This window comes from Pogoniulus pusillus, chromosome Z (genome assembly GCF_015220805.1).
Source record: "Pogoniulus pusillus isolate bPogPus1 chromosome Z, bPogPus1.pri, whole genome shotgun sequence".
NCBI classification, from domain to species: Eukaryota; Metazoa; Chordata; class Aves; order Piciformes; family Lybiidae; genus Pogoniulus; species Pogoniulus pusillus.
In genome coordinates, this window is record NC_087309.1 from 40617461 (window position 1) to 40755311 (window position 137851).

A 137851-nucleotide genomic window follows, 5' to 3' on the forward strand; every position below is an offset into this window, starting at 1 on the left:
TGTGCTGGCATTCTGGCCTCTGCTTGAGCAACTGCATCTTTCTCCTCTGCTTCTGTAGGTAGCTAGGAGCAGGAGCCTCTGGAGTGCTGCCAGGTGAGCTTTGCTTTCCAGAGCCAATGTGTGGGACACAGTAGGGGAAAGCTAAACTCTGCTTGGCAGTGACCTTGCAAGGGAGATGAAGGAGAAGAGAAAGGGCTTCTGCAAGTCCATTTCAGACAACGCTGACCCTGGAGGCCATGCAGGCCCAGTGCTGAGGGAGGTGGGAGGTGGTGCCCTGGGGTAGAGGTTGCAAAGGCGGCTGAGCTGCTGAAGGCCGCCTTTGTCCCTGTCTGTACTGCTGGGGACTGTTCTCAGGAGCCCCAGGGTTCTGAGGCCCCGAGGAAGTCAGGGTCAAGGAGGAGTCTCCCTTGGTTGATGAGGACTGGGTTAGGGAGTAGGAGCAACCTGGACATGCATCAATCCATGGCTGCTGGAGGCCTGGAGCAGGCTGCCCAGAGAGGTTGTGGAGTCTCCTTCTATGGAGCCTTTCCAAAGGCTGTGTTCCTGTGTGCCCTGTCCTGGGTGAGCCTGCCTTGGCAAGGGGGTTGGACTGGATGATCTCTGGAGGTCTCTCCCAGGCCCCAGCGTTCTGTGGTCTTTAAGATGCCTTCCATTCCTTCCCTGGTCCTAGGGTGTGTTGGTGGCAAGTGGTCTCAGAGGACGGACTTTGCCCAAGGCAGGATGGGCAAGGATGGTTCCTTGGAGAGCCTTGAGGAGAAGGAAAAGGAGTCAGGCTGTTGGGACTTGAGCATGAAGGTGAAGGAAGACAGAGGATCTGGTGCCAACCGCACCCCAGAGGGCGGCAGGCCAGCATGAGTCACGTCGCCATCAGCCAGTGAGCGATTGCCCGCTCAGCACGGGCACCACTGCCAGTACAGTCCCCGCTGCTAGGACATCGCAGGACATGGCCACCAAGGAGACAGAAGAGGATGCAGGACAGAGGGTCCTGCTCTCTGGAGGAGCATGCGGTGGTGGAATGAGCACCTGTGTGGTTGTCCCCTCTAGGGAGTGTCCCATCAAGGAGAGGCTGAGCAAGATGGTCTTCGGGGATGGGCTGAGGCCGCCTTCGTCGTGCTCAGCATCACCACTGAAGGTACAAGGGGCTAGGACCTCGATGTGACCAAGACCTACTGCAAAGAGGGGATATGGCTGAGAAGCTGCGGTCATCACAGGGCGGGTGGTGCCCGTGTGTGGGGCTGGGGATGGTGGTGACAAACGGCATCAGGTGGAGGCCTTTCAGGGCTGGTGGGCACATAGAGTGATCCTGGTTGTCTTTCTCTTTCCACAGCAAATGGCTGTGTGAGACATGGTGGCCGTCCTCGTTGGACAACAGCTGGTGCTGCACCCAGGTATCTTTCTCTTTCTCTCTTCTTTCTCTTCTTCCTCTTCTTTGTCTGCTGCTTCCTCTCCATCTGCAGCAGAGTGAGCGGCAGCCTCCTAGCTGATGAGCTGCCCTTTTCTTCCTGCTTCTTCATCCTTTTTCTCATCTCCCTCTTCTTTCTCCTCTTCTTCTTCTGCTTCTTCTGCTTCTGCTTCTTCTGCTTCTTCTGCTTCTGCTTCTGCTTCTTCTGCTTCTGCTTCTTCTTCTTCTTCTACTGCTTCTTCTTCTGCATCTGCTTTGCCCACTTGTTCTTTGGTGTTCTGCTGCATTGTGCTCTTAAGACTGCCCTAGGCATCCTCCTCTCCGTCTTCTCTGTGGCCCCTTCTTCTGCCTCCTCCTCTCCTGCATTGTGCCCTTCTTCTTCTGCATGGCCCTGCTGTGGGTGCTTACCTTGTGCTGCTCCTGTGCCGTCCCCTTGGCTCGTGCTGCGCCACCCCCTTCCTCTTCTTCCTTCTGCGTGGTCCTGTGTTGCGCCAGGGCCTTCGTGTCCTTTCTCTTTCCTTGAGGAGAGTGTGTTGGTCTTGGGAAGGAGATGCTGGTAGGCATGGGTGGGCATGGGTGTGCATGGGGGAGTGGGCATGGGTGGATTTGGGAAGAGCGTGGGAAGGGAGAGAGGAAGAAGAAGAGAAAGAAGAGAAAGAAGAAGGAAGAAAAAGAAGCGGAGTGACAAGAAGCAGCAGCAAAGGCTTGAAGGGAGACTCTGGTGGGCTTCGGCAGAAGAGGATGGTCTTGGAGAGGAAATGATGGGCTTGGAGGTGGGCATGAGTAGGCATGGGTGGGCATGGGGTTGCAGAAGAGCCCAGGGTGAACTAGGGGAGAACATGGGAGGGACAGAGATGAAGAAGAAGGGGATGAAGCAGAAGACGAGAAGACACAAGTAGGCAAAGGAGAAGAGGAAGCAAAAGAAGAGAGAGAAGCTGCATGAGAAGAGGAAGAAGCCAAGGAACTGGGGAGCCCAAGGTGGATTTGAGGAGAGCGTGGTGGGCTTGGGGAGAGCAAGGGTGAGCTTTGGGAGAGCAGGTGTGAGCTTTGGGAGGGCGTGTTGGTTTTGGGGAGTAGAGGGTGTGGTGCAGCAGAGGAAGCAGGTGGTGGGCAGAGGGTGGTCTTGCTTAGAAATAGTTCTGCTTGCTCTGCATCGATCCCATTGTCCCCTTCTGCCTCATCCTCTCTTGCGTTGGGGCCCTTCCCCTACTTCCCCTTTTGCTTCCCTTGTGCCGTCCTCCTCCTCTGTATCATCTCCTTTGTGTCAAATCGTTGGAGGAAGAGCAGGCAGGAAAGGAAGAGGTTCCATTTCTTCCAGATGCTCTTCTTCCTCCTCTTCCTCCTTCTGCATTGCCCTCCTCTGCATCGTCCCCTTTGCGCCGTCCTCTTTTCATCACGTAATAGGAGAAAGAGGAGGGGGAAGTGGCAGAGCATCCACTTCTTCTGGACGCTCTTTTTCTTTTGTTGCCCTTCCTCTTTCTCAATCGACATTGCCTTCCCCTGCGCCGTCTGCTTTGCGTCGTCCTTGCTATCTGCATCATTCCCTTTGTATCATCCTCTTTTGATCACCTCATGGGAGAAAGAGGAGAAGGAAGCTGCAAACTATTCACTTCTGGATGCTCTTCTTCTTTTTTTTACCTTCCTCTTTCCTCTTCTGCATTGTCCTGCTCTGCGTCGTCTGCTTTGCGCCATCCTTATCCTCTGCGTCGTCCCCATTGCGCCGCCCTCTTTGCACCAGATAATGGGAGGAAGAGGAGGAAGGAAAGGAAGAACATCCACTTCTGGATGCTCTTCTTCCCCTTCTTCTTCCTGCTCTTCTTCCTTCTGCATTGCCTTCCTCTGGGTGGTTCCCTTCTCCTCCTTCTGCGTCATTGCCCTCTTGCGCCGTCCCCTTCCTTCAACGTCCTTGGCCTTTTTGTCCTTTGAGGAGAAGGTACAGGCCTTGGGACAGAGGTGCTGGTGGGCGCGGGTGCGCCTGAGGAGAAGATGTTGCGTTTCGGGATAAGGAGGGAAGGCTAAAGAGGAAGAAGATGAAGAAGAGGAAGAAGAAGACCAAAAGGAAGAAAAAGAATCAGGATTAGAAGAGGAGGAGGAGGAGGAAAGAAAGAGAGAGGAGGAGGAAAGAACGGGAGAGAACAATCATGTCTTTGGGATCGGTGCGCGTGGGTTAGGGTTAGGGGATGCCAAAGAGATTACTTGGGAAGAAGGTGGGAATTGCAGAGAGAGCTGGAGCTGGAGCAGAAGATGCCAAGGGATAAGTGGAGGAAATAGAAGAGAAGTGAGTAGAAAAAAAAGAGTGAGAACATGAGCCTGGAACACAAACCCTATGAGGAGAGGCTGAGGGAGCTGGGGCTGTTTAGCCTGGAGAAGAGGAGGCTCAGGGTTGATTTTATTACTATCTACAACTACCTGAGGGGGCATTGTAGCCAGGTGGGGGTGGCCTCTTCTCCCAGGCAACCAGCAACAGAACAAGGGGACGCAGTCTCAAATTTTGACAGGGTAGGTATAGGATGGATATTAGGAGGAAGTTCTTCACAGAGATTGTGATTTCCTATTGGAATGGGCTGCCCAGGGAGGTGGTGGAGGCACCGTCCCTGGAGGTGTTCAAGAAAAGCCTGCATGAGGCACTTAGTGCCATGGTCTGGTTGATTGGCTAGGGCTGGGTGCTACGTTGGACTGGATGATCTTGGAGGTCTCTTCCAACCTGCTTGATTGTATGATTTTATGATTCTATGAAGAAGGAGAAGTGGATTAGAAGAGGAAGAAGGAATGGATGATGGTGTTTTTCGGGAGTCCTTGGTGGTCGTGAGGAGAAGAGGGTGGGGGTGGGTAGAAACTGCTGTGCTTGGGGAGGGCAGGGGTGGGTATGGTGAGAAGGTGCATTAGGGGGGAAGATGGGAGGCATAGAGGGGAAGAAAATGAAGATGATGGGCTTGAAGCAGAATACAGGACACATGTGGACGAAACAAGAACTTCTTGTTCTTCTTGTTGTTCTTGTTGTTCTTCTTGTTCTTCCTCTTCTTCTTCCTCTTCTCTCTTCTTCTTCCTCTTCTCTCTTCTTCTTTTCCTCTTAATGTCGAAGCATCAGAGAACTAGGAGGTGAAAGCGTCTTTTCCTTTGTGCTGTCTCTGTCGTCTGCGTTGTCCCCTTTTCACCATAATCCTTGCATCAGATCATGGGAGGAACAGGACGAGAAGCAAAATAGTAGTCACCACTTCTGGATAATCTTCTTTTCAACCATGAAGCAATTGAAGGTACGATGCTCAGGGCAAGGGGGAGTAGGTATTCTTGACTTACGACCCTAGATTTCAGGCATGCAGACATTGATGGCTTCAGAGGTCTGCCCAAAATATCATAGGATGAAGCCCTACAGGGAAGAGGGCCCCACGACCCTGGTCACTGTTCCTCTGTGTCCAGAAGCAATTTATACCAACAAAGAATAAAGCAGGGAAGAATGCTAGGAGGCCTTCCTGGCTGAGCAAGGACCTCCTGGACACACTGTCACACAAAAAGAAAGTCTATAAGGAGTTGAGGAAAGGGCAGCTGGAATGGGGGATATATAAGGAAGCTGCCCGAGCACGTAGTGATCTGCTTAGGAAAGCCAAGGTACTGTTTTGTCAAGTAGAGGGTGTGGTGCAGCAGAGAAAGCAGGTGGTGGGCAGAGGGTTTGCTTGGTTAGATATAGTTCTTGTTCTGCTTCTTCTGCATTGTCCCCATTCTTCTTCCTTCTCTTCCTCCTTCTGCATTGCCCTCTGCTGCACTGTCCAATTTGTGCTGTCCTTGTCCTCTGCATCATCCCCGTTACACTGTCCTCTTTTCATCAGATCATGGGAGGAAGAGGAGGAGAACATGAGAGGCATAGAGGGTAAGAAAATGAAGATGTTGGTCTTGAAGTAGAGGAATTCTTCCTCCTTCTTCTCCTACTCCTCCACCTTCTCTTTCTCCATCTTGTCCTCCACATCAGTCTCCTCTTCCTACTTCTCTTCCTCCTCCTTCCCCTTTTCCTCTGCCTTCTTTATCCATCTTCTCCTCCTCTTTCTCCTTCTTCTCCTCCTACTCCTCCACCTTCTCTTTCTCCATGTTCTCCTCCTCTTCCTCCTTCTCCTCCTCCTCCTCCTTCTCTTTCTCCTCCTCCTCCTTCTCCTGCTCCTCTTCCTCCTTCTCCTTCTCTTCCTCCTTACTCTCCTCCTTCTCCTCCATCTCCTTCTCCTCCTCCTCCTCCTCCTCTTCCTCCTCCTTCTCCTCTTCCTCTTCCTTCTCATCTTTCTCCATCTCCTTCTTATTCTTCTCATCCTCTTCCTCCTTTTCCTTCTCCTTTTTTCTCCTTCTCCTTCTTTCTTCTTCTCCTGTGTTCTGTTGTACTCTGCATGTGTTAGGGAATGATCTTTGGAAATGTCATGGAGTGGCCTTGTGTGAAGCAGTTCCAAGGAGGAGCACCTGAGAGTGCTGGAGGACAAGAAGTTCACCATGAGCCAATGATGTTCCCTTGTGATGCAGTGTGCCCAGTGGTGTCCTGTGGGGCATTCTAAAGTGTCTGTGCTGCAGGTCGAATGAGGTTCTCCTTCCTCTCTGCACTGCCCTGCTGAGACTTCCATCTGGAGTCCTGGGTCAAGTTTTGGGCTCACCAGTTCAACAGACACAGTGAACTACTAGAGAGAGTCCAGGAGAGGCTATGAAGATGCTGAGGGGCCTGGGAAATGGTTGTGGAGAGGGGCTCTGGGGAACCAGACTCTGCTCAGTGGTGCCTGGTACAGGACAAGGGACAAGGGGCACAAATTGGAACCCAGAAAGATCCACCTGAACAGGAAGAGAAACTTGTTTGCTATGAGGGTGCTGGGGGCCTGAAGCAGGCTGCCCAGAGAGGTTGTGGAGTCTCCTCAGGGAGGTTGTGGAGGCTCCTTCTCTGCAGAGATTCCAAATGCCCCTGGCCACTGTGATCCTGTGCAAGCTGCTCTGAGCACCCCTGCTTTAGCATTCTGTGATGTGGGGATTCTGTGAGAGATGGGTCCAGTTCCTGAGGAGGACACTGGACATACATGATAACATATAAAAATAGTATGTAAAGATATTAATAGTTCTGGAGCATCAGAGGCAGACTTTGGAACTTCAGGACTGAGATGGATACATGATTGCTCCAGGACTGCTACAAAGGGCCAAGAGCAAATCATCTTCACTGCAGCTTGGAGCAAGGCTTCATAAAGCCTGTAAGGTGGCAGTTGGACCAAATTGCAGAAGAAAACCTTTATTAGATTATATGAAATGGGAGCACAATTAGAGAGTTACAGAGACCTCTTCTGATTCTCAGTGCTGTCAGGAAATTGAGAACAAGAAGTCTGCCACAGCCACATAGAAACAAAAATTAGCAAAGGTACAGTGAAGTGGTCTTGCTTTTGAGTGGTTTCACAGCAGCTGGAAGGAAAAGACTGCACTTACAGACAGCTGAGGCACTAAAAGTCTGTCACAGTTAACAGCCAAGGCACCTTTTAACATCATAACAGGTAGTTTTTCATGTAGTTTAAAAGTGCCACGCAGAGGGAAAATCAAATCCTAGATTTCTAGTTTGTAGAAGCAGTGCAGTGCAGCTGCTGAGTTCATGTGAGATTATGTAGCTTACAGATCAGAGTGCCAGCATGGTGGGGTTGGGAAGGACCTCTGGAGATCATTCTGTTCAATCCCTCTACTAAGCAGGGGCACCCACAGCAGCTTGCTCAGGATCACAATGTCTCCAAACGAGACTTCACAACCTTTCTGGGCATCCTGCTCTGACCTTGGTACCAGGGAATGTCATGGAGCAGGTCATCTCAAATGCCATCGTGTGCCATATAGACAACAACCAGGCCAAGTCAGCATGGATTCATGAGGGGCAGGTCCTGCCTGACTAACCTGATCTCCTTCTCTGACAAGAGAACCCAGCTACTGGCTGATGGAAAGCCTGTCCATGTTGTATTCCTAGACTTTCAGAAAGCCTTTGATACTGTTCCCCACAAGATTCTTGTAGACGAATTGGCTACTCATGGCTTGGCTGAGCACAGTCTCCTGGATAAAGCACTGGGTGGACAGGAGGGCCCAGAGAGTGGTGGTCAATGGAGTTAGATCCAGCTGGGAGCCAGTCACTAGTGGTGTTCCTCAGAGATCTGTGTTGGGACCACTTTTCTTTAACATCTTTATTGGCAACCTTGATTCAGGCATAGAGAGTGTCATCAGTAAGATTGCAGATGACACCAAGTTAAGTGGCAGTGTTGATTTGAATGAGGGTAGAGAGGTTCTTCAGGGGGACTTGGATATTAACGGGATGAGTGTATAGGGTTAACACTCCTGGGGGAGTGACCCTGAACCTGACCCTAGGGGTCTCGGCCCCTCCCCAGGGGTGGGCCACACTCCAGGTGATGGTTAGCCCACTCCCCCCACTTCCTGCGGTATAAAAGAGGAGCACTTCCTGCTCCTCGCTCTCTTTTCTCTTGCTCGTTCCTCCTCTACCTGCGTTCATGATCACACACACACACACACACTGATACTGCATACCAGCCACGAGGCAGAGACACCATCACACACTCGGGTTGTATCCATCCCTGTTTTGTATTTTGCTGTTTTCCCTTCCTTATCCTTTGTAAACTCCCCTACCTCCAATCCCTTTTTCTAAGTTATTGTTAAACTTTTCCTTTTTAACTTCCAAATCGAGTGAGATTGATTTATTGGGGTGTCCCTACCTTTTATCTCTCTCCCTGTCTTTTGGGGAAAGGAGGGGGAGGAGGGGAGGGCACTCTATAAACTCTATAAACTCTATAAATTGTCATTGGGTCTACCAAATTTATAAGAGTCTCTGGGAACTTGCATTTGAACCCAAGACAATTTATTTGGCGTCTCAACGTGGGGCTAGGTAGAAAGAATTCTTTCAGAGAAGATTTGGAAGTTAAAAAATGGATATTCTGAAAGTCTTAATCATTAACGCTTTTGCATGGCTGTTGTGGGGCTGGCTGTTAAAGTTTATAAGTTACCATGTCTTCTGGATTGTCATTGATATGCTCTGGGAATATTCTAAGCATTTGCCTGCCCGAGTCTATGCCTATTTCCTGAATTCTGTTAGTAATATCACTGTGTTTAGAAATGTTTCTGGAACATGGAATCAATCTGAGTATATGCATTGGAGCACAGAAGCTCCAGATATTTTGGGGGAAAAATGGTACTGGATAGCTGTTATTTCACTGTGTGTAAATGTGGGTTTGGGAATTAATAAGATAGCGGTGAACTGGGACACGTGGAAGTATCGGGTGGGCGCCGCCATTAGGTTGCTTAGGGGGAGGGGTGGTCCTCACTGCCCCAGCTGCAGCTGCGGGGGTTGGGCGACAGGGCAAACCGCCCCTAGCGCGGCTCCGCCCCGAACTCCGCCTCCGGTCCCGCCCAGGGCAGCCCCCCGGACCCTGCCCCCTCAGCCCAGCCCCCTTCACCTAGCGCCAATTACCACGCGGCCAGCAAGATCAAATCAAAACCCTCCCGCAGATACCGATCCAGGGCAAGGGACCTCTTCGGGAACCAGCACCCCCCAGCAACAGCAACCAGCTGGAAATGGACCTGATAATGGAGTGATCCTTATCAGCTCCACGCCCAGAAAGGAAATCAGGCACATAAGGCAGGAGTATGCAAGGGCAAATGGACAGTCCCTTTTAGCCTGGCTTTTGAAATGTTGGGATGCAGGAGCAGAAACAGTGGACCTAGATCAGAGGGAGGCAAAGCAACTGGGATCCTTGTCGAGGGATGGAGGTGTGGATAAGGAACTGGGAAGGCTCGATGGTACCCACTCACTTTGGGCCAGGCTTCTGATAGCTGTGAGGTACAGGTACCCGACTAAGGATGACATGATTTTCCATCCCCTTAGATGGACAGATATGGAACAGGGGATCTCATACCTGAGGCAAATGGCGGTTCAAGAGATAATTTATGGAGCCGACCAGAGGCCCTCGGACCCTGATGATGTCCGCATGAAGCCAGCCCTCTTAAAGAAACTGACTCAGTGTGCCCCTTCCACATATGCCCCCACATTGGGAGCACTGCTGCTGGGCAGAGACCCCAACAACCTTCCCACAATCAGGGAGTTTGTGAATGACCTAAGACAGTTTGAAGACAGTTTGTCGAGGAAAACCTTAATTGCCACTGTAGAGACCCTCACCCAAGAAATGAACGAGCTAAAAGCCTCTTTCTCTGAAATGCAGAAGGCAGAGGATGACTGCTCTTCACCTTCAGAATGGGTGCAAGTCTCCGCTATAAGGAACACACGCCGCCGTGCTCCTCCTCCTCCCCGCAGGAGACCAGCCCAGAGCAGACAGGGTACACACAGGGGGTCACTCTGGAGAACACTGTGTGACCATGGGGAAAACATGGATAGATGGCATGGCCAGCCCACCTCAGCTCTATGGGCCAGGGTAAGGGAACTGCAGGGGACAAACACAGGGAATAACTCCTCCAGAAGAGGGGTTGCCCCAGTGTCCCGCAGGCAGCGCTCTCGCTCAAGGGGTGGTGAAGCCAGTAACTCAGGTCCATGTGCCTCATGCAGTCACACTGCTCAGAATTAGAGGTGCCCTGTCTCCAGCCAGGCGGAGGCCAGGGATAACAGAGTATATTGGGACGTGTTTGTGAAATGGCCTGGCACTTCTGAAGCCGAGAAGTACAGAGCGTTGGTAGACACCGGTGCTCAATGCACTCTGATCCCCTCCAGCCACAGGGGGACAGATACTGTTACAATTTCAGGAGTCACAGGGGGGTCTCAGGAGTTGACTGTGCTGCAGGCTGAGATAAGCCTCACCGGGAATGTGTGGGAGAAGCACTCCATAGTAACTGGCCCTGATGCACCTTGCATCCTGGGGATCGACTTTCTCCGGGAAGGGTACTTTAAAGATCCGAAGGGGAACAAGTGGGCTTTTGGCATAGCAGCTGTAGAGACTGCAGACAAAGAGCAGCTGTCTATCATGCCTGGCTTGTCAGATGACCCTTCCGTGGTTGGTACCCACAAGGTGGAAGATGTCAAGTTACCTATTGCTTCTCATGTAGTTCATCGCAGGCAATACCGCACCAACAGAGACTCCCTGCTACCCATACAGCAGCTGATTCGCCGCCTGGAGCAGCAGCTTGTCATCAGCAAGAGCCACTCACCCTTCAACAGCCCGATATGGCCAGTGCGAAAGGAGACGGGGGAGTGGAGACTCACGGTGGATTTCCGAGGCCTGAACGAAGTGACTCCTCCAATCAGCGCAGCCGTGCCTGACATGTTGGAGCTGCAGTATGAACTGGAAACGAAGGAGGCCAAATGGTATGCCACAATTGACATTGCTAATGCTTTCTTCTCCATCCCCATTGCAGAAGAATGTAGGCCGCAGTTTGCCTTCACCTGGAGAGGAGTCCAGTACCACTGGAACAGACTGCCTCAAGGGTGGAAGCACAGCCCTACAATCTGCCATAGCATCATCCAGACTGCACTGGAGAAGGGTGGAGCTCCGGAACATCTGCAGTACATCGATGACATCATTGTATGGGGTGAGACAGCAGAGGAGGTCTTCCAGAAGGGTGAGAAGATCATTAATATCCTGTTGGATGCAGGTTTTGCCATTAAGAGAAGCAAAGTGAAAGGGCCTGCTAGAGAGATCCAGTTCCTGGGAGTTCGATGGCAGGATGGCCGACGCCACATCCCTATGGATGTGGTGAATAAAGTGGCCACTATGGTGGAACCCACTAACCGGAAGGAGACACAATCCTTCCTGGGGTTTGTGGGCTTTTGGAAGATGCACATTCCCGGGTACAGTCAAATTGTGAAACCCCTCTTTGACGTTACAAGAAAGAGGAATAACTTTGAGTGGGGACCTGAGCAGCAGGTGGCATTTGACCAGATCAAACGAGAGGTGGTCCATGCCATGGCCTTGGGACCAGTCCGAACCGGCCCAGAGATTAAGAACATTCTCTACACAGCAGCCGGTGAGAATGGTCCTAGCTGGAGCCTATGGCAGAAAGCTCCTGATGAGACAAGAGGCCGCCCACTCGGGTTCTGGAGCAAGGCGTACAAAGGCTCAGAGACCAAGTATACCCCCACAGAGAAAGAAATCCTAGCTGCCTATGAGGGAGTTAGAGCTGCCTCTGAGGTGATTGGGACGGAGTCACCACTCCTTTTAGCTCCAAGGCTTCCAGTCCTGACTTGGATGTTTAAAGGGAAGGGTTCGACTCCGCACCATGCCACAGATGCCACTTGGAGTAAGTGGATGGCTCTGATAACTCAGAGGGCTAGGATGGGGACTCTCGAGCGTCCAGGCATTGTGGAGGTCATCACCAACTGGCCAGAGGGCACTGACTTTGGAAAGCCAGCAGAAGAGAAGGCAGTGACCCGTGCCGAGGAAGCCCCCCCATACAGTGACCTCCCTGAGGAGGAAAAGGCATATGCTCTCTTCACAGATGGATCCTGCCGCCTGGTAGGCAGCAAGCGAAGATGGAAGGCTGCCGTCTGGAACCCCACACGCAGGGTTGCAGAGGCAAGAGATGGAGAAGGTGAATCCAGCCAGTATGCTGAGGTGAAAGCCATCCAGCTGGCCCTGGACATTACAGAACGAGAGCAGTGGCCAATGCTATACATCTACACCGACTCATGGATGGTAGCAAATGCCTTATGGGGGTGGCTGAAGGAGTGGAAGAGAAATGATTGGCAGAGAAAAGGGAAGCCTATTTGGGCTGCTGATCTCTGGCAAGACATTTCTGCACGCCTGGACAAACTACCAGTTAAAATCCGACACATCAGTGCTCACATCCCAAAGAGCAGAGCCACTGAAGAACAGCAGCATAACCACCAAGCTGACCAGGCTGCCCACATCTGCCAGATTGACCTGGACTGGAAGCACAAAGGTGAACTGTTCTTAGCTCGGTGGGCACATGACTCTTCTGGTCACCAAGGAAGAGATGCCACATACCAATGGGCCCGAGACAGGTCCGTGGACATATCCATGGAGGCCATAACTCAGGTTATCCATGAATGTGACATCTGTGCCACCATAAAGCAAGCCAAGCGCATGAAGCCTTTGTGGTACGGGGGAAGGTGGTCAAAGTACAGGTATGGGGAGGCCTGGCAGATTGATTACATCACTCTGCCTCGGTCTCGCAGTGGCAAGCAGTATGTGTTAACCATGGTGGAGGGAAGCACGGGGTGGCTGGAAACCTACCCAGTACCTCATGCTACTGCCCGTAACACCATTCTGGGCCTGCAGAGCCACATCCTGTGGAGACACGGTACCCCAGAGAGAATTGAGTCAGACAACGGGACCCATTTCAAGAGCCACCTTGTAAGCAACTGGGCAAAAGAGCATGGGATAGAATGGGTTTATCACATCCCATACTACCCACAAGCTGCAGGAAAGATTGAGCGACACAATGGCCTGCTGAAAACCACCCTGAAGGCTATGGGAGGTGGAACTCTCAGAAACTGGGAGAAGCACCTTGCAGAAGCCACTTGGCTGGTGAACAGCAGGGGATCAGTTAACAGAGCTGGTCCTGCTCAGTCTGCCCTACTGCCCATAGTTGAGGGAGATGGAGTTCCTGTAGTCTGTGAAAGGAATCTACTGGGAAAGACCGTGTGGGTTGCTCCTGCCTCTGGTGGGGGAAAACCTATCAAAGGGGTGGTATCTGCAGAGGGTCCTGGTCACACATACTGGGTGATGATGGAAACTGGTGTTATCGAGTGTGTCCCTCAGAGAAACCTCTCTTTAGCTGAAAAGGTTTTGAAATCTCAGAGTTGATTCCATGTGTTCCAGATACTTTCAGGTTATCTTGTATTATAGTTGTATCATAGTTGTGCAATACTTGTATCATAGTTGTGCAATACTTGTATTATAGTTCATAAGGGGTTACAAGTTGTTTTTGTAGTTATACCCTCACCACTACACGGCGTCCAACAGAACCTACATGACAGCCGCAGCTATCCAGAGTCCTACAGCATCGCATCACACCACGGCGTCCAACCAGAACCCTGCATCTGATTCGTCACTGATGCCCTGCAGTGAGAGACTGTTCCTGATTTCCCTCCAGAGGATGTCTACAGCCATCTCATCCACACCTGTTCCCCTGATGCCAGACACCAAGAGAGACTGTTCCTGATGTTTTCTTCGCAGAGGAAAAGACTCTTTTCCTGAGTTCCAACAAGAACTGTTCCTGATTCACTGACTTTTCTTCCGTTCCTGTCCTGCTCACACCTCACCAACCTGCACCGGACCAGAGGAACACATCGCCTTGAGATACAGCCGGGGACCAAGAAGGACTTTAAGAACTCTTAACCCATGGACAACTTTTTCCCATCTTTGGAGAAGAAGACTGTTCTTAGGAAGATGGAAGTGGTCTAACCAAGGGGTGGAATGTATAGGGTTAACACTCCTGGGGGAGTGACCCTGAACCTGACCCTAGGGGTCTCGGCCCCTCCCCAGGGGTGGGCCACACTCCAGGTGATGGTTAGCCCACTCCCCCCACTTCCTGCGGTATAAAAGAGGAGCACTTCCTGCTCCTCGCTCTCTTTTCTCTTGCTCGTTCCTCCTCTACCTGCGTTCATGATCACACACACACACACTGATACTGCATACCAGCCACGAGGCAGAGACACCATCACACACTCGGGTTGTATCCATCCCTGTTTTGTATTTTGCTGTTTTCCCTTCCTTATCCTTTGTAAACTCCCCTACCTCCAATCCCTTTTTCTAAGTTATTGTTAAACTTTTCCTTTTTAACTTCCAAATCGAGTGAGATTGATTTATTGGGGTGTCCCTACCTTTTATCTCTCTCCCTGTCTTTTGGGGAAAGGAGGGGGAGGAGGGGAGGGCACTCTATAAACTCTATAAACTCTATAAATTGTCATTGGGTCTACCAAATTTATAAGAGTCTCTGGGAACTTGCATTTGAACCCAAGACAGATGAGTTTCAACAAAGCCAAATGCCAGGTCCTGCACTTGGGTTACAACAACTCTAAGCAATGCTACAGGCTTGGGACAGAGTGGCTGGAAAGCTGCCTGGCAGAAAGGGCTCTTGGGGTTGGAATAGACAGGAGCTGAATATGAGCCAGCAGTGTGCCCAGGCAGCCAAGAGGGCCAATGGCATCCTGGCTTGTATTAAAAATACTGTGCCCAGCAGGTGTAGGGAGGTGATTGTCCCCTTGTACTTGGCTTTGGTGAGGCCACACCTCGAGTAGTGTGTTCAGTTTTGGCCACCTCCATAAGAGAGATGTGGAGGTGCTGAAGTGGGTCCAGAGGAAGGCAATGAAGCTGGTGAAGGGTGTGGAGAATAAATCTTTGGAGGAGCAACTGAGGGAGCTGGGGATGGTTGGTTTGAGGAAGGGAAGGCTGAGGGGAGACATCATTGCTGTCCACAACTACCTGAAGGAACATTATGGAGAGGCTGCTGCTGATCTCTTCTCAGACGTAATTGGAGACAGAAGAAGAGGGAACAGCCTTAAGCTGAGACTGAGTAGGTTTAGATTGGACATTAGGAAAAGTTTTTCATTGAGAGAGTGGTCAGGCTGCCAGGGAGGTGGTGGCGTCACCAACCCTGGCTGTGTTTAAGGATTGTTTGGATGTGGTGCTTAGGGATATGGTTTAAGGTAAATCTTGTAGAGTGGGTTCTAGGTTGGGCTTGGTGATCCTGAGAGTCTTTTCCAACCTGGATGTTTCTGTGAAAGCAGTTTCTCCTCCTGTTCAGGTGGAACCTCCTGAATTCCAGTTTGTGCCCCTTGACCCTTATCCTGTCCCTGGGCACCACTGAGCAGAGTCTGGCCACATCTTTTGTCCTTCCACCCTTTAGATACGGATCATCATTGTTAGTTTTCTTTCCCTCCATGCTTCCAGAATAGAACCAAAGAAGGTGTGTGAGACATGTTGTGGAGGCAGGGAATTAATGTGGCCGAGTCAGGAATATATATAAAAATATAATTATTTTATTTTCCTGAAACCTGTCCCCAGAACTATATACAGAATTATATAATTATACAGAATATATAATTAGCAGGTTCAGTTTGATTGAGAAGATCTTACAAGGATACCATAGATAAATTTGACTGTTTTTGAAGTCAGGAGTTGGAAAAGGCTAAGCTACTAAATGTAGCATTCCCACTATTAATCAGGTTGAGCCAAAAGTTTACTCACAGGTGAGCCAGGCTGTCGAGAGAAAGGGCGCTCCAGATGCTTGCCTGCTCGGTCTCTTTCAAAGGACACCTGAGGCTCGTTAGGCCCATTCAAGCTGCATAAAGGGGTTGCTTATGATGGGAAGCTGTCCAAAGCAGGGACGGTCCTGTCCCTCAGGAGCTTGTCCTTCGGAGCACCAGGGGACTCTTTCTGCAGGAACTATCCACGTGGGGGAGAACTCTAAGGTGGGAACCCCAAACCAGGAAGTACCCCAATATTTACTCCCTTCCTAGACAAAGAGCAGAGTTACCACTTCCTAGGCGCGAAGACCACAGCCAATCCCCAGCCCAATTCCTGCGCGGGCATCTGCATGGGGCACCCCTCATGCTGGAAGGGCCCTTTGCTCCTCTCCTTCATGCCTGCAGGGCCAGGGGGAGGAAACAGGTTTCTCATGCCTTTCCTCTCCCATTCAAACCACAGAGGGAGAGGAATTTTGGGGTATCCAGGACTCCAGAACCAGAAAGGATGATTTAAGGAGAGTGAGATTTTGGTGATGGGAAGAAGAGAGCAGGCGGTGTGACTCAGATTCCTACACGTGTAGGTTTACATGTCAGCTCCAAAGGATTCTCCAAGCACCTTTTCTTTTCCCACTCCCACTGCTAGTGCTAGGTTGGAAAAGGAAATGGAAGAGACTTAAAAATCTCTCATTACAGCTGGAACTGGAAGTGTTTGTTCAGTCTGGAGGAGGCTGAGCAGATATCTCATTGCTCTATACAGCTCCAGTGAGTGTTGGTCTCTTGTCCCTAGTATCAGGTGACAGAAGGAGGGGAACTGGCCTGAACTTTCACCAGGGAAGGTTTAGGGTGCCCATGAGGAACCATTTCCTGCAAGAGTGGTCAGGCACCAGAACAGGCTGCTCAGGGAGGTGGTGGAGTCCCCATTCCCAAAGGTGTTCTAGAAAATGTGTGTCACTTGGGGCATAAGGGCATGGTTTAGTGGTCATGGTGGTGTTGGGTTGATGGTTGGACTGGATGATCTTTCCAAGCCAAACAGTTCTGTGATTCTGTGATTCAAGTGTTACAGGACCCCAGTGCCACAGTGTGGAGTCAAGAGGCAGTTAGAAATGTAAGTGAATGTTAAATGGGAAATCATGACGCTGACATCCTCCTGGAGATGAGCAGAGATGGGCTGTGAAGAAGCAAAACCTGTGAAGAAGAAAGTAAATTGAATAATTAGTTCCTAATTTGTTCCACAGTGTTGTGGAGGCAGGGAATTAATGCTGCTGAGTCAGGAATTTATATAAAAATAGAATCATAGAATCATAGAATCAACCAGGCTGGAAGAGACCTCCAAGATCATCCAGGCCAACCTAGCATCCAGCCCTGTCCAGTCATCTAGACCATGGCACTAAGTGCCTCATGCAGGCTTTTCTTCAACACCTCCAGGGACGGTGCCTCCACCACCTCCCTGGGCAGCCCATTCCAATGCCAATCACTCTCTGCCAACAACTTCCTCCTAACATCCAGCCTAGACCTCCCCCAGCACAACTTGAGACTGTGTCCCCTTGTTCTGTTGCTGGTTGTCTGGCAGAAGAGACCAACCCCCACCTGGCTACAGCCTCCCTTCAGGTAGTTGTAGACAGCAATGAGGTCAGCCCTGAGCCTCCTCTTCTCCAGGCTAAACACCCCCAGCTCCCTCAGCCTCTCCTCATAGGGTTTGTGCTCCAGGCCCCTCACCACCTTTGTTGCCCTTCTCTGGACATGTTCCAGCACCTCAACATCCTTCTTGAATTGAGGGGCCCAAAACTGGACACAGCACTCAAGGTGTGGCCTGACCAGTGCTGAGTACAGGGACAGAATAACCTCCCTTGTCCTACTGGCCACACTGTTCCTGATGCAGACCAAGATGCCATTGGCTCTCTTGGCCACCTGGGCACACTTCTGGCTCATCTTCAGCTACTATCTACCAGCACCCCCAGGTCCCTTTCCTCCTGGCTGCTTTCCAACCACACTGTTCCCAGCCTGTAGTGCTGCTTGGGGTTGTTGTGGCCAAAGTGCAGAACCCTGCACTTGGCCTTGTTAAATCTCATCCCATTGGCCTCTGCCCACCCATCCAGCCTGGCCAGGTCCCTCTGCAGGGCTCTCCTACCTTCCAACAGCTCCACAGCTGCTCCTAGCTTGGTGTCATCTGCAAACTTGCTGATGCTGGACTCAACCCCCTGGTCTAGATCATCAGTAAAGATGTTGAACAAGACTGGGCCCAGCACTGATCCTTGGGGCACACCACTAGTGACAGCTGCCAACTGGATGTGGCACCATTCACCACCACTCTCTGGGCTCTGCCTTCCAGCCAGTTCTTGATCCAGCACAGAGTGAATTTGTCCAAGCCATGAGCTGCCAGCTTGGCCAGGAGCTTCTTGTGGCAGACAGTGTCAAAGGCTTTGCTGAAGTCCAGGTAGACTCCATCCACAGCCTGCCCCACATTCACCAGGCAGGTAACCTGATCATAAAAGATCAGGTTGGTGAGGCAGGACCTGCCCTTCCTAAACCCATGCTGGCTGGGCCTGATCCCTTGGCCATCCTGTAGGTGCTTTGTGATGGCACTCAGGATGACCTGTTCCATGACCTTGCCTGGCACTGAGGTCAGGCTGACAGCTCTGTAGCTTTATGGCTCTAGAGTTATTTTATTTTCCCAAAACCTGCCCCCAAAACTATATACAGAAATTAATTTAGTTTTAACTTGCAGATGCAGCTCGATTGAGAAGATCTACAAGGATACCATAGGTAATTAGTGTATTTTGGAAGTCAGAAGTTGGAAAAAGGCTTGAGCTATTAAATGATCGTGTTTCCCACTTAATAATAAAGCTGAGCTAAAATTACTCACAGGTGACTCTGGCTGGCTGAAAGGAAGGGCGGTCCAGCTGCTTCTTCCCTCACTCTCTTTCAAAGGCCATCCGAGGGTCGTTAAGGCCTATTGAGCCTGCATAAAGGGTGCTAATGGTGGGAAGCCCTCCATAGTCCTTCGGAGCTGAGCGCCAGGGGCTCCTTCTGCAGAATCTATCCAGGCGGGGGAGCACTCAAAGGCGGGCATGAACTCTCAGGCGGGACCGAACAATATTTATACCCTTTCTAGACAAAGAGCAGAGTTACCACTTCCTAGGCATGCAGACCACAGCCAATCCCAGCCCGATTCCAGCGCAGGCACTGCACAGGCACCCCTCCTGCCGGAAGGGCTCCTTGCTCACCCCCTTCACACTTGCAGGACAGCAGGCGGGAAACAGTTCTTTTCGTGCCTTTTCCTCTCCCATTCAAACCACAGAGAGAGAGGAATTTAGGGGTATACAGGACTCCAGGACACACAGCAGGTGAGATTGGGGAATATCTTGAAAGCTCAGCCAATGCTCTGCCATGTTGCAGTGCTTGGAACTCTCATTCATGCTGCACTTGCTCTGGCCCCCATTGCCATGAAGAGGAGGAAAACAGAAATCTGGGAAATGTCACACAGTATCACACAGTATCACAGTATCACACAGTATCATCAGGGTTGGAAGAGACCTCACAGATCATCAAGTCCAACCCTTTACCACAGAGCTCAAGGCTAGACCATGGCACCAAGTGCCACGTCCAATCCTGCCTTGAACAGTCCCAGGGACAGCGACTCCACCACCTCCCCGGGCAGCCCATTCCAGTGCCCAATGACTCTCTCAGTGAAGAACTTTCTCCTCACCTCCAGCCTAAATCTCCCCTGGCGCAGCCTGAGGCTGTGTCCTCTCGTTCTGCTGCTGGCCACCTGAGAGAAGAGAGCAACCTCCTCCTGGCCACAACCACCCCTCAGGTAGTTGTAGACAGCAATAAGGTCACCCCTGAGCCTCCTCTTCTCCAGGCTAAACAATCCCAGCTCCCTCAGCCTCTCCTCAAGGCCTCTCACCAGCCTCGTCTCCCTTCTCTGGACACGCTCAAGCATCTCAATGTCCCTCCTAAACTGGGGGGGCCCAGAACCGAACACAGTACTCAAGGTGTGGTCTAACCAGTGCAGAGTACAGGGGCAGAATGACCTCCCTGCTCCTGCTGACCACACCATTCCTCATGCAGGCCAGGATGCCACTGGCTCTCTTGGCCACCTGGGCACACTGCTGGCTCATGTTCAGGTGGGTATCAATCAGTACCCCCAGATCCCTCTCTGTCTGGCTGCTCTCCAGCCACTCCAACCCCAGCCTGTATCTCTGCATGGGGTTGTTGTGACCAAAGTGCAGCACCCTGCACTTGGAGCTATTGAACCCCATCCCATTGGACTCTGCCCATCTGTCCAGGCGGTCAAGGTCCTGCTGCAGAGCCCTTCTGCCCTCCAACTCAGTCACATCTGCCCCCAGCTTAGTGTCATCTGCAAACTTGCTGATGACTGACTCCATGCCCTCATGCAGATCATCTATGAAGATGTTAAAGAGGATGGGGCCCAGCACGGATCCCTGAGGGACACCACTAGTGACAGCCACCAGCTGGATGTGGCACCATTCACCACCACTCTCTGGGCTCGGCCCTCCAGCCAGTTCCTAACCCAGCACAGAGTGTTGCCATCCAAGCCATGGGCTGATAGCTTAGCCAGCAGTTTGCTGTGGGGGACAGTGTCAAAGGCCTTGCTGAAGTCCAGATAGACCACATCATGTCATATCTGTATACAGATACCAATTTTTGTTTTATTTGTAGCGTAGCTTTCCCTCCCTCGCAATGTAATGCAGAATCGATGAGGCTTCCACCGTTCGGCTGAGCCACCTTTACACCAGTCATGGTTACAAATAGTTTGAGAACAGTTATTTGGAAGAGATGAATCCAAACCTGGCAAGCACCCCACTTGCCAAAGGGAAGAGCTTCCCAGGGGCCTCAGGAGTGCATCAAAACTCACAACTGCCTTTTGCTGGTTGAGGAAATTCCTGTTTAGGTCCCTTCTTAGCAGAGAATTCTCCTGAACCACTGCAGCTGCTAAATCCATAGGTGGAGAGGGAAGCCTCTGAGACAAAGAGCTCTTCCTCTCCACAACTGTCTTTTTGACAAACCCTGAGTTTAAGCTTGTCCCATGTCACAGAAGATGACAGACAATATGAGCAGGTGCCAGGAACACACTGACCGTCAATTTCCTTCCCCAGACTTGCTTCCAGCTTGGGGTCTGTGTCTTACCCGGCTGGGCAGGGCACAAAGTTTTTGGGGAGAGGTCTTATGAGTCTACCGATCTGCAGCCCTGGGTGTCTCATCCCCTGGCTGCCTCCATCCTAGCTTCTCTGCTACCCCCTGCCTGGCTTTGAGGGTAGGGAGGGGCTATGGATGTGCTGCCACACAAGGGAAAGGGAACCATTGGAAGTCCACTCAGCCTCATATCGCTCCAGCGTGGTCGATGTCGTTCTGCTCTCTGTTTCCAAGGGTGAAGCACAAAAAAGCACTTTGAGTGCAAACAGCGCTGAAGGTTGGGTGAGGAAGAAGATAAAAAAGGAAAATTGAGGAGTTCCTTTAAAATAAAGTTTATTTTCCTGGTGTAGCCCACACTGACAGCAGGAGAATACACTTTGCTTCCCTAAGAAATTAAAACTGAGGACAGAAGTTGCAACTGACAAAAGCAGACAATAATAAAGAAAGAATCCCCAAATCTCCCAGGCTGCTGAGCAGGGACTGCTCAAGCTGCCCCCACGGGAAGGTTTCTCACTGCAGATGCTCCACGGCTAGGTGCTTGCTGACAGCTTCTCGTGCAGCTCCAGCAGTCGCACGTCTCCATTGGCTTTGGCATTGTCTATGAGCACCTGCAGAGAAAAACAAGCAGTGAAAAGCTGTTGAAGATTCCAGTGCTGACCTCCAGGGTACCTGAATCTCTGCTCTGCAGTGTCCCGAGGGATCAAGGAGCCCATAAGCAAAGGCAGGAGATACCCAGCAGGACACAGCAGCTTGCTGAGAACACCAGGCACTTGCAGACCCCCAGCCTGCAGTGACCTGCTGAGCCTGCAGTGCCCTACACTGCACTACAGCAGCACCATTTGCTTCTTAAACCTCAGGAGCAAGTGACCTGCTGTGATGGAACAAGCAGTGCTAGGCAGGACCTGTCCGCCTGCTGCCTCTCAGACACTGCTGCAATTACAGAGTCACAGACTAGGATGGCTTGGAAGGGGCATTCAAGATCACTCAGTTCCATCCCCCTGCCACAGGCAGGGACACCTCCCACTAGCCCAGGTTGCTCAAGGCCTCATCCACCCTGGCCTTGAACACCTCCAGGGAGGGAGCATTCACAATCTCTCTGGGCAACCTGTGCCAGTGCCTCCCCACCCTCACTGACGAGAATTTCTTCCTCCTCTCCAGTCTCTATCTCCTGTCTCTCAGCTCAAAGCCATCACCCCTTGTGCTGGCACTCCCAGCCCTTGTCCAAAGTCCCTCCTCAGCTCTCCTGAAGCACCTTTAGGTACAGAAAGGCTGCTCTAAGGTCTCCCTGGAGCCTTCTCTTCTCCAAATGGTCCTCAGCTATTCTACAGACCAGTAGAATTCTTGCCAATTTGAGTTAGAGAGGGTTTGCTGTTTGGTTTTCATACAGTCACAGAATTGGTTTGGATGGAAAGAGCCCTCCAAGGCCATAAAAAGTTCAATCTTCAACCCACAGAATCATAGAATGGTTTAGGTTAGAAAGGACCTCAAAGATCATCCAGTTCCAACCCCCTGCCATAGGCAGGGACACCTCCCATTAGAACAGATCACTCAAAGCCTCATCCAACCTGGCCTTGATCACCTCCAGAGAAGGGAACATCCACAGCCTCCCTGGGCAACCTGTGCCAGTGTCTCACCACCCTCACTGTTAAGAACCCTTTCCTAACATCTAGTTTGAATCTCCTCTCTGCCAGTTTAAACCCATTACTCCTCATCCTATCATTAAAAGACCTTGAAAATAGTCCCTTCCCAGCCTTCCTGTAGGCCTCTTTAAGATACGGGAAGGCCACTGTAAGGTCTCCTCAAAGCCTTCTCTTCTCCAGGCTGAAAAGCCCCAACTCTTGTAGCCTGTCCTCACAGCAGAGCTCTCTGATTCTCTTCTTGGCCCTCTTCTGGACTCGCTCCAACAGGAGGAATGGAAGATTCCAAACAGCCTTGATGCAGCATGGACAGTTTAAGTCTGCTGTGTCCATACAGAACCCTTAAGCACTGCAAGCTCTGGAGCAGCTGAGCCAGCACCTCCCCTCCCCCACTCCCCGCTATGAGCACAGCAGGAGCCATAATCATGAGGCCGAGTGTCTGTATTCAAGGGCTGTCTCACATCTATGAATTCAGGATCTTCTTTGGCATGCAGATGGTGCAGCAGGTACCAGCGTGCCACTGACACGATGCTCTCTGGATTCCCTGGCTGGTGTACCACTCTGTCCAACATCCGGCGAGTCTCCCTAGAGAAGCACAAACAAAACCATTCCCAACAAATCACAGAGGGCCTTAGCTTTGCAGAGACCCTCCAAGGGCATTTTGTCCAATCCACTGCAGGCAGAGGGGAAACCTCCAACCAGAGCAGGCTGCACAGGGACACCTCCAACCTGACTTCAAATATCTCTAGGGATGGAGCCTCCACCACCTCCCTGGGCAGCCTGTGCCAAGGTCTCCCCACCCTCATTCTGCACAACTTCCTCCTGATGTCCAACCTAACTCTGCCCTGCTCCACTTCCAAACCACTGCCCCTCAGCCTAGCCCCACAGGCCCTTCTCAGCAGTCCCTCCCCAGCCTGCCTGCAGCTCCCCTGCAGCTATTGAAATGCAGCTCTAAGCTCTCCCTGGAGCCTTCTCCAGGCTGCACAGCCACAACTCTCCCAGGCTGTGCCCACAGCAAAGATACTGCAGGCCTCTGAGCATCTTGGTGGCCTCCTCTGGACTCTTTCCAGAAGCTCCAGGTCTCTCTTGTGCTAGTGGCCCCACACTGTGGCTGGACACAGCCCTACAGGTGAGGTCTCCCCAGAGCAGAGAGGCAGGATTCACTCTCTCCATCTCTGGCCAGGTTCTCCTGAGCCAACTTCTGCAGACTACTCAGGTCCTCTCCCCTGTCCTTTCTAAGTGCCACACAAGAATGAATTCCTTTGTGCAATTCCCTTTCAGTCACAGGAGTCAGGGCTGTGGCCAATGCCTACTTGTGCTGCACTCCAAAGTCAGGAGGTGGTGCCCACCTTGCTGCCATGTTGCGCTGATACTGCAGTAGTGCCTGCAGGAGAGATGCCAGGGGGCAAGGAGAGAGCTTCAGAGCCTCAGCTGTTGCCTCCTGTGCCAAGGCTGGCCAGTGGTCACCTGAGACGTTAGCCTGTGGAAAGGGGGGAAACATGGGAAAAGGAGATGGGGGGGAAGGGAAAGAAATGGGAAACAGTTTTATTTCAGTGTGTAGTGTCAACCAATTCTCTGTTTGCAGCTCTCTGGAGCAGTTAATTGGTGCTCTTCTGAGTTCAGTAATGCTTCTGGCAGGTCAGGACAATATCTCTGCACAAACCTAACTCAGTCCAAGAACTTCTAGAAGAACCTGGAGAAGCCTTGTGAATATTCCAGGAGCAGCCCTGCCAGCTCATTCCCCTTGTTTGTTTCTCAAGGAATCTGTTCCATGTGTTGTGGGAATGCTGCTGTGAGTCACAAACCCTTGTTCAGCATCACTTAGCCTGCGGAGCTTCAGCTCCTGCACAGAACTGTTCAAGAGTGTAGGATGGATCCCCAGCAGTGACATCACCTTTTGCCAGAAGAAAAAAACCTTCTCCAAGATGGGAATGACCTAATGGAGACAATTCCTGAATCTTCTGTCTGAAGGGAAACCTTCTCACCCCACTGTGTGCAGCCAGCATTCCCATTGCTGACCTGGAAAGGGAGCCCAGTTTGAATTTGGAAAGAGAACTCGGAGAGGAGCCAATTAGCTTGGATCTGGGCAAGGCTCTTACCAGGCTTGCACACACTTGTTCAAAGCAGTGCAGATTAGAAAGGCCATAACACCTCACTCCCAGACCTTGTCCAAAGTCCCTCTCCAGCTCTCCTGGAGCCCTTTCAGGTTTAAGGTCTCCCTGAAGCCTTCTCCCCTCCAGGCTGAGCAGCCCCAGTTCTCCCAGCCTGTCCCTTAGGGAGGTTCTCCAGCCCTCTGGCAATTCATAAAACACAAATTTATTTCTAGAGGGCCTTCAGTTAAAGACTGCAGAGGCCTCTCACCATCCACGACCTCCTGCCACCCATGCAGTGATACAGTATGGGTTGTCCTACCATGCAGACTTCCAGGGCCAGCATAGCCAGCCTGAGCAGGCTGGACAACTTCCCATGCCAGCTGCCCTGCTGTGATGCCAGCTGCAGACTCTTCCTGTAGCACATCTCTGCTCCAATCATCATCCTTTGGGACTGGTACGTTTCTGCCAGCCACTGCAAAACAAAACACCCAACACAGTCACCTGTGTGGCCACCAAAGCACACAGCTGCAGGGTACCAGCACTGAGCTCCACTGATCCCAGCCCCACAGCACAATCAGCACAGTGCTACCAGCCACTCACCCAGCTCCTACTCCTGCCTCTACAGGCAGCTCTCCTCACCACAGCAGTACCTTCTGGAGTTTCCTTGGCCACCCATGGACAACTGGGCATTGCTCACAGGTAAGCAAGCAGCGTAACCCAGAATCCCAGCATGGTGGAGTCAGAAGTGACCTCTGGAGATCATCCAGTCCAACCCCCTGATAAAGCAGAGGTACCCACAACAGCTTGCCCAGGATCACAATGACCAGGGGGGTTGGAATCTCTGCAGACAAGGAGATTCCACAACCTCTCTGGACAGCTTGCTCCAAGCCTCCAGCATTCTTACACTGAAGTAGTTTCTCCTCACATTGAGGTGGAACTTCCTGGGTTCCAGTTTGTGTTCAGTGCCCCTTTATCTATTACTGGGCACGGAAAAGATCCAGGCCCCTTCTTCTAGCCCCCAACCCTTCAGATATCTGCAAACATTGAGAAGATCCCCTCTGGGGCTGCTCTTCTCCAGATTAAACAGCCCCAAGGCTCTCAGTCTTTCCTCATAGCAGAGATGTTCCAGTCCCTTCATCATCCTCATACAGCTTCCACTGGACTCTCTCCAGCAGATCCCTGTCCCTCTTAACTGGAGAGGATCCCAGAGCTGGACACAGTGGCCCAAGTTGGTCTCAGCAGGGCAGGGAAAGCATTCCCCAGCACTGGTGAGATTCTGCATCCTTGCTGTGTAGTTGCAGGCTGCTCTCTTAGGTCAAACATCCATTCCTGTGCAAACCAAAGCAGCCTTTCTTGTCCTCAGCTCTTTGCAGCTGAAGATGTCTGGATATGACGGAGCAAAGAACCCTTATGCAAAGCACCAGGGCAGCTCTGCCACATCCATTGTTGTCAGAGAGCTGTGGGCAGTGGGGCAGAGTCTAGTTGGAGGCCAGTGGTTGGTGGTGTTCCCCAGGGGTCAGTGCTGGGTCCAGCCCTGTCCATTGTACTCATCAATGACCTGGATGAAGGTACAGAGTGGACCTCAGCCAATTTGCTGATGACACCAAACCAGGACAACTGACTGACACTCCCTGAGGCTGTGCTGCCATCCAGTGTGACCTGGACAGGCTGGACAGATGAGCAGAAGGGAGCTTCATGAAGTTCAACACAGCCAAGTGTAAGGTCTTACACCTGTGGAAAAGGAACTCCCTGCACCAGCTAAGGGAGAGGATGCAAGAGATGGCACATCAGGGTGGAAGGCTAACAAGAGCCTTCAGGCTGTTACCTTGAAGCATGTTGGGGACACAGAAGAACTCTCTAAGTTTTACAGAGATGGACAAAGGGAATGAGGAATGAGCACACACAGAGCTTACTACTAGATTGGTGGCCATGGAAGAAGCTGGGAATGGTCAGACTGTAAGAGTGAAAGCCAATAGATTAACTCCCCCCTGAAATGCTTATGTACCAACGCATGGAGCATTGGAGATCTGCATTAGGCTGAATAACTATGATGTAATTGCCATCACTGAGATGTGGTGGGACAGCTCCCACAACTGGAATGTTGTCATGGATGGCTGTGTACTGTTCAGGAAGCATAGAGCAGCCAGACGAGGTGGGGGAGTTGCCCTCTATGTGCGAGAACAACTGAAATGTGCTGAGCTCTACCCAAGGAGGGAGGCACAACAGGTTGAAAGCTTGTGGGTAAGGATTAAGGGATGTGGGAAAGGGGGTGAAATGGTTGTGGGCATCTACTATAAGACCAAATCAGAAGGAAGATGTTGATGAGGCCATCTGCAGACAGCTGAAGGTAGCCTCTATACCTAACTCCTTTGTACTCATGGGTGACTCCAATCACCCTAATGGTTGCTGGAAAGATCACAGAGCCAGGCACAGCCAGTCCAGGAGGCTCTTGCAGTGTATCAAGGATAATTTCTTGATGCAGGTAGTAGAGGAGCCAACAAGGAGAGGTGCACTGCTGGACCTTGTATTAACTAATAAGGAGGGACTGGTTGAGGACATTAAGTTTGGGAACAGCCTTGGGGACAGTTGTCATGGTGGAGTTTAGTATTCTACAGGGTAGAATCAGACCAACAAGTAGAATTACAGCTCTGGACTTCTGCAGAGCTAACTTTGTGCTCTTCAGAGACATGCTTGCAGAAATCCCATGGGCAATGGCTCCAGAGGGTAATGGAGCCCAAGAAAGCTGGTCTATTTTTAAAGACCACTTCCTCCAAGCCCAAGCTAGGTGTGTTCCTGAGTAAAAAATCAGGTAGACATGCCAGAAGACCTGCCTGGCTGAGCAGGGAGCTCCTAAAGGAAACCTCAGGGAAGAAAGAAACTTACAATTCATGGAAGAAGGGATTTGTCACTTGGGAGAACTATAGAGAAGTTGTTAGGGCATGTAGGAAGGCAACAAGGAAGGCCAAAGCCCTCTTGGAACTGAAGCTGGCAAAGGAAGTAAAAGAGAACAAGAAGGGCTTCTTCAAATCCACCAGTAGAAAAAGGAAGAAGAGGGAAGGTGGGGGTGGGGCACTGCTGAACGAGGAGGCAGCCCTGAGAACTGAGGATGCAGAGTGGGCAGAGCTGCTGAATGCCTTCTTTGCTTCAGTCTTTACACCTAAGGCTGAACTCTCCAATGTACTCCAGACCTGGATGGAGGAGAGGAAGCCTGGAGGAGGGAATGTTCCCCACTGGTCACTGCAGACTGGGTTAGGGATCAACTGCACAAAGTGAACATTCACAAGTCCATGGGCCCTGATGAGATGTACCCAAGGGTGCTGGGAGAACTGGCTGATATTATTGCTCTACCACTCTCCATCATCTTTGCCAAATTGTGGCAGACAGGAGAGGTGCCTGAGGACTGAAGGAGAGCCAATAGCACTCCAGTCTTCAAAAAGGGCAAGAAAGAGGTTCTAGGAAACTACAGACCAGTCAGCCTCACCTCCATCCCTGCAAAAATGATGGAGAGGCTCCTGCTGGAGGGCATCTCAAGGCACTTGGAAGAGAAGAAGGTTATCAGGAGTAGTCAGCATGGATTTACCAAGGGGAAGTCATGCTTGACTAACCTGATAGCATTCTGTGATGCCATAACCGAATGGGTAGACCAGTGGGTGTAGTCTATCTTGACCTTAACAAGGCCTTTGACACCGTCTCCCTTGATACTCTAATGAGCTAGCTCAGGAAGTGTGGGATAGAAGAGCAAACAGTGAAGTGGATTTGGAACTTGTTACAAGGTAGAGTTAAAAGAGTGCTGATCAATGGTGCTAAGTCCAGCTGGAGACCTGTAATCAGTGGAGTCCACCAGCAATCAGTGCTGGGTCCAGTCCTGTTCAACATCTTCATCAATGGCATTGATGAGGGGACAGACAGACAGACAAGAGTCTGCTCAGCAAGTTTGCTGATGACACCAAACTGGGAGGCTTGGCTGATTCAGCAGAAGGCTCTGCACCTGGACAGACTGAGGAGCTGGGCACAGAGGAACCAAATGAGGTTCAACAACAACAAGTGCAGAGTCCTACACCTGGGAAGGAATAATAAACTCCACCAGTACAGGCTGGGAGGTGATCTGCTGGAGAGCAGCCCTGTGGAGAGGGACCTGGGAGTGCTGGTGGATAACAGTTATCCATGGCACAGCAATGTGCCCTTGTGGCTAAGAAGGCCAATGGGATCTTGGGGTGTATTAAGAGTGTGTCCAGCAGATCAAGGGAGGTTCTCCTTCCCCTCTACTCTGCCCTGCCGATACCTCATCTTGAGTACTGCATTCAGTTTTGGGCTCCTCAGTTGAAAAGGGACAGGGATCTGCTGGAGTGGGTCCAGTGGAGGGCTGTGAGGATGATTAGGGCCAGTGGAGGGCTACAAGGATGATTAAGGGACTAGAGCACTGCCTTATGAGGAGAAGCTGAGGGACCTGGGACTTTTTAGTCTGGAAAAGAGAAGCCTGAGAGGGGATTTAATAAATGTTTATAAACATCTGAGGGCTGCTCATGAGTGGCAAGGACAGGCTCTGCTCACTTGCTCCCTGGGATAGGACAAGCAGCAATGGGTGTAAGTTGCAGCACAAGAAGTTCCACGTCAACACAAGAGGGAGCTTCTTTACTGTAAGGTCACAGAGCACTGGAACAGGTTCTCCAGAGAAGTTGTGGAGTGTCCTTCTCTGGAGCCTTTCAAGGCCTGTCTGGATGTGTTCCTCTGTGATCTGTGCTAGATTGTGTGGCCTTGCTCTGGCAGGGGGGTTGGACTTGAAGATGTCTTTGGGTCCCTTCCAACCCCTAACATCCTGTGATCCTGTGAGGTGAGGGGTGACCTGCTGGGAAGCAGCTCTGCAGTAAAGGACCTTGGAGTGTTGCTGGGCAACAGGATATCCACAAGCCAGCAGTGAGACCTTGTGGCCAAGGAGGCCAGTGGCATCCTAGGGTATGTGGAGAAGAGTGCAAGGAATTTCTTCTCCCACTTAACTTTGTCTTGGTGAGGTCACATCTGGAATCCTGGGCTCAGTTCTGGGCTCCCCAGTTCAAGAAGAAAGGGACTTGCTGGGGAGGGTACAGCAAAAGGCTACAAAGATGCTGAAGGGACTGGAACATGTCTGTGCAGAGGAAATGCTGAGAGCCCTGGGGCTGGTTAGTCTGGAGAAGAGCAGCTTGAAAGGGGATCTCCTCAATGCTGAATAATACTTCAAGGGTAGGTGTCAGGCCATGCTGAATGAAGCCTTGAACAACCTGGCCTAGTGAGAAGTGTCCCTGTCCATGGCAGGAGGCTGGAACTGGATGATCTTTCAGGTCTCATCCAACCCAAACCATGCTGTTATTCTTTAAATATAAGCTGTGTTTCTCCTCTGGACAAATGAAAGCAAAGAATGAAGCAAACTCACCCCCCTCCAGTGCTCTCTGCTGACAGCAGCACACTAAAGCCAGGCAGAGGACCCCCCACTTACTTGCCAGGCTGCAACCGAAGTTGAAGTGGTCATGACTGTCTTGTGGAGCTCCTGCAGGATGCTGTCTGGAAGTTCCCTGTGAGTCTGCAGCAGCTGCTTGCACTGAACTTGTCTCAACAGCAAAAGCAGAGCTGGGTGCTCAGGGCGGCTTTTTAAACCCTAGAACCAGAACAAGGCTCAGTGTGGCACCAAAATTGGTATTTCCAGACACCAGTAGACAGTTTCATAGCTCCACTTTGCTGTTTGCAGCAAACAGCATTGAAAGCATTCCTGGAATACCTGCAACCTGACATATCTCACCTGCTCTGCACAAAGAAGTGTTCCAGGAACTTACTCAGGGGAACAGAGAATGTTGCTTTCTGTCCTCAAAACACACTTGAAGCCCACCCTAAGTCCTGTGCATCTTCTGCTCTTAGAGGTTTGTGAGACAGAGCAGGGAGTGGTAGCCCTCCAGCTCTCCTTTGGCTTCACAGTGGCAGTTTAGGGCTAACAGAGCTCCTACCTGCAGTTACTGCTCTGAGTATCTGCCATGCTTTGCTGAACAGCAGGTTAGTGAACAAAGGCAGAAAGGGCAGATTTTATTTCCCACACTGCTTGGGATGCTGGCATCCAAACAGTTTGGGTGCTGCACGCAGGAAACACCTTGAGGAGAGGAAGAAATGCCAACAACTGCTGCATCTTGCAGGTCTACTGGAGCAGAGAGCTGCTGATTCAGAGATCACCTCTTGGTACCATGCACATCAACCATGACTTCTACACAACTCCACCCCATCCTCAAGTGCAGTGCCACCATACCTTGTTACACAGAGCTTCAGCTGCTGAAAGTTCACCAGTCTCCTCCAGACTGGTAACAGCTTGGCACAGACACCAGTCTTCAAGAGTCTGGATGTAACTCTGTGGAAGGTCTCCTTCTGCAGCTGCAGAAGACATAAAACACAGAAGCACAGTGCTGTGCGTGCTGCGGTGCCACATCAGGTCACTCCTTCCAGATCTGGGCTGAGAGGGAATGGTAGGAACACTGACCTGACCTGGCTTCTTCTTTTTGTAGGAAGACTGACAGATTAAAATCAAAAGCAGGAGGAGAGGACATGTTTGGGGCTCTTACACTTTAGTGCCTCAGCATAGTGGCTCAGTTGTAAATAAGCCTAATTTTTTTCCAGAGAATTCCAGTCCAAAGAATACACAGTTTTAGGGACTGGACACAGAATAACAGAAAAAAAAGTGCATCTAATTTCACTGGGCAAAATAGAGTATCTTCTATTTTGCAGCACCAGTTGTTTTCTCCCTCTCTGGCTGTCTGCTGCTTGGCTTCCTGCTTCTCTGCTCTGTGACCCTGCATGCTGATCTCCTTGGTTGGGTTTGCAAAAGGTATGGTGGGGGAGGTAGAGACAGTGGGAGGAAAGCTGAAAAACTGTACAAGGGGTATTGTGGTGGTGTTGAACTGTCACTAATATTTAAGTATACCTCATGCACCATGATTGTTCTTCATACTTTTCTACTCAGTCTACTTTTGTAAACATCATTTCATTACCAAAATTCTGGCTAAGTGTGGTAAATTCACTCCAAGAAGGTAAAATTCCAGTTTGTTGGGCTCCAAACCTAATCCACAACAACACTGATATTTTCAGAGCAGGCAGTCACACAAGAAATTTGAATCCCAGCTTTCTAGACACTTCAGACATTCAGCCAGGCTGAGGCTGTGACTCCAACGGAACACAGAAATCCAGAGCAACTCAAAGACTCAAGCTGAGAAGAACTCAGGAGCCTTTCCCTGTAAGTTGTGTTGTTGTGCTGTACACCCATACACCTGGGCACCAGAGTTCCGAATTCCTGCTTTAGAAAGGCTTTGGAGTGCACAGCAAATCGCACTGCAGTGACAAACCCTACATGTGCATTAGGGCTTAGCTTTTTCACATGACAAAACACACCCTCCCGAGCACTTCCCACAACTTCAGCAGTGTTGCAGGCTTGCAGCACTTCCCTTTGACTTCATTGCTTTCAAGCTACAAAACTGACAGCTCTTACTTTGGGCTGAGACTGCAGCTAGCAGAGTCATCTCCAGACCAGTGCGCGGTGGCCGAGCACAGCTCAGGCGGGCAGTGGTGTTCTCAGCGTGGCAGGCTGCCATCAGCACTGCCCAGGCCGCAGGGTTACCTAGGCAAGAATGGGCAAAAGCAGCTCAGACCTGCTCTGATGGTGCTGCTGGTTCACTGAGAACGGTTTGCAGCAGAGCAAGCATTGAAACACAGCCACTAGTGGAACCATACACCCAGCACAAGGCAAGGGATCCAACCAGAGCTTCTGGCAGCGCAGCACCAGGCACCTGACATTTCCCTCCCATGACTGAGGTTCTGCACACGACCAGGCAAAGATGCTGCTGGGAAGGCAGACTGATGGACTATTGACAGAGCCACCAGAGTGCAGCCAAAGCTGCCAGGTTACTGCTGGCTCAGGAGGGTAAACTGCATAGAATCACAGAATGGAATGGGTTGGAAGCGACCTTCGGAATCATCCAGGTCCAACTCCTTGCCATAGGCAGGGACACCTCCCACCAGTCTAGGTTACTCAAGGCCTCATCCAATCTGGCCTCGAACACCTCCAGGGAGGGGACATCCACAGCCCTCCGGGCAACCTGTGCCAATGTCTCCCCATTCCCACAGTCGTGAATTTCTTCCTCGTCTCCAGTCTCAACCTGCCCTCTACAAGCTTCAATCCATTCCCTCTCCTCCAATCACTCCAAGCCCTTGTAAAAAGTCCCTCCCTGCTTTCTTTGAGGCCCCTTTCAGGTACCATCACTTACTGCTGTACAAGGCCAGCAAAAAGGTCAAGATTGCCAACACATCTTTCACTCACCATCCTGGCCAGGATCAGTAATGGTGGGGGGGGAGGAGCAGGGATTGCACCCCTGTTCTGGGCACTGGTAAGGTCACAGCTGAAATCCTGAGTTCAGTTTTGGTCCCCTCACTCCAGGAAGGACATTGAGGGGCTGAAGCAAATACAGAGAAGTGCACCAAAGCCAGGGAAGGGTCTGGAGAAGAGGGCTGGGGAGGAGCAGGTGAGGCAGCTGGGGGGGTTTGTCTAGAGAAAAGGAAGCTGGGAGGAGACCTCATTGCTCTCTACAGCTCCCTGAAAGGAGGTTGGAGCCAGGTGGGGGTTGGGCTCTGCTCCCTAGTCTCAAGTGGTGGAATGAGAGGAAATGCCAGGGGAGGTTTAAGTTAGACACAAGGAACAATTCTGTGCTACAAGAGTGGTCAGGGATTGGAACAGGCTGCCCAGGGAGGTGGTGGAGTCCATGTCACTTGGGGCCATGGTTCAGTGGCCATAGTGGTTATAGGCTGATGGTTGGACTGGATGTTCTTAAGGTGCTTTTCCAACCCAAACAATTCCATGATTCTATGACAAAATAAAATGTGCAGCATGCTGCTCTGGAACAGCAGTCACAGTCTTGTGTGCACCTGTAGCAAAGACATTTCCAACCTGCATCCCCTTTACCACCCCAGAGCAGAATCCCGGCACAGAAAAGATGGTTTAGTTTTCCACTGCTGAGTGCAAATCAGCAGCTCAAAGTCCCAGAATACTTACCCTTCATTCACTCAGTGCAGATCCCCAGCTAGTGACAGCTGCCTGCTGTCCAGGGCCACCCTTCTGACAGAAAACATTTTCCATCCAAACTCTCAAGGCAGAGGAAGAAACCTCTCCTGCTGGCTTTAACAGCAGGCTGAGTGCCCATGTCAGGGTTCTGTCTAATATGCTCTGAAGTACTTCTCTATTCTGCTGAGGGATTGACAAGTTGCTGTGTTTTCAGAAGAAGCCTTGAAACCCAGCCACTTTTTTTCCCTCTTGCCTGGTTTAATTCCCAACCCTAAGCTGCTAGCATTCTCCTGTAGCACAGGCTGACAAGTCAGAACCAGGAAGCAACCCAGGAAAAGGCAGATTTGTGTAGCTGGCACAACAGACGTGCAAAATAATCACTAAGGGGTGGAAAACAAGAGAGACCTGGAGAGAGGTGGATGGCCTTCTGAATGTTCTTCAGAGGGTTGTTCTGCTTATCTTCTGACATGTGACACCCTGCAGCCAGCTGGTTCACTGCAATGTCCACCAGGGCTTCCTGCAAAGCAGAGCAGAGCAGTGATCAAAAGGGACTGGTTTGGGGATGCTTATGGAATTACAAAGTGTGGATGTCAAAAAAAGCCAAACCTTTCCACGGTTTACATCAAGTACTTGGGCAATGTTTCCCGCCACAGCTCCTGCCTGCAAGACGAGAGACAAAAGGACTGACTGTATGACTGATGAACTAAGAGATGTTACACTGAGAGCAATGCAAATGTATTTTGTTTCTGTTAACCAGAAACACCAAGTGTGCACAGTGACAGCTTTGGCTTCCCTGCATCACAGTCTCTTTAGAAGCAGACAAGAAGAGACATTCAGAATGAGAATTTATTCAGATGTTCTGTTCCTGCTTGTACCCAACAGAGGTATTTCTTTGAAGGTGCTATTTCTGTTTCACACAATTGATCAGCAGATTGAGGGAGGTTCTCCTCCCCCTCTACTCTGCCCTGGTGAGACGTCACCTATAATACTGGTTTCAGTTTTGGGCTCCCTAGTTCAAGAGGGACAGGGATCTACCGGAGAGAGTCCAAGGGAGGGTGTGCTAGTTTGAAGTAGGGTAGGATGTTTTGGTGAGAAAAACTAGATCATAGGCTGTGAAAGGAAAACAATGGTGATGTCTCCTTCCCTCAGTCTTGCTGAAGAAGAAAGGAAAACACTAGAGAACACTCTCACCATTTTTGTCGCACTCTGCCTTGGGCTTCTGACTGAGCTGCAGCTCCCTAACCTCACCTTCCACTCACCTTTGCTTCTTAACCTCTTGGCTGAACCTCTATTCTTCTTTAGGACTGGGGTAAGGTTGAGAGCCCCTCCTGGGGACTCAGGTTTCTGGGAGTTGTGTTTCTGTATTACCTTCTACCTTGTATATTTCTGTCTATAACTGTATATACTGTAAATATCTGCTTGTATATTGTGCTAGCTGTAAACAAATAGTTTCATTTATATTCCCAGAGCCTGACTGAGACTAGTCTGGGTGATTTATAAAGTGTGGGGAGGTAGGGAACACCCAAACCATCACAGAGGGCTACAAAGCTGGTGAAGGGGCTGGAGCACTGCGTTATGAGGAGAGGCTGAGTGACCTGAGGCTTTCTGGTCTGGTGAAGAGAATACTTAGAGGGGATCTAATCAATGTTTGTAAATACCTGAGGGCAGGGGGTCAGGAAAGAGGGGACAGACTCTGTTCATTTGTTCTGTGTGATAGAACAAGGGACAACAAGGGGCTAGGCTCTCCCCACCCTTAGGGTCAAACATTTTTCCCTTCTCTCCACTCTCAATCTCCCTCTTTGAGTCCAAATCATCCCCCCTTGGCATGTCACAACAGGCCCTGCTCAGAAGTCTGTCCCAGCTTTCTGCTGGGTCCCTTTGGGCACTGAAAGATGTCCCTAAAGCCTTCTCCTCTCCAGGCTGAACACCCCCAACTCTCCCTGCCTGACCTCACAGCAGAAGGTTTCCAGCCCTCCCATCTTCCAGCCCTGCCATTATTGCTGTGGCCTCTTCTGGCCCTCTCCAACAGGTCCCTGTCTGCACTGTGCTGAGAACTCCAGAACTGCCCCAGCACTGCAGGGGAGGTCTCAGCCAAGTACAGCAGAGGGGCATAATTCCCTTCCTTCCTCTGCTACCCACACTGCTGGGGATCAGCCAATGGCAGGCCTGGCTCTGGGTTGGCAGAGCTCAGTGCTGGCTCATCTCCAGCTCTGCACCCCCAATGCTCCCAAGTCCTCAGGACTGCCAAGTCCTCCTTCATCACCAGCCTGGATTGGCACTGGGGGTTGCCCAGGCCATGTACGGGGCCTTAGCCTTGTTGAACCTCAGGAGGCTGACACAGGCCTCAGTGTCCAGGTACCCTTGGATGGCTTCCATCCCTCGAGTAAACCAAGTGCACCAGAGTCTGGTGTCACAGAATTAACCAAGTTGGAAAAGACCTCTAGGATCACCGAGTACAACCTATCACCTCACGCTTCTAACTAACCAAACCATGGCACTAAGTGCCTCATCCAGCCTCCTTTTAAACACCTCCTTTTAAACACCACGATCTCACTGGGCAGCCCATTCCAATGCCAATCACTCTTTCCATGAAGAATTTCTTCCTAACATCCAGCCCTGCCTTGGCAGTTTGAGACTGTGTCATCTTGTTCTGTCACTGGATGCCTGGGAGAAGAGACCAACCCCCACCTGGCCACAGCCTCCTTTCAGGTAGTGGTAGAAAACAGTAAGGTTTCCCTTGAGTGTCCTCCAGGCCAAACAACCCCAGCTCCCTCAGCTGCTCCTCATAGGGCTGTGCTCCAGCCCACTCACCAGCCTTGCTGCCCTTCTCTGGACATGTTCAAGCACCTCAACATCTTTTTCAAATTGAGGGGCCCAGAACTGGACACAGTACTGAAGGAGTGGCCTAACCAGTGCTGAGTACATCTGCAGACTTGCTACATACTGCTGTAACCAAGTGCATGTGTGTAAGACTGAACAAAAAAATGTAAATAGTACAGCCTCAGCTTGCTGGAATAATCCCAGGAGATTTTTCCTGTAAAATCACCTCAAGAAGATATGGAATTGCTGCCCCAGGAAAGATACAAATAATTGTACATGGAAGAGAAGGCTCTGGGAGCCTTCCAGTACCTGAATAGGCCAGAGAAGAGCTGGGGAGGGACTTGTTACAAAGGCATGAAGTGACAGCAGGAGGGATGTATGATGGTTTCAAACAGGAAGGAGCTGGAATGACATGAGACTAGGAAGAAATCCTTCACCGTGAGGATGGTGAGGCACTGCAACAGGTTGCCCACATACGTTGAGGAGGCTCCATGCATAGAGGCTGGATGGGGCCTTGAGGAACCTGGGCTAGCAGGAGGTGCCCTGGCAAGGTGCTGGAACTCGATGATCTTTAAGATCCCAAACCATTCTATACTCTACACATTGCTCTGTGTGTGCTTGTGTCAGTAAGATTTGAGTTCTCACAGTCAGCAGTGAATGTCATGCACTGAAGCGAGGGGTTTTGAGCAAAAAACCAACACGGAGTGCCCAGCATGCAAACAGCCCAGGTGTGTTACAGCCACACCCTTACCTTGGCCTTTCGTGGTGCATAGAAAGGAACCAGCTGAGACAGCAGAGACCAGAGAGCAGGATCATCAGGTTTGCTTTAAAAAGAACAGGGATGTCAGACTTTCTGCTTTAGACAGGAACCTGCTCTACCATGGCTACCCAGGCAGTTCCAACAAACCCCAAACAGATCTTTCTCTGCTGAGAAAATAACCATTCAGGGTTGAAACCAGAGCATTAAAATAGCAGTTCTAAACAAAGTGCACAATACTGAAGCCATCCTGCTGGTTAAAGAAGAGAAACACAATATGCATATCAATATTCATGGAAAGAAAATGAGTACACTGCAGGGCTGTGTACTCCTGAAATCTTATCTTCAGCCTGGAGAACAAGTATTTTTAATTGCAGCTGGAGAAGGGCAATTTGCATAAAGAATGTTTCTGAAAGCAGTAGCAGAGGCCACAAGGTCTTGTTTGAAGGCACTGATCTGAGCTCCCTTTTCTGGAATGCTCAAGCTAATCACCACCCAATTAAACACACATTTAGCTAATGAGTGAGCAGCTTCAAAGGCCATTAAATATTAAATGCAAACCCTGGGGACTTCTCCAGGTTGAAGATTCTGCTGCACATCATGAAAAAGGCTTTTGTAGAAGAGTGAGTTGATCTAGCTACCAGACAGGCCACCAGCAAAAAAAAACAGAAAGCCCCAAACCAATTATGGAACCTCTGCTGTTTGGTCAGAGAGAGGGATCTACCTATCAATTGATGATGCAAGCTCCAATGAGGGCTTCACTTTGGAAAAGACAATTTGCTGATTATTCAGAAGCCTGCTGTCAGTGATCAGAAGTTTGGTTACTGCTCCCTGTAACTCAAGCTGAACACTCAGCAGACACAATGACTTACCAGTGTATTGCTTTGCAAATTTCTCTCTGTACTTCTGTGTTCCTGCCCTGCATAGCACAGAGAGCAGATGTTATGAGGCACCTCTCATACAGGCTCCCATCCCATTTCTCATGCTTCCTGAGCTCTTTCAGGGCTGCTGATGCCAGTGTGACATCCTTCTTCATCAGACCCAGTGTGCACAGAGCCTTCAGACTTTCCAAACAGGGTTCTTTCAATGAGCTGTTGAATCAGAAAGAAGGAAGTAGAACACAACATGGAGTACAAATCACACTTGCTGGTAACCGACTCAGGTCAAGCACAAGGGGCAATGTTCAGCCTGGAGAGAAGGCTCTAGGGAGACTTTAGAGCAGCCTTCCAGTACCTGAAGGGGCTTCAGAAGAGCTGGGGAGGGACTTCGGACAAGGTCTGAGAGTAACAGGATGAGGGACTATGGCTCTGAGCTGGGAGAGGGGAGACTGAGAGGGGAAACTGGAGAGGAGGAAGAAATTCTTCGCAGTGAGGATGGGGAGATACTAGCACAGGTTGCCCAGGGAGACTGAGCATACACCCTCTCTGAAAGTGTTCAAGGCCAGGCTGGATGAGGCCTTGAACAACCTAGACTGGTGGCAGGGGGTTGGAACTAAATGATCTTTGAAATCCCTTCCAAGCCAAACCAGTCTGTGACTACAATTAGACAACCAAAGTGTCCAGCTCATGAACCTTTCCATTCCATTCTGTGTTCAGAATATGGAAGATGACAAAGCCCATCACCCAGACTTGATCTATCACACAAATCAGCTTAGAAGAACACTGCATTCAGTGCAGCACAAAGGAAACACCCACCTGAGATCCCTCCAAAACTACATCTGAGTATTCAGTAGGACACTGAATGTTCTCCCCTCCACTCACCATTTGAATAGCAGGGTCTGTGCAGCATCCACTTTGTTCTGCTTGTATTCTGCTATGGCCATGGCAGTCAGGACATGGGCTTTATCCTTCTCAGACTCAGCAACAGACAGGGCCTGTTCATAGACTGCCAAAGAGTCAAGGTCAGGCTTGAGGGAGGAAAACAAAACACAACAGAGCCTCTAAAGAGGCAAGAGATTAGCACACAGTCTGGGACACTGCGGTTTCAGGGTCACTGTTTTTCACACCTCTTCTTAACAAGGAGAAGCTGACACAGCACTAGGTTGTGCTGCCATCCAGGGAGATCTGGGCAGGCAGCAGAGCTGGGCAAAGGGGACCCTAATGAGGATCAACAAGAGTATGCGTAGGGTCCTGCAGCTGGGAAGGAACAACCCCCTGCACCAGCACAGGTGAGATGGGGACCTGATGGGAAGATGCTCTATGGAGAAGGACCTGGGAGTGCTGGGGGACAACAAGTTCCTCATGAGCCAGCAGTGTGCCCTCATGGCCAAAAAGGACAATGGTGTCCTGGGGTGCACAGACAAGAGTGTGGCCAGCTGGTCAAGGGACATTGTCCTCCATGTCTATTCTGCCCTGGAAAGGTGACATCTGGAGTCATGGGCCCAGTGCAAGAGAGACAAGGAACTACTGGAAAGAGACTATCAGAGGCTATAAAGCTGCTGAGGGGCCTGGAGCACCTCTGTGAGGAAGAAAGGCTGAGAGCCCTGGGGTTGTTAAGCCTGGAGAAGAGTAGCCTGAGAGCAATTCTACAAACCTATACAAATCACAGAATCACAGAACTTTAGAGGTTGGAAGGACCTCCAGAGATCGAGTCCAACCTCTCTCCCAAAACAGGATCATGCAGGGTAGTTTGCACAGGAATGCATCCAGGTGGGTTTGGAAAAGTCTCCAGAGGAGGAGACTCCACAACCTCTCTGGGCAGCCTGTTCCAGGACTCTGTCACCCTCACTGTAAAGAAGTTTCTCCTCATGTTGAGGTGGAACCTTCTATGTTCCAGTTTGTAGCCATTGCTCCTTGTCTTATTGCTGTTGACCAGCAAAAGGAGATTGGTCCCGTCCACTTCACACTCACCTCTCAGATATTTGTAGACATTGATCAGATCTCCCCTCAGTCTTGTCCTCTCCAGACTGAATGGCCCCAGGCTTCTCTGTCTCTCTCCATAGGGGAGAGACAATCATTGTTGTGGCTCTCTGTTGGACTCTCTGCAGCATGTCCCTCTCTCTCCTGAACTGGGAAGCCCAAAACTGGACATGGTATTCCAGGTGTGGTGTCACCAGGGCAGCAGAGAGGAGCAGAAGAACCTCTTTAGTGCTGTTGGTCACACTTTTCCTGATGCACCCCAGGATGCCATTGGCTCTCCTGGCCACAAGGGCACATTGCTGGCCCCTGCAGAACTTGCTGCCCACCAGCACTCCAAGGACTCTCTGCATGGAGCTGCTTTCCAGCAGGGCAGCCCCAACCTGTACTGGTGCCTTGTGCTGTTCCTCTCCAGATGCAGGACTCTGCACTTCTCCTTACTGAACTTTATGTGGTATCTAAAATATCTAAAGGTTGGAGGTCATGAGAATGGCACTCAGCTGTTCTCAGTGGGAGGAGGGGTAATGGATGCAAACTACAGCAGAGGAGGTTTCACTTGAATTTTAAGGAGAAACTTCTGAACAGATGCAGAAAAACTGGATTTTCTTAATCTGCCTTCCAGGATAGACATATACAAACCTACCCAAACTGGGTCCAGTTCTGAGCTCTCCAGTTCAAGAGAGACAGGGAACTACTGGAGAAAGTCTAGTGGAGGCTACAAAGCTGATGAGAGGCCTGGAGCATTTCTGTGAAGAGCAAAGGCTGAGAGGTCTGGGGATGCTGAGCTTGGAGAAGAGCAGCCCCAGAGGGGATCTTAGGAATATTTACAATTATCTGAAGGGTGAGTGTCAAGAAGGGGCCAGGCTCTTGTCAGTTATGCCCAGGAAGAGATAAAAGAGCAAAGGGTACAAACTGGAACCCAGGAGAAGAAACTTCTTCAGTGTGATGTCCCTTCCATCCCAAGCATGCTGGGATTCTGGGATTTAAAATGCTGAGCTGGCTGCTCTTCTGCAAGTGCTTACACTCCTGCACTGAGTTTTCAGGACTCCTTCCTGTGAGGTTTCACACCTTGCAGTACAGAACACAACACTACAGCTCTTATATTTACCAGTGAAGCTCAAGTGAGCAACACTTAAATCTTGTGAATGGAGTTTTCCAAGAAAACTCTTTCATTTGAGAGCCAGGGGAGCTAAAAACCCAACACCTTAATGCACAAGAATCAAACACTGTAAGAAGTTAAACTTCTCTTTGTACATCTGAACAGTGCCAGCAGCCTGCTGCACAGCCCAGTGAAAGGAGTGGTGGAATTTGTACTTCTGAGAACTAGAAGCAAAATAAACTGCAATAGAGCCAGGCTGGTCAGACAACTTTTGTTAAGATTCACCTCCAAAAGGTGTCCCATAATGCTCTGAATTGGGCAGATACTCACCTTTGATGCTTTCTTCTAGCAGACCCTTCTTGAAGTAGGCCAAGGCTAATCCCACAAGGCCATCAAACTCAGTGAGGGGTATGGATGTGTAAACCTCAATGGCCTTGTCACACTGGCCAAGGGCACTGTGAAAGCAAAAGCAAATACTGGCATGAGCCATGGAGCCACAGCTGCTGTGACCCAGAGAAGCTGCTCTCACGTGCCAGGAAGCTCCCACAGCAGGTTTAATCAAGTTTTGTGCCAGTGCTTTCACTGAAGTTAGGAGCTGAGCAAAGTTTTCAGCCAACACTTACCACAGGGACCTGCCATAGTTTTGCATTGCTATCTTGTATTCCTCAGTGTCCTCAGAGTTTTTCAGCAGTGAAGCTGCCCTGAAAATAACAGGAATTAGAAGTATTGAGCATTGGGCTAGAACATGTGTATTTTGACAGGAGTTGTCAGAGCAGAACAGACAAATGTTTCAACACAGAAGATTTTCTGTGCTCATTAAGCACAAAGAGATTATTTTACAGATCTAAAACATGTTTGCCAAACCCAACTTCCTTTCCACCTGCCCCTACCATTTGAAAAGGGGAAGGAAAAAAAAACAGTGTGCCCAGGTGGTCAAAAAGGCCACCAGCAGCCTGATCTGCATTAGCAATGGTATAGGCAGCAGGACCAAGACAGGAAGTGGGCGCTTGGTGAGGCCACACCTCAAATCCCTAGTTCAGTTTGGAGCCCTTTACTCCTAGAAGGACATTGAGGCGCTAGAGCAGATCCAGAGAAGTGCACCAAAGCTAGTCTCAGGTGATAGGAGGAGAAGGTTAGGTTTGCTATGATCTCAGGTGATAGGAGGAGAAGGTTAGTTTTGCCATGAGGAACAATTTCTGTGCTGCAAGAGTGGTCAGCGATTGGAACAGACTGCCCAAGCATGTGGTGGAGTCCTCATCCCTGGAAGTGTCCCAGAAATGTGTGACCATGGCACCTGGGGTCATGTTTTAATGGTGGTGTTGGGTTGATGGTTGGACTGGATGACCTTAGAGGGCTTTTCCAACCCAAGCAATTCTGTGATTCTGTTCTATGAAAATGAAGACAAACAACCCCCATTAATCAGGTAGGGACCAAAACTAAAACCAAGCTCTTATGTCTCACAACTCCTGAACTGTGAATCTCATCTACTGAAGTAACTAAATTCTCCAGCTCTCAGTTCTAGATTTCTGAATGTGACAGGAAAGTTACACCTCCCCCTGCAGCACAATTAGCTGAAATCACAGTCACAGACTGGTTTGGGTTGAAAGGGACCTTCAGGATCATCCATTCCTACGCCCTGCCATGGGCAGGGACACTTCCCACCAGCCCAGGTTGCTCAAGGTCTCATGCAGCCTGGTCTTGAATGCCTGCAGGAAGAGGACATTCATAGCCTCCCTGGGCAACCTGTTCCACTGTTTGCCCACCCTCACTCCCAAGAGTTTCTTCCTCATCTCCAGTCTCAATCTCCCTTCTTCCAGCTGAAAGCCATTGCCCCTCTCCTCCTATCAATGTAATCTGCTGTCAGAAGTCCCTCTCCAAGCAGGGATTGTTGAAATGACAAAGTGAGTGCTACTAAAGGAAAAGAAAAACTCTTAAGTTTCTCAGATGGTGCACAGAATAAGAGGTTCAGGAGTGTCCCTCAGTAAGATTTTCAGGGTGTGTTCTTTACCTCCCATAGGCTTCTGCTGCTTGCTTCTTCAGATGCAAATAATCATCCAAATACCCAAGCATTGTGAAAGCAGAGGCATCATCTGGGTTTCTCTCTGGATAAATCAGAATTGACAGCACAGGAGAAGATGATCAGGAAGAGCTGTGAAAGGCATCATGAAAACATTCCTACTCTGGTGCTCACAGTGTGTGCAGAGACACAAAATGTTCTGCCCAGGGCTTCTGCCAGCTGCTGACTGGAAACACTGCCACAAGCTGTAGGCAAACACACCTGAGAGATGAAGATCCCTGGCACTGCACCAACCAGGTTAGCTCACGGATGTTTAAAATCTTCTCAAACAGTGTTAATGTTCTCAAGATATTTTAAGTTTCTCAGCACAGTGGTTTGGAAGGGTCTTATGTAAGGAAATAAGAAACTCTAGCAAAATACTTCAAGAATATCCACAGTTTATTTCTAACAATATAGCTTCAAAGCATTTATTGGTAGCTAAGGCACAGATTTGTCAGTTGTTACCTGACCTCAAACTTCTAACCTCTCACCCCAGATTATGAAGGTCCCTCCTGCAGTCCATTTAAGAATGAGGATTGCACAGATCAAGAAATACGATTCACATTTATCTCCTTTTAATGGTTTGTGTCACAAAAATCAGCAACAGTTCGCTCAAAAGGTTAATTTTTAAGGTAATAGATGCAGATTAATGGTAAAAAAACAAACTTTCCTCATCTGCCTTCCAGGATAGACTGGAACTACAGACAAGCCTACCTGAATTGGGTCTAGCTCTGGGCTACCCAGTTCAAGAGAGACAGGGAACTACTGGAGAAAGTCTAGTGGAGGCTACAAAGCTACTGAGGGGCCAGGAACATCTCTGTGAAGAGTGAAGGCTGAGAGGTCTGGAGATGTTGAGCCTGGAGAAGAGCAGCCCCAGAGGGGTCTTAAGAACGCTCACAAGTATCTCAAGGGTGAGTGTCAAGAAGGGGCCAGGCTCTTGTCAGTGGTGCCCAGTAAGTGATAAAAGGGCAAAAGGTACAAACTGGAACCCAGGAGAAGAAACTTCTTCAGTGTGAGGGTGCTGGAGGGCTGGAGCAGGCAGAGAGGTTATGGAGTCCTTTTGGCAGAGATTCCACCACCCCTTGGCCATTGTGATCCTGGGCAAGCTGCTGTGGAACTGGAGGTTACACTGGATCATCTCCAAAGGTCACTTACAACCCACCATGCTGGGATTCTGGAATACCTTGAAAGGAAGGCCACACTGGCTAGGAAGCCAACCTCCTACTGAAAGTTAGTGCAGTCTTGAAGCTTTGAAGTTACAGAGCACCCAGGAACAGACTTCTGCCAAATAAACACCATGGCTGGCATCTATCTGCACCCAATGGAGTTCTGATAGCAATTGCCCAAAGACACGAGTGACAAGGCTCTAGTCCTTATTTTGGTTGCCTTTGAAACAAAACTGACTGGAAACAGCAGACAGAACTCATCTTTTCCATCTTTGTGGACGCTTGACTTGTTTTGGTCACATTGCTGTTCAGGAAGCTCTCCCCAGCCCATCTAGCTCAAAGTTTGCCAGAGTGGATCTGCTCATTCTGAATGCACCTCTTAGGCACAGGTTAGTGAGAAGTTTAAGTTACCTACCCGTGTATTTGGTCAGGACCACCTGTGCTGTTGGGATAGCATTCATCTCGACAATGTTGTACTGATATACCTCAGTGTTTCTGTTGCTTTTGTCCTGCAGTGTCGAGCACACCCAGTGGCCATAGCCTTTTGCTCCCTCATCCTCAAAAAGTAAGGAAAAAAAAAAAAACAAACCCAAAAGAGTAGTCATTAAATCTGCTCAAGCAACAGTGAAGTCACTGAAGATGATCATCAGAATTCTGTGTTTTAAGGCAGAGTCCTGATTAAAAGCCAGAATTAGCATTAAGCAAGAGAAGAACAGACCACGTTTTACCTTGTTCTTTGGGCATAGAGAATTTGTACATTAATGTAACCCTTGCTGCACCACTGCAGGGACGAGAGATGGGAAAAGTTATGACAGAAGTGGAGATCTCCACTTTTGGAGCTCAGGATACTAGCAGTATCTTTGCTCTGCCCTGGAACAGTTATAATTCATGCCTTTGATTTCTGTCCAAACCTGTGGAACACTAGGTATGTTTTTTCACCACTTTAAGAGATGATTTCTTGGGCTGTTTGGACTAAAGCATTTAATAAAATAACTGTCTGCTACTGCACAGGCCAGGAACAACAACATGAGAGCCAAACAATCTCACCTGGAACATGACTGTGACTGTTCCTTGACTTGAGATATATCTGTTTTTAACAAAATACACTGCATGACCTAAGCAAAGAGAGATCAGCAGAAGCTTCAAGGCCATACAGCTGCCGTACTTACATGCATGCAGAGTTCAGTGGTGTGCCTGAAGAGATCCATAGTGTCAAAGCTGCCCACTTTCTCTGCAATGAGAGCCTATAGAGAAGCAAGGGTTGCTGTGGTCAGTGAACAAGAAACTCAGCACATGTAACTGCAGGCACATCTGAGGCATTGAACATAGGCACACTTTCTTTTCCTTATGTTCTTCAAGAATCATAGAACAGAGGCAGTGAATCACAGAATTGTTTGGATTAGAAAAGCTCTCCAAGATCATTCAGTCCAATCACAAATCCAACACCACCATGGCCACACATTTCTTGAACACCTCCAAAAATGGGGACTCCACCACCTTCCTGAGTAGCCTGTTCCAATCCCTGACCACTGTTGCAACACAGAAATTGTTCCTCATGGCCAACCTCAACCTCCCCTGGCACAATTTCAGGCCATTTCCTCTCATACCATCACTTGAGACTAGGGAGAAGAGACTAACCCCCATCTGGCTCCTCCCCAGTCCTCTTTTCCAGACCCTTTCCCAGCTCTGTTGCCCTTCTCTGGATCGTCTCCAGACCCTCAATGTCCTTCTCAGAGCGAGGGGCTCAAAACTGAGCCCAGTATTCAAGTGTGGCCTCACCAGTGCCCAGCACAGGGGCACCACCACTGCCCTGCCCTTCTGTCCACATTGGTTTTAAGAATAAAGTGAATACCAGTGAAGGCAGCACCAGCATTTTCCACTGTATCAGTACCTGAAACCTGGTTTCTGCTGGTACTTTACATCCTTCGGGATGTGTGTGCTAGTTTGAAGCAAGCTGGAATGTTTTGGTAACAGAACTAGATAACAGGCAGTGAAATGAAAACAGTTGATGTCAACTTCTCTCACAGTCTCGCTGAGAGCTCTGGGAAGAAGAAAGACTTTTTCTCCATTTTGTTTCTCACTCTTGCTTTTGCCTTAGACCTGGTCACATCTCATTAACCCTGCTCCTACTAACCTTGCTCCCTAACCTCTTGGCTGCACCTCTTTTCTTCCTGAGAACTGGGGTAAGGTTGAGAGGGCCGGGGGGAGGTGTTGGGGTGGTTTGAGAGCCCCTCCTGGGGACTCAGGTTTCTGGGAGGGGAGTTGTGCTTTTGTATTGTTTATCTTTTGTATATTTCTGTATATAATTGTATATAACTGTATATATTGTAAATAGCTACTTGTAAATTCTGCTAGCTGTAAATAAATTGCTTCATCTATATTCCCAGGGTCCGTCTGAGTTAGCTGGGGCAAATACAAAAAGTGTGGGGGGGCGGGGTAACCCCCAAACCATCACAATGTGTTAGCACACCTTGCAAGAGCATATTGTAAGAACACCTTGTAAGAAGCTGAATGTCAGCAGGTGACAATGCTGGCTCTTCTCTAGAGTCCAGGTTCAGTCAGGCATCATTAGGAGGTCAGCAGCATGAGATTATGAAGTGCATCAAGAGTGGTCACCAAAGCATGAGTCACAAGTGATTCTGCTATGCAAGAATGGCCTGGAGAGCAGTGGAAGCACAGATAACCCTCAGTGCTAGGGCAAGGAAGGGACCTTCCAAGAAGTAAAGAGTTTTTTTGCCAGCTATCTTGGAGACTTGCTCTAAAAATGATGTTAGAAGCAGGGTGCTGAGAAGAGAGTTAAGCAGTGACACACAATGAGCCAGAGGTACACCTGAAGCTAAGGGAATGGTCACTCCTCCAGGGATGAGGACTCCACCACTGCCCTGGACAAGCTAGGCTAGGCCTTGTCAGCCCTTTCAGGGAAGAAATTGCTCCTCATGTCCAACCTTCCCCTGGCACAAATTCTTAGAACCACAGAACTCTTGAGGTAGGAAGAGACGTCTGAGGTCATCAAGCCCATATGCTTACCTAGAGCTCTCAATCCCACCACTGTTGCTGAACTACCACCACTAAAAGAACTTGAGACTGTTTCCTCTTGTTCTGTTACTTGTTCCAGGGAGAGGAGACCAGCCCTCACCTGGCTCCAGTCTCCTTAGAGAGTGAGCACTATGAGAGCTGTAGACAGCAAGGAGGTACACCTCAAACTCCTTTTCTCCAAGCTAAGAACTGCCAGTGGCTTGATGACAGTGACCAATAAACAGCTCCAGTGTTTTTTAACAGCTGGTTTCTTACAGAACTCAATATCAGCCAGAAGACCACCATACAGAGGTATTTGATGGATGTAGCTTCCATTCTATTATTGTTATTACAATCCTAGAATGGTTTGGGTTAGAAAGGGCCTCCAAAGGTTATCCAGCCCAACACCCCTGCAATCAGCAGGGGCATCCTCAACTAGATCAGGTTGCTCAGAGCCTTGTTCAGGCTGAACTTGAAGATCCCCAAGCATGAGGCCTCAACTACCTTCCTGGGCCACCTGTCCCAGTGTTCCACCACCCTCATGGTAAAGAACCCTCAGGAGAAGAAGAACCTCCCTTTATCTTATGATAGTTCACTTTCACGAACATGCTTAAGTGTCCATTTTTTAGGAAGGAGCCCAATTCCTCCCCGTGACTGACAGCTGGGTCTGGAGCACAGTAAGGTTTTTCATCATCTTACCTGCCCAAGCCAACACAGTAAGTAGGAAGGCTCCAGAGCCTGGGCTGTCTTGAAGGCTTCGTGAGCTTGCTGTAGAAGAAACACAAAATGCCACTGAACTGTCTGCCATGGCAAGAAAACTCTGCTGAGTGTACAAGAGATACATACAAGATATGTCATAGACAAAACCAGGTCACTGCTACAAACATCTTGGAGGGGGTGTTGATGCCACAGGTGACATCATCTGTACCACAGATGCCACAGGTGATGTCTTCTGTGCCACAGATGCCAACAAGGCATTGCCCAGAGAAATAAACCACTTTAGTTTTATTTTAAACTTCAAACCAATAAAATCTCCACAAGATCAAACTTCTTCTCCTTTCTGAAAGTACTTCCCTCTCAAAACAGCTCAGCAGACAGATCAATTCCATTGAACAATTGTTTAAAAAATTTGAGTCTTGGAGGATCCAGGTTAGGAAATTTGTTTTTCCTTCATACAAACAATTGAACAAACTCATTTTCAACCTGGTGAACATGATGACTACCCACAAATTGCCTTCTCCCTACAGACTGTTCCCCCCTCAACATGGCATAAGGTGAATACAGCCTCAGCATCACTAATCTTAGCAGCCAACAGTCTGCAGAATCAGGTTGGTTTTATTACAAACAATTCTGACCATATTTACAATTAAACACAGTTTCTGACATTCAGATGATCAAGAGGATAAGATCTGCATGAGGACTAGGAAATTCACTTCAACTTAAAACTTCCTCCAGAGAAACTGAACGTTAAGAAAGGATTTCAGTAAACCAGATGCCATGTTGATGAGCTGAAAGCAGTCACCTGTGAGAAACTCAAGAAAGTTCAGTTTGTGAGCTACAAATAAAAGGTTTTGTTCAAAACTGCTGTGCACTGGTTTGATCACCATTGCTAAGTTCTTCTAGAGATCTCCACTCCATGCAATTGTTTGGAAAACAACCTCACATCAGCTCAGATCACCAAACCTTTAACTCCTCCAGAACAGATCATTCACTTCTGCACCTCAAGTAAAGTATAAGTGCCAATTTAGTTTCTTTCAAATGACACTGTTGCTTGAATCTGAGAGAGACATTGTTCAATGCTTGCACACACTTCTACCCCCAGGCATTCCCTTGAAAAAAAAAAAAGAAGAGATATAAGATCTACTTTTGAGGATGGGCATTTACCTCAATATGTCCAGTTGTCAGATAGAGAACCCCTAAGTTAGTCCAGGCAACAACATTCTAGAGAGAGCAAATAAAGTTAACGCCAATGTATTATGAGTCTGCTCACAAATAACCCTGCAGCAGGGAAAAAAGAGAAATTTTCAAACGCCCACTGGGAACAGATGGCAGCTGCCTCCAGGACTTACAATTTTCTCAGCTTGGATAGATTTGATGAAGCAATGTTGGGCCAGAGCATAATTCCCAATAGCTGGGGAAAAAAAAAAAATGTAGCTGAATTTCCTACACACCATTAGCCAGGTTGCCTTCTAATTCAGGATGCTATGAAGGCAGGGGTTTTGCTGAAGACTTACCACTACAGGAAGCAACTACACCGAGCGCATTCCAATGCAGATGGTTTTTGCTGTCAAGCCTCACAGCTTTTTTGAGGCACTAGAAGGAAATGAAATGTGGACTTCCATTATCACAGCAAAAATTAAGACTTCGTGCATTTATTTAGAGGAGCAGGTTTTCGTACAATCATGGAATTGTTTGGGGTGGAAAAGCCCTCTAAGATCATCAGTCCAACCATCAACGCAACACTACCGTGGCCATGAAACCATGTTCCCAGGTGCCATGCCCACATGTTTCTGGAACATCTCCAGGGATGGGGATTTCACCACATCCCTGGGCAGCCTGTTCCAATCTCTGACCACTCTGGCAGCAGAAGTTTCTCCTACTGGCCAACCTAAACCTCTCCTAGCACAACTTCAGACCATTTCTTCTTCTATCACCTGAGACTAGGCAGAAGAGCCCAACCCCCACCTGGCTGCAGCCTCTTCTCAGGGAGCTGTAGAGAGCAATGAGGTCACCCCTCAGCCTCCTCTTCTCCACACTAAACACCCACATCTCCCTCAGTTACTCCTCACCAGCCCTGCTCTCCAACCTTGTTGGCTTTCTCTAGACCTGCTCCAGCCTTCATGGAATGAGGGCCTCAAAACTGAACCCAGGTGTGGCCTCACCAGTCCCACTTCCCTAGCTCTGCTGGCCACACCACTGCTCATCCAGGCCAGGATGCTGGTGGCCTTCTTAATTTATTAAGGATAGAGAACATACAGACAAGCAACACAGAAAATCAACTGAAAGCTGACAGAACAGGAAAAGCAGGCAATACCTGTAAGGACTTCTCCAGCAGTTCACTGGTCTCACTTGTGGCAGTGCCCACTGCTGTGAGGTGCTCTGCCTGTCGATAGTAATTTATCCCCAGGTCACACCAAATGCTGGGCAAATGCATCAGTTTCAAGGCTTTGCTGTAACACCTACAGAAACATCAATCACAGCAGCATTACTTCAAGACTCTCCACCACAGGAAAGATGGAAAAGCATTCCAAAGAGTGCCTAAAAACCTACACTAAGCAAACAGGCACAAATACAAAGACAATCAGAGACAAATGGGAAGCAAATTACAATTAACGGATCTTTCACTCAGGTATTGCAACAGAACCCATGTGCTAGTTTGAGACTAGATGGAATATTTTGGTGAGAATTAAATTACCAGCTGTGAAAAGGAAACAATGGTGATGTCTACCTCACTCATATGCTTGCTGAGAAGTATAAAAACAAGAACATAAACATAGATAACACAGTTGCAGTGGCTCTCTGTTGCCTTCTATATAACTAATCCTTCTGCTTTCTAATCCCCCCTGGCCAATCCTTCAAACTCACCTTGCACAAAAGGCAAAGTCTGGGATAAGGCAGAAGGGTGGAAAGGAGGTGGAAGGGTGGTTGGGAGCCCCTCCTGGGGATTCTGGTTTCTGGGAGGGGTGTTGTGTTTCTGTATTATTTTTTAACTTGTATATTTCTGTATATATTTTAACTATCTGCTTGTATATTGTGCTAAGCTGTAAATACAGCTTCATTTCCTTAACTTCCAGCTCTGCTGAGTCTGGTCTGGGTGATATCATAAGAGTAGGTGGGCAGGTAACACCCAAACCATCACAACCCATCTTCGCCTAAATGCAGTCACAGAATCATAGAATGGTTTAGGCTGGAAAGGACCTCAAAGCTCATCCAGTTCCAACCCACTGCCATAGGCAGGGACACCTCCCACTAGAACAGGTTGCTCAAGATCTCATCCAACCTAGCCCTGAACACTTCCAGGGAGGGAGCTTCCACAACCTCCCTGGGCAGCCTGTGTCAGTGTCTCACCACCCTCACTGTAAAGAGCTTCTTCCCAACATCCAGTTTAAATCTCCCCCCTGCCAGTTTAAATCCATTACCCTTGCCCTGATATTGTAAGACTTTGTAAATAGTCCCTCCCCAGCCCAGAGTCAGCCCTGCCATGGGCTGATCCCCAGCAGGGAGAGGATACTGCCCTTCTGCTGTGCTCTGTTGAGACCTCCCCTGCAGTCCTCAGCTGGGACAGTCCTCAGCACAGACAGTGACCTGGTGGAGCAGGACCAGAGGAGGTCACAGCAGTGCTGGCAGGGCTGGAAGCCCTCTGCTGTGAGGCCAGGCTGGGAGAGTTGGGGAGTTCAGCCTGGAGAGGAGAAGGCTCCAGGGACACCTTCTGGCAGCCTTTCAGTGCCTAAAGGGGCCCAGCAGAAAGCTGGGGACAGACTTCTGAGCAGGGTCTGCCGTGACAGGCTAAGGGGGGATGGTTTGGACTCAAAGAGGGAGACAGAATGGAGAGAAGCGAAAAATTACCCTAAGGAAGGGGAGAGCCTGGTCCAGGTTGCCCAAATTGGTGGGAGATGCCTGGCACCGTTGCAGGTCAGGTTGCCTGGGGCTCTGAACAACCTGTTCTAATTGCAGGTGTTGAGTGATTTGATTAGATGAACTTTAGAGGTCACCTCCAACTGAACCCAGTCTGGGATTCCAGGATTCTATTAAGTTAGGATTTATTTTTGTTGAATTTAATTGATCTAATCAATTCGCCTTCAGCACCAGCCAGTGTTTCCTTTCTGCTTTTATGCTTATGATAAGCTCTTCTCCAAATAAAGTCTCCTTGTCTTAATTTGTATCACAGGATGTAAGGGCTTGGAAGGGATCTCTGGAGATCATTAAGTCAAATTCCTCTGCCAGAACATGATCATAGAATCTAGCACAGGTCACACAGGAACACATTCAGACAGGGCTTGAAATTATCAAGAGAAGGAGACCATTGCAGTTCAGGTTGTCTGGGGCTTTGAGCAACCTGCTCTAGTTGAGGATGTTCCTGCTGACTGCAGGGAGATTGGGCTGGATGAGCTTGAAAGATGGCTTCAACCCAAACCATTCTATTTTTCAACAGACCTAGACCCCATACCTATCTCAAGAACTGATGACCTTATAATAAGAAATACTTAAGGCACTGTCTTGAACTTCAGTGTTCCTGGGAGGATTAGCCACTATTTACTTCAACCACTGCATGTAGAAAGGTGCAGTTTGTTGAATGACAGGCAGGATGTAGCCATGCTCTGGAAATGGAAGAACAGGTGCCAGATGAAGTATTGAGAGCCATTGTGGTAATCCAGCAAACACAGCCCAGAATGAGCAGGGCAGTTCAGAAGAACCTCAAGATGCCAGGACCTGGAGTTGGTCAACAAGAGAGCCAGGAAGTGACATTGCCAAGGGTTTGTAGCGACTGGATGAGAAAGAATGGATTGAATCACAGGGAGGGGACATTGAGACTGGAGATGATGAAGAAATTCTTGACAGTGAGAGTGGGGAGACACTAGAACAGGTTACCCAGGAAGGTTGTGGATGCCTGCTCCCTGGAGTTGTTGAAGGCCAGGTTGGATGATGCCTTGAGCAACCTGGGCTGGTGGGAGATGTCCCTGTCACAGCAGAAGGTTGGAACTAGATGATCTTCAAGGTCCTTTCCAACTGAAACCATTCTATGAAACTATGAACCCTCTTTACCTGCCTCATTAATCTTGTTGCCACATGAAGGTGTCAACAGATCAGCAGGTCTTTCATTTTCTAGAAGTGGTCCAGAACACCTGAGCTAGAGTCCCAGTCTAGAATGTTCAGGCTGCATGAAGGTCTTGACAATTAAAATTTGTTACCTTCCTCCCAGACTGAGCAGCTCACTTTTCTTCAGCACCTCTTTGCCCTCATTTTGACCCAGAAGGGATGCTGGGACTTGGACACTGGCTGTGGTTGGTGAGATGACATGTACACTAGTGCAGGTATCTCCAAGCAGTTTCCAGATGCAAGAGACATCAGGACGGTGCTTTGCTGCCCTGTGATTAATGACAGAGGAAACAAAATTTTACACCCATTCAGACACCCCAATATGCCATTCTGAAAGAAAATTCACCCCTTGGAAGAGTGGCACAAGTTAATGCAATTTATCAATAAGCTTTTTTGGATTTATTTTTTTAAAATCCACTTCTCTTTCTACTCAAAATAGAGGTCTAAAACATGAAAAAACACAATATAAAAGAGAAAACACAACATAAAAGTGTGGCCCAACTTAGCTGGGAGTAAAAGTCCCTTCTGAATGAGCCTTTATCTATCCAGATGTCAGCTGAAGACACCCGCTCCTGGTTTTCACAGTACTGTGATGTTATATTACAAGAGATAACTCATCTGCAGAGCCTGATGGACCTTCTCCTGCTACAACAGCTCTCCCCAAGATAATTTAACTTTATGACACAATAAAGCATTTTGTATAAAAGACAAACTGAAAAGATTTAAGGGAGGGAAGGAGATTTGAGGAAGAGAAGGAACAATTTCCTCTCATCAACCATTTTTGGGTATAAATTCCTCTCTCCCAGCCCAACATTTACAGGAGCACTGCTGGAGAGAACAGTGTTACCTCACACTAATGTTATCATCAAACAACTTTGTCTTTCTAAACAGAAAACAACAACAGAAATCAATAATTACAACATATTTAAACAGGCTGAGTCCAGAATGCATCACTCAAGCCATTATCAATAAGTGCCACAGGCCAGTAACCATTGGTAATAGAGTAATAAGAGACAGGGAGAAAGGAGTGATACAAGCAAGTTCCAAAACCAAATCAGTTTACTGCATTCCAAACACGGGGTTATATACTTCCTATCAGAAGGCTACATAACAGGGTTACAAATCATGCTAGACTCTGATTGGCTACATACACTTGTGTTAGGACTACATTAGGATTGCAAACTAATTAGCATAGACATTCTTCATATTCTCTCAGCAACACATATATTGCGTCTAGGCAATTCTGTCAGCAGAAAACCACAGTCTCCAGCCTTACATTTGTGTGCTAGTTTGAAGCAAGGTAGAATGTTTTGGTGAGAGGAACTAGATCATAGGCTGTGAAAGGAAAACAATGGTGTGCTAGTTTGAAGTAGGGTAGAATGTTTTGCTGAGAGGAACTAGATCATAGGCTGTGAGAGGAAAACTATGGTGATGTCCACTTCCCTCAGAGTCTTGCTGAACTAGAAGAAAGTAAACATTAGATAACACTCTTGCCATTATTTTTCTTCACTCTCGCTCTGGCTGCTGACTGAGCTGCATCTCCCTAACCTCACCTGCCACTCACCTTTGCTTCTTAACCTCTTGGCTGAAACTCTTTTCTTTCTTAGGACTGGGGTAAGGTTGAGAGGAGCAGGGGGAAGGTGCAGGGGTGGTTGAGAGCCCCTCCTGGGGACTCAGGTTTCTGGGAGGGGAGTTGTGTTTCTGTATTACCTTTTACCTTGTATATTTCTGTATATAACTGTATATATTGTGAATATCTGCTTGTATATTGTGCTAGCTGTAAATAAATAGCTTCATTTATATTCCCAGAGCCAGCTGAGACTAGACTGGGTGATTTCTAAAGTGTGGGGGGGCGGGGAACACCCAAACCATCACAATTTGTTTATATTTGTTACACCATTCTCCAGGGTCATTCCAACCTTCTATCAGTACTTCTGAACTCATGCACTCTCGCCTGTCCATGGCTTATGTTCCACTATTTCAATTTCCAATAGCTGCACCACAGTCAGACAATTCTATAAAATCAGTGCATTTAATAGTACTTTATCCAACAAATAAGCACATAGATCAGGAGCCTGGTCCATTCAGTCTATTCTAACTTGAAGTCCTCAGGCAACTCATTCTTCTGCCTCTCAACCCCACAGTCCCACTGAGAATTAAATGACCATTTTGTACTAACCTGGTGAAAAATTCAAGAGCTTGCTCTATGTAGCCCATGGCTTTCCTATCAAAATAGTTCTCCAGGGCTGATTTTGCCAAGGTGAGATGGCACTCACCAAGTCCTGCAAAATAAGAGAAAACAGTGTCTGAAAAAAATGAAACCAAACAGATGCTTTTGATGTGCCTGATGAAGGAGGAAGGGTGGGAGGGTGGAAGCCTGCTCAGTGTTGTGCTTGATATAAAGATTCATACCCTGCACAGCTCATGTCCAAATCAAATGGCCCACAGTCATAGACCCATAGACTTGTTTGGGTTGGAAAAGTCCTCTAAGACCATCAAGTCGAAAGTCACCCCAGCACTGCCATGGCCATTAAGCCATGTCCCAAAGTAGCCCTCTAAGATCATGAAGTTCAACATCACCTCAGCACCATCATAGCCATTAAGCCATGTCCCAAAGCAGCCCTCTAAGATCATCAAGCCCAACATCACCCCAGCACTGCCACAGCCATTATGCCATGTCCCAAAGCAGCCCTTTATGATCATCAAGTCCAACCATCAACCCAACACCACTATCATATCCCAGAGAGCCATGTGCACATTTTAACAGCATCCACCACAGGCACTTTACTTCTAACCTATCCTGTAAAGAGTGAGCTGCAGAGTAATTTGAGTATTAAAATAATCATGATTAATTATAAACCAAGAGCATTTAAGCTTTGGGTTTGTCCTTAAATAGTACATAAAGCCCTCATGAGATATGGAGGTGTTCCAGAAATGTGTAGCTGTGGCACTTGCGGACATGGTTTAGTGGCCATGGTGGTTCTAGGTGGATGGTTAGACTGGATGAGCTTTTCCAACCCAAAACATTCTGATTCTATGATTCTATATCTACAATGCTCTGCATTAGGAAGGTCTTGACAAATGCCAGCAATTTTCAGTTCATGTATGTGTCACAAATCATTGCCCAAACACAGGGAGAAGGAAGAACACCCAGGCAGGCAAAAGAAATGTTCTTTGAACAAGACTTGTAGCCAACATTATTTAAGCCAATGTATGCAACCATTTCCTTCACCTGGTGTATTGGGTCTGGCTGAGCTGGGGGTCATTTCCCCACAGCAGTCCTCACAGTGCTGTGCACTGGTACTAGAAAGGTGTTGACAACACAGCAGTGTTTTGGCTGCTGCTGAGCAGGGCTCCACAACATCAAGGGTTAAAAATAATGTGACATTATTATCTCAACATTCCTCCTTCACCCTTAGCCAGGAGAGCTGACCCAAGTTAACCGAAGGAATCTTCCAGACCATGAGAACCTGCTCAGCAACAAACCCTTTTGCTTTGTGAATCTGCCTTTGTCTTGACCCATGAGGTTTGTTTTTTTTTCATCTTACTTTCTCCCCAGTCCTAGTCCTGATGAGGAGAGAAGCAATAGAGCAGCTTAGTGGGCACCTGGTAGGGTTAAGCCACCACATAAGGCAATAAATTCATCTGCTAAAAAAGGAAATTAATCTAATGTCACAATTTACAGCATTTTGAAGCCAAGATAACTGCTTGGTTTATGCTCTTGCTGGGAACCAGTGGGGATTCCCTCTAGCAGCAAGTCCAGTGACTTGCAAGAATCACTCATACTCAGTGTTCTGAGAATGACATCCTCATGCCATCCTACCCTGTACCTACACCCAGCTACTAATCACAGTAGTCACAGTTGCAAGTGCTTTCATCTTGGCCCCACTTCACCACAAGGAAGTCCCAAACTCACGAGCTTCTCAGGCATATAGAAACTTTGTATCCTAAAACCAAACTTGATTTTATCACCCAAAGTTCAGTTTGGAAACTGCCTCAATTGATCAGCACAGTACTAAAAGAGCACTGATGGATATTTCAAGGAGTTTCAGGAAGGTCCAGAGAAGACAGGACCTCAGAGTAAGCATCAAACAGTATGTAAGAAGGTGATGACGTCTTCAGTAGCAACTGAAGACTCAAAGCAGGATTTGGAGTTTAACAAATCAGGGATTGAAATGAGTTATGAGAAAAGACAAAGACTTTAGAATAAAATAAACAGAGAAGAAACTATGGAGGGGAAACCTTGACATTGTGTGCTGATGGCCTTCCTAAGCTTTTCAATCCAGGTAATGCTGTCAGCTGTCACCCACAGACATCAACAGAGCCATGCACATTTCCACACACCTTTGCAACCTCCTCCTGCATCCAAATACTAGTAAAACTGCCTGCCTGCAACCCTCTGCACCTCCATCACAGAGCATCTTAGCCTGGCAAACTCCAAGCAACAGAATTACACAAGAGGTAGAGGGACAACTACACTGCCACTATTTCAGACTAAAGACTTGCTGCTGCAGTAGTAACCAACACTATAGAATTGTTTGGGCTAGAAAAACCCTCTAAGATCATCCAGTCCAATCATCAACCTAGCATCATCATGGCCACTAAAACATGGCCCTAAGTGCTATGTCCAAATGCCAGGGATGGGGACTCCACTACCTCCCTGGGCAGCCTTCTCCAACCCCTGACCACTTTGGCAGAAAAGAAATTGCTCCTCATGGCAAATCTAAACCTCCCCTGGCGCAGCTTTGGCTATTTCTTCTCTTTCTACCACTTGTAACTAGGGAGAAGAGACCAACCCCCACCTGGATCCAACTTCCACTCAGGGAGCTGTAGAGAGATCAATGAGGTCTCCCCTCAGCCTCCTCTTCTCCACATTAAACAACCCAGCTGCTCCTCCCCAGCCCTCTTCTCCAAATCCTTCCCCACCTTTGTTGCCCTTCTCTAGACCTGCTCCAGCCCCTGTGTCCTTCTGGAATAAGTGGTCCAGAACTAAAGCCAGCACTCAAGCTGTGGTCTCACCAGTGCCCAGTACAAGGACACAATCCCTGTCCTACTTCTGCTGACCACATCATTGCTGATCCAGGACAGGATGCTGTGGCCTTCTTGGCCACCTAGGCACACTGCTGGCACACCTTCAGCTGCTGTCAACCAACGCTCCCGGGTCCTTTTCTGCTGGGCAGTTTCCAGACACTGTCCCACGCTGAAGCCTTCATGAGGTTGCTGTGGCTTGGTCTTACAAGAATCAGCTAACATTCACCCCAAAATCCAAAGGGCAATGAAAGGACTCTCTGTAACTTAGCAATTCAAAGCAGCACCAAGCAGCAAAGAGCACCTGTTGTAGGTGTATGTTTGGGATGGGAATGGCTGGCAGGGACAATGTGAACCAACCAGTTATTGATTGGCTACCAGAACTTTATACAGTCCTCACAATCACTGTTCCACCACTATACAGGAATTCCAGTACCATCGCTTCTCTCTGCTCCCAGCAATACAATGAAAACCTACATCTATTACCACGCCTAACCTTTTGGGATGCTTCAGTGCTAGTTTTCATCACTTGGGGGGTCTGGATAACCAGGGCTGACACAAAGCATGATGAAGGCATAGCCAGATTAGTACAGACCACTTTTTGAAATGGCAGCCTGACTCTACTGTCTGTTGAGCCAGTGCTGGGCTGCTCAGTGAAAGTGCAACCATGTGGCTCTTGTGGTCAAGGTCATCGATATCCTGGGGTGCATTAGGAAGAGTGTGACCAGCAGGTCAAAGGAAGTTCTCCTTCCACTCTGCTCTGCTATGGTGAGACTACACTTGCAGTATTGTGTCCACTTCTGGGCTCCCCAGTTCGAGGGACAGGGACCTGCTGGAGAGAGTCCAGTGGAGGTTACAAAGCTGCTGAGAGGCCTGGAGTATCTCTTTGTAAGGAGCAAAGGCTGAGAGGCCTGGAGCTGTTGAGTCTTGAGAAGGGCAGCCCCAGAGAGGATCTTATGGATGTTTCCAAAGATCTGAAAGGTGGGTGTGAAAAAGGAGCCACTCTACTCAGCAGTGCCCTGTGATAGGATGAGGTGCAATAGACACAAACTGGAACCCAGAAGGTTCCACCTGAACAGAAGAAACTTCTTCAATGTGAGGGTGCTGAAGGCCTGGAGCAGGCTGCCCAGAGAGGTTGTGAAGTCTCCTTCTATGGAGACTTTCAAGACCTATCCAGTGTGGCCTGCCCTAGGTGATCCTGCTTTTGTCAGGGGGATTGGACTCAATGACCTGATCTCTGGACCTCCTTTCTAACCCTTACCATTCTGTGATTCTGTGAAGACCTGGCTTTCTCTAGTCTGTCTTCAGTTCTTCCACTCGTCTGGCCTGGCAGCTACACTATCTTTTCTTCATTCATACTTCCTTGAATTAGAACTAATCACTCCCGTACACCATGACTGAAAAGATATCTGTGCACTGCTACACCACAGCTTTTATGCAGGGGATCACACACCCAAAATCCAACCCTCTCCTCCCACGTAGATGAATCTCCACAAGAACCTCTCCCCAACGCTGAAGCACGACAGTAAGCCCAGGGAGAAGGACCCCACACTTTCACAATCAGACACATCACCTTTCAGTGCAGGCACATAGTCTTCTGTCTTCTTCAGGATCTGTTGATAGGCAGCTATAGCACTCTCATATTTGCCTAGCACCTGTTCAATTGCAGCAGCTTGATAAAAGCTGTATGTGAGCTCTGGGTTCAGTTCAGTGGCTTTCCTGAAGGATTTCAAAGCTGTCATGTAGCTACCTCTGCTCAAGTAAGCCTCCCCTAGGCACTCCCAGCAGTTGGCATCCTTTGGATCAGCCCTGAGTGCTGTCTGCAAACTGAAGATAGCAAGATAAAATTAATTTGAGTAAAGAGTGAAGCAATTTAACAATGTCAAATTATTTCCATGCATTATCTGCTCTCTGGATACACAAGAAGGACATGGAACTGTTGGGGTGGGTCCAGGAGGCCACAAAGATTGTCAGAGGGCTGAAGTACCTCTGCTATGAGGGCAGGCTCGAGAGTTGGGGCTGCTCAACCCAGAGAAGATAAGGTCTTGAGAGAGACCTCAGAGCAGCCTTTCAGGATTTGAATGGGGCTACAGAAGAGCAAGGGAGAGACTTGTTACAAAGGCATGGAGTGACAAGATGAGGAGTGATAGCTTTAAAATGGAAGTCGCTGGATCTAGATCAGAAGTGAGGAAGAAATTCTTTCCCATGAGAGTGGTGAGGTACAGGAATAGGTTGCCCAGAGAAGTTGTGGAGGCTCCAAGTCTGGCAGTGTTCAAAGGCAGGCTGAATGGGGCCTTGAGCAACCCAGGCTAGTGGAAGTGTCCCTGTCCATGGCAGGGGAGTTGGAACTAGATGATTTTTCAAGTCCCTTCCAACTCACACCATTCTGTGATTTTATGATTCTAAAGAACCTTTGAACACAGTACAGCAGTTCTCACGTCAAGTCATGGCACTGCACCTAGTCCTGGCTCATTGCTCAGCGCTGTTCCATTCTCATCCATCACAAGTCTGTCCCCATGCTAGTTAGCACAGAAGAGGACACTGGGCTCATTCTGGAACTGATGACAGACACAGCTTACTCGAACTCATTTCCCTTGGTTTAGCACAAGCCCTCCGCCCACCAGCTAACTGATTTTCAGAACTTGACAACCACAACACCTGTTTTATTGGGATTTATCACAGAATGATAGAATGCATGAGGTTGGAAGGGACCCTCAAAGGTAATCTTGTCTAAGACTCCTGTAGTGAGTTGGACAGGGTTGGACATCTCTACACAATTACTTCAACCCCCCCACTCAGTTCTCTTACTCAGATACTGCTTTGAATGGCTGATCAATTCTCAGGTAGTAAAGCCCACGACGAAGCCAGGCCCATTTGGCTGCACCAGTGCCTACTTTTGCAGTCACCTCATTCAGGACTGACAGAGCAGTGTCCTAACAAAGCACCAAAAATGCCAGGTTAGCAAACACATTTCTGAATAAAGAACAAAGTGTCAGTTAAAGAAGAACACTCCTAATGCAGCAAACCATTAAACTGTCTGATCTCTTAATTGCTGTCATGAAGAAATGTTCCAGGGGATGCTGAAAGCTGGCAGGCTGAGTGGCAGTCTAGAGAAGGGAACCATGACATCTGAAGAAAGGATTATCTCCTGCCTACCTGTCTTTACAAACAGACAGCAGCTTCCTGCAGGTTAGCAAAGAGTGATTTTTGATTATTAAAAAAAACAAAACAAAACCCAAAAACAAACTAGAGAAGTATACTTGGATGTGTAGCAAGTCAGGTGTTTTGTCTGGCTTTCCAGATGTTCAAATGAAGCCTGATGAACTACGGCTTACATCTGCATTGCAATACCCTAGGCTAAGAAGTTCTCATACAACGCTATGTAAGAAATAACTTTCAAATACTCTGATGATTTTGTGTTTCTCTCCTGAAAGCAGCAGCATGGAGAGAAGAAGGGGCACAAGTTAAACATAAGGAGAAAAGTAACTTTCTTTTCATGCTCCCCACTGGATAAATCCTCTATCTCAAACACACATGTGATGATCACAGTGTTGTGCTTGGTTCCTCTACCCTTCTCCCGAGAAAGACTGAATTTGGAACTGGAGCATAAAACTGAAGTAGTTGCAACTACAAACTGCTGCAATGTTGGTGCTAAGTAATGGCAGAACATCTTTTTTCAGATCTTCTCAAATACAGAGGAGATCTGAGATGATTTCTCAAAGACACGATTACCAGAAAAGCAAACCAGCAGCAATCAAAATCCTGAATGTAAAATACCATGTCATCAAGTTCCATGCTTAGGTCTACAGCTGCTGTTCCAGACTCTTCATCAGCTCCATCCAGCTCAAAAGCCTTCTTATAGCAACCACGAGCTCTATTTTTGTCCTCAGCCACATCTCTGTAGTAGTTGCCCATGTAACGAAAGGCACTGCCCAAGTTGCTGTCCAATTTTGCAGCCTGTGAAGGACAAAGAGCACAACATAGGACAAGACGTTGAAGGGTTACACTGAGGGACAACTCCAGTGACCACTAATTGCTCCATCTCTGCTTATCAACTGATCTAAGTTCCTTCTATGGTATGTCAGAACATATAACATTTTATTTTAAGACTCTGGAGAAGACCTGAACTTTTAATGTTGGCAGAACCTGCTCCAAACCACACGGCACAAAGCATTTTCTAGATGAAGCACTGAATTATGAGAGAAAACAATTCCTTACCACACGCAACTCCACTTCCTTTTCTGCTCCCTACTCATCACAATGAACTCTAGTCTGTTCTAAAGTCTAAAATTCCTTGGAAATATACCTGACAGATTTGTTTCTATTTAAGAAAACTACCAGCCCAAACAGTAAAAGCAGCTTTGACAGTATCAAAAAAAAAAAAAAAAAAAGGGCAAAAAACCACCACCCCAAATTACATAGAATAGCTTAGAAACCAGTTCATAGAATCATAGAATCAACCAGGCCGGAAGAGACCTCCAAGATCATCCAGGCCAACCTAGCATCCAGCCCTGTCCAGTCAACTAGACCATGGCACTAAGTGCCTCATTCACTCTTTTCTTGAACACTTCCAGGGACAGTGACTCCACCACCTCCCTGGGCAGCCCATTCCAATGCCAATCACTCTCTCTGCCAACAACTTCCTCCTAACATCCAGCCTAGATCTCCCCTGGCACAACTTGAGACTGCGTCCCCTTGTTCTGTTGCTGCTTGCCTGGCAGAAGAGATCAACCCCACCTGGCTACAACCTCCCTTCAGGTAGTTGTAGACAGCAATGAGGTCACCCCTGAGCCTCCTCTTCTCCAGGCTAAACACTCCCAGCTCCCTCAGCCTCTCCCCACAGGGTTGTGTTCCAGGCCCCTCACCAGCCTTGGTGCCCTTCTCTGGACACGTTCCAGAACCTCAACATCTTTCCTGAATTGAGGGGCCCAGAACTGCACACAACACTCAAGCCTGACCAGTGCTGAGTACAGGGTCAGAATATCCTCCCTTGTCCTACTGGCCACACTGCTCCCGATGCAGGCCAGGATGTCATTGGCTCTCCTGACCACCTGGGCACACTGCTGGCTCATCTTCAGCTACTATCTATCAGTACCCCCAGGTCCCTTTCTGCCTGGTTGCTCTCCAGCCACTCTGTCTCCAGCCTGTAGCGCTGCTTGGTGTTGTTGTGGCCAAAGTGTAGAACCCTGCACTTAATCTTGTTAATTGCTCACTTCAGCTGCATTTTCAACCATATTTCACTGTTACTGAAGTGCAAGTAGCAAGCAATGATCTGAGTTGCCAACATCTATCATGAATTTACATTATGAGTTTACAATCTTTAGGGTCTTAATTTGTGCACTGTCATGTTCCCAACTGAGACTAAAGATCTCAGAGAAATTACTTTGGATTCACGCATGCTCAGAGAAAGGGCCAGAACCATCAAATCTCCAAGGATCAGGAAATAAATATAAATTGGGGGGTTTTTGCAGACTTACTTCCTTATGCAGACATTGAAACTCACGGTATCACAGAACGGGAGGGGTAGGAAGGGACTTCTACAGATCACCCAGTTTAACTCCCCTGCCAAAGAAGGGTCACCTAGAGAAGGTCACCCAGGAACATGTCTCCAGAGATGGCACCTCCATCACCTCTCTGGGCAGCCTGCTCTATGGCTCCAGCACCCTTCAATTACAGAAGTTCCTCCTTCTATTCACATGGAGCTGCAGATGTTCCAGTTGGTGTCCCTTGCTCCTTGTCCTGTCACTGAGCACCACTGCAAAAAGCCTGGTCTCACCCTTCCATCACCTACCGCTGAAGAATCTATCAGCATTGAAGAGATCCCCCCCCCTCAGGCTGCTCTTTTCCAGACTAAATAGCACCAATTCTCTCAGCCTTTGCTCCTCACAGAGACATTCCAGTCTACTCAGCATCTCTGTGGACCTTTGTTGTACCCTCTCCAGCAAGTCCTTAGCCTTGAACTGGGGAGCTCAGAACTCGGCCCAGAACTCCAGATGTGGCCTCACCAGGGCAGAGAAGAGGGGGAAGGGAACGTCCCTTGACCTGTTGGCTGCACTCTTCTCCATACAGCCCAGAAGTCCATTGGCCTTCCTGGCAATGAGGGCACCATTCTCATAATTTTTCCTTACTCTTTTTTATGTTTTTTTTAATGCCACATTTGAATTTTGCCATCACAATTTCTAAATGTCTTCAAAAGACCTACATTGGTTATTTAGAAGCTTCAGCTTTAAAGCTCTCAAGGAGAGACAGGATTGAGTGAACTATCAAAATGTTTAGTTGAAAAAAAAGACCTCAAGAATTCACTGAAAAGAGAAACTACATGATGGTGGTGTTGGCAGAGAACAGCCCCAGGTCTCTCAGCCTTTTCTCATGAGACAGCAAAACAAAGTGGTCAGACGCCAGGTAAGTGTACAGCTCCCTGCAGTGCCTTTCTGTGCAGCTGAAGTTGGCTTTGGAGGCTTGTAAATTGTAACAAGCAGGATATTGCAGTCTGTCATTCCAGTCAGTTTCTTCTGAAAGTTCGTTTCTGAGACAGAAAAAAACACCAATTCTACACAAATATATAGAGAAGCTTTTACCTTCAAGAACTGAGTGAGGGCTTTTCCTTTGTCTCTTCTTGTCTCATCGCTCATGAACCAGTATGTGAGCCCCAGCTGCTCGTGGTACACTGCACTTTCAGCATTTCTTTCAATAGCATTCAGAAAACTAAACAAAAGGAACACAGGCACATTCACATCAGCTGCCCAACACTGGATTTCATTCTCCCCCCACCTTTTCACACAAATAACAGAAATTTACCTTTTTTCTGCCTGTTCATAGTTCTTTTGGGAGTAATGGATGAAACCCTCTAGAGCATGGGACTCAGCCAGATCAGGGTGGGACAACAGAAGCTCCTGTGAAATCTGCAAAATGATGTCATTCCCTGGTTATCTTGTCCAGGAAACCAAGAGTCCTGCTCAGCAGGTAGGAATGACAACACAGCACTAACCTTTGAAGCTTCATCCATTAAACCTTTCTTTAGGTAAGCCTGACCCCTGACAGCTAAAACCACTGGATTGCTGCTTGCATCCTCAATCTAGAGACACAAGGTAAAAGGCAGGACCAAGTTACTATCTCCCTTGATTAAGGAATCAAAGGTGTCAAAAGTAGGTAGTAGGTAGAAGATAGTGGCAAGAAAACATGTAGAATAGCTTTGGGAAGCCTTGGGCAGAATAATCTTGATGGAAAACAGGTAGAAGACTGGAGAGAGCATGGATAAAGGTACAGAAGTCTAAACAGCAAAGAATTAAACCGAGACAGAAATAGAAAGACAGCATTTTCTGCTTAAAGCTTAACCATCTGATCTTAGCTCTTGTTCATGGCTAATGACAAGGCAATGAAGGGTTATAACAATTCAAATCAATATGAAAAACAGCCACAAAACTAGCAAGCACTCAACAGCACTGAGCAAGACCAGTGACAGCTTCTAAAATTAGAATGGGGAGTGAAAAACAGTTGTAGCAAAGCCTAAAACAAAAACACCAAAAGAAAACAAAATCAGAGGAAGGAGTGGTGGCTGGAGGGCACCACACTTGGTAGGAGTTGCCTATACCACACAGATGTAAAAAGGAAGAAAGAAGAGAAATGCACAGGTTGAGTTTTTAGAGGAGGAAGATGACAGCATTTTTAAAAACAATAGTTCTTTAAATAAATACACCTTTTCATCAGTGAAAATACCTGCTCAAGTGCTTTAATGGCTTCTTCTGCAGCATCAGCATCAGCTGTTTTAATCAAAGCCTCTGCTTTCAACTGCAGGATAAGGTTCTTCCACCGAAGAGTAGGACCTTCAGCAGTTCCAAGAGTCTGAAGAGCTGTTGACAAGGGGAAAAGTTTAATCCAGTCCAAAGAGATAAGGAACTACTAAGACCACCACTGTTCCCAAAACTTCCATAAGACACAGGCTCTCTGTCTGGGCTTTGGGTTGAACTTCTCTCTCTAACATCACCTGCCATCTGTGTGACTAATCCATCTGCTTCCTAACCCCCCTGGCTGACCCTCCAAGCTACCTTGAGCATAAGGCAAAGTCTTGGGTAAGTTAGAGGGATGGGAAGAAGGTGGAAGGGTGGTTGAAAGCCCCTCCTGGGGACTCAGGTTTCTGGGAGGGGAGTTGTGTTTCTGTATTACCTTTTACCTTGTATATTTCTGTATATAACTGTATATACTGTAAATATCTGCTTGTATGTTGTGCTAAGGTATAAAGATTCATTCAATTTCCAGAGCAGCTGAGTCTAATCTGGGTGATTTTACAAATTAGAGGGGGTAACGCCCAAACCATCACACTGCCCTCCTTGCAGTGAGTGGCCCAAAAATGAACCCACTGCTCAGGTGAACCCACCAGTGCCTACTGCAGGAGGTTCCTGGTCCTGCTGGCCACACTATTGCTGATCCAGGCCAGGATGCTGGTGGCCTTCTTGGCCATCTGGGAACACTGCTGGCTAATCCTCAGCTGCTGTCAACAACTCCTCCCAGGTCTTTCTTTGCTGGGTAGTTTCCAGGCACTCTGCCTCAAGCCTGGTTCATGGAATTGCTGTGACTCAAAGCAGGAGACACCAGCACAACGCATGAGATGCAGCTACCATCCAAAGGCCACATTGGCTGGGCTATATAATGTGGTGTTGCACTTCCATTTAGCACTTACCTTTATTGCAGGACTGGAGAGCATCCCCGTGTCTGTGAATTCTCATGTATGCCTCTGCCAAATAATACCATGCTGCTGGACACTGGCTGGTCTTCTGCAGACCTAATAAAAAAGGAACTTTTTTTAAAGGCTCTAAAAACAACCAAAAGAAAAACCCTCAACTCGCTCTTATCACAAAGATACTGTAGCTGGCAGATGTTGTATTGCCCTATAATGACATCCCAACCATATTATCAAACCAGTAACAAAGCCTGCAGTTAGTTCTTCCTTTGAATCTTATTTTAAACTGGTTTAGATACAGATGCCTCTAAGCAGCAAGACAAAGACTAAGAAGCACATATGGCTTGGATAGGCTTCATTCTGTATCTATTATCACATACAAAGAAAAGGGGAAAAAGTGAGGAAATGTTATACCATTTAAGGTGCATTTTTGTTTCAAAAAGGAAAAGTCCTTCATTCTGATCAGACATTAACCTCAGTAACCTGTAGATCCCTTTATAAAGTTCACAGAAGCCACAAAAGGCCTACATATCTTCAAGAGAGCAAAATAAATCCACATGACAGCACAACTATTCACTGAAGCTTCCTGATAAACTCACCTTAAAGATTCAGTAATAAAACTGAATTTGAGCAACACCAAACTACTAACCTGAGTCAATGTTTCTATTGGTTTCTAAAGAGAAATATTGCAGGAATTATTCAGTTACTAGAGTAATCAAATTTGCTGAAGAGTTGTTTTTCTGGCATTCCTGAAGCTTGAAAGCCAAATGAAGACAGTGGCTTACAAGCAAAGATACTACTTCCAAATTGCATCCATATACATATCATACCAAGTCCTTTGCATTCTTCCTTTCACAAGTAGAATATTACACATAAATGAATACAATTATCTGGGAGGTGTATCTTTCATCAAAGACAGGTTGTATGTTTTGGTTAAAACATTAAAGCTAAAAGGACTTGCTTTGCAGGGAAGACTTCTTGTCTTAAATGCCTGAGATATGCATTTCACAATCACTTCACTGTGCATAAACTACTGTAGAATCTGAAATCCAGTGTGAGACGAACAGATCTCAGCACAGGCTGATTCCCGATTGCTTAAATCCCAGATCACAGTATCACAGTATCAACAAGGTTGGAAGAGACCTCACAGATCATCAAGTCCAACCCTTTACCACAGAGCTCAAGGCTAGACCATGGCACCAAGTGCCACGTCCAATCTTGCCTTGAACTGCTCCAGGGATGGCGACTCCACCACCTCCCCGGGCAGCCCATTCCAGTGTCCAATGACTCTCTCAGTGAAGAACTTTCTCCTCACCTCCAGCCTAAATTTCCCCTGGCGTAGCTTGAGGCTGTGTCCTCTCGTTCTGGTGCTGGCCACCTGAGAGAAGAGAGCAACCTCCCCATGGCCACAACCACCCTTCAGGTAGTTGTAGACAGCAATAAGGTCACCCCTGAGCCTCCTCTTCTCCAGGCTAAACAATCCCAGCTCCCTCAGCCTCTCCTCATAGGGCTTGTGCTCAAGGCCTCTCACCAGCCTCGTCACCCTTCTCTGGACACGCTCAAGCATCTCAATGTCCCTCCTAAACTGGGGGGCCCAGAACCGGACACAGTACTCAAGGTGTGGTCTAACCAGTGCAGAGTACAGGGGCAGAATGACCTCCCTGCTCCTGCTGACCACACCATTCCTGATGCAGGCCAGGATGCCACTGGCTCTCTTGGCCACCTGGGCACATTGCTGGCTCATGTTCAGGTGGGTATCAATCAGCACCCCCAGATCCCTCTCTGTTTGGCTGCTCTCCAGCCACTCCGACCCCAGCCTGTATCTCTGCATGGGGTTGTTGTGGCCAAAGTGCAGCACCCTGCACTTGGAGCTATTGAACCCCATCCCATTGGACTCTGCCCATCTGTCCAGGCGGTCAAGGTCCCGCTGCAGAGCCCTTCTGCCCTCCAACCCAGCCACATCTGCCCCTAGCTTAGTGTCATCTGCAAACTTGCTGATGACTGACTCCATGCCCTCATCCAGATCATCTATGAAGATGTTAAAGAGGATGGGGCCCAGCACTGATCCCTGAGGGACACCACTAGTGACTGGCCCCCAGCTGGATGTGGCACCATTCACCACCACTCTCTGGGCTCGTCCCTCCAGCCAGTTCCTAACCCAGCACAGAGTGTTGCCATCCAAGCCATGGGCTGACAGCTTAGCCAGCAGTTTGCTGTGGGGGACAGTGTCAAAGGCCTTGCTGAAGTCCAGATAGACCACATCCACAGGCCTCCCCACATCCACCAAGCGGGTCACCTGATCATAGGAGATCAGGTTGGAGAGGCAGGATCTGACCTTCCTAAATCCATGTTGGCTGGACCTGAGCCCTTTGCCATCCCTTAGGTGTGCTCTTATCACCCCCAAGATAACCTGCTCCATCAGTTTCCCTGGCACTGAGGTCAGGCTGACAGGTCTGTAGTTCCCAGGTTCCTCCATCCGACCCTTCTTGTGGATGGGGACCACGTTGGCCATTTTCCAGTCTCCTGGGACCTCACCGGTGAGCCAGGACTGCTGGAAAATGATGGAGAGTGGCTTGGCCAGCTCAGCTGCCAGCTCTCTCAGCACCCTGGGATGGATCCCATCTGGTCCCATGGACTTGTGGGTGTCCAGATGGCTCAGCAGGCCCTGAACTAATTCCTCATGGATTTCCAGGGGAACACACTGCTCCCTGACCCCATCACCCAGTTCAAGAGGCAACTTGCCCTGAACTCCCTCCTTACTGTTGAAAACTGAGATGAAGAAGGAATTCAGGACCTCAGCCTTTTCTTCGTCGTCAGTTATAATGTTCCCTTCCTGGTCCAGTAAAGAGTGGAGGCATTTCTTGCCCTTCTTTTTAGAATTTATAAATTTATAAAAGTGCTTTTTATTATTCTTCACAGAGGTGGCAGCCTAAGTTCTAGCTGGGCCTTAGCTTCTCTAATTTTTCTCCTACATAATCTGACTACCTCCTTAAACACGTCAGGAGAAGCCTTCCCCTCCTTCCAGAGGTGATACACCCTCTTTTTTTCCCCCAATTCCTTCAGGAGCTGTTTGCTCAGATGCTTCATTACTCAACTTTCTTAACCAGCTGTTCTGAACTCCCAATGGCTAGCACACAGAGTGGATACTCCTTTCTTCCCCACCACCAACCACTTGCAGACAGCTTTGCTATCTCACTACAAACAAGATAAACTATGGATCAGTAAAACAGCAATTCAGTAAATTTGGCTGGTATAATAAATGACTAAGTAAACCCTGCAGTGTTTCCCTTTACATACCAATACAAATGTTTACCCAATATAAGTTTTAAAAGAGATCTTAACATGGTGTCACTTCCACAGGAAGTCATCTTCATTTAGGTATGGAAATGCAGTGACTGGATTAGAGGAGCTGCATTCTGTTTTAATTTGTAAACTCCACATTCCTTCATGCCTGTATTTACTGCTTCACAGAACCACAGAGTGGTTTGGGTTGGAAGAGACCTCAAAGAATATCCAGTTCAAACCCCTCCCTTCTATGGGCCGGGACACCTCCCACTAGCCCAGGCTGCGCAAGGCCTCATCCAACCTGGCCTTCACCACCTCCAGGGAGGGGACATCCACAACCTCTCTAGGCAACCTGTGCCAGGGCCTCCACGCCCTCACTCTCAACAATTTCTTCCTCTTCCACTATCAGTTTCCCTTGTCCCAGCTCAAAGCCATTGTCCCCTATCCTGTCACTCCCAACCCTTGTCCAAAGTTCCTCCCCAGCTCTCCTGGAGTGCCTTCAGGTACTGGAAGGCTGCTCTAAGGTCTCCCTGCAGCCTTCTCTTCTCCAGGCTGAATAGCCCCAACTATCCGAGCCTGTGCCCACAGGGATGGTTCTCCAGCCCTCTAGATTGTCTTTGTGGTCTCCTCTGGACCGCCTCCAGCAGTTTCATGTTCTTCTTGCAGGTACTTCCCCAAGTAGCAGTTACATTAAATATATTTCAAGGTTGACCACACCAAAGTAACGCAGAGGTGACTACAGCATGAATGACGGAGCTGTTACTCTTAAAGCTACGTTTAAAAAACAAATCAATGCCCAGAGAAAATGCTGAGTGTTCTTTCTAAAACCTATCTGGTCTCAGAAGTGTCAAAGAAGAACGCAAGTGTAATATTCCCAAAATATTCAGCATGAAATTAGCTGGCATTTAAGTTACAGATTGCTGACACCTGATACTGCACATTTACCTTCAGTAAGATTCTTTATGGCCTCCCTGTATTTCTCTTCTTGCAGGCATTTGATACCACAGCTGATGATGCCTAGACCATTGCTTGCATCCACCTCCAAAAGCCTAGAGAAATAGCCCAGGGTCTCTTCTGACAAAGTACCTGGTTTCAGCAAAAGAAGTATTTTATAGAGTTTTAAGTTAGAAAAAAAATACAGCAGCATACATTATCTACATAAATATGACCCCTGTTCTTGAGCCCAAAGCAATACATTCATTAAATTAACCTTTTTCACAGGTACTATATCCTGATCACACTCCACTTCCAAACCCAAATACCCCAAACAAGCAGAAATTTGAACACCCAGATCCACCAAAAAAAAAACCCACCAACAAAACCCCCACCTGTCAGTCTGAAATCTGAATTTTTTATTACTCCTATTATATTCCTACAAGTGCACTCCCTTATTAATAAACAACAAAATCTTCCTCACACTTTTGACTCAGCTGAATGTCTGCATCAAGCTCTGCCTCAAATAAAGCAAAACTATTTCCCCACCACAGCAGGCCATGTGTACTCCCAGATGAGCTGTGATGAGCTTGCCAAGGCACTCTTACTGTGAAACTACCTCATTAAATGTCTTGGATATATTTTAACTGATGCCACTCACTTTTTAGGTTTGTGTTTAGCTGCAGTGGCAGACTTGGCAGTCCTTGCTTAGAGCAGTTGCTGTGATTAGCAGCAGCAGTCTTTGAATTGCTGTTTTCTTCAAAACTATTATGGATGCCTTTGATTTGCATTTGGTAAAAGTGACTAGCAAAGTACAGATTTGGGACATGAAGGGTTAAGATGCAATTGGAATGACTCAGATATAAACAAAACAGACTTCTCATAACTTAAGCACCATTCTCCCCACCCCAAAGTGGTCATGGGATAGTAAGACATTGTCAGAGCACTGCTACATGACAGCTATGCCAACCAGATGCTCTTTTTTCCTTTGGGAATCAGTTTCTGCATGTTTTTCCCAATAGTGAAGCATTCTGATGTGGAAATAGGAGTCTGGGGCTCACCTGTCTTCATCCTTTCAAATCACAGTGAGAAGTTTTATGTCGCTCATTACTCCATGAAGCCTACCTTGAGAACTGGAAAAGGCATTCTTCTACCTAAGCTGAAAGTGATTACTCTCTGTAGAAACCAGGGATTTTTCTGCCTGATTTCCTTTCCTTGTTTTAAATACTGTCAATTTCTGATGCCTTAAACAATAAAATGAAAGACCAAAATTTAGTAATCTTAAAATGCTGAGAAAGTGTCCAACATTAGCACAATGTTGTTTAGTGAACTACTTAAAATAGTAGCTGTACTTTTTCAGGCCCCTGCGCTACTGAAAATACCATTGTTTTCCCCTCAGAGATTGTCCTTTCCTACTTGGAACAAACACCTAAACAGATGTGTTTATTCTCTGCTCACCAGGCATTCTCCTCTAGAGTTACACAAATATTTGATTTTTTTTGTGAAGAGAATTTTTCTCTGTGAAGAAGAACTGAAGTATAGCTCATCCTCAGCCTCAAGGCACTGGCTAAAACTCTCCACTCCCTCTTCCAGCCATCCTTTATCTGAATAGTCTGCTTTTGAGGGTTTTTTTAAGGTATTCTCTATGACTTTGTGCAGTGCCAGAGATGGATTTAACTCTTTATTTTTTTGTCAATTCACAGTCACCATTCAGTGACAGACCAGGAAAGAGCAAATCATGGTGCCACTTTTCATTTCCAGACTGCCAAAAAACATAAGATGAAAGTAAACAGTGCCACATAATCATTGAGGCTGGAAAAGACCTTTGAGATCACCAAGCCCAGCCTATAACCAAATACCACGACATCAGCTAAACCATGCCACCAAGTGCCACATCCAATCTTCTCTGAAAGACCTCCAGTGAGGGTGACTCCACCACTTGCCTGGGCAGTGCGTTTTAGTGCCTAATCACCCTTTCCAAGAGGAAATATCCTAATAGCCAACCTAAACCTTCCCTGGCACAGCTTCAGGCCATGTCCTCTTGTCCTGTCACTAGCTGCCTGGGAGAAGAGCCTGACCCTCACCTGCCTATGACTTCCTTTTATGTAGTTGTAAAGAGGATGAACACCGCCAGCTCCCTCAGCCTTTCCTCATAAGACTTTCCCTACAGCCCACTCATCATTCTCATCACCCTCCTCTGGACCTGCTCCAGCACCTCAGTATCTCTCTTGCAGTGAGTGGCCCAGAGCTGCACACAGTGCTCAAGGTGAAGCCTCACCAGTGCCAGTACAGAATTACATTACGGGCAGAGTTCTGCTGGCCACACTATGCCTGATACAGGCCAAGAAGCTATTGGCCTTCCATGACACCTAAGCACACCGCTAGCTCATGTTCAGCAGGCTGTCAACCAGCCCTTGGACTGGAAGGGTAAAAAGGAGGTCACAAGACTAACTGTAAAAGACATGATTTAAGCCTCGAAAACGTTTCAGTTCATCCTACTCACCGGACTGAAGAAAGTGCAAGCAAAGTACTTCTAAAGGATAAGTGACAGCAGGATACAAAGCCATCATATCCTTACAGGCCTTTTCCAACCTAGTTGATTCATGAGGAAACTTGAAAAGAAAAAGTTAAACAGTTATTGGTGTGAAGGGTCAGATGTGGAATGTCACATCTTCCAACTGATGAAGACAAATATAACCTTACCTTAGTCAAACACTGAATAAAGTCCTTGTAGAGACGTTGGTGGTCCTCACCAGGAACAGTGTCAGCAGAGTTCAGTGAGTGCTCAAACGCAGACAAAAGCTGAAATGAGAAACAATGATTGAGTGCCACAAACCATGACTTGAGCAATATGTTATAGCTGGAAGGGACCTACAACAAGCACCCAGTTCAACTGCTTGACCACTTCAAGTGGCCAAGAGAGCCAATGGCATCCTGGACTGCATCAGGAACAGTGTGGCCAGTAGGAGAAGGGAGGTTATTCTGCCCCTGTACTCAGCACTGGTCAGGCCACACCTTGAGTACTGTGTCCAGTTCTGGGCCACTCAATTTAAGAGAGATGTTGAGGTGCTGGAGCATGTCCAGAGAAGGGTGACAAAGCTGGTGAGGGGCCTGGTAGCACGAACCCTATGAGGAGAGGCTGAGGGAGCTGGGGGTGTTTAGTCTGGAGAAGAGGAGGCTCAGGGGTGACCTCACTGCTGTCTACAACTACCTGAAGGGAGGTTGTAGCCAGGTGGGGTTGATCTCTTCAGGCAGGCAACCAGCAATAGAACAAGGGGACACAGTCTCAAGTTGTGCCCGGGTAGGTATAGGCTGGATGTTAGGAGGAAGTTCTTCACAGAGAGAGTGATTGGCATTGGAATGGGCTGCCCAGGGAGGTGGTGGAGGCACCGTCCCTGGAGGTGTTCAAGAAAAGCCTGGATGAGGCACTTAGTGCCATGGTCTAGTTGACTGGATAGAGCTGGGGGATAGGTTGGACTGGATGATCTTGGAGGTCTCTTCCAACCCGGTTGATTCTATGATTCTATGATTCAGGGCTGGCCAAAGACTTAAGTTTCAAGTTCAAGCATGCTATTAAAGATCAAAAGTTAAAGCATGTTCTTAAGGGTATTGTTCAAAAGCTTCTCAAACCCTGATAAGCTTGGGGCATCAACCACCTCTCCAGGAAGCCTGTTCCAGGGTTTGACCACACTCTTGGTACAGAAATGCTTCCTCCTGAGTGTTCTGAAGCTCCTCCAGCACACCTTTGAGTAATTCCTACACAACCTATGTCCCGTATGGGGACAGGCTGAGATAGTTGGGGCTGTTCAGCCTGGAGAAGAGAAGGTTGCAGGGAGATCTTAGAGCAGTCTTCCAGTACCTGAAGGCACTCCAGGAGAGCTGGGGAGGAACTTTGGACAAGGGTTGGGAGTGACAGGATAGGGGACAATGGCTTTGAGCTGGGACAAGGGAAACTGATACTGGAAGAGGAGGAAATTGTTGAGAGTGAGGGTGTGGAGGCCCTGGCACAGGTTGCCCAGAGAGGTTGTGGATGTCCCCTCCCTGGAGGTGTTGAAGGCCAGGTTGGATGAGGCCTTGCACAGCCTGGGCTAGTGGGAGGTGTCCCAGCCCATGTCAATTCCCTTCCAACCTAAACCACTGTTATTCTATGACCCTGTTGCTGGATCCCAGGGACAGGAGCTTAGCATCTACTTCTCCACATCCTCTCCTCAAGAAGCTCAAGGAAGCAATGAGGTCACTCAGCATTCTCTTCTCCAAACCAGACCAACTCAGAATCCTCAGCTGCTCCTCACAGGACATGACTCCCAGTTCTTCTATAGATACATGTTATGATATAGATCCTACTCATGAAGTTTTCACTAGTGCTGTGAACAAAGAAAGCCACAAAACCACTTCCTCATGGTGTGGTGGTATTCAACCAGCAGCCAAAGCAGGCTCATTGTCTGAAAGAGATGCAATGGTTTGAAACTGAAGCAGAGGAGATTTAAGTTGGACAGGAAGTTATTCACTATGAGAGCGATGGAACATAGAAAGATGTTGTCCAGAAGTGTGGTGAAGACCCAGTTCCTGGAGATATGCAAGGTCAAACCTGATGTGGCACTGAGCGACCTACTCTAGCTGGAGGTGTCCCTGTTCCCTGCAGGGGGTTTGCACAAGATGACCTTTGAGGGTGCCTTCCAACCCAATTCACTCTGTGACTCTATAAAGCAGCAACACATTAGGAAGGCAAAATCTGTATGAACACAGATCCCTCATATGTACTCCTAACTCAAACAAGGACTTGGCACCACAAAACTTGACATCTTCCACAGTTAGCTGTCACCTCTCCTCCCTTGTCTGGAAACGTGATCTTTTATTTCTTCACCCCCCACATTTTGGACAACACAAGCACCATGGAGTGCAGGATACCCAAAAAAGACGTCCACAGCTTCCTACAAATACTACATGGGACATTGCCTTCAGTGCCACAACTTAAGAGGTTCAGGTGCTTTACTCAAAACTGCAGTAAAATGAGCTGTGGATTTGCATGAGAAATCCATTCCTGATATTAATGCAACCTTTGGTTTTATTATTTAAACTTCTCATCCTCACAAAAGAACATAACACTGTCTGCAGCACCTCTTTGCTATCAAAGCTCACAAGTTATAGCACTTGCTTTCTCAAAAGGCAGAGATCCAGATTCATTTTGCTGCTGCCTGAAATTATTTCAATTTCTATTTTCAAACATTCAGGAGCACTGCAATCAACTAGGTTGATGATGAGAGATATCAGCCTTCCTGTTGATGGAGGCTCATCTGGTAAATCACCTAATTTTATCTTTGGGCACAGCAAACACAGGATTGGTAGACTTCAAGACCATTCTATTTGCTTCAGTTAGCTTTGACGTTCTCCCATTCTCCTAAGAAGTAAGAGCTTAAAATCTATCAGGAAAGATCCCAAAATGCAAACCAAAACACTGCTGCCTAGAGTAAGCACCAGGTACAAAGAAGTGGAAAACTTGCACAAAGTTTGCTACTCCACCCTGGAGGCAAGCAGGGAGAAGTTTAGTACTTTGAAGAATGCTGCCATTGGGTTTGCTTGGCAAAGCTTGGGAGCAGGGGGGGTTACAGAGCTGGCTTCTCTGAAAAGCTGCTACAAGCTTCCCCCGTGTCTGACAGACCCACTACTAGTACCCATGGTGATAGCACCTCTTGGATAATATATTTAAGAATAGAGGACAAACAATGTAAAGGCAACTGCGTCTAGGGAGAAGACAGACCATGTGAGAGAAACAGCCCTGTGAACAACAAGGTCAGAGAAGATGAAGGGAAGGAGGTGCTCCAGGTGCTGGAAAAGAGATTTCCTGCAGCTTGTCATGAAGATCAGGGTTAGGCAGCTGTCCCCCTGCAGCCCATGGAGGTCCACAGCTGAGAAGATACCCACCTGCAGCCTGTGAAAGACACCAGAGCAGGTGGATGCATGAAGGAGGCTGTGACCCTGTGTGAATGCTGGAGCTGTGTCCTGGCAGAACCTGTGGATTCATGGGGAGAGGAGCCCTTGCTAGAGGAGGGTTGCTGGCAAGACTCATGACAACAGGGAGGAGCAATGCTGAAGGACTTTTTGCAGCCCATGGGAAGGACTCACATTGCAGAAGTTTGGAGGACTGTCTCCTGTTGGAGGGACCCCACACTACAGCAGGGAAGAGTGTGAGAAGTCCTCCCCAAGGTGGAAAGGGAGCAGAGAAAACCTGTGATGAACTGACTACAAATCCCATCCCCCGTCCACCTGCACTGCTGGAAGGAAGGAGATAGAGAAACTGGGAGGAAAGTTAAGCCTAAGAAGAAGAGATGGTAGGGGCACATTCTAAAACCTAGTTTTTATTTCTCATGACTCTGCTCTGATTTTCTTGAGTCAAGTCTGGTTTGCTCATGGTGGTAACTGCTGAGTGATCTCCTCTCCTTATCTCAACCCATGAGCCTTTTGCTTTATCCGCTCTTCCCTGTCCACCTGAGGAACAGACAGAGACATGTGGCTTTGGTGGGCACCTGGCATCCAGCCAGGGTCAAACCATCCCATTATCACAGCTTATGATAGGTGCTTCATGTAATATGCAGAGGTAGGACAATACAACAAAGCAAATATGGGCTCCAGCAGAGCTTAGCAGACAGCTGACGAAAGACTTCAAGGATGACTACTTGGACTTATGTGCCTTTTTCTACCTAAGGCCCACCACAGACTGCTGCATTCTATGTTTCTGTTAGAAGGTAAAACCACCCATCTTTTCCTGAGGAGTTTAGAACCACTGAGCACTCAGAAGACAAATAGACACAGGGTTTGCATGGTTTTTCAGGGTTCCTTGGATGTCCAGATGCACTGCAAACATCACAGAGCCACCCAAAATTGCCTGGATTGGAAAAGACCTTGAAGATCATTGAGTGCAATCATTAGCCAAACACGGACAAGTCCTTGGCCAAACCACGTCCCTCAGCACTGCACCTACATGACTCTTAAATACTTCCAGGGATCACCTGGAAGTGACTCCACCATCAGTCTGTTCCAATCCTTGACCACTCTTGCAACACAAAAATTGTTCTTCATGGCCAAACTAACCCTCCTCTGGCAGAGTTTCAGGCCATTTCCTCTCCTTCTACCACCTGATAGTAAGGAGAAGAAACAAACCCCTACCTGGCTCCAAACTCCTTTCAGAGGGTGGTAGAGAGTGTGTTCCCTCAGCCTCCTCTTCTCCAAACTGAACAATATCAGGTCCCTCATCTGTTCCTCTAGTTCAGGAGTCCTCCAACTTTTTAAACAGGGGGCTGGTTCACTGTCCCTCAGACACTGTCTGGGGCCAAACTGTAGTTTGGTTCCAGCCCAGTCCCAGCAGGTGCCTGGGGGCTGCAGAGGCCAGTCAGCAGATTAAGTGGCAGGAAGTGGCTGCTTGGTTTCCCCCGCAACCCCCACCGTGGGGGTTCTGTAAATACTGTCGGGCCAGACTGAGGACCCTGGGGGGCCATATCTGGCCCACAGGCCGTAGTTTGAGGACCCCTGCTCTAGACAGTTCACCGGCTTTATTGACCTTCTTTGGACACACTCCAGCATCTCAACATCCTATACGTGCACGTATCTAGAGAAACATGAATGAGAAACAGTACCAACTGCCCAGTCTTATTATCCTGGTCCTGCATACTGCCCTTCAGGAACTGGATCTTCTTCTTCCAAAGCTGATGAAGCTCTGCCTTTTTGGCACCTTCCTCCTGTTTCATCTCTATGAGCTTCTGCCATAATTCAGCCACCTGTAACGCAACCAACAGAGCAACATTTAAAGTGACAGCCCAGATTTACCTGATTTCTGATTAGAGCAATAACAAGTCCCAGACCATTTCCACGGTAGAGTCAATGAGGTAACATTCAAGAGTACAGAACTATGGAATTGTTCTGTTTGTAGAAGACCTCTGAAGAGTGCAACCTTCTACCCAGCACCACCATGGCCACTAAACCATATCCCCAGGCGCCATTGGTCACACATTTGTGGAACGCCTCCAGGCATGGGGACTCCACCACCTCCCTGGGCAGCCTTTTTCAACCCTGATCACTCTGGCAGCACAGAAATTGCTCCTCACGGCCAACCTAACCCTCCTCTGGCAGAATTTCAGGCCACTTCCTCCCCTCCTATCACCTGAGACTAGGTAGAAGAGACCAACCTCCACCTCACTCCAGCCTCCTTTCAGACAGCTGTAGAGAGCAGTGAGGTCTGAGTTGTGACCCTGACTCCTGGAGAAAATCAACAGTAGAACTAAACAGTCATCTGACAATCTCTGGAAGTAAAATGGAAGCCTTGTTGCACATACAGCACTATGAATAAAAGGACAAGAAAAGCAGCAGTGCATGATGAAATCCCAGTGTGGAAAACTCAGTGGAACTGAAGAGAAAGTAAGACCCTGAAGCTTAACTTGAGGTTTCCTGCTGCACATGGAGCAAGTCTGCCTTCATTTGCTAAACTGTTTCAATTTCAGACACCTGTAGGCCAAGAGGCTTTGAAGGTGACTTCTAGTCTTGAGCCTTATGCTAAGCAATTTGCAAAATCTTTCATTTTCCGGCATTGAAGGGGATGAGAGAAGGTGACATCTAGTAAGACAGTGCACCACCATCTAAGAAAGCAGCATTTTTAGAGTAAAGGAGAAGCTGGCAGCATAACTGCAAAAGCATGGATCCTGTAACACTATTACAAAGTATTGATCCTGTAACACTATTTCACAGGCACTGCAGCACTGCTGTGAAACCATTCAGGAGTTTAACTACTTCACCTCACGGTAAACTGACAGAAGCCAGGAGGATTTCTGCAATGGTCCTGCTGACCTGGACTTTGGGAGTGCTAGGTGTGATGAAGCTTCAATTCCCTGGAAGAGTTTTGTGTGACTTTATCCTTGTGCACGGAATGCAGTAACAAGACACACACAGCTGAGTTCGGGATCTGTACAAATTCCACCTTACCCTCTTGCATGAATCATATGAGTCACCTGGGTTGGAAGAGACCCTTAAGATCATCAACTCAACCTTCAACTAGCACCACCATGGCCACTAAACCATGTCCCCAAGCACCACAGACACATATCTCTGTATCACCTCCAGGCTTGGGGACACCACCACCTCCCTGGGCACCTCCCTCTTCCAATGTCTGACCACTCCTGCAGCATGGAAATTGTTCCTCATGTTGAACCTAAACCTTGCCTGGCAGTTTCAAACCACTTCCTCTTGTCTTATCATTTGTTCCTTGAGAGAAAAGACTGACCCACACCTGGCCCCAGCCTCCTTTCAGGAAGCTGTAGAGAGCATAGAGGCCTCCTCTCAGCCTCCTCTTCTTCAGACTAAACAATCCCAGTTCCCTCATCTGCTCCTTACCAGCCCTGTTCTCCAGATCCTTCACCGGCTTTGTTGCCCTTTGTTGTTCCAGTGTTTCAACATCCGTCTTGTACTGAGGGACCCAAAGCTGACTACAGTTTCATACTGCGAAGTATCAGGAGAATATTGGAAGACATCACCACACCAGTGAAGGGCTCATCAAGTATCTAGAGGCCCGTGACATATCTAGAATTGGCCAAACTTAGAAAAGGACACCTGACTCCTAGATACTGCCTGTAAATGTGATTCTGGGATAATGCTGGACTTCTAAAACTGAGAAGTGATGTTCCACCCTCCCAGTCTGCACACTAACTCTTTGTGAAGTTCTATCAGTTTAACACATTGCATCCAAGTCTCACACAGTGGAAAAGAAAAGAACATAGTTAAAGTAAGTTTCCCTGGTTGTGGTTCACAAGGAGACCATAGAGGGCCAAAATATAGGGGATTCTTTGACAAAAAGTAATTAGCTCTGATCAGATGGAAACTTCCTGTTAGGAAAGAGAAAGTACCCAACCTACCTCTAAGTATTTCTTCTCTTGATGATAGAGTTCTGCAAGCTTGTTACATACATCACACCATTTCTGCTTGTCTCTACTGGAAAAGCAGAAAAGAAGAAAATCAGAAAATTCCACACAGAGAAGCTAAAGTTTCCACAAAGTAACAGACTTCATTTTTCAAATTCTGACAATTTTTTTTAGTGGGTTCAGCTGCCAAACAAATATTTAGGATAAATACAAACAGACCACCCTGAAAGCTTCACTCACTGCTTCTGTGAGAAAAACAAATATCCTAACAACCAATCTGTAAAAAAGTCCCAAACCAATCAACCAAAAAAGAAAACTAAAACAAAAGAAAGAAACCAACTAACCAAACCAACCATCAAAAATAAAACAAACAAACCAAACCCCCACATATAAAAACCACAACAAACTTTCAGGATTACACTTTTGTTTTTGTGAAACTTTCATATTAAAAAAACCCAAAGCGAACACTACAGGCAGCCACAGAGACAGATGAGAATTTGATTTGTTTAGAACTTGACCTATATGAATCATGTAACATTTAATGTGTGATGTTAAAGCAGAGATAAATAAGCATAGTTATTAATGCAGACAATGAACTGTCAGAGCTAAATGCTTCAAGGCGGTGAGTTCCAACAGAAAACACAGAATAACAAAGAATTCTCCAAACTACTAACCTCAAGTACAATTATTTCCAGAGTTTTTACTCTATTAAAAGGGCCAGGAACAATAAAACCTTTACAGGTACAGGAAACCTTAGTAACAAGTGCTCAGCCACTGATGTGATAAGGCTTTAAAACCAGAGAAGCTTATCCTGCGTATTCAGCCATGGCATTCACTGAATGAGAAACCTCAAGACTGAATTATGGCCTTCATCATCCTTTACCTCTTGTAGAGTTCCAAAAGCTTTTGGTAGACCTCTGCCAAGTCTCCTCTGCAGTCTGTTTGGTTGGATTTCTCATAAAGACTTGCTAATCCCTTTAAAAAGCAATAAAGAGTTTGTCTTAACAGTTAGGAGAGCGCTGCAAGCTTTGCCTACAAATGTAATTTCATTGTCTTCCATGGGATCAAGTGGTAACACTCTCTGGGCAGAATCTACACTGATTGTCTCTGAATCAACTTAAACCAAATGCTTTCCCCACTTTCTTAAGTCATACCAACAACAACCTAAAACTTGTATAACTGAATCACAGAATGGTTTATGTTGGAAGGGACCTCAGAGACCATCTACTCCAACCTCGCCACTATGGGCAGGGATACCTCTCACCTAGACTCAGTTGCTCAAGGCTTCATCCAACCTGGCCTTGAATACCCATATGCCCAGGAAGAAGGCATCCACAGTGTTCCTGTGCAACCTATTCCACAGTCCAACCAGACTCATACTGAAGAACTTCTTACTAAGCTCCAGTCTCATCCTACTCTCTCATTTTTAAACCACTTCCCCTTGTCCTGTCAGGAAAAGTCCCTCTGCAGCCTTCCTGGAGGACCTTTCCGAGTACTGTAAGACAGCTTTAAAGTCACCCCCAGAGTCTTCTCTTCTCCAGGATGAACAACCCCAGCTCCTTCAGCCTCTCCTCATAGCAGAGGGGTATATATTACATCATCCCATCTACGTAACAGACAACATACAAAGTACACTAAGTCATGTAAGACCTACATGCAAGTATAACAACACATAGTAAGATAAAATCAGAATCTGGTTTCAATACACCTTGTTACATGTCATTAAGAGTTATAATTTGAACCTTACTACCATAGAAAAATATCCATGGCTGCCATTAGACAGACCTAATGCGCAACTTCATGCCTCAGGAGCTTCCAAGTAACAGAGTTGCATGTTGTAACCATAGTGTTACAAGCAGTCCTACAGACAGCAGGTATTTTAAATGTGTATCATTACTTTTAAGTAGCAACTACAAAATTCATTAACAACCCACAGCATGCTGGGAACTTGAAAAATTAATTACTAAGTAAAAACAGTTTCTTTCCTATCTGAGAAGCATCCTGAAATGTTTCAAGGAAATTCCCTGGCACAGATGAATTTAGGGTATTTAGGTGGTGTTTCATTGCTCTCTGGCCACACAAGAAATACAAACTTAAAGGTGATGAAACTAAAGCTCACCCTGCTACACATGCACTCACCCATAGCTTTACCCTGGACAATACAAACCTCAGCTACTCTGAAGCTTCAGCAGAACTACGAGCCTGCAGAAAACACATTGCCTTTTCCCATACTTAACTCCAAAGTAAGACCTTTTAGAGGGGGATGAGAGGGGAGGAGAGGAAACACGAATATGGACATTCACATACCTGCCATGCCAGTAATTGGTTTGGTTCATATTCAATAGCCTTCTTGTATGCTCCTTTGGCCTGATCAGGCTGCTCTAACTCAGCAGCCGACAAGCCAATAAACACCCAAGCATTGTAGTTAGCCTTTTCTTGCTTCAATACTGCCTAGAAATACACAATTTTAAGTGAAACTGATGAGTGAAATACATCTTACAGATCTATGTACTGAGTTTCAGCATTGCAGTTTGGTGAATTATTCTGTCTGTGTACATCAGAAGTAATTTTTAGGTAAAGGCTAAGATGAACAACTTCAGTTTTTCATGCCAGAGAACGTTTCAGATCGGGACTTCTCTACCAGTGGCCATATCTGTAGTTCAGCAATAAAAGTCTGGATTAGCAACATATTTTTATCATTCTAAATTTAATATTCTTGCCACCATACAAGCAAAGGTAAAAGAGGAATAAAGGTAAACCTTTAGGCAGGAATAAAGTTGATTCCCTTAGGGCAACTAACATGAACGATCAGTGAAAACCAATCTCAGCTATTAAGTCAATAACACACTCTGCACTCTTAAAAACCATATAGCTGCAGAAGTATGGGAGCAGTAAACAAAATGTGCAAAAAAAAAGGGAAATATTAACTTGAAAATGAAAATATAACTACCTTGCAGTATTTTAAGGCCTCCTTGTAATCTTTATTTCTTATTGCTTCTCTAGCACTCTTCAATGCAGCCTTCACCTCCTTGTTAGACATTGTGGCTACTAAGAAAAACTAAAACACAACATATAATATTTAATGCAAAACACTGCTTACATCCTAATTGCCCAGAGACTACCTTAAGCACAGAAATAGAGAGCAACATGCCAAAATACATACATCACTGAAAACTGATGAAACAAATAATACAGTTAGAATTAGCTACCAGTCAGAATTAGGTCAGTAATACAATAATAAAAAGTAACTACCCTAAACCAAAATTTTGGTTACATTTAAACGAGAGGTGTTTTACAACAGTCATTTTAGTCAGACTCCTAGAAAGACAGCCTGTAAGTTGTTTCTTTTTAAAGAGTAAGAATTAGCTACTATAAGGGAGCTGCGCTTAAAGGCATCTTGGCCAGGACACATTTTCATAGAATCACAGAATCATCTGGTTTGGCAAGGACCTCCAAAGGGCATCTAGTCCAACCCCCTCTGCAGTCAGCAGGAGACTGACCCTCAAATTGGATCAGGTTGACCATAGCTTTGTCAAGCCTCACACTGAACATCTCCAGGGATGGGGCCTCAACTACCTCCCTGAGCAGTCTGTTGCAGTGTTCCACTACCCTCATAGTGCAAAGCTGTTCCTCACGTCCAATCTAAATCTACCCTTCTCCAGTTTTAAGCCTTTATCCCTTGTCCTGTCACTGCAAGCCTTTGGAAACAGTCTCTCTCCATCCTTCTTGTAGTCTCTTCAGGTATTGGAGCCTTTTCTTCTCCAGGCTGAATAACCCCAGCTCACTCAGCCTGTCCTTGTAGCAGAGGTGGTCCAACGCCCTGGTCATTTTTGTGTCTTCATCTGGATCCTCTCCATCAGGTCCACGTCTCTCCTGTCTTGAGGGCCCCAGTCCCAGACGCAGCAGTTCAGGTGCAGCCTCACCAGAGCAGAGAAAAGAGGCAGAATCACCTCTCAATGGGTTGGAGTTTTCCCTGTCTGCTCTCTACAGCAACACCATGACCAGCCTGTCACTATGTTCAGGTGTGGTCCAAAAAGCTCCTCTCCCTTTGCTCACACTTAGCATCCACCACAATGAAGAGTGAAAACAAACAAACATTTAAAAAGAACATAGTAGAAAGGCTTGGAAGGAACCTTAAAGATCATCCACCTCTGACTCCCTGCCATGGACAGGGACACCTCCCACTATCCCAGGCTGCTCAGGGTCTGTCTCATCCAGCCTGCCCCCTCCAAGGAGGGGCCACCCACAGCCTCCCTGGGCAACCTGTTCTAAAAACATATTCATCTTTTTAAAGTCAGACACAACCATGTACTGTTTGGAGGCTCATGGTAAATACTTATCCTCAAGTGAAATTAGAAACACCATAATCAAAATTGCCTAAGGAAGAGGAGGCTGAGAAACAACTGAGACAAGAAAAGTGACAAGCTGAATAAAAAGAAAAAAAGGGCTTTTTAGTAGCCAAAAAGCAAAAGACAGAGAACAGCTGGAGGGTCTAGAGATAAATTAGTTACAGTGATCTCAAAAGAAAAAGACTAAAAACTTATCATAGGTTTTTAGTTGAAGCACAGTAGAGGTACCACAGACAGCACCTAAGCCTGAGCAGGATGTGAAACAAAACAGTGTCTCTGCTCTTCCTGACAGACACAAGGTAAGAAAATATTTAACTTTTAGACCACTTTGGTGACACCTCACCGGCAGTACTGCATCCAGCTCCGGAGCCCTCAACACAGGAAGGAAATGGACCTGATGGAGAGGGTCCAGAGATGGGTCATGAAGATGATCAAGGGGCTGGAGCAGCTCTGCTGTAGGACAGGCTGGGGGAGCTGAGGTTGTTCAGACTAGTGAAGAGAAGGCTCCAGGAAGATCTCCCTGGAGAAGAGCAGCCTTCGAGTACCTGAAAGGGGCTACAAGAAAGAAGGAGAGAGACTGTTTACAAAGGCCTGCAGTGGTAGGATGAGGGCAATAGTTTCAAACTAGAGAAGAGCAGATTTAGATTGAATGTTAGGAACAAGTTCTGCACCATGAGGGTAGAGAAACACTGGAACAGGTTGCCTGGGGAGGTGGTGGCCATTTAAGGTGAGGCTCAACAGGGCTCTGGGCAACCTGATCTAGTGGAAGATGTCTCTGCTGTCTGCAGGGAGGTTGGACTGGATAACCTTTGGAGGTCCCTTCCAATCTTGACCATTCTACAATTCTATGGACCAAAGTGGCAAGAGGGTATTCTGACCTAACCTTGACGAGCTCTAATGCTAAAATGCACATACCCGAGGCAAAAAATTATCCTGTTCATTACAAAACCTCCCTGAACTGACTTAGTAATTAGAGGGCAGACACATCAATGCTGCAGGGTGGGTCAGGAAAACGTGAATGAGCAATCGCGTGTGTCGTGCTAACACAAAGGCGGTGTGCCCGCACCGCTGGGCGCTTTGAGGAGCCCGGCGCCCGTGTCTGACCAGCAAAAACAAGGACAAGTACCTCGTCGCGGTATTCGGATGGTGTTCTGCACACCGGGTGAAAAACCCTTGCTAAGGGTGAACAAAAGGACAAAGCAGGAGAGCGGATGTTCTCCGAGAGCCTACAAACACGTAATCTGCCATGGCTCGTGTTGCTCGACAGTTCCTGCGGATCAACTCCCACCCAAGGGGGCACGGACGCCGCGACCGCCACAAGCGCTCCGCTGACAGCCCTGAGCTCCGTTTTCACCTACAGACAGAAAACAGACCATGCCAGAACAAACCCAAGCACTTCGGAGGAAAAAAGCTCTGCAGCCTTGTCCCCGAGCGAAACTCGGGCGGGCCGCGGGCGGTGCCCGGTGTCTCAGGGCCGCACAGGGGAAAACGGCTCCAGGCTGACAGCTCCCACAAGCGCGGCCCGTGCAGGAAGACGCAGCATCGACAAAACACAAAAAACCAAACCCAACCACCACCACGGGCTCCCCAGCTCGGCTTTACCTCGCCCTGCTGCGGCCGCCACGACTCCTCGCCGCCTATGCGCAGGCGTGCAGCGCCCCAGCGGCGCGGCGCGGCCCTGCCGCCGCCATCTCGCTGCCGGGCACCGTGAGAGACGCGAGAGCAGCCGGCGCGGGGCACACTGGGAGCTGTGGTCCGAGGGCAGCGCTAGCGCCGCCTGGCGCCGTCATCGAGTCAGAGCGCCCCGGGTCGGCAGGGACCCGCCACGGCCAGCTCGGGCAACGCCTTGCAGGCAGCAGGGACACCTCCAGCCACAGCAGGATGCACAGAGACACCTTCAGCCTGACCTGTCTGCAGGGATGGAGCCTCCACCACCTCCCTGGGCAACTCCTGCCGGGGACTCCACAGCCTCTCTGTGCACAACTTCCTCCTGATGTCCAACCTAACTCTGCCCTGCTCCACTTCCAAACCACTGCCCCTCAGCCTAGCCCCACAGGCCCTTCCCAACAGTCCATCCCCAGCCTGCCTGCAGCTCCCCTGCAGCTATTGAAATGCAGCTCTAAGCTCTCCCTGCAGCCTTCTCTTCTCCAGGCTGCACAGCCCCAACTCTCCCAGGCTGTGCCCACAGCAGAGGTTCTGCAGCCTCTGAGCATCTTGGTGGCCTCCTCTGGACCCTCTCCAGCAGCTCCAGGACTCTCTTGTGCTGGTGGCTCCACAGGTGGGCACAGCCCTGCAGGTGAGGACTCCCCAGAGCAGAGGAGAGGGGCAGGATCCCCTCTCTCCATCTCTGGCCATGATGTTATGGATGCAGCCCAGACTGCACTCAGCCTTCTGGGCTGTCAATGTCCATTTCTGCCTCCTGTCCAGTTTCTCACTCCCAGCAATCCAAGTCTCCCTCTCAATCTCATCATCCCCCAGCCAGGACTGATATCTAGGGTTGTCCTGATTTGGTGCAGGACCTTGCCCTTTGTCTAGTTAGGAGCTGCTCCTGCCCATTGCTAGAGGGACAGAACCAGATGACCTTTATGATCTCTTCCAACTTCAGACACTCTATGATTCTGTTATTATAATGTGAGGAAGGTCCCCTCCTACCTACAGAAACCCCTCTGCCTAAGTAAATTCCACAAGTTGATGCTGTGATGTTGAATTTACCTCATTATAATATCTTTATAATGTGGGAAAAAACCCCCACCTCTCCTAGCTGAAGAAGCCTCTGTCTCGGTTCGAATTTAAATTTTCAGAGACTCAAATATATTTGATAAAACCAAATACCAATTTGTAGAGTGCTCTTCTTTCTTCCCCCTTCTTTCCCAAAAGAAACGAATTAGATGTAGAGAGAGGAAAAGGTGAGCACATCCAAATAAATGTCACTCTGATTTGGAAGTTAAAAAGAAAAGCTTAACAATAAATTAATAAGGTATATGAAGTAGGGAAGTGTCATGGAGGGGTATTAGAATCATAGAATCAACCAGGTTGGAAGAGACCTCCAGGATCATCCTGTCCAACCTAGCACCCAGCCCTATCCAGTCAGCTAGACCATGGTACCAAGTGCCTCATCAAGTCCTTTCTTCAACACCTCCAGGGATGGTGCCTCCACCACCTCCCTGGGCAGCCCATTCCAATGGCAATCACTCTCTCTGTGAAGAACTTCCTCCTAACATCCAGCCTAGACCTACCCCGGCATAATTTGAGACTGTGTCCTTTTGTTCTGTTGCTGGTTGTCTGGGAGAAGAGACCAACCCCCACCTGGCTACAACCACCCCTCAGGTAGCTGTAGACAGCAATGAGGTCAGCCCTGAGCTTCCTCTTCTGCAGGCTGCACACCCCCAGCTCCCTCAGCCTCTCCTCATAGGGTTTGTGTTCCAAGCCTTTCACCAGCTTTGTTGCCCTTCTCTGGACACGTTCCAGCACCTCAGCATCCCTATCAGCGGAGGGGAGAAATCAATTGGGGCAAGATAATGTTATATAAAATTATTTATTTATTAAACTCAATATTCTGAGCTGTCGCCACCCCCAACCACTCTATATTAACATTAAAAGGATTCTTACATGGTTATGAAAACATTCTCGGATTAAATATCTACAGTAACTTATTAATAACTAGCAAACATTCAAACTATAAAAACAGAGAGAGGATTTCTCTTGCGGCAAATACTGTTTGGGGTCTACACACTATTCATCCAGCAGAGTGGGCTGGAAACTGATTCTCCTCTATGGTAGAGGCAACAGATACTTACAGAGGCATCAAAACAATTACTCACAATCCTGATTAATCAATAATCACCCTCTGAGGTGAGGTCACAGCCTATGCCTAGTGTCCAAACTTCAGGGGAGCCCGTGGACTTTGAGGCTGGAATCCTCCTGGCTTGAGGGGAAAGGATGAACCTTCCCAGTTTCAGGGGAAAGACAGTCTCTGACTTAGTTCTCCTGGTGAAGCATGCAATCTCTGCCTTTGTGCTGCTGGCCTCTTCTGGATGCTCTGTCCAGGGATTCTTAGCAGGCAGGATCTCAGGTGCAGGAGGAGAATATTGTGCAGTCTCAGCACGATTCTCACGTGGCTGGCAGGCTGCTAGCATGTGCAGATAATCCAGAGTCTGCTTCCTGGTTAACTCAGAGGCAGTGGCGCTTACCAGGCAGTGACAGGCAGCGGGCATGCAGGATGTGAGCAGCTGCTGGGAGTCTGAGCTCTGTAGGTAAAGGCAATACAGGATCTGGTCCTGATAACACAGTGGTGTGCAGGTGTGCACAGCTGGCTGGAGACTATATGCTCCACATATATATATACATAGGCAGGCTTAAATGAGCTCTGCAACTAAGTACGCAGGCAGGGGAGTTCGAAGTGCAAGTGGGTCAGAGTGTGAGCGTCTGAGCATCTGAGCATGGGGGTCTGAGCACATTGTTTACCTATGTACATCTATTTATTGAACGTGGGCCGAGATTAAAGGTCCCTTGGCCACTAGAATGACCAATCAGGTTGGCAGTCAGCCAAACCTTACCATAACAGGCAAATGCCACTTGCCTGGACTTTCCCCAAATATGGGGATCACATGGGCTTACACCAGGGAGACATGAGCTGGGTGTGTGGGGGCTTACACAACATGTTTACAACCAGAGGTCCTGGCAGGCCAGACTTTATGGCACCAGGTCTGTTGTGCCTCCTTTTTATCCATTGAATGTGTTTACCTCTGCTTTGGGCAGAAAGATATGTCCAGGCAGGGCAAGGCATAAACAAGCCTCTTTTCAGGCCTACAGGCCCTCCACGAGAGGAAGTTACAAAGGTATAGGGAAGGGAAAACAAATACAAAATGTGTAAATACAACCAGGCTGTGATGGTGATGGCTTTGTCTGCCTCTTGGGTGATGGCCACACAGTGAAACAAAGAGAACCAGGAACAGGATGGTGATGGTGGTAAGCAGGGAGGCAGGGAGCACAGAGAGACAGATCAGGAAGTCCCCCTGCTTTTATGTATCTTTAGACAGGAAGGGGGAGTGAGCTAACCATCACCTGGTGGTGTTCAGACCCACCCCTGGGGAGGGGTCACCACCACCTAGGGCAGGTTCAAGGTCACTCCCCCTGGAGGGTTAACTCTGTACAGCCCCCTACCCAAATAATTTTTGGCAACTGGTGTTCTTCTGTTGAACTTACCTCATTATCATGGAAAATAGCTTGTTGGAAGAGACCTCCAATCTCATTCAGTGCAACCTTCAGCCCAGCACTGCAGAGTCAACACCAAACCATGTCCCTGAGTCTCAGCTCCATAGGCTGCTTAAACATCTCCATGGATGATGACTCCAGCAATGCCCTGGGCAGACCATTTCAATGTTTGAGAACCCTCTATATGAAGAAATATCTCCTAGCATCCAACCTGAACCTTCCCTGGGCATCCTGAAACCATTTCCTCTGGTCCAGTTTGCTTGCCAGCAAGCAGAGGCTCCCCTCTCCTCACTCCAGCCCCCCTTCAGGGAGCTGCAATGAGGTCTCCCCTCAGCCTTATCTCCAGCCTGATCAGCCCCAGCTTCCTCAGCCCCAGCTTCCTCAGCCCTTCCTTACAGCCCAGGTGCTCCAGGCCCTTCTCCAGCCTTGCTGCTCTTCTCTGGACATGCTCCAGCCCCTCAATGCCCTTCCTACAGCGAGAGGCCCAGAGCTGAACACAACACTCGAGGTGTGGCCTCCCCAGTGCTGAGCACAGGGGGATGATGCCCTGCCTGTGCCTGCAGCCCACCCAGGCCGGGATGCCACTGCCTTTCCTGGCCACCTGGGCACTGCCGGCTCGTGTGCAGTGACTGCCAACCACCACCCCCAGGTCTGTCTCAGAGCTGCAGCTTTCTGCCCACAGAGCCCCAGGTCTGTAGCTCCCCGTGGGGTCGTTGTGACCCTGGTGCACAGCCTGGCACTTGGCCCTGTTGAACTCCACACAACGTGCCTTGGCCCACGGGTCTGACCTGCCCAGACCCTGCTGCAAAGCCTCCCTGCCCTCTAGCAGATGGACACAGCCACACAGCTTATTGTCCCCTGCAGACTGGCTGAGGGAGCCTCACTGCCCTCACCCAGACCATTGATAAAGACATGAAAGAGGACAGACCCCAGCACTGGGCCCTGGGGGACACCATTGGTGACTGTGTGCCAGCCGCTTTTAGCTCCATTCTGCAGCACACTTTGGACCTGGCCATCCAGACAGCTTTTTATCCAAATTATACTATCATCAAAAGGTAAAACAAAAACAAAAACAAAAACAAAAACAAAAACAAAACCAACCAACCAAACAAACAAACAAAAAAAAAAACAAAAAAAAAAACCAAAAAAACCACACCACAAATCAAACCAAACTACCCCTCCTAAGCTCTTGCCTAAATAAATTCAAAGGATTGGTGCCTTGATGCTGAACTCATCTCATTATGGTGATATTATAACGTGGAAAAACTCAGCTCCCACGGAGAGAACAAGCGCCTTCCCCTCCGCCCACGCACAGCGAATGTAAGTGAACCTCCCCTTCCAGGGTATCTGTATCTTTAAGGACAGCCGTGGCTTCTCGGAGTACCTGTATCTTTTAAGGGTACCTTTAGGGGACGCAGCACAGAGCCCGCCCCGTGTCGGGGTTGTAGGCGTTGACATGAGGCGTGGTTAAAGCGTTTTCCTCCATGGGTGCAGGCGGCCGCGAATTTTGATGGCTCGGGTCTCTTCACATCGCGGGGCCGGCAGAGCCTAGCTGTCCGCGTTCTGTGCCACGCTCGGCTTGGAGCAGGGCCGGCAGCCGGGGCGATGCGGGCCGGCGGCGCCCTGAGCCGCTCCGGGCTGCTGCTGCTCTTCATGGCCGCCGCGCCTTGGGTGGCGGCGCGCCCACGGCTCCGGGCCTCGCAGGACCGGCCTCGGCCCAACGTCGTGCTGGTAGTCTGCGATTCTATGGTGAGTAGCCGGAGCCGAGTGGTTGCCCTAGAGGGAGCTGAGTTTCTGCATGGATGAGGGAGGGCGAGAGAGCAGCGCGGGGCGCCTCGGCCGTAGCGCTTGGCGGCCGGTCCGGGGCCGATGGGGGCCTCCGCGGACTGCCCGTGGCTTGGCCCAGGCTGCAACCATTGCCCCGGGCTGCAACCATACGCGTACCAAAGTAGGGCTGGGTTTTATTTAGCGTCAGCTGCAGGGTGGAGCGGGAGGGTTGAGTGGAGCGGAGCGTCGCGGACTTCAAACAAGGCAAAGAGAGGGTCCCGCAGCCGGGAAGGAGGAACCGCCTGCTCCAGGACAGGCCAGGGAGGACCTGCTGCGAAGCAGCACCAGGGAGAAGGGCCTGGAAGTGCTGGAGGACAACAGCTTGCTTTAGAGGCTGCGAAGGGACTGAAAGGCCTGGAGCCTTTGTGAGGAGCAAAGGCTGAGCGCCTGGAGAAGAGCAGCCCTAGAGGGGATCTGATCAATGCTCAGCAAGAGCTAAAGGGGCTGTGAGGCACAAGAGGATGGGGCCAGACTCTGCTCAGTGCTGGAGACTTGGAGCAGGCTGCCCAGAGAGGTTGTGGAGTCTCCTCTGGAGAGCTTCCAACTTCCTCTGGCCATTGTGCTCCTGGGCAAGCTGCTGTGGTGCCCTCCTGAAGCAGAGTAGTTGAACTGAATGATCTCCAGAGGTCCCTTCCAGCCTCTGTGCTATTGGGATGCTATCTGATTTTGTGCTGGCTTGCTTGGGAAGATGAGGGCAGGCATCTTGTGTCTCTGTCACGCTGGGTAACTCCTGGACCCTAAACCAGATTTGGCTGTCATCCTGAGAATGTGCAACATGTTTTCTTCAGGTGCACTGTGATAGCCAGAAACTTCTGTGGGGGTGGCTGCCATGGTTTGTACTGCTCAAGCCAGCTTGCAGTGAAAGAGGATATGGGAGCAAGACTGTGAGGCAGGGCAGCAATTACTGGAACAGAGCTGATGTGTGCAATGAATGCTATCTGTTGGCTTGGAAACCAAGGAGGAGAGGAAGGCTACTGAACCCTGTTATTCCTGTCATTGCAAATCCTAAGTCTTCACAGCAAATGGGATGGAGAATTTCTGTGATTACAGATGTAACAGCTGATTTAAGCTTCTGGGCGTCATGTATTGATCTACTCAGGCTTTTGTTACGTGTTACAAATCTTGCAGTGAACTTGTCATTTGAGTGACTGCAGCTAAAAGGACAAAAGCTAAAGAAAGCAGAAGACATGTTCATAAAATCAGCCAGGTTGGAAGACCCCTCCAAGATCATCCAGTCCAACCTAGCACCCAGCCCTAGCCAGTCAACTAGACCATGGCACTACGTGCCTCATCCAGGCTTTGCTTGAACACCTCCAGGGACGGTGACTCCACCACCTCCCTGGGCAGCCCGTTCCAATGCCAATCACTCTCTGTCAACAACTTCACAGTACCACAGTATCATCAGGGTTGGAAGAGACCTCACAGATCATCAAGTCCAACCCTTTACCACAGAGCTCAAGGCTAGACCATGGCACCATGTGCCACGTCCAATCCTGCCTTGAACTGCCCCAGGGACGGCGACTCCACCACCTCCCCGGGCAGCCCATTCCAGGGTCCAATGACTCTCTCAGTAAAGAACTTTCTCCTCACCTCGAGCCTAAATCTCCCCTGGCACAGCCTGAGGCTGTGTCCTCTCGTTCTGGTGCTGGCCACCTGAGAGAAGAGAGCAACCTCCTCCTGGCCACAACCACCCCTCAGGTAGTTGTAGACAGCAATGAGGTCACCCCTGAGCCTCCTCTTCTCCAGGCTAAGCACCCCCAGCTCCCTCAGCCTCTCCTCATAGAGTTTGTGTTCCAGGCCTTTCACCAGCTTTGTCGCCCTTCTCTGGACATGTTCCAGCACCTCAACATCTCTTATGGCGGAGGAGAGAAATCAGTTGGGGTGACAATGCTGTTCCTAAACTGTTTCTGCGCTATTTGCCTGCAGGATGGACGCCTGACATTTCACCCAGGAAACCAGACTGTGGATTTGCCTTCCATACGCTTCATAAGCAGATATGGCACCACCTTTCTCAATGCCTACACCAATTCCCCCATTTGTTGTCCCTCTCGTGCAGGTAGGACTGAGTGAGAATTCAAATAAATACTCGGGTGAAGTCATGGTGGGAAATATGTCAGGATTTAATTTTGGGGGATTTGTTTTGGGTTTTATTTCAGGAAGACCTTTTTTTCCCAGTTTGTCTAATTGACACAGGATTCTCACATTTCGTCTTTCTTGTGCATCTTCCCTTCTCTTTTTATTGTATTCTCAGTCTTCCAGATGATCTCACAAATATTTCTGCAGACTCCACTAAATATTCAGTGTTTTTTTAAGTCAAGATTCGTGGACAAATTGTCAAGTTTCTCTGATGCAGTATGGAAGCCACATTCAGAACTGTGTTCTCTTCCCACTACCAAGTTCATAAATCTCTTTTCTGATTCTCAGGAAAAAAATAGCAGATGAAGAAATTAGTGGATGCTAGCACTGCAAACACTGTTAAGTGCCTGTCTCCTTCACCTCTCCTACAAAAAGGCTGGGAGAGTTGGGGCAGCCATGCAGAGAAGTACATGGGGTTCTGGAGGGTGAGAAGCTGGGCAGGAAGCAGCAATGGGCACTGGCAGCCCAGAAGGCCAAGGGCCTTGGTTTGATGGTGACCTGGTAGTGCTGGGTTAGAGATTGGACTTGATGATCTCTTCCAACCACAATGTTTCTGATTCTTTTCTGTAAATGTAGCTCTGGAGCAGCAGGATATCCTGTATTTCGTCATCTTAGGAACCTGCAAGGAACTAAGGGTTTATCTGTTCTGGAGTTATCAGGAGTGGTATAGAGGGAGGGAAGGTGGACTTTGGGGTGGGAAAAGTAGGAATGTTGTCATGATATAGGCTAGGTGTTGACCACCTGTTTGCTCTGACAGTATGCTTACATCACTCTAGAACAGATTTATGTTATTTTAGGAGTCCTTTTTGTTCTAAATTGGTGTTAGAAAGAACAAACAATTCTCACCAACCTGCAGAGAAATGCAGAAACTCATTAATAAACTTTCTTTGTAGCTACAGCTTCTCCATCATAGAATAGTTTGGGTTGGAAAGGACCTTAAAGATCATCTAGCTCCAACCCTTGCCATGGGCAGGGACACCTCCTGCTAGCTCAGGTTCTTATGCCTGGCCTTCAACACCTTCAGGGTGGCGGCATCCGCAGCCTCCCTAGGTAACCTGTGCCAGTGTCTCCCCACACTCACTCTCAAAAATTTCTTCCTTTCCAGGCTCAAGTTCCCCTCTCTCAGCTCAAAGCCATTTTCCCTCATCCTGGTACTCCCAGCCCTTGTCCAAAATCTCTTCCCAGCTCTCCCAGAGCCCCTGTAGGTACTGGAAGGCTGCTCTAAGGTCTCCCTGCAGCCTTCTCTTCTCCAGACTGAACAGCCCAGCTCTCACAGCCTGTCCCCACAGGGTAGGTTCTGCATCCTCTGATTATTTTGGTGGCCTCCTCTGGACCGTCTGCAGTAGCTCCAGGTCCTTCTTGTGCTATGGGCCCCAGATCTAGAGGCAGTGCTACAGGTGAGTCTGAGCAGAGGGACAGAATCCCCTCCCTGTGCTGCTGCTTTCACTGCTTTGCCTACAGCCCAGCACACAGCTGCCTGCTGGGCTGCAGAAATGATTTAATTTATTGTTTCATATTCTCATTTTTTTCTGCATCTGGAAACAAAATAGATTAGCTGGAAATGATAGAACAGAGGACATACAGCAGTTATAAAAATAAAATGCTGTAATTCTGTTCCACAAACGTACTGAAGTGCAGAGAGTTCCTCTGGAATGGGTGTAGACACAGGAATGTTCCATCATGATCTGTACTAGTGTGGCATTTCTGTTTTTCCAGTCTCAGTAAAGGTATTTCCTGATATACGGAAAATTTGATCTAATGATCATGTATTACCTGGAAAATTGTCCTCCCTCTGTGGTTATTCTGGCCGTTGTTGTAGTAAATGCTACTTGTGTGGATGGAAACAAGCTTTGAATTAGTCATGCTTTGTGTTTTCCGCTCTGTTGGATCACAGTGTGGGCTTTTTATTTCTAAAACTATGAGAAGATTGATCCAATTTCATGTGTGCTCAACTTGAATTCAGGCAGGAAGTACTTACCTGTTCATCAAAAACCCCATTTCTCCTCTCTCTTTTTGCCCCCCAGCTATGTGGAGTGGTCTTTTCACTCATTTAACAGAATCTTGGAATAATTTCAAAGGCTTGGATCCAGGTTATGTGACGTGGATGGATTTGATGGAGAAACATGGCTACCACACACAGAAGTATGGCAAACTGGACTATACTTCTGGACATCATTCAGTAAGGTAATAATAGAGAATCACTGAGTGAATCGTAGAGTGGTAGGGGTTGGATGGGACCTCCAGAGATCATCCATTCCAACCTCACTGCCAAAGCAGGGTCACATAGGAACGCATCCAGGTGGGTCTTGAAAGTGTCCAGAGAAGGAAACTCCACAACCTCTCTGGGTAGCCTGCTCCAGACCTCCAGCACCTTCACACTTAAGAATTCTTTCCTCATGTTGAGGTGGAATCTCCTGGGTTCCAGTTTGTGTATTGCCCACATTGTCCCGTCACATGGCACCACTGGGAAGAGCCTGACCCCTTCATGTCTCCCATCATTTGAGTATTTGTAAGATCCCCTCTCATTCTTCTCCAGACTGAACAGAATCATATAATTGTTAAGGTTAGAAGATTGCTCTAAGATCATTAACCCAACATAACCATGGCCCCATATGCTATGGCCACATGTTTCTGGAGTACCTCCAGGGATGGGGAGTCCACCACGCCCCTGGGCAGACTGTTCTAATCCCTGATCACTGTTGCAACACAGAAATTGTTCCTCATGGCTAACCTAATCCTTCCCTGGAACACTTTCAGGCCATTCTCTCTTCTATCACCTGAGGCTGCAGAGATGAGGCCAACCCCTACTTGGCTCCAAATTCCTTTGAGAGAATTGTAGAGAGCAATGAGATCACGCCCCTCCTCATCCTCAGCTGAGGCTCAGCTCCCTCACTCTCTTCTAAGACCTGCTCTCCAAATCCCACACTAGCTTTGCCCTGATCATGCAATTGTCCTGCTGCAAAATGGACAGAAGTGAATGAGTCTCTGTTAAGGAGGGGTTTGAATCTGGGTTAGGAGTGAATTGTAATGAGGCCAGTGTAAAAAAAAAATATTAAATAGTTTATCAGTTACACAGAAAAACCTTCCCCAAACTTATTTACAATTAACACAGGCAGGTTTTATGATGCGGCTGGTAAAACTGTTTTGCAGAATGTATACAGAGAGAGTCAAATCATTTAGGAAAAGTCTTTAGAAACGTTTATCACTAGAGAGCCTGGCAGCACAAACTGCTGCTGAAAGGTCAGGCATAAACTTTTACAAACTTGAGTAAAGAGAGTTAAGGTACTCACTGGTCACAAGTCTCAATATTTGCACTCCGAAAGCATACATAGGAAAATATACCCAGTGAAAGCCAGGTGGTGGACTTCAGGTGGTAATGATGCGGTGTGGCTTTGCTGCTTGTTCAGTCCAGATTGAGCACTCCATCTGAGAAGGCCCATGGACACGAGAGAGGTCTTCCGTGGCTCTCAGGAAATCATTGGGTGGTCAGCAGCCACTTGGGCAAGGCAGGGTGCAGGTTTGCAGGCTGGAGCAGTCCGATTGAGTGCTGTGTATAGCAAGGAGCCGGCCCTGGGGCTGGCACGGCGGGATGGAGAGGCGGGACAGCAAGTCCCAGTGTCAAAACTCATCGCTAGGTCGTTGCTGAGTTGTTACCTATCGTTGGGCTCGATCAGGCAGGGTCAGGCTGCCAGTCGTAGTCAAGTCCCCCTTTATGCTCGATGCAAAGTGTGGTGGCAGACAGAGGCGTAAGGCAAACAGGTAGTGAACAAAACTAAAGCAGCAGCAGCAAACAAGCAGTTTGCTAGGGTTTGAAGCATTTTGGCAAGCATCTTTGACCAATAGTAACAGGTAAAACCAGCCCTAGAACCAATCCTGAGTTATCTCTCCAAAAAAAGAAGATGCACAGGCCTAGGATCCTGACCTGTGCTTGTCACAATGCAAAGCAGGCTGGAAAACAAGTCCAGATATGGAGTCTGTGATAGACTCAGAGGCGCCAAAGCTTTTATCTGCTTTCATGCTTCTTCCACCCGGGAAGAAGAAGTGGGAAGGGGTGGGGCAAGGTGGGTATTCGGACAGGTGTTTAGGGCATGTGGTGGATGTGTGTTCTAGGCATAATTTGGACCTTCCACCACAGTCTCATCATGGTCTCACAGGAGGAGTCTGTCTCTGAAATGCTTTAATTTGAGAGTGGTTTACTTAAAAGACTGTGTTGTCTGCAACTATTCAGAACCAAGTACACCCCCAGGGGGATACACTTTGGCTTGTACCTGTAGCTGGAAGGTGAATATCAGGACTGTGGCTTTGTCCAAGCTGAGTGAAGGTTATTTTTGATCACAGAATGGTCTGTGTGGGAAGAGACCTTAAAAGATCATCTTGTCCAACCCCCTGTAGAGTCAACAGGGGCATCCTCAAATAGATAGGATGCTCACAGCCTCATTGAGCCTCATCTTGAACATCTCCAGGAATGGGGCCTCTATTTCTCTGAAAAATCTGTTGCAGTATTCTCATTGCCTCTTGTCCTGTCCCTGCAGGCCTTTGCAAACAGTCCCTCTGCAGCCTTCTTGTAGCTCTTTTCAGATACTGGAAAACTCTAAGGTCTTCTTGGAGCCTTCTCTCTAGGCTGAGCAGCCCCAGCTCCCTCAGCCTGTTTTCATAGCAGAGGTGCTTCAGCCCTCTGATCATTTCTGTGTCCCTCTTCTAGACCCTCTCCATCAGTTCCATATCCTCCTTGTGTTGACGGTGCTGGATCTGGTTGCATCACTGCAGGTGAGGTTTCTGCAGAACAGAGGGGCAGGATCCCCTCTCTCTATCTGCTGGCCCTGCTGCTTTGGATCACAGGCAGTGCTCCCTCTGTGAAGTTCATAAACAATTTCTGTGAGGTGATCCACTGAGAAGTGGCCCTATGGAGAAGGATTCTTGGTGGACATCAAGCTATCCATGGGACATCAATGTGCCCTTGTGGCTGAGAAGGCCAATGGGAATGTGGGCTGCATTAAGAGGAGTGTGGCCAGCAGATCAAAGGCTGTTCTCCCTCTACTCTGCCCTGGTGAGACCTCGCCTGGAATATTGTGTTCAGTTTTGGGCTCCCCAGTTCAGAAGGGACAGAGATCTACTGGAGAGAGTCCAAGGGAGGGATATGAACATGATTAGGGGACTGGAGCACTGCCCTATAAGGAGAGACTGAGGGACCTGGGGCTTTTTGGTCTGGTGAAGAGAAGACATAAAGGAGATCTAATCAATGTTCATAAATATCTGAGGGCTGGGGGTTAGAAGGGAGGGAACAGTCTCTGCTTAGTTATGCCCTGTGAGAGGACAAGAGGCAATAGGTATAAAATCCAGCACAGAATGTTCTGCCTCGAAGTGAGGATTACTGTAAGGATCATGGAGCACTGGAATAGGCTCCCAAGAGAGACTGTGGAGTCTCCTTCTCTGGAGACTTTGAAACATTGTCTGGATGTGTTCCTGTGTGCCCTACACTCAATTCTATGGTTCTGCTCTGGCAAGGAGGTTGGACTTGGTGATCTATGGGGGTCCCTTCCAACCCCTAGTATCTTGTGATCTTGCCTTGCCTTGAGACTTCCTGTGTTGATTACATTAGCAGTGTAGGAAAAGCAGAACAAGAAAACACGTGATAGTCTTGTGTATGTGACAGTAGATGTTATATTCCAGGTTCCTTGATTTGGAGTTTTTTTAATGCCATATGATTTCACTGATATGTGCTGTAGTTTGTTGACCCTGGCTAGGTGCCCACCAGAGTTGCTCTCACTGCCCTGTGCAGTGGGACAGGAGCAAGATGATGTAAGAGAAGGTTTGTGAGTCAAGGAGAATGGATGCTCACCAATGACCATCATGGGCAAAGGAGACTTGATTTGGGACACTGGTTTTATTTATTAGCAATTAGAAGTCAATAGGATAAAGAGAAAGAAAAAAACAACTCTTAAAAATGCCTTCTCCTGCCCCTTCCCCAACCACTGCAGCCTTCTTGCAGCCTCCCTTCTTGAGTTCGTCTTCACTCCTGATTTTTCTCTGCCTCCTAGTCCTGAGCAGTTCAAGGGGATGCAGAATGGGAGCTGTGATTGGTTCATCCTGCTACCTCCTCAGAGAAAGGACTCCTCACACTCTTGCCCTGCCCCAGTATGGAGTCTCTCCCACTGGAGACAGTCTTCCATGATCTTTTTTGTCCTTCCTATGGGCTGTGATTCTTCACAAACTACTCCGTTGTGGATTCAGTCCTTGAGGAACAGACTACTCCAGCATGTGTGCCCTGCAAGGTCACAAGTCCTGCTAGCAACCCTGTTCCCCCATGTGCTTCTCCCCCCATGGGGACACAGTTCTTGCCAGGAGCCTTGCCCAGGGAGAGTTATCTACAGGCCTCTCCCAGGCATCCACCTGCTCTGCTTTGGGGTCCTCCATGGACTGGAGTTGCATATCTACAGGCTGCAGGGGGACAGCTGCTGCACTATGCTCTTCACTGTGGGCTGCACAGGAGCTTCTGCTCTGGTCCCTGTAGCACCTCTTCCACCTCTCTTCTCTGACCTTGGTGTTAGCAGGGCTGTTCTCTCACAGTCTCAGCCTTCCTTTTGACTGTGGTTGCCAGGTTTGGTGGTGTTTTCTTTTTCACTCTTGCTGGTGGGCTTGGCTCTGATAAGTCCGTCTTGAAACTGGCTGCCACTGGCTCCAGTGAACATGGAGGAAGCTTCTAGCAGCCTGTCATGGAATCCACCCCTGCAAGCCCTCCTGCTACTAAAACCTTGCTGAGCAAACCCAATACAGCTGTAGCTTTTAACCTTTTAAAAATAATGTGACCAAAATTGCACCAATTTATGAAAAAAATCTTACACTTTGAGAGGCTTTTGTTCAAGCATTAATAACCATGATGTGTCTGAGTTGTGGGAAGAATTAGAGGGTCTTTTGTGTAGCTGCCCTGAAGATATACCCTCTCCATGACTAATTGTGTCTGTTGTTCAGAAAATGGTAAAGAGTAGCTATTTTTTTGGGGTACTAAACAGGTTAGTGAATTTCCTCACTTTTCTCATTAAAATGAGGATCTGGAAGTTGAAAGGTGATGAATTTGCTGGTGATGTATTGGGTCCCTTCCAACCTCTAACACCCTGTGATATGAAACTGCAGAGGATGGCTGACACCCCCTCAGGTTGTGTTGTTATCCATTGAGATCTAGGCAGGCTAGAGAGGTGGGCAAAGAAGAATCTTTTGAGGTTTGATAATGAAAAGCACAGAGTCCTGCATCTGAGAAGAACAGCACGAGGCACTAGTGCAGGTTGGGGCTGCCCTGCTGGAAAGCAGCACCAAGGAGAAAGACCTTGGAGTGCTGGTGGGCAGCAAGTTCTGCATGGGCCAGCAATGTGCCCTTGTGGCCAAGAGAGCCAATGGCATCCTGGGGTGCATCAGGAAAGTGTGGCCAGCAGGGCTAGCAAGGTTCTTCTACCACTCTAGTTTGTTCCTGGTGATGCCACATCTGGTGCACTGTGTCCAGTTCTCCCCTGGAGAGAGAACATCTCCCCATCGTTCCCCTTGTGCTGTCATCTCTTCCTTGGGAGAAGAGACTAACCCTTACTTCACCGCACCCTCTTTTTAGGCAGTTGTAGAGAGCAGTGAAGTTCCTTCTCAGCCTCCTCTTCTACCGCCTGAGCACCCCCAGTTCCTTTAGCTGCTCCTCCTCAGCCCTCTTCTCCAGACCTTTTCCCAGCTCAGTTGCTTTTCTCTGGACCTGCTCAAGCCCCTCAATGTCCTTCTGGCAGTGAGGGGCACAAAACTGAAGCCAGGATTCAAAGTGCAGCTTCACCAGTGCTCAGTACAAAGGAACATTCCCTGCCCTGCTTCTGCTACCTACATTTCTGATCCAGGCTGGGATGCTGGTGCCCTTCTTGGCCACCTGGGCGCTGCTGAATCATTTCCACCTGCTGACACCCAGCACCCCCAGGAGATGTTATGATGGGCAGTTCATAGTCACTTTGCTCCAGCCTGAAGCCTTCACGGGGTTGTTGTGACCTGTGTATGGGATCCAGCACTTGGCCTTGTTCAGTCTCATCCCATTGCCCTCATGCCATAGATGCATCCTGGCCAGGTCCCTCTGCAGAGCCTTCCTGCCCTCCAACAGGTCAACACTGCCACCTGATTTGGTGTCATCTGCAAATGGGAGCCTCAGTCACCTCACCCAGACTATTGACAAAGAGAAGAGATGTTGAGGAAAGCTCTTGGTCTCAGGAAGCTGATTTTTTTTTTTAAGAGATGGAGCTAGTGACTGTCTTCATTAAGATTTAAAACATAGTAGGTGGCTGTCATGAAATAACATTCACCTGGATTGCTGGGAAGTCAGCTTAATGAAGTTCAATAGGCTTTATGTTCAGTGTTGCAATGTTGTGGTCCATCTTTTGTCATCTTACTTTCCATTGTTTGTGTGTGTTGTAGTTGCTGCAGTGTCTGCTAGCAAAGCAGATAGGATTCTCCTGCTGAACCCGACGAAGATTGGAATTAATGCCTGACGATTTTTGTCTTGGGCTCTGATTTAAATTCCCAGAGACTCTAATTTGATAGAACCAATAACAATTTGTAGAGTGCCCTCCCCTCTTTCCCCTCCTTTCCCAAAGATAGGGATTAGCTATAGGGAGAGAGAGAGGAGGTAAGCACACCCGAATAAATCAATCTCACTTGATGTGGAAGTTAAAAGGAAGAGTTTAACAATAACTTAGAAAGGTATCTGAGGTAGGGAAGTTTACAAAGGATAGGGAAGGGGAAAAAATAGCCAAATACAAAATGTATAAATACAACCCGAGTTGTGTGATGGTTGCTTTGTGTGCCTCGTGTCTGCCACATGGTAAAAGCAGCTGGTAATGGTGGTATGATCGATGCACGGAGATGCAGAGAGAGAGAGAGAAACAGGAAGTCCCCCTGCTTTTATGGGACAGGAAGTGGGGGGGAGTGTGCTAACCATCACCTGGTGGTGTGACCCACCCCTGGGGAGGGGTCAAGACCCCTAGGGTCAGGTTCAGGGTTACTCCTCCTGGAGTGTTAACCTTATACAATTTTAAATGTTCATCTGTCAAGTCCCTCGCTCTTTCCCTTTAAATCTGGGTTTTCAGCCCAGTGTTGCCCTCCTTCAGCTTTCCATCTAGCTTTTTGAAGATTCTTTTGCTGGCTTCTCTTTATTTCCTTCTCTGCTTCAGGATTAGTTTTCCTCTTGGATGCATCTAAAAATCTCCAAACTTTTGAAAGGGTCTGAAGTGGGGATTTTTTTTGCCTTTTATTTGTTTGTTTTGTAGGTTTTTTGGGGGGGGCAGAGATTGGGGTGTTTGGTTCTTTGTTTTTTGTTGTTGGGGGTTTTGTTTGATTTGTTTACTGCTGGTGTGACAACATGAACTCCACACAATTCAATATGAATCCCACCAGAGATGTTTATTGCTGGTTCTGCCTCTGCTTCTATAGTCTTGAGCGTAGCACACACCTACATATTAGCATAATCTAGGTGAGTACAGCCTAGTTGTTTACATACATCATGCCTTGTTCTTCCCCTTAGCCAGATGTCCCACTATCATTCCTCCCCTGTGGGAGACATCCCAAAGCTATGAGATTGAGGGTCAAATGCTTATACACTGCTTGCTATTAGTCTCTCTAACATTGCATTCTCATAGTTTACTTCGGGAAATTTCTGTTTTCTTTCTAATTTTGAGGGGTTTGTGCTTGCTTTTCTGAATTGACTCTAACCTAATTGCATCATCTGACCTGTACCCTGCATAGTATTTTTAAGTCAGTTTTATGACATCAGATGCATTTGACACACACCTCTCCTTCTTTACCACCATTTAGTGTACACATTTATCAAGCATGTTGTCCCTACAGGCCATCAAGCTGCCTTTATTGGTTCTGACTAATTTGTTTAAGCAAGCCTGCTTACCTTGAAAGGGTGAACCCAAACAGGGAGTTAACTTAAATGTCATTGCTGTTGTTGTGGAGCTTAGGAACAATTTCTGTGCTGCAGGAGTGGTCAGGGATTGGAACAGTCTGCCCAAGGAAGGTGATGGAGCCCCTGTCCCTGGAGATGTTACAGAAACCTGTGGCTGTGGCACTTGAGGCCTTGGTTTAGTAGTCATGGTGGTGTTTGGCCCATGATTGGACTGGGTGATCCCCCAGATGAAACAATTCTGTGATTCTGGATGTCTCCAGAGGTCCCTTCCAACAGTTTCCTTTCTGTGAGTGAGCAAGCTTCACAGAAGAAGCTCCGGCTCCTGCAGACCTCTTTGCTAATTTGTCTTCTGCTTGATCAGTTCCTTTGCCTGCTTGACTGCATGCCCATCTCACTTTCTTCTCGCTGCACTTTGCATCCAAACCCTCTCTCTCTGGGTGCCTTTGTGGTACCAGAGTTACTCGCCCAGGTACCAGGTGTTGTCTGACAGGTAGCTGTGGCTTCTCAGTCTCAACAAGCTTCCTCCCAGGAAGTCAGCCTTAAAGGCTTTTCCCAGAAGATGTTGCTTCAAAAAGAGTGACCTTGTGAAATGTTTTTACAGGGCCTCATTACCACACTTCATGTTCTCTGCATGGCACCTGGGGAGGTGGTTTAATGACTATGGTGGTGTTGGGTTGGTGGTTTGACTTTTTCAGACCAAACAGCCTTATGTTTTTACGTATTTTGTGTGAAGGCTGCAGGGAGAGCTTAGAGATGCATTTCAGTATCTTCAGGGGACTTCCAGGCAGGCTGGGGAGAGACTGTTGAGAAGGGCCTGTGGGGCTAGGCTGAGAGGCAGTGTTTTGGAGGTGGAGCAAGGCAGAGTTAGGTTGGACATCAGGAGGAAGTTGTGCACAGTGAGGGTGGGGGAGACCTTGGCACAGGCTGCCCTGGGAGGTGGTGGAGGCTCCATCCCTGCAGACATTCAAGGTCAGGCTGGATGTGTTCTTGGGCAACCTGCTCTGGTTGGAGGTAGAATATCTCCATAGAATGGTTTGGATTGGAAGAGACCTCCAAAGGTCATTCATTTCAAACCCCCTGCAGTCAGCAGGGACATCCTCCACTAGATCAGGTTGCTCAGAGCCCTGTCAAGCCTCACATTGAATATCTCCAGGGATGGGGCCCCAGCCAACTTCCTGAGCAATCTGTTCCAGTGTTCCACCACCCTCATGGTGCAGAACTTGTTCCTTGTGACTGCAGTTGTGTTGGACAAGATGCCCTTTAACGGTTCTGTCCCACCTACTGCCCTCTGTAACTCCATGTGTGCTTTCAGCAACCGTGTGGAGGCTTGGACCAGAGATGTTGACTTCCTGCTGCGGCAAGAAGGGAGACCCATGGTAAACCTGACAGGGGACAAGAAGCACATGAGAGTGAAGGAGGCAGACTGGAAGAACACTGATAAAGCTGTGAGCTGGATCAAGGAAGAAGCCATTAACTTTACTCAACCCTTTGTTCTTTACTTGGGGCTAAATTTACCACACCCATATCCATCACCCTATGCAGGAGAAAATTTTGGAGCTTCTACGTTCTTGACATCTCCCTATTGGCTCCAAAAGGTAGGTGAAGGTGGGTTTAACTGTAAATTGACTTGTAACTGTCCTTATTGCCAGCAATGTTTTGTCTCTCACATTACTTGAACATGTCAGGACACAGAAAACAGGTACTTGGATGAGATATTAGATTTCTGCTTTAAGGCTGAGTCAGCAGAAGTGTAGATTTGCAGGGCTTGTTAGCAGAAGTCAGTAATCAATGGAGATATTTGGAGTTCAGTGTCTGGAAGCACATTAAATAGAGAATAAAATCGTGGCTGTGCTTAGCTGTGCATTTTCTCCAGTAATGATGTGAAATTCATTGCTTAAAACGTCCTTTATTGTGCTTGTGAGGTGCTCCAGGTAAGACTACTTGTTGTAGTCTTGTCTGGGTTTTACAAGGAGAGATTGACTTCTTCCCACAACATGAAGTGGTAAGACACAGCAGAAGCCTCTCTTTTCTAACTTCTTTCCATGCTTTCCAATGTTTTCAGAGTGCAGGAAGCTCCCATTTTGCCTGTGTGTGCTAGAGAAGCAGTAAATATTTTTCCCTCTGCCATAAAAAAGATAAATGGGTTACAGTATCACCAAGGTTGGAAGAGACCTCATAGATCATCAAGTCCAACCCTTTACCACGGAGCTCAAAGCTAGACCATGGCACCAAGTGCCATATCCAGTCCTGCCTTGAACAGCAGGTTAGAGCAGCTTTCACTGCATAAAGGCTTTAACTTGCTCTGCAGCTGAAGAACTGAGGATTAGTTTGGAAAAGACTTTTTGCTGACTTTAAAAAAAAAAATCAACAAACCAAACCCTTACACAATAGATGGAATTAATTTGGCCTTTTCTGCTGGGGAATTGCAAAATGTCTTTAGGTGGAACAAAAATACAAAGACCTGGGGAGAAAGGGAGCACAAGTGCAAATAGGGAGATGTGGATTTTTTTGGAATAGAGTTATGGGTCCTTCTAGAAATGGGGAGAGGAAGCTTGTAGGGGAGGGAGAAAGACTTTTATTTGCAGAAAGCAAGACCTAGCTTGAATACTAAGGAAAAATTTCCTTTGTTGTTTGGTAATTGCTAGGTTAGATGTGTCTTGGAGTGGGAATGTCTTCTTGCAAGTCAGACAGTTATAGAATTAAGGGATAGTAGGGGTTAGATAGGACCTCTGGAGACCATCCAGGCCAACATCCCTACCAAAGCAGGATCACCTAAGGCAGGTCACACAGGAATGCATCCAGGCAGATCCTGAAGGTCTCCAAACAAGGAGACTCCACAACCTCTCTGGGCAGCCTGCTCCAGGCCTCCAGTACTCTCACAGTGACAAAGTTTTTCCTTCTGTTTGCTGGCACCTGCTGCCCCTTGTCCTGTCCTTGGGCATCTCTGAGCAGAGCCTGGCTCCATCTGTTCACATCTTTATCACCAGGAATGAGGGCAGCACTGAGGCTGTAGTGCTCCAAGCTCTCTATGCCTGTCCTTACAGGGAGGTGTTCCACTGCCTGCAGCAGCTTGGTGGCTCTGGGATGGAGTCTCTCAAGTACTTCCCCAAGGCCCTTCTTGAACTGCAGACAGACAGACAAAACTGGACACAGAATTCCAGATGCAGTCTCACCAGGGTAGAGTAGATGGATGAGATAACCTCTAACAGCCTACTCGCCACTCCTTCTCATTTGTCTTAGGATGCTCTTGGCCTTCTTGGCCACAAGGGCCCATTGATGGCTCATGGGCACCCTTCTGTCCACTAGAACCCCCAGGTCCCTCTCCTCTGTGCTGCCCTCCAGCAAGTGAGTTCCCAACCTATATTGGTCCATGGGATTGTTCTTCCCCAGGTGGTCTGTAGTTATCCTACAGTTTGAGACACATACCTCTGCTCTTAACTCTAGAAGATCATTCTGTGGTATCCCCCGCAGGAAAAGCCAGCAGCTGGTCAAACACAGATTTCTGGCTCGTAATCTTCATTTCCAGCTCATTTCTGTAGCTCTCTTAAAATTAATTCATACCTGTGGAAATAGAGGGAAAGTACAGAGGCGGTTAAAATCCTAGCATGTTGGAGGAGACCTCTAAGATCATCAAGTCTAGTCTTCAAGAGCAGTACTGTGGAAGGGACTGCAAGTTGAGAACTGTGAATTTATACTAAAAGAACCCCCAAAGTCTTAAAATAAACCTGTTTTTAAAATAATTGTTTAATCTAGTTGCTAAAGTTAATTTCTTCTTGCCTCTAGGTAAGTTATGGAGCTGTAAAAATTCCCAAGTGGTCTTCTCTTTCAGAGATGCACCCAGTGGACTATTACTCATCTTACACCAAGAACTGCACAGGAGAGTTTACAAAGGAAGAAGTGAGAAATATCAGAGCATTTTATTATGCTATGTGTGCAGAGACAGATGCCATGCTGGGTAGGAAACCTTCCACTGTGGGGGTGGTTGTTCTTGGTTTCTCTTGAGGAAATGCTGATAGGGTTGGTCTTGAGAGAAGAAAACCCACACAGTTTGGATGTAAGACAAATACTCACAGAATGGTTTGAGTTTGAAAAGGCCTCTAAGAGCATCCAGTGCAGCCACCAACCCAACACTGACATGGCCCCAAGTGCCATGGCCACACCTTTCTGGAACACCTCTAGGCATGGGGACGTCACCACCTCCTTAGGCAGCCTGCTCCAATCCCTGACCATTCTTGCAGCACAAATTGTTCCTCACGGCCAACCTACACCTCCCTTGGCATAATGTCAGGCTATTTCATCTTCTCTTATCACATGATATTAGGCAGCAGAGCACAACTTGTACCTGGCTGCAGCCTCCTCTCAGTGAGCTGTAGAGAGCAATGAGGTGTCTCCTCTCTCTTCTGCACACTGAACACCCCCAGCTCCCTCAGCTGCTCCACTCCAGACCTTTCCCCACCTTTGCCCTTTTCTGGATCTGCTTCAGCCCATCATGTCCTTCTGGGACTGAGTGGCCCAGAACTGAACCCATCACTCAAGCTATGGCCTCAGCAGTGCCCAGTCCAGGGGCACAATCCCTGCTCTGCTTCTGCTGCTCACACCATTGCTCATCCAGGCCAGGATGCTGGTGCCTTTTTTAGCCACCTGAGCACTGCAGGCTCATCTCCAGCTGCTGTTACCCAGCACTTCCAAGGCCTTTTCTGCTGGGTACTTTCCAGCCACTCTGCAACCCAGCAACTTGGCTTTGTTGAGCCTCATCCCATTGGCTGTGGCCCATCCAACTAGCCATATGCAGAGCCTTACTACTCATAAGCAGATGCACATTCTGTCCCATCTTACTGTCATCTGCAAACTGACGTCTGGGCTCAACACTTTGGCCTCTGCCCTGTGTGGCAGAGAGGAGTTTTCAAGCTTCCTTTTCCTCCAGCTTCCTTTAAGGTTTGTGAGCTGTTTAGCAGGTGCAGAAGTGGGAAGGGGTGTTTTAAACCTGTTGCCTTCTGGTTGCAGGTGAGATTATTTCGGTTCTGAGAGACACCAAGCTCCTTCAGAAGACAATGGTTATCTTCACTGCAGACCACGGGGAACTTGCAATGGAGCACCGGCAGTTCTACAAGATGAGCATGTATGAAGGCAGCTCCCATGTTCCTCTCTTAGTTATGGGGCCAGGTGTGAAAGAGGAGCAGCAAGTACCAAATGTGGTCTCTCTCGTGGATATATATCCTACTATGCTTGGTGAGTGAGGTCATTTCATGTTAACTTGATTTTCCCCTATTGTTACACACTAGTAGCAGTCAGGATTGTCTCCACATTTTAAGGTCATGTAGGAACACAACAGGAGATAACAATTCACCTGTGGGCTAAGCACAAAATGCTAAAAAATGGATGTAGAAGTTAAGGGAGCCTTAACACGGCTGCTGTTATCAGCAGTCTGCTCTGCCCTGGTAAGGCCAGTAAGTTCCTCATAGGACAGTGATGTGCCCTTGTGGCCAAAAGGCCCAATGGTCTCCTGGGTGCATTTGGAAGAGTAGCTAGAAGGTCAAGAGAAGTTCTTCTCCCTGTCTAATCAGCCCTGGTGAGGCATTGTGTTCAGTTCTGGGCTCCACAGTTCAAGAGGGACAGAGAACTGCTAGAGAGTCCAATGGAGACATAGGAAGATGAAGGAACTGGAATGGGCTGCCCGGGGAGGTGGTGGAGTCGCCGTCTCTGGGGCACTTTAAGGCAAGGTTGGACGTGGCACTTGGTGCCATGGTCTAGCCTTGAGCTCTGTGGTAAAGGGTTGGACTCGATGATCTGTGAGGTCTCTTCCAACCCTGATGATACTATACTATACTATGAACTGGAACTTCTGTCTAGTGAGGAAAGGCTGAGAGATTTAGGGCTGTTTAGCCTGGAGAAGAGAAAGCTGAGAGAGGTTCTTCTGAATGTTTAGAAATATGATGGATGGATGTCAAGAAGGGGCCAGGATCTTTTCAGTCATGTTCTCTGATAGGACAAGGGGGAATGGGCACAAACTGGAACCCAGGAAGTTCTGCCTGGTGTGAGGCAAAACATACATCTAATAAGTGTCAGAACACAAAGTCATCGCTGTCATCTGTTGTCTCTTCAGCCTACTGCTGACTAGTGAGGAAAGAGATTTAATTTCCTTTTTTCATGATAATGGTAATCCCTTTGTGCTGTCTCAGGGCAATAATCATAGAATGGTAGGGACCTGTGGAGATCATCCAGTCCAACTCCCCCTGCCAAAACAGGATCACCTAGGGCACGTCACACAGGAGGACATCCAGGGGGGTCTTGAAAGCATCTAGAGAAGGAGACTCCAAAACCTCTCTGGGCAGCCTGCTTCAGCAGTCTCAAACCAAATAAGCTTCTCCTCACGCTGAGCTGGAACCTCCTGGATTCTAGTTTGTGTCCATTTGCCCTTGTCCTGTCACAGAACACCATTGAAAAGATCCTGGCCCGTTCTTGTCCCTCACCATTCAGATATCTGCAAACATTGATCAGATCTCTCAGGCTGCGCTTCTTCAGGCTAAACAGCATCAGGTCTCTCAGCCTTTCCCCATCACACAATCTTTCTTAGGACATCACCATAATACTTTGCTCATCACTTCCTCCTTACTAAGACTTTGGAACTGGGTACACCTAGCAGTGATCAGGCTGCTGATGTTTTGGTTGTAGCAAGACCTGTGTAGTACAGATCATTCACCCAACAGAGAAATGGCTCTTCCCTGCTCCTGCTGGCCACACCACTGCTGATCCAGGCCAGGATGTTGGTGGCAGTATTGGCTACCTGGGCACTGCTGGCTCATCTCCAGCTGCTGTCACTGAGCACCCCCAGCCCCTTTTGGGCACTTTACAGCCAGTCTGCCCCAGCCTGGAGCCTTCATGGGGTTCTTGTGACCCAGGGGCAGGACCCAGCACTTGTCCAGCTTCATCCCGTTCACTCATAGATGCAGCTTGGCCAGGTTCCTCTGCAGAGCCTCCCTATGCTTGAGCAGATAATCACTGCCACCCAGTTTGCTGTCATTTGGAGGATCACTGGGGGAGCCTCAATCGCCTCACACAGATCACTGAGACTAATATTAAAGAGAATTGGCCCTGGGAGACACCGCTGGTGCCTAGCCACCAACTGGAACTGTCTCCATTCTCCCCCACTCTTTGGGCCTGGCCATCAGCCAGTTCTCAACCCAATGCATCCTCCACCTCTCCAAGCGATGAGCAGCCAGCTTCTCCAGAGGATGCTGTGGGACAGTGTCAAAGGCTTTACTAAAACCCAGACCAACAGCACCTGTAGCCCTTCCCTCATCTGCTTGGCCATCAGGTCAAGCAGGATCTGCACTTAATGAACCCAAGCTGGCTGGGCCTGATCCCCTGGTTGCCCTGCACATGCTGCATAGTGGCACTCAAGGTGACCTGCTTCATGACCTTCCCTTGCCCCAGGGTTAGAGTGGCAGGTTAACAACCTGTTTACATGGTGATGAAGGAAAAAGTCACCTGTGGGCAATCTGTACACACCTCTAGGTGTAGAACAGGAGATAAAATACTGCCAGGGTGCTCTGAAATGGAAAGTGTTGAATTTTGGATATCAGCTGTGTAGGCCAACGTGTCTCCAAGAGGTTTTTGCAGACACTTCATACTGACTTCCTTTTGGGGAGCAAGAGACACTTGTGCTGCAAGTTGATGCTGAGGAGTTAATTCAAGTTACAGCATCTTCTGGGGCCTACCTAGCAGATGACTCTGGAGTCATCCAGTGTTTCTTATGAGTACTGCTGACAGCAGCTCTGATACTATTTTTATGTCCAGAGAAGCAAGTGGCTCTGTTTCTCAGGTCCCCCTCAGAGGTGATAACAATAATCATGAAATTACAGAATCAGTTGGAAAAGACACTTAAGGTCATGGAGTACAGCCATTATCCCAGGGCTAACAGGCCCCTACTAAACCATGTCACTCAGCATGTTTACTCAGCTTCTTGAACACCTCCAGGGAATGTGACTATAGCACCACCCTGGGCAGGCTGTTCCAGTGCCTGACCATTCCTGCACCAAAGAAATTGTTCCTCATGGCCAACCTAAGCCTCCCCTGGCACAATTCCAGACCTTATCTTATCACTTGTTCTTTGAGAGAAAAGATCAACACCACCTCACTGCAACATCCTCTCAGGGAGCTGTAGAGAGCAATGAGGTCTCTCCTCAACACTAAAAACGCCCTCAGGTCCCTTAACTGCTCCTCCCCAGCCCTCTTCACCGGACTCTTCCCCAGCTTTATTGCCCTTCTCTGGACCTGCTCCAGCCCTTCAATGCGTTTCTTGGACTGAGGGGGCAAAATCCCTTAAACCATCTCTCAGCACACATTGAGACAACAGAAAGTGAGGCTCTCACAGTGACACCAGGAGAATAGTGTGGAACGTGTGGTTCATCCTTGTAACATCATTACTGTTCAGACATTAGCTCTGCATCTACAGCAACAGCAGCAGTGTTTTGACTTCACAAATTCACAAGTTGCAGCACAGTGGAAGGGATGCTCGAAGGCCAACCCCCTTACAGTGAGCTGGGACATCTCCAACCAGATTATAGCATCACATCATGACCCAGGTTGAAAGGGATCACCAAAGGACATCTAGTCCCCCTGCCCTGCAGTCAGCAGGAACATCCTTGACTAGGTCACCCAGGGCCCCATCAACCTCACCTTGACTATCTCTGAGGATGGAGTCTCGACCACATCTCTGAGCAACCTGTTCCAGTGCTCAGCCACCCTTACAGTGCAGAACTTGTTCCTCACATCCAATCTAAATTGGCTCTGATCTAGTTTCAAACCATTGCCCCTTGTCCTGTCCCCATAGGCCTTTGGGAACAGTCCCTCTGCAGCCTTCCTGTAGCCCCTTCAGGTACCAGAAGGCAGTTTTAAGATCTCCCTGGAACCTTCTCTCTATGCTGTACAGCCCCAACTCTCCCAGCCTGTCCCCACAGCAGAGGTTCTCCAGCCTGTGGGCATCTTGGTGGTCTCCTCTAGACCCTCCAGGTCCCTCTTGTGTTGGTCATCCCACAGCTGGACACAACTCTGCAGGTGAGATCTCCCCAGAGCAGAGGGGCAGGATCTCCTCTCTCCATCTCTGGCCATGCTGCTTTGGATCTGGGCTGTGATCTCCCCCTGCTGGTTCCTGTACTCACCTTGTGTGTCTTTGCTTAGATATAGCAAGAATTCCCGTGCTACAGAACCTCAGTGGATATTCTCTTATCCCGCTGCTACGTGGGAAAGCTGACAATGAAGTTTCACCCCCCGAGGTGTTGCGTCGTCCCCCCTGGGTGCTGAGTGAGTTCCATGGGTGCAACGTGAACTCTTCCAGCTACATGCTGCGCGCTGGCCGGTGGAAATACGTTGCGTATGCAGACGGCCGCTCCGTGCTCCCACAGCTCTTTGGTACCTTACCACCTTCCTCTCCTGGCTGCTCCCTTTACTGAAATGCAAACTTAGCTCTGCCTGACTTTGTGTTCATTCTTTTCAGACCTCTCTGAAGATCCAGATGAGCTGACAAACGTCGCCATGAAATTGCCAGGTGTTGTACGTTCCTTGGATAGGATGCTCCGCTCTGTAGTCAACTACCCAAAGGTTTCTTCTGCTGTTCAAGAGTACAACAAAAGGGAATTTATCACTTGGAAACAAAGTTTGGGTCAGAATTACTCAAATGTGATTGCCAACCTTAGGTGGCATCATGACTGGTTACAGCAACCCCAAAAATTCGAGAGTGCAATTGACAAGTGGCTGAGTCAAAGTACGTAACAACCACTTAGATTTAATATCATGGAATAGTTTCAGTTGGAAGGAGACCTCCAAAGGTCATTTAGTCTGTTCCTGTGGCAGAAACATCCTCCACCAGATCAGGTTGCTCAGAGCCTTGTCAAGCCTGACCTTGAATATCTCCAGAAATGGGACCTCAGCTACCTTCCTGGGCAAACTGTTGCAGTGCTCCAGCTCTTGTAAAGAGCCTGGCTGAAGGAATGAAAACATTCTGCTTTTAAAAGTGTCCTGTAGGATTTGTAATATCCTAAAGGAATTTTGCATAGGAAAGCTTGTACAATAGCATGGGTTGAGTCTATTCAGTAGTTTCCTAGTTAGAAAAAAAACATAAAATATTAAGTATTAAAACAGAATCAAAAAAGTTGACAAGTAGTGTTGGTCTGAGTGCAGATGCAGCTTAGTCAGTACCTGTTAGGTCCACATTCCTGTTTCACACATCAGTTCACTCTCTGTCCTTCCAAGATCTGCCTTCTAATATCTTGCTTTTAGATCTGGCTTAAACTCTCATGGTATGTGTAAGCTACTCGTTGAACATCTCTGCAATCAAAAGAGGAACCTGGTCCCTGCTCACTGTCAGAAATGAAAAACCAACCACAATCAGCCCCCTCTGACCAAACCTATCAGTAAAGCAGTTGTCTGAAAAGGAATAGTTTGGTCTTCATGGCATGAGGTGAAACTCACTCAAACCAATCTCCATGATGCAGTTAGGTTCTGCAGATGAGTGTTTCAATCTGCATCACCAAGTGGAGAGCTAACATGGACAATGGAGAAGGTGCAAATTGAGGCTTGTAGAAGAAGTTAACATAAACCCACTCTTATTTCAAGGTTTTCTGGTGATGTGACACACACAAAAGGCAGTTTGGGAAGAAGGTAAGTTTTATCTTAAATCGTCTTAGAATCATAGAATGGTTTAGGCTGGCAAAGACTTCTAGGGGTCACCTTGTCCAATCCCCCTGCAGCAAATGGGATGATCCCCAACTAGATCGGGTTTCTCAGCCCCTGTCAAATGTCACCTTGAATGAGGCCAGGGATGGAGCCTCCACTACTGCCCTAAGCAACCTGTTCCAGTGTCTCGCCACCCTCACTGTGCAGAACTTCCTTCTAATGTCCAACCTAAACCTTGCCTGCTCAAGATTCAAACCATTGCCCTCATGTCCTAGTGCTGAATTGCCCTGGAAATGGGCCATCCCCAGTTTCTGTATCACAGGATACTAGAGGTGCAAGGGACGTCCAGAGATCATCAAGTCCAACCTCCCTGCCAAAAGAGGATCACCCAGAGCAGGTCATACAGGAACGCGTTCAGGTGGGTTTGGAAAGTCTCCAGAGAAGGAGACTCCACAACCTCTCTGGCAAGCCTGTTCAGGACTCTGTCACCCTCACTGTAAAGAAGCTTCTCCTCATGTTAAGGTAGAACCTTCTATGTTCCACTTTGTAGACATTGCTCCTTGTCTTTTTGTTGCTGACCACCAAAAAGAGATTAGCCCCATCTGCTTGGCACTCACCTCTCAGATATTTGTACACATTGATCAGGTCTCCTCTCAGTTTTCTCTTCAGACTGAACAGCCCCAGGGCTGTCAGTCCCTCTCCATAGGTGATACGCTCAAGTGTCCAAATCATGGTCGTGTCTCTCTGTTGGACTGTTGACCTTACCTCACCATGGCCATTGTACCATGTTTGGAAGGGTATGTCCACATGTTGTTTTAATGCCGCCAGGGATGATGACTCCACCACCCCCCTGGGCAGTCTAGAGATACTGGAAAGATGTAAGACTCTAAGGTCTCCCTGGAGTCTTCACCACACTGCAGAGCCTGAACTCTCCCAGCCTGTGCCCACAGCAGAGGTTCTGCAGCACTCTGAGCATCTTGGTGGCCTCCTCTGGACCCTCTCTAGCAGCTCCAGGTCTCTCTTGAGTTGGTGACCCCACTGCTGGAACACAGCCCTGCAGGTGAAGTCTCCCCAGAGTGCAGCAGAGGTGCATGTTCCCCTCTCCATCTCTGGCCACACTGCTTTGAATGCAGCCCAGGCTGCCCTTGGCTTTCAGGGCTGCAGCTCAGCACTGTTGACTCCCAGCCTAGGAGGTCAGTGTGATCCTGATTGAAATTAGATTGATGAAATTAAGATGCCTAACAAAAAAATATTTATTTAAAGGATATTAGGTTAAGGGCAAGGTAGCATTGACATTGAACTAGATTAAGGTACAATTTACATTAAACTAGATTAAATTAAGATTTTTTAAATTACATTAAATTGTGATCAAGGTAAGATTTATATTAAACTAGATTAAGGTAAAATTTATGTTATATTAAATTTATTTTTTTTATCAGATGGAGATCAAAGTAAAATTTATTTTGAACTAGATTAAGGTAAAATTTATGTTTAGTTAAGGTTGAGGTACTGTTTATCTTAAAAATAAGTTGAAATTTACCTAAATTTAGAATAAGCATAAGATTTTATTTTCTGAGATTAGATTAAGATCAAGGGGAAATGTATTTTAGACTAGATTCATATTAATGATAAGATTTATTTAAAATTAGATTAAATTTAAGGTGTTTTTTTTTCCTCAGATTAAAGTCAAGGAAAACTTGATTTAAATTAGACTAAGAGTGAGGTAAAATTTATCTTAGATTAAATTTAATTAAGATTTATCTTAGATCAGATAAAGACCAAGGCAAAATTTATTTTAAATTAGATTAAGGTAAATCTTCTCATTAAGATTGCTTTGAACTGGATTGATTAAGGTTGAATTGGTGGTGAATGGTGCCACATCCAGCTGGCGGCTGTCACTAGCGGTGTCCCTCAAGGATCAGTGCTGGGCCCCATCCTCTTTAACATCTTCATAGATGATCTGGATGAGGGCATGGAGTCAGTCATCAGCAAGTTTGCAGATGACACCAAGCGGGGGGCAGATGTGGCTGGGTTGGAGGGCAGAAGGGCTCTGCAGCGGGACCTTGACCGCCTGCACAGATGGGCAGAGGCCAATGGGATGGGGTTCAATAGCTCCAAGTGCAGGGTGCTGCACTTTGGCCACAACAACCCCATGCAGAGATACAGGCTGGGGTTGGAGTGGCTGGAGAGCAGCCAGACAGAGAGGGATCTGGGGGTGCTGATTGATACCCACCTGAACATGAGCCAGCAGTGTGCGCAGGTGGCCAAGAGAGCCAGTGGCATCCTGGCCTGCATCAGGAATGGTGTGGTCAGCAGGAGCAGGGAGGTCATTCTGCCCCTGTGCTCTGCACTGGTTAGACCACACCTTGAGTACTGCGTTCAGTTCTGGGCGCCCCAGTTTAGGAGGGACATTGAGATGCTTGAGCGTGTCCAGAGAAGGGAGACGAGGCTGGTGAGAGGCCTTGAGCACAGCCCTACGAGGAGAGGCTGAGGGAGCTGGGATTGTTTAGCCTGGAGAAGAGGAGGCTCAGGGGTGACCTTATTGCTGTCTACAGCTACCTGAGGGGTGGTTGTGGCCATGAGGAGGTTGCTCTCTTCTCTCAGGTGGCCAGCAGCAGAACGAGAGGACACAGCCTCAGGCTGCGCCAGGGGAGATTTAGGCTGGAGGTGAGGAGAAAGTTCTTCACTGAGAGAGTCATTGGACACTGGAATGGGCTGCCCGGGGAGGTGGTGGAGTCGCCGTCTCTGGGGCTGTTGAAGGCAAGGTTGGACGTGGCACTTGGTGCCATGGTCTAGCCTTGGGTACTGTGGTAAAGGGTTGGACTTGATGATCTGTGAGGTCTCTTCCAACCTTGGTGATACTGTGATACTGAATTTACCTGAAATTACATTAAATTTAGTTAAGATTTTTCTCAGATTAGGTGTAGGTCAAAGTAACCTTCATTTTAAATTAGACTGAGGTGAAATTTATTTTAGATTATATGAAGATCGAAGTGAAATTCATCTTGGATTAGATTTGCCTTTAGTTAAGCAACAGCTCAGCCCAAATCAAATCATAATTGCCACAGGGCTCTTAACTCCTGCTCACTATTGAGCAGGGTTGTTGCTGCTGCAGTCACAATTCAAGCTTATGTCTGCTTCAGTCCTAAGTGCCTGCTGCAAGGTGTAGTTAAACACTCAGCAGCAAGGTGTTAGAAATGAAAGTGAAAAATGCATTTGTTTTCTGACAGAGAAGTGCTCTACAAGGATTTTGTGAACAATTCATTTGGCTCACCAGAACTGGATTCACATTCGTGTTTTAGCTAGTTTGTATGTTCATAGAACATTAAGGCTAGATTTTACCACGTGTGGCTTTTCTTCCTTTTTTAGAATGGCTCAGGTTAGAAAGGACCTTAGAGCTCATCTGCTCATCCTGCCATGGAGCAGGGACACCTCTCAACTAGACTCAGCTGCTCAAGCCTGGCCTTGAACACCCTCAGGGAGGAAGCAACCACAGCCTCCCTGGGCAGCCTATTCCAGAGTCTCAACACTCAGCTTCTTCCTCAGCTGCAGTCTTAACCTTGCCCTGCCTCAGCTTCAAACCATTCCTCCTTTTCCTGTCTCTAGACACTCTCAGGAAAAGCCTCTCTGCAGCCTAATTTGTAGGTAATGAACAAACTTATAATTAAAACCACCCTTCAGATGCTATAGCACACATCATAATTCTTGCTCAAATGAGTTCAGGTAGTGATGAAGTTAAAAAAACCCAAAATGTCACATCTGAGCAGGCTGCATAAGTAAAGGAAACAAATCTATCCATGGGAAGACTTCTTCAGGAAGGGAAAAGAATCCATGGATCACTTCCAGAGGTCTGGGCAGGCCACTATAGAGAACAGAGCAAAGTAAGATTAGAGTGAACTGGGTGTGTTTTCCATGGTTGCTTTTTAAATGACTTTAAATTGCTAGAAAATGCTTGAAGAAATTACTGTATTTAATACTCTTTTGTATGACCTGTGCAAAGTGCTTCATTCAAAGGCACAAGCTTTGAGATGTGCTCCTCAGGCTCATTGAAGTGCAGTTTGTGATGCCATCAGGTCTCTTAGCCAGGTCTGTTGAGTGGTTGCTTCTCCCCCAGCCCCTGCTTCTGCTGCCTGTCTTTGTAGGTTCTTTCACCTGTCTGACAGATCCATGTGTCTGTGCTGGAGGAGAGATAGTGGCCAGAATGAAGTAAAAGTGCATCACAGGCACTGAGCTGGGGAAGCAGCTTCTTGCCAGTGTCACTCATTAGCTGAGATGTCATCTCCAAGGGAAGTGGTGGAGGAGCAATGTCTTGGCCTGAGGATCTAAAATGTCCTTGAAAGAGTACTGGCTTGAGGAGTTAGACTTCGACAAACACTTAACTGTCCTTCAGACACTGTTAGGTTGATAAAGGCAATGAGGGGTGGTTCAGTACAGCCTTGCTCCTTACAGGACCGAGTGTGGTGATGAGGTGAAAACCCCTAAGTGTAAGCAGTATTTCCGGTGAGGGTGGGTAGACACTAGACTGGGGAGGTTGTGGATGCCCCCTCCCTGGAGGCATTCTAGGCCAGGTTGGATGAGGCCTTGTGCACTCTGGGCTAGTGGGATGTGTCCCTGCCCATGGCAGGAGGTTGGAAGTGGATGATCTTCAAGGTTCCTTCCAACTCAAACCATTCTCTCACTGTGAAATGGGAAAACATATGAGAAACAAAATTCCTACTCTAATTCCTTACAACAACTTCTGTCGCTACAGAGTGTCCCAAAGCAGCCTCAGTGCATGGGGGAAGGTGTCCAGATGAGGTAGTAAACCTCAGGAACATGCCAGAGCTGGAATGTCCAGAGATGGGGACAATCCCTCAACAATTAGTGTGGGAGTTTGGGGTCAGGTCCTGTGTCAGGAGCTCCAGACTGGTGCTTCTTTTTGTGTCTGGTCTTCCTCAAATGCCTATTCACAATGTAAAAACCACTTGATTCTCTAAAGCAAAATGTTGACAAGTTGGTTGTGGGTGAACATTTTGTACAGAAGAGTTACAGAAGGCAAAAGACTCCTGTTGGCCTCTCTGCCTCTGTAATGAAACAACCTACTTCTGTATGGTACAGAACTGAGCTAATTTAAGTCATAGAACCAAAGAATGGTTGGAAGGGATCTGAAAGATCTTCCAGTTCTAATCTCCTGTGATGGGCAGGGACACCTCCCACCAAAGCAGGTCACTCAAGGCCTCATCCAACCTGGCCTTCAACTCTTCCAGGGAGGGGTCATCCATAGCCTTCCTGGGCAACCTGTGCCAGTGTCTCCCTACCCTTTCAAAAATTTCTTCCTCCTTTCCAGTCTCAATTTCCTCTCTCCCAGCTCAAAGCCATTGGCCTTTGTCCTGGCGCTCCCAGTCCTTGTTCAAGTCCTTCCCCATCTCTCCTGGAACCCCTTCAGGTACTGCAAGGCTGCTCTAAGCTCTCCCTGCAGCCTGCTGTTCTTGAGGGCTGCAGTGTCAGCTCTTCCCAGTCTGTCCCCAGAGGGGAGATTCTCCAGCCCTCTGATTATCTTGATGGCCTCCTCTGGACCCTCTCCAGCAGCTCCAGGTCCTTCTTGTGCTGGGGGCCCCAGACCTGGAGGCAGTGCTGCAGGTGGGGTCTGAGCAGAGCAGAGGGGCAGAATCCTCTCCCTGTGCTGCTGCTCTCCCTGCTCTGGCTGCAGCCAGCATACAGCTGCCTGCTGGGCTGCCAGTGACCACTGCTGGCTCATGGGGAGTTTGTCACCACCTGACACCTACAAAGCCTTCTCCTCCAAGCTGCTCTTGAATGCACTGCTCACCCAGACTGCATTAGTAGTGGGATTGCCTTGACTCAGCTGCAGGAACCTTGCCCTTGGCTTTGTTAAATTCCATGAGGTTGGCTTGGGCCCAGCTCTGCAGCCGGTGCAGGTGCCTCTGGATGGATCCCTTCCCTCCAGCCTGTCAGCTGCCCCACACACCTTGGTGTCACCTGCAGACTTGCTGAGGGTGCCGCTGTCCATGTCACCAAAAAAGATGTTAAACAGCACTGGTCCCAGTACCCACCCTTGTTGGACACTACTTGTCACTGGGTCTCCATTTGGACATTGAGCTGTTGAGTGCAGCTCTCTGAGTGCCATCATCCAGCCAATTCCTTATCCAGTCCGTGCTTTATCCGCTTGGTGACTGGGATGTCATGTGGGACAGTGTCAAGTGCTTTATGCATGTGCAGGTGGATGAAACCAGTTGCCTTACTCTCTGATGCTGTAACTCCATTGTAAAAGGCCACAAACTTCATCAGGCAAGAGCTGTCCCGATGAAGCCATATTGGTTACCACCAATCATGTCTTCTGCATTTTCAGTATGCTTTAGCAAAGCCTCCAGAAGGATCTGCTGAAATAATAATGGGGGAAGTAGTGGAGTTTTTTATTACTCTGAAGGGGTTATGCAGTGTGAACATTGAAGAGGTGTTACAGAGTAAAAGGGAGAATGAAAGTGGACATGCCAGTGGGTTCAGACTGACTCACAGATTGCATTGGGTTGGAAGCAATCTCCAAAGGACATCTTTTCCAACCCCCCTACAGGCAGCAGGCTGCCCAGGGTCACCTCCAGCCTGACCTTGAACGTCTCCAGGGATGGAGACTCCACGACCTCCAAAACGGTGCCCCTCAGTCTAGCCCCACAGGCACTTCTCAGTAGTCCCTCCCCAGCCTGCCTGCAGCTCCCCTGCAGATATTGAAATGCAGCTCTAAGCTCTCCCTGCAGCCTTCTCTTCTCCAGGCTGCACAGCCACAACTCTCCCAGCCTGTGCCCACAGCAGAAGTTCTGCAGCCCTCTGAGCATCTTGGTGGCCTACTCTGGACCCTTTCCAACAGCTCCAGGTCTCTCCTGTGCTGGTGGTGGCCCCACAGCTGGACCCAGCCCTGTAGGTGAGGTGTACCCAGAGTAGAGCAGAGGGGCAGGATCCCCTCTCTCCATCTCTGGCCAGGCTACTTTGGATGCAGCCAAGCTGCCCTTGGCCTCCTGGGCTGCCAGTGCCCATCACTGCCTCCTGTCCAGCTTCTCACCCCCAGAACCCCAAGTCCTTCTCACAGGGCTGCTCTTAATCTCATCATCCTCAGCCTGGACTGATTATGTTAGCTATAGACAGGTCAGTGCAGTCTCCTGAGCTTTGCCTGATTCTACCTGATCAGCTTCTGAACCTTTTTTCTTACCTTCAAGTGCCTTCCAAGGCAGTAGAGGTACCACTGTCCTGATGAACCAAAACCAGGAATTATTTTTGTAATTAGAGTGTCCTAGAGGTCACTGAAGAGGCAGGAGATTCCTGCTGTGGAGCTGCCAGCAAGTCCCATTAAGACAGACATCTGCTGCCTATGTTAGGGAGCTAGAAAGGAAAAAAAAATCAGTGGGAAATCCAGATTTTGGATATTTTTGGTCAGGATCCTGTGTGATCTTATTTTAAGCAAGTATGGAAATAGAATCTAGATAGAAGTACTGTCAGTTAGATCATAACTGGCTAGAATCAAGCTCAGGTATCAGAACTGAAAAGCAGGGAGGCTGATCAAATGAAATCTGCAAGCATTTGATGTAGCACTGTGTGATACTTTTCTGTAACTGATTTAAATGTGGGAGTAGTTTTGGTTGGTTTAACATAAGAAAATGGGAGAAATGTCAGCCCTTCTGGGGACTGGCTGAAATTAAAAGTAGTATTGACTGGGAAAATTACCCGAATCAGTTAAAATTTGTCATGAATCATAGAATGGTTGGCTTGAAAAAGCCCTCTAAAATCATCAGTCCAACCACCGACCCAACACCACCATGGCCCCAAGTGCCATGGGCACACCTTTCTGGAACACCTCCAGGCACGGGGACTCCACCACCTCCTTAAGCAACTTGTTTGAGTGTTTTATTATAAGGTTAAAATAAAAGAGGGGGGAAAAAGGGGGGGGGGGGAAATGATGAAGAACAACCTGCCCAGGCTGCAGTTTTGCAGGGAAAAGAAAGGAACTTCACATGCTTGGAGGTTGTGGAGAAGGAGGAGCAGAGTCTGAGTCAACAGCTCGGTGTGGTGAGAAAGGAAAGGAGTGATGTTGAGGGTGGTTTAAAGGGGTACTGGAGGTAAGACAGGAGACAACTGCTTTGTTTTTCTTCACAGTGGTGGATCCTCAGGGTGCTTTGTGGCTTTTGTGCTGTCAGAAGTACCTAAATGAATCAATGAGGGACTTGTGAGTCAGGTGAAGTTTTGTTCTGGCTGTCTTGGAAAACTTGAGTCCTCAGCTATAAAAAAGTGGGCTGGTTTGAGGATAAGAGGAATATTTTAATGAGATAAATTAGATTATTGATTATAAAAAGAAAACAATGATGAAGTCTATATCATTGATTGGTTTGCTGAGAGGGATAAAAAGCCAAAAAGTAATCTGTTTGTCCCACTTCATTCCAGGACACTGCTTCCTTCCCTTGCTTCTCTTTCACTCTGCTCTAATCTCTTCTATAACAACAATGTAAACCTTGATGGTTGCTCTTCTTTGCCTGTAGAGGGAAAGTAGAGGGAGAGAGGGTACTTTTAGGCTGGATGTTAGGAGGAAGTTCTTGCCAGAGGGAGTGATTTGCCTCTGCCCAGGGAGGTGGTGGAGTCACCATCCCTGGAAGTGTCCAAGAAAAGACTGGATGAGGCACTTAGTGCCATGGTCTAGTTGATTGGGTGCAGCTGGGTGCTAGGTTAGACTGGACGAGTTTGGAGGTCTCTTCCAACCTGGTTGATCCAATGATTCTATGTTTTTTGGAGCCACTTCTGTACAGTTTCTTTGGCTAGGAGGTAGTTTGGGTTTCTGTATTATTTCTAATTTGTGTATGGTTGTAAATACTTATGAATGTTTGGTGTAAATAGTGCTTGTAAATGTAACTTTGCTGTAAATATAGCTTTGTCTTACTTCCAAGCTGTTTGAGCTGGTCTGTTAAATTTCATTGGAGGTGTGGGGGGGTAGTGAGGTGGGAGTAGGGGGAAATTCCTAACCTACCACAATAAGGCTCAGAGAAAAGTATGGCAAAGGCTGCCACTGCGCACAGAGAAAGGAGGCTTTGTTTCCCATCAGGGCTGTGCTGATGAGCTGTTTTGGGGGAAAAAAGAAATTTAAATGGTTAGAGATTAAAACAGCCTGGTTAGAGAAGCTAAGATCTGCCACTGCAAACTAGCATCAATGGGGTCTAAGTATTCGCCAAGGAGTGTGTGCCCTTCTCTAGATGTGTGGCCAAGCAATGTGTGACTTGTAGGTATGTGACCTCCTCTCGGTGTGTGATCTTCTCTAGGTGTGACCAAGCAATCTGTGACCCTGTTAGGGTGGGCCTACCTTGGCTGGAGGGTCGGACTGGATGATCTCCAGAGGTCACTTCCAACCCCTACCATTTTGTGAAAGTGTTTCTTAGGACATCATGTGTTATTGTTTTCATTCCAGAGCTGGTGTCTAAAGTCTGTGTGTGTGATCCTGCAGTAGGTCAGGATGTGTGCCTAGAACACCCCAGTCTGAGTGGTGGGAATGGGGTTTGGTTTCTCCACTGTTTGTTTCTCACTGAATAAAGTTCAGTCTCATTTACACAGCACAGTTCCAGCTTTGCTTACCTGCATAATGACCCTCACCATCAGTTAGCACAGAACCACAGGATTACTTGGGTTGGAAAAACCCTCTAAGAAATTCCAGTCCAACCACCAACCCAACACCAGCACAGCCATTTAGCCATGCCCCCAGGTGCCATGGAGAGAATATGAAGAGACATAAATTACTGTAATAAGGCTCTGTAGAAATACCTCATGAGGTCACTGTTTTTGCTGGCTTCCTGGGAGGGAGCTTGTTGAGACTGAGGAGCCACAGCTACCTGTCAGACAGCACGTGATACTTAGGTGAGTAACTCTGGTACCACAAAGACACCCACAGAGAGAGGGGCTGGATAGAAAATGTAGAATGAGAAAAGAGTGAGACATAGAGAAAAAGAATTTGAGAATTATCAGATAGTTGGTGAGAGGCAGATGGAAAACAAGGATACAAGATACCACCTTGTTGGAGTGAGGTGGGGGTTGGTCTCTTCTCTCTGGTATCAGGTGACAGGAGAGGCGATGGCCTGGAATTGTACCAGGGGGGAGTTAGGTTGACCATAAGGAAAAAAATTCTGTGCTGCAAGAGTGGTCAAGGATTGGAACAGGCTGCCCAGGGAGGTGGTGGAGTCCCCATCCCTGGAGGTGTTCAAGAAATGCTGGGGAGACATGGTTTAGTTGCCATGGTGGTGTTGGATTTGATCTTAGTTTTATGATTCTAAATCTCAGGTCACACTGCTCCAGCACTGATTTGTCACCCACACCCTGCTGAAGAACAAGGAAGAGCCAGGGGCTTTGTCATGGAGAGGCTGGAGCCATGGTCTTTGAGGGAGAAATGGCACTGTGCCTTCTCAGTGTAAGCATGTTTTGGGTTGTATTCAGCATCTTGCACTCCTCAGGGATGTCAGTCAGACTTGGAATCCACTGCAGCAAACAGAGGTGAGCACACAAGTGTGTCTCCTGCTCTGTCAGGTATCAGTGAGGTCAGTCTCAGGCTTGATGACATCATCCAACACATCTCCTGCCTGCCAGTACAAAGCTGTTGTTGGTTTTTCAACCAGCAGCATCTCCTAGGTATTGATAAGCATGAGCTGCCAGCTACAAACACTGTACATCTTTCATGCCTAGCTCCACAGAAGCTCTCCCATCACAGAAAAATGCAAGTTTGGCTTAATTTGTGGTGTTAACACACACGAAAATACATTGACCTGGTGAAGTGAGTGTCATGGGAATCAAACCAGAGCTGAGCGAGAGGGAGCTGGTCTCAGAGCAGCTTTTCTCCAGCGCTTTGTCCTTAAACATGCCAGGAAGACAGAAAACTATCTCTTCTGAGGAGACTTTTGCCACTTTCTTCCCCCTTATAAATCCCATTGCACCCTGCCTGTTTTAGCCCCCTGCTCACCTCTACAGCTTATTAATTACCTAATGCAAGAGTGACACCAGCCTGCCGTACGAATTGGCCATATCCACTTCATTAGGAAATTTAAACAACAACAACAAAAGCAATTTCTTGGACTGACCGATTTTATTTCTGAAGGAGGCACCACAAAATTCACAAAACACGACAAAAAGTCAAGCTTTGTAGGGATGACAACAGAATGGGAACAGCGTTTGGATATTTGCAGAGCAGCAACCCTGGTCGTACGTGTCGCGCCCTCCTCCCCCAAGCGTGTTTAGCATGAAAACACACCCAAAAATGTTAAAACTAAATAAATATATCCCCGAAACTCATCCAGTGCTAAGGTAAAACCACGGGCACCGACGCTGATTAAACGCTTCCCAGCCCTGTCCCTGGAGGAGAGCCCCTGGGAACGGGGCTGCCTGAGGTGTCGGCACTGCTCGGCGTACTGGGGATGCTACGGGTGCCAGGCATGCGGGCGCAGCCGGGGGTATCCGGGATGCAGGAGGTGCCCAGGTTGCCGCTGGTATCGCGGATGCCTGGGGTGCTGCGGGTGCCGGGAGTGGCAGGTGTACTAGGCGAGCAGCTGCTGCCGGGGATGCCCGAGATGCCGCGGCTACCGGGAGTGCCCGGGACGCCCGAGGTGCCAGGGTAGCTGCGGGTACCGGTGGTACTTGTACCGGCGCGGAGACGCAGCGGCCGGCGGAGCGTTGCCCAGCGCCGCCCTTGTCCGCCGCTGCCGGGGCAGCAGACCCCGGCGGCGGCGACCTTGCTGGTGCCGGTGCCGCAGAGCCCCCGGCGCAGGCGGCTGTGGAGCAGCAGGCAGGCGAAGGGGTTAAGGGCGCTGTTGGCCACCTCCACGATGCCCGTCGCCAGCAGCGCCTCCTGCCTCACGCTGCCGGGCAACAAGGTCAGCCCGAGCTCGGCGGCGCAGTGGGGCAGGCGGCAGAGAGCGAAGAGCGCGGTCAGCACCAGCGGCAGCCTCACCGCCCGCCCCCGGGACAGGACCCCACCGCCGCTCCTCGCCGCGGGCCGCCGCCGTCCCCCCTGCCGCCGCCGTCGCCTCCGGGCGGCCCCGAGGGCGGTCAGACTGCGGGCGCAGGTCCAGCCCAGCAGCCCGGCGGGGGCCAGGAAGGCGGTGGCCGCCCCGTAGACGGCGAAGGCCACACCGTGCCAGCGCGGCAGCTCCTCGAAGACGCTGCGGCAGCGGGTCCCGCCTTGACGAGAGGCCAGTCGGAAGGCGAATGCCTGGGGCAAGGCGAGAAGCGGGGCCAGCAGCCAGCCCAGCGCGGCCAGACCTCGGGCGGGCAGCCTCGGCCGGTGGCGCTCCAGCGCCAGCAGTACCAGCCCGTGAGCCGAGGCCAGCGGCCCGCAGCGCTGCAGCACCGGCAGGAGGCGGCAGACGCCGGGGTTCGGAGGAGAAGCGGCGGCGGCCCCTGCGAGCAGCCCTTCGGCCGCCAGCCGCGGCAGCAGCGCCAGCCCGCAGCCCGCCAGGTCGGCCAGCGCCAGGTGCCCTAGAAGCAGGTCCCGCCGCCGGCTGGGCCGGACTCCGCACAGCCCCCGCAGCACCAGCCCATTCCCCAGCACCGCCAGCAACAGGACGGAACCCGCCCAAGCGGCCCGCGGGCCGGGAAAGGACGGGGGGGAGCCAGGGGCGGAGAGGTTGAGATCAGAGGAGAAGGAGTCTTGCTCCATCCCGGGACACCGAAACTCGGCGGCGCCGGGCGGTCCTCGCAAGCATATATAAGTGCTCGTCCGACACCGGGGGAGGAGGCTGCGCGCACATCGCATCGCACGCCCGCCGCCCCCGGCAATGTCGGGCATCTTCCCTCGACGTCCAGCATCCTCTGCACCCCCGGCACCGGTGTGCCTCTTCCTTCGGCACCCCGCCTCTCAGCCAGCCCCCGCATTGCTGGGCACCTGCCCTTGCCGGTCTACTCACCACACTTCCCGGCAACGCAGGGCATCTTCCTTCGATGTTCCTCGTCTCCTGATCCCCTGGAATGGTAGGCATCTCCCCTAGGCGTCCCTGATGTCCTACAGCCCTTGAGGCCGCCGAGCGCCTGACCCTGGCGATAATCCCACACACCCCAGGGCCATCGGGCACCTTGCCTCGACGGCTCTGCGACGTCCAGCAGCAGTTCAAGTGAGCATCCTCCAGGGGGCAGCCGGGCTGAGCTGCAGAGTTGCTGGGGGCGAGAGCGGGTCATGTTTTGCTCCTTCTGGTCCCCCCACACGGGAGCAGCTGGCACCCGGGGTGGCTCCCACCTCACACACACACATATCCAACCTGTATTTCTGACTGGGAAGTGAATCCTGCCTCTGTTCCCTTTTTCACCAGATGGTTCTTGGCGTTGAGGGCACCTCCACCCAGCACAGTGAGGAGTGACTCAAAAACGTCACAGTATCTGAACTCCTAGGAAAACGTGAAACAAATTCAGTGTCACAGAATCACAGAATGGCTTGGGGTGGAAGGGACAAGAAAGATTTTCCAGCTCCAACCTCCTGCCATGGGCAGGGACATCTCCCACTAGCCCAGGTTGCTCAAGGCTTCATGCAGGTGGCCTTGAATACCTCCAGGGAGGGGGTATCCACAACTTCCCTGGGCAACCTTTTCCCTCACTCTCAAGAATTTCTTCCTCCCCTTCAGGCTTATTCTCCCCTCTCCCAGGTCAAAGCCATAGCCCCTTGCCATAGCACTCTCAGCCCTTGTCCAAAGTCCCTCTCCAGCATTCCTGAAGCCCCTTCAGGTATTGCAAGGCTGCTTTAAGGTCTCCTTTAACAAGGCCAAGTGCAGGGTTCTGCACTTTGGCCACAACAACCCCAAGCAGCAGGCTACAGGCTGGGGACTGAGTGGCTGGAGAGCAGCCAGGAGGAAAGGGACCTGGGGGCACTGGTAGATAGTAAGCTGAAGATGAGGCAGCAGTGTGCCCAGGTGGCCAAGAGAGCCAATGGCATCCTGGCCTGCATCAGGAGCAGTGTGGCCAGTAGGACAAGGGAGGTTATTCTGCCCCTGTACTCAGCACTGGTCAGGCCACACCTTGAGTGCTGTGTCCAGTTCTGGGCCCCTCATTTCAAGAGAGATGTTGAGGTGCTGGAACATGTCCAGAGAAGGGCAACAAAGCTGGTGAGGGGCCTGGAGCACAAACCCTATGAGGAGAGGTTGAGGGAGCTGGGGGTGTTTAGCCTGGAGAAGAGGAGGCTCAGGGGTGATCTTATTACTGTCTACAACTACCTGAAGGGGCATTGTAGCCAGGTGGGGGGTGGCCTCTTCTCCCAGGTAACCAGCAATAGAACAAGGGGACACAGTCTCAAGTTGTGCCAGGGTAGGTATAGGCTGGATATTAGGAAGAAGTTCTTCACAGAGAGAGTGATTGGCATTGGAATGGGCTGCCCAGGGAGGTGGTGGAGGCACCGTCCCTGGGGGTCTTCAAGAAAAGCCTGGCTGAGGCACTTAGTGCCATGGTCTAGTTGACTGGTTAGGGCTGGGTGCTAGGTTGGACTGGATGATCTTGGAGGTCTCTTCCAACCTGGCTGATTCTATGATGATTCTATGATTCTATGATTCTTGCAGCTTTCTCTTCTCCAGGCTGAAGGTCTCCCAGCCTGTCCCTACAGGGGAGGTTCTCCAGCCCTCTGATCATCTTAGTGGCCTATTCTGGACCCTCTCCAGCATGTCTGTCTTGTGCTGGGGGCCCCAGAACTGGAGACAGTGCTGCAGGTCTCAGCAGAGCAGAGGGGCAGAATCCCCTCCCTGTGCTGCTGCTCTCCCTGCTCTGGCTGCAGCCAGCACACAGCTGCCTGCTGGGCTTGCAGCGACTGTTGCTGGCTCCTGAGGAGTTTGTCACCACCTGACACCCTCAAGGCCTTCTCCTCAGCACTGGTCTTCAGCCACTCCTCTCCCAGTAGAGTATTTCCATAAAGTGTCTGTGTGGACCAACAATTTCTGTTTGACAGAGGTGTTTTCATTGTGTAGGTGCTGGTCTAGTAGCTCAGGAGTCTTTTGTGGAGCCCGGTGGGGTGATGTGAGCCACTGTACTCCATGGCTTGGATGGATGATGTATTAATCAGCCTGGGAAAAAAGAGCAGAGGGAAGCCAAAATGGTCATAATTTCACCTTGGAGTGACGAACGGTTCTTTCTTAGGGGCTGTGAGAGGGCAGGCAGACAAACTACCATTTAATATGCTTTGGATTGAATCCTAGAAACTCAAATTGGAAGGGACCTCCAGGATAATCTGGTCCAGCTTTTTTTGGCCAAAGTCCAGTCTAGACAAGCTGGCCTGGCACCCTGTCCAGCTGAATCTTAGCAGATTCAGTGTTAGGGGCTTCACCACTTCCCTGGGAGATTATTCCAATGGCTGCTTGTCCTTGTGTTGAACAATTATTCTCTTGTGTCCCATTGGAATCTCCCCAGGACTGACTTTTCTCCACGATCCCTTATCTTTTCCGTATGGCTTTGTGTCAAAAGGGAATCTATCCTCTGTGTAACCACACTTCAACTACTGGACTATGGTGATAAGGTCTTCCTGGAGCTGTTTCTCCTCTAGGCTGAACAAACCCAGCTGTCTTTTCTCATGTGGCAGCTTTCCAGTCCTTGGATCATCTTGGATCATTCATCAACTCAGGACCTGATGGAGTGGGTCCATAGAAAGCCACCAAGATGATAGAGGGTTGCTGTGGGCACAGGCTGGGAGAGTTGTGGCTGTGCAGCCTGGAGAAGAGAAGGCTGCAGGGAGAGCTTAGAGCTGCATTTCAATAGCTGCAGGGGAGCTGCAGGCAGGCTGGGGAGGGACTGTTGAGAAGGGCCTGTGGGGCTAGGCTGAGGGGCAGTGGTTTGGAAGTGGAGCAGGGCAGAGTTAGGTTGGACATCAGGAGGAAGTTGTGCACAGTGAGGCAACAGGTTGCCCAGAGCTGTGTTGGAGGCTCTATCCTCGGCTCCAGCTCCAGGCTGAACAGCTCTAACTCTCCCATATTGTTCCCATAGCAGAGATTCTCCAGCCCTGTGAGCATCTTGGTGGCCTCCTGTGGACCCTCTCCACCAGGCCTGTGTTTCTTTTGTGTTGAGGGCCCCATAGCAAGTGAGGTCTCCCCAGAGCAGAGGGGCAGGATCCCCTCTCTCCACCTCTGGCCAGGCTGCTTTGGATGCAGCCCAGGCTGCCCTTGCCTCCTGGGCTGCCAGTGCCCATTGCTGCCTCCTGCCCAGCTTCTCACTCACCAGCAGACCCAAGTTTTTCTAAGTCTTTTTCCACCGTGCCTTCAACAAACTCAGCAGCGTATTAACAAGTGTGCTGCCTGGAGGACTTTCTTCTTTGGATGATCTGTGATGTGCCAGGGAAGCTCTTCATCTGCAGCTGTCTGTAAAAAAGCTGGCAAGTCCTGGCTGTAACATGAAGCCGTTGGGTACTGATTGCTTACAGCAGCTGGGACACTTAGGGTTCACAGCAGGCTGAGTCTGAGAGCCAGGCTTCAGGCTGGGGTGACTGGGTGGCTCAGACACAAAATCCAGCCTGGCTGCAGAGCTGTCACTTGTGGGTTGGTTGATTTTAACAGTGGTTATGACATACGTTTAGATTCATGTCTCTGTGCTTGCTGATGTGTGTGTACATGCTTGTAAATATATACATGCATTCATCTAGTTTATGCTTATGCTGATCAACATCTAAAGAGTTTGGGGGGGGGGGGAGGGGGGGAGAGAGGAAGGGGTGAGGCTGTGCTCAGTGGTGCCCAGGGAAAGGACAAGGGGCAATGGACACAAACTGGAACCCAGGAGATTCCATACGAGCAGGAGGAGAAACTTGTTTGGCGTAAGAGTGCTGGAGCCCTGGAGCAGGCTGCCCAGAGAGGTTGTGAAGTTTTCCTTCTCTGGAGAGATTTTGAACCCACCTGGCCATGGTGATCCTGGGCAAGCTGCTGTGGGTGACCCTGTTTTGGCAGGTGGGTTGGACTGGATGATCTCCAGAGGTCCCATCCAGTCCCACCATGCTGGAAAGTTGTAGTGTACGCGTGCATGCCTGTGTTTCTATGTCTGCACCTATATAGACTCACAATTCCTTTGGAGGCTTCTGCATTTCCAGATTCTGGCCAATTTGGAAAGTTTACAGCTGGAGTCAGCCAGAAGATGATAGTGAAAAGATGAGGATTTCCTGCTCTGGTTCTGCTGGTTGGTTTCCTGAAGAAAAAAGACATGAATGCCCTCTTGGTTCATCCTGTGAGTCTGAGAATGACATTTCTGGGTAAAACTGGGTGGAAGCTCCTGTAAACTGGAAGGCAGAGGGTTGGTCTTTATGGTTCCTGATAAGAAAATGATAAGGTAACATAACACGTGGCTCTGGGTAGGGTTTTGGTTAACTGGTAGCTCCAGGCAGGGTTTCAGTTTGACGTGTCCTCCATGGAGGTGGTGATGGGATCACAGCGGGGAGGGCGTCAGGAGGAACATGGAGCCCTCTTCTCCTGTTATCAGCCCAGCCCCAGCGTGTCCCTGCTCCTTATCAGCACCGACAGAGCTGGCTGCTGCCGTGTTGAGCCTCTGTACCTCCTGCCTCTGGTGCTGTAGGGGCTGTCCTTGCTGCCTCTCGGTTGTACTTGAAGAGCTGCATCATGTGCTGTTAGAGACACAAGCAAGCAGAGCAGCTGCTACAGGCACGGTGAGGAGAGGCCATGCTGGACCTCATCATTTTGACCCTCCATATCCTCATCTGCTTTCTCATCTTCCTTGTGATCTGGCATGGACCCAAGGTATGGTGTGGCTCTTTGTGGTGTGGAACACCCTGCATGTGTTCCCTCTCTGGTCTCTTTCTCTCAAAGACCTTTATTTGTAGCCAGACTTTCATTGGAAGTGAGAGTGACTGTAGTGGGAATGTGGCAGGAAGTGGAACACAGGAAGAAAATTTTCAAGGAAGGCAGATTCTGTGATAAATCACAGAGTTATAGAGTGCATTGGAGACCCTCTAAGGACATCCTGTCCAACCCCTTGCAGGCAGTAGGGACACCTCCAGCCAGAGCAGACTGCACAGGGGCACCTCCCGACTGACCTTGAATGTCTGCAGGGATGGAGCCTCCACCACCTCCCTGGGCAGCCTGGGACAGGGTCTCCCCACCCTCACTCTGCACAACTTCTTCCTGGTGTCCAACCTAACTCTGCCCTGCTCCACTTCCAAACCACTGCCCCTCAGCCTAGCCCCACAGGCCCTTCTCAACAGTCCCTCCCCAGCCTGCCTGCAGGTCCCCTGCAGCTATTGAAATGCAGCTCTAAGCTCTCCCTGCAGCCTTCTCTTCTCCAGGCTGCACAGCCACAACTCTCCCAGCCTGTGCCCACAGCAGAGATTCTGCAGCCCTCTGAGCATCTTGGTGGCCTCCTCTGGACCCTCTCCAACAGCTCCAGGGCTCTCTTGTGCTGGTTGGCCCCACAGCTGAACACAGCCCTGCAGGTGAGGTCTCCCCAGAGCAGAGCAGAGGGGCAGGATCCACTCTCTCCATCTTATGTCCTCTGCTGTGAGAGGGAGAGGATGTTAAAGAGGATGTATAATAGGTAAAAGGAGGAAGGGAAATGCAGACAATCTGCCAAAAAGTGCAGGTTACATACAGCTTCTCAAAAAACAACTTCCCCCCCCTGCTTTTTCAGATGGAATTTTCAGGTTATTATCAACTTAATATCAGCTTTTATTTCTGGCTATTTTCTAGGTAAAACATTATGGATTTGCATTTGAATGCTGCCCGTGACTCACCCACATTGTTTAATATTTCACTTTTACCATTCTTTTCTTCTTTTGCATAGAGACTTATTTTTTGGGGGGGATTAAAGTTCAGAGTCAGTGATTGAGAATTTATCTTGCCTCAGTCCCAAGTATCAGGCCTGCAACAGCTGCTTTTCCCCAGCCCTTCTTCTGTTAGCAGACACGTTGGCCAAATGTTATCACCGAGCTCCTGAAACTCTGCTTCATGTCCCTGTTGATAGCCTTTGACTGCCACTTCTGCTCCTTTCACCTCACATGTTGAATAGGTTGGAATCTCTTCCAAACCCAAGACCACTCCATACACAGAAATCCAAACATGAATTGCTCTAAAAGTGGCTTTTTCTTTTTCCTTTTAATTTTGTTTTTTGTCTGTGTCTTAAGGATGTGGGATTGTGCAGCTCAAGCACAGCAACATCTGAAAAAGAGCCAGATAGTCTGATATTAATTGGCAAAGAAGATGACATAAAGAAGTCTGGAAGAGCAACAGCCAAAGTTGATGGCAGAGAAGTTGTTGTTTTCTACCACAATGGGAAATTTCATGCTCTGGACTCTCGCTGCTACCGTAAGATACTTGCTTGTGTGATCCGAATGTGGAAACAGTCAGGCATAAAATCTGCTGCATTAAACTAATGCCATGTTCTACCTTGTTTCAGATGAAGGAGGCCCTTTACCTCTTGGAGAAATAGAGGTAGGTGAACAGAGTTGGAAGGGTGAGTTGTGTGGAAGCTTGAATGCATGGTTTTGGAATGCTTTTATCTGAAATAAGTGGTTCTGTGTCTCAAATAGCAGACAACCACACAACCAAGACATCAAACACAACTTTAGCCCTAGAGGTTCTTCCAGGAGAAGGCAAAAGTCATGTTTGATGGCTCCTGGAAGTACCAGAAGCCAATGACTTGTGTTTTTTCCCCTCTTCTTCTTGCAGGATATCGATGGCCAAGCATGCATTGTTTGTCCTTGGCATAAGTTTAAAATCACTCTGGAAACAGGAGAAGGTCTATATGAAGGAATAAACCCTTTGGAGCCATCACCAACACCAGTATGGCAATCAAAAGGAGTCAAACAGAGAGTCCACCAAGTCACAGTGGTCAATGGCAAGATTTATGTGAGTCCTCCAGACCTGTCTGTCAGCTTTGACTCAGATTATTTTGCTGACAAGTATAAAAACAGTGGTGATGTAGCTGTGGAAAAACAGAGCCTCTCACCACCAGCAGAGCCAAGTCATGACTAGAAAGCAGGATCCCAGTGGATGCCTCAAAGAAGAACCATGTGTTGAAGTCACCGTGGGCATGAAGGTTGTCTCCAGACTAAACTCTGGCCTTGAAGTTACATCAAAACATTTGGACAGGTGGAACCGAGAGAGCAAAGCAGCTCTGTACTGGCAGAGGTGTGACCCTGTGCCAGTGGTTTTGGGGTTTGCACTGGCATTGCCAAAAGGCTTATTTACAGCAGAGTGCTTGGTGACATTTGGTACCTTAGAAACCCTATTTTGCTAGAAATGTCTTGATTTTTAGAAGGGGATATAGTACATTACTGCTTACGAAACACAGGACATAGTTTAAGGTGAATAGTCAGCTGTAAAGGTTATGTTTATCTACTAAACAGTTTATATGTACAGTGCCTCTGGCATAAATGACACAAGAATTTTAGGCTTTTTAGGTATTTGATCAATCTCTGGGTGTTTATTGAGTGCCACAAAGAGAAGTGCCAAAACTTGAGTGGATTTTAGTGTGATTTTTGCATAACAATACCCTAAATCCGTACAAGTATTTGTGTTCCTTCTCCTTACTGAGCTCCTTCAGGTAGGTCAGCAGCTAATGTGACAAGGAGTTGTCATTGATCCTTTGCTCTTCCTGATGCTGGTGGGTGTGAAAACCAAAAAGGAAGAAGCTGGTAGGGATAAAAAACATGATTCATGATGTGGTGGCTCTTGTTTGCATTCCTTTGTTGTAAATCCTACTGAAGCAGTGTGCTTTCTGTTCAGAGCCACAAGTCCAGCTCCTCTGCCTGCGTTCACTCTGTGGTATCAGATATTCCTCCATAATCACCAGTGCTGGCTCAGGAGCAGGATGGGGCTATGGGACATGGTGGGTTCTTTTGCCCAGCCCTCAAGATGTGAAGTGCAGAGATACTATGTGTACACTGAGCACTCTCTTGCATGGCTGCAGTTCCTTGGGGTGTGTTTTGGGCTGATTTATTGGCTTTTTTTTTTTTGCAAAGTCTGGTCATGTGGTTTGAGTTGGAAGGAACCCTCAAAGGTTAACCACCTGTCAAGGCAAGGGATCCAACCAGAGCTTCTGGCAGCGCAGCACCAGGCACCTGACATTTCCCTCCCATGACTGAGGTTCTGCACACGACCAGGCAAAGATGCTGCTGGGAAGGCAGACTGATGGACTATTGACAGAGCCACCAGAGTGCAACCAAAGCTGCCAGGTTACTGCTGGCTCAGGAGGGTAAACTGCATAGAATCATAGAACGGATTGGGTTGGAAGGGACCTTCAGGACTGGCTCCAACCCCCTGCCATGGACAGGGACACCTCCCACCAGCCCAGCTTGCTCAAACCCTCATCCAACCTGGCCTTCAACACCTCCAGGGAGGAGACATCCACAGCCTTCCTGGGCAGCCTGTGCCAGTGTCTCCACACTCTCACTCTCAACAATTTCATCCTCCTTTCCAGACTCGATCTCCCCTCTCCCAGCTCAAAGACGTTGTCCCTCATTCTGGCACTCCCAGACCTTATCCCAAGTCTCTCTCCCGCTCTCCTGGAACCCTTTCACAGCTACTGCAAGGCTGCTCTAAGGTCTTCTGGAGTCTTCTCCAGGCTCAGCAGCCCAGCTTTCCCAGTCTGTCCCCACAGGGGAGGTTCTCCAGCCCTTTGATCACCTTTGTGGTCTCCTCTGGACCCTCTGCAGCAGTTCCAGGTCCTTCTTGTGCTGGGGGCACCAGAGATGCTGTATTGTGCTGCAGATGGGGTCTCAGCAAAGCAGAGCACATTCAGTCTGAAGCCACCTGGTCTCCTGTGCATGCAGTGTGCTGCTTTCTTTTCAGTACCCATGAAAGGTAATGAGGGCTGTGTCAACACCACTGGTCAGAAATGTGTTTACAAGCAGTGAGGTGCAGAGAGGTGTCAGAAGGAACCATCTGTGCTTTACTGGCCAGGTGGAGCAGGCAGAGTCACAAGCAATTAATTTCAGCAGGTTCGACTCTACATGGCCACTTCTGATTGTGCCTCATTACATTAGCATGAGGTTCTTGACAAGGAGAAGTGGCACCTTCAAGGTGCTGTTCATGAGACCTGTTTGGGTTTTGTACTTCAGACACACACAGCACAGAAGTCTCTCCCTTTCTCCTTCTCCTTCCTCGCAGGTCACACCTGAATCACCTGCTAGGGCCTGCACTGACCACAGCTGAGTGTGTTTGGGTTTGTTTTTCACAGGAACAGACAAGCCCCTTCTCAGGAAGGTGAAGCAGGCTGGGAGGTGATGGAGAGGAAGCTCCAGCGGGGCTGGACCATGCACCCTGTCAGGTGCACAGGAGGATAGAGAACTGGAAACCTTCTCCCCTTCCCTCTCTCCTCACCCACCCCACTGTGACCAAGCTGAACCAGGACTGTCTTGTGCTGTTGGATGATCCATCAGATCAAAGCCTTCCAAAGCACCTGCACTGACTCGTGTGGCTTCTTAGATGGCATTTTTATGTTTTGGTAGTTTGTTTTTTTGGTTGCTGGTTGGTTTTTTTTTTTCCTCTTTAAAAGTTCTGCAGTGATAGAAATTGAATTATTTGAATTAATTTGAATTAATTAAGTTTGGTTTAATAAACTACAATTATGAGCCATGTGCTGCTGCTGCCTGTCTGACATTTAGTGGAATGTCAGTAAAAGGAAGTCTTGCCTGAATGTTCCATGGATGTGAATCAGGGGAAGGGAGCTCAGGCTTCTCCAGAGATAAATGCTTGGGCTAAAAGCCAGCAAAATGGTTAATCATGTGTTTACTGTTAATCATGTGGAGCCAGTGGAACAGCAAGACCAGACTCAGATCAGCTCCTTTTCTGCAGTGCTCCCTAGGCACAGCAGCTCTCTGCAGGTTCTCCAGGTGTTCCTGCTGCTCTTTGAAACACATT

At 48.6% G+C, this 137851-nt stretch overlaps 4 protein-coding genes across 9 annotated transcripts; 2 read left to right on the forward strand and 2 right to left on the reverse strand.

Moving 5' to 3' along the window:
- Window positions 1–21021: 21021 nt before the first annotated feature.
- SKIC3 (SKI3 subunit of superkiller complex) lies at window positions 21022–86948 on the reverse strand. The gene is made up of 41 exons (XM_064176705.1): window positions 86858–86948; window positions 83857–83964; window positions 83214–83357; window positions 81790–81881; window positions 80901–80976; window positions 78636–78776; window positions 73708–73806; window positions 73508–73616; window positions 71017–71157; window positions 66787–66888; window positions 65826–65959; window positions 65098–65184; window positions 64908–65011; window positions 64688–64814; window positions 61887–62066; window positions 60918–61042; window positions 59683–59936; window positions 55261–55363; window positions 53174–53350; window positions 50299–50443; window positions 49499–49577; window positions 49334–49395; window positions 49149–49205; window positions 47964–48032; window positions 45419–45493; window positions 44665–44806; window positions 43036–43129; window positions 41651–41728; window positions 41358–41482; window positions 38834–38957; window positions 37946–38164; window positions 37068–37140; window positions 34103–34156; window positions 33902–34013; window positions 31931–32059; window positions 30701–30822; window positions 29906–30064; window positions 24755–24907; window positions 23692–23822; window positions 22804–22927; window positions 21022–21313 (listed from the first exon to the last, which is right to left on the reverse strand). Exons 2-41 carry the CDS (start codon window positions 83944–83946, stop codon window positions 21236–21238), a joined length of 4689 nt encoding a protein of 1562 aa, XP_064032775.1. The 5' UTR covers window positions 83947–83964; window positions 86858–86948; the 3' UTR covers window positions 21022–21235.
- A 4982-nt stretch (window positions 86949–91930) lies between these two features.
- ARSK (arylsulfatase family member K) lies at window positions 91931–114786 on the forward strand. 2 transcript variants are annotated; one of them, XM_064140456.1, is made up of 8 exons: window positions 91931–92218; window positions 94223–94352; window positions 96457–96616; window positions 105667–105949; window positions 108138–108309; window positions 109359–109583; window positions 113535–113765; window positions 113851–114786. In XM_064140456.1, the coding sequence occupies exons 1-8, from the start codon at window positions 92075–92077 to the stop codon at window positions 114123–114125; spliced, it is 1620 nt and encodes a 539-aa protein (XP_063996526.1). In that variant the 5' UTR covers window positions 91931–92074; the 3' UTR covers window positions 114126–114786. The 2 variants fall into 2 exon arrangements, with proteins under 2 accessions (XP_063996526.1, XP_063996527.1); XM_064140457.1 differs by lacking the exon at window positions 108138–108309 and having other exon boundaries at window positions 105667–105959.
- An 11580-nt stretch (window positions 114787–126366) lies between these two features.
- On the reverse strand, window positions 126367–128750 carry GPR150 (G protein-coupled receptor 150). The gene is made up of 2 exons (XM_064176322.1): window positions 128288–128750; window positions 126367–128186 (listed from the first exon to the last, which is right to left on the reverse strand). Exon 2 carries the CDS (start codon window positions 127819–127821, stop codon window positions 126367–126369), a length of 1455 nt encoding a protein of 484 aa, XP_064032392.1. The 5' UTR covers window positions 127822–128186; window positions 128288–128750.
- A 3365-nt stretch (window positions 128751–132115) lies between these two features.
- RFESD (Rieske Fe-S domain containing) lies at window positions 132116–137566 on the forward strand. Of its 5 annotated transcripts, none has more exons than XM_064140018.1 (5): window positions 132116–132206; window positions 132491–132733; window positions 134113–134293; window positions 134385–134419; window positions 134657–137566. In XM_064140018.1, the coding sequence occupies exons 2-5, from the start codon at window positions 132656–132658 to the stop codon at window positions 134960–134962; spliced, it is 600 nt and encodes a 199-aa protein (XP_063996088.1). In that variant the 5' UTR covers window positions 132116–132206; window positions 132491–132655; the 3' UTR covers window positions 134963–137566. The 5 variants fall into 5 exon arrangements, 3 of the variants coding, with proteins under 3 accessions (XP_063996088.1, XP_063996087.1, XP_063996089.1); XM_064140017.1 differs by having other exon boundaries at window positions 132175–132206; window positions 132459–132733; XM_064140019.1 differs by lacking the exon at window positions 132116–132206 and having other exon boundaries at window positions 132376–132733; window positions 134657–134836; window positions 137169–137566.
- Window positions 137567–137851: the final 285 nt, after the last annotated feature.

Excerpts from the sequence above, each read along its gene's own strand:
- SKIC3 (XM_064176705.1), bottom strand. The coding sequence starts at position 83,946 with ATGTCTAACAAGGAGGTGAAGGCTGCATTGAAGAGTGCTAGAGAAGCA. Across the intron at positions 65,012-65,097 it reads TAATGGATGAAGCTTCAAAG|ATTTCACAGGAGCTTCTGTT; the intron begins GTTAGTGCTGTG and ends ATCATTTTGCAG. Across the intron at positions 41,729-43,035 it reads GCAGCAGAAGCCTATGGGAG|GGCAGCTTCACTGCTGAAAA; the intron begins GTAAAGAACACA and ends TGTTATTTTCAG.
- ARSK (XM_064140456.1), top strand. The coding sequence starts at position 92,075 with ATGCGGGCCGGCGGCGCCCTGAGCCGCTCCGGGCTGCTGCTGCTCTTC. Across the intron at positions 105,950-108,137 it reads CTCCCTATTGGCTCCAAAAG|GTAAGTTATGGAGCTGTAAA; the intron begins GTAGGTGAAGGT and ends TCTTGCCTCTAG. Across the intron at positions 113,766-113,850 it reads CGTGCTCCCACAGCTCTTTG|ACCTCTCTGAAGATCCAGAT; the intron begins GTACCTTACCAC and ends CATTCTTTTCAG.
- GPR150 (XM_064176322.1), bottom strand. The coding sequence starts at position 127,821 with ATGCCCGACATTGCCGGGGGCGGCGGGCGTGCGATGCGATGTGCGCGC.
- RFESD (XM_064140018.1), top strand. The coding sequence starts at position 132,656 with ATGCTGGACCTCATCATTTTGACCCTCCATATCCTCATCTGCTTTCTC. Across the intron at positions 132,734-134,112 it reads TGATCTGGCATGGACCCAAG|GATGTGGGATTGTGCAGCTC; the intron begins GTATGGTGTGGC and ends CTGTGTCTTAAG. Across the intron at positions 134,420-134,656 it reads TACCTCTTGGAGAAATAGAG|GATATCGATGGCCAAGCATG; the intron begins GTAGGTGAACAG and ends TTCTTCTTGCAG.